The 143,007-nt window shown below is 45.8% G+C and overlaps 3 protein-coding genes and 3 long non-coding RNA genes across 9 annotated transcripts; 3 read left to right on the forward strand and 3 right to left on the reverse strand.

The window, feature by feature from the left end:
- The first annotated feature begins 3,956 nt into the window (after positions 1 to 3,956).
- FAM83H (family with sequence similarity 83 member H) lies at positions 3,957 to 32,872 on the forward strand. Its single transcript, XM_049824214.1, has 5 exons — positions 3,957 to 4,032; positions 24,345 to 24,805; positions 25,814 to 25,978; positions 26,333 to 26,457; positions 30,129 to 32,872. The coding sequence occupies exons 2-5, from the start codon at positions 24,359 to 24,361 to the stop codon at positions 32,773 to 32,775; spliced, it is 3,384 nt and encodes a 1,127-aa protein (XP_049680171.1). The 5' UTR covers positions 3,957 to 4,032; positions 24,345 to 24,358; the 3' UTR covers positions 32,776 to 32,872.
- Positions 32,873 to 34,936: 2,064 nt separating this feature from the next.
- MAPK15 (mitogen-activated protein kinase 15) lies at positions 34,937 to 62,494 on the reverse strand. Of its 4 annotated transcripts, none has more exons than XM_049824241.1 (14): positions 62,396 to 62,494; positions 58,550 to 58,648; positions 58,068 to 58,097; positions 55,308 to 55,398; positions 54,629 to 54,759; positions 54,292 to 54,455; positions 53,242 to 53,381; positions 51,797 to 51,854; positions 46,637 to 46,774; positions 46,269 to 46,374; positions 41,825 to 42,125; positions 41,213 to 41,364; positions 37,982 to 38,209; positions 34,937 to 36,214 (listed from the first exon to the last, which is right to left on the reverse strand). In XM_049824241.1, the coding sequence occupies exons 1-13, from the start codon at positions 62,462 to 62,464 to the stop codon at positions 38,003 to 38,005; spliced, it is 1,686 nt and encodes a 561-aa protein (XP_049680198.1). In that variant the 5' UTR covers positions 62,465 to 62,494; the 3' UTR covers positions 34,937 to 36,214; positions 37,982 to 38,002. The 4 variants fall into 4 exon arrangements, with proteins under 4 accessions (XP_049680198.1, XP_049680189.1, XP_049680181.1 ...); XM_049824232.1 differs by lacking the exon at positions 34,937 to 36,214 and adding an exon at positions 36,604 to 36,767; XM_049824224.1 differs by lacking the exon at positions 34,937 to 36,214 and having other exon boundaries at positions 37,219 to 38,209.
- Positions 62,495 to 62,676: 182 nt separating this feature from the next.
- Positions 62,677 to 73,540, reverse strand: CCDC166 (coiled-coil domain containing 166). Its single transcript, XM_049823789.1, has one exon. The coding sequence runs from the start codon at positions 66,606 to 66,608 to the stop codon at positions 65,565 to 65,567; it is 1,044 nt and encodes a 347-aa protein (XP_049679746.1). The 5' UTR covers positions 66,609 to 73,540; the 3' UTR covers positions 62,677 to 65,564.
- Positions 73,541 to 85,536: 11,996 nt separating this feature from the next.
- LOC126047838 (uncharacterized) lies at positions 85,537 to 91,714 on the forward strand. The gene is made up of 4 exons (XR_007508717.1): positions 85,537 to 86,110; positions 86,420 to 86,478; positions 88,994 to 89,092; positions 89,812 to 91,714. It is a non-coding gene; the product is annotated as an uncharacterized LOC126047838 (long non-coding RNA).
- A 5,852-nt stretch (positions 91,715 to 97,566) lies between these two features.
- Positions 97,567 to 103,836, reverse strand: LOC126047832 (uncharacterized). The gene is made up of 2 exons (XR_007508716.1): positions 103,461 to 103,836; positions 97,567 to 97,741 (listed from the first exon to the last, which is right to left on the reverse strand). It is a non-coding gene; the product is annotated as an uncharacterized LOC126047832 (long non-coding RNA).
- On the forward strand, positions 97,665 to 99,335 carry LOC126047843 (uncharacterized). Its single transcript, XR_007508718.1, has 2 exons — positions 97,665 to 97,752; positions 98,718 to 99,335. It is a non-coding gene; the product is annotated as an uncharacterized LOC126047843 (long non-coding RNA).
- Positions 103,837 to 143,007: the final 39,171 nt, after the last annotated feature.

A 143,007-nucleotide genomic window follows, 5' to 3' on the forward strand; every position in this document is an offset into this window, starting at 1 on the left:
GGAGATCCAATACAAAGAAGAAGAAATTGAAGACACAGTGGCTGAATAAAACAAAATAAATCTATGCAGAAGCTGTGTTGCACACCTGAAGCCTTCCAGTCTGCTTTCAAGTACCCTAAAGCCAGATTTGGACATGAGTATCCCAAACTCAAGTGGAATTATCTGTTCAGTCATCTAGGAGACCTAAGAAGCACAAAAAATAGTCACAGGCCAAGCTTTAAGCATAAAACTCTACACTGTAAGATGACAATAAAAATATAATAATCGTAACTAGAGCATGACTTTAAAAGATATTTTCTGCATAGGAAGACGTAAATGAAGGTAAATTATATGTGCAATTATATGTGCAAGCACATAATGTAAATAAACCAAATAATGGATAAAGTGATCTCTTCAGGTGCACGTAAATTTGAGAGCCTACCAGGAGTTTGCAAAGAGCATCAAAAAGGTTTATATCCATATTTACGTTATCAGGAGGTATTAAAAGAGGAATGATGCTACTGAAAATTATGAAAATGCTTAACTTCCCAGACACAGATTGGAAAACAGATGATAGTAACAATGGCTGGGTCTAAGCAGTCACACAGGTGCTAACAGCTTCCTCACAGAATAATCCTAGAACCAGTAGAAAGGGATATACTTTAAAATTTTGTTTTTCTAAGAGAGATTTTATTGTAACTCTGACCATAAAAAAAAACAAAAAAACAACCTCTATTTGAATGTTGATTCAGTTTAAATTAAATGGAAGGACGAATAAAAACAGGCTTGTATCTAAGCTGCTCACTTACAAAAGGGAGAAATTCTGACAAATTAAGAGGTGAATGTAACTCTTCAGACTTACGAGTTGAATATGAAAGGACCTTGAAATTTCTTTAAGACAAGGTTGCTAAAACTGCTTTTTCAGCATTGGCAGCAGAGAACTGGGTAACTCAGGAAGTATATCCTAGGCTGTGCTGTCTGTGAGTCTGACATACATCCTTCTTAAAAGATGCTGCATTAAAACTGTAGTGCCAGTTATGACTGAACTGCTGATAACTTCAGTCAGGGAAGGTAATCATCTGCATCTCTGTAACAGACCTTTCACTTACAATGTCAGTTTTCTTTGTACTTAGGGAAAATGGTCAGATGACACAACTCAAAGACAAGCAGCATGCAAGTGATGCACACAGCCCTACGTGTCTTTTGCCACAGCCTGCCTACGTTATCAAGACAGCACTGAAGGTTCAGATCAGCTCATGGATGAAAACCAGTTAGTCAAAGCAGAACCTGAGCAAGAAAGTGGTTATAATGTTAGGTAAGTTAAAAGTATTTTGGAAAGCTTTCTATCACATGTACGCTTCCTTGGCTGAAGGTGCACACAATTCGAGCAGTCAGTGTGTAGTTCAGACACATTATCAGACTCTCAGACATATGCAGCTTTAAAGAAAACTCCCATTAAATATTAGAAAGAAAAAATCACTGTGAGGGTGTCAAGCACAGGAGCAGGAGCCCACAGGGATGTCTGTTCTTGGATACACTCATAAAACAAACAAGCAAGACATTGAATAACTTAAATCTAATGAGATCTGCAGGGAGTAGGGCTGTTGGATCAGATGACTCCCAAGAGATGCTTCCAACCAAAATTATTCTGACTTTATTCTATTATTTCTTTCTTAATGAATAACACTTTCTCCTAGACGATTCAGTCCTATCCCACTGGATGATGAGTTGGATTAACCAATCAGACCTTAACTTTACAGAACACTGCAGAATATTTCCTCAGCAGTGTGTTAACCCCAAGTAGATTAAATGACCAAGTACTATTTGCACTGGCTTCTCTTTGGATAAACACCCAAATTCTAAGTTGTGTGCACACAGGATATACAAAGCTCATCTGGTGTTCTAAATTATGATAAAGACTACCATAATCATCCCAATGGCACAACAGAACCTTGTCTATCAGAGTGCAAATTTGCTTATGTTTACTTGTATTTCAAAACACACTTATTTGATCTTTTCTAACACAGATAGTAACCTGCACATTAAAACCAAGAACAGAACATAAAAACCCTATCAAAGCAAAATACTCCAGGACATACAGAATTATACCAAAGAGGAGAGAAAGAGAATAGAACAAGGCAGAGAAAAGTCATTAGTCACACAATAATGTGCTACTGGAGAGCAGGTACTTGAGACTGAAATCACTGAAAAAAGAATTACGGAATTAAGATTGTCTTATGTGTATAGATTGCCATCCAACCTGCATTCCTTACATGCTCGACTGCCGGAGACCCTAAAAGGTGTGATTCTTGAAACCTTGAACTACTTACAGCGAGTGTTTTAAACGTAATACACCTGCTCCAGTTCCTTTCCTCCAAAAGAGGGATAATCACGCCATCGCAGCCCAATTGAGTACTGAGAAGTTAATTGATGTTTGTGAAGCATTCCAGTAGGATACTGGTGAACTGCATGGCAACACCTACGTGGAAGTTAGTAACTCCATTCAATGCAGCGTTTAAGTAAGTGGCATGTGGTGAATAATGCCCAGGGCAACACAGTGAAGAATGATTAAAAGCAGTATTGACTGGTTACCTCCTCAGTTGGTACTCTCCATCCTTCACGCTGAGTGAAGTTCCTACAGAAAAAATAGCCTACAAATATGTAATTGAAGTCTGTATCACCATGCTTATTTCCGAATTCTGAGGACACCCCTCTCATCTTGGCACCTTAATATTAAATTACTTCTTTATAATGCATACACCAAATAGCCACACAAGCACGGGGCCTTACGGAGCGCAGAGGACTGGACGTGTGGGCACGCACTCCCTGCGCCGTACGTGCGGATCCACCACGCATTAGCGCCGCCGGGCGCGTGTCCGGCCTTGCTGCGGCGCTTCTCCCTCGGCCGCCGAACGCACCGGCTCCTTCCCTCACGCCCTCCCGCCGGAGGCCCGCGGAGAGAGGCCGGCCGGCCAGCGGCACCGCTCCCCTCCCCGCCTCCATCACACGGCGCCCGTGTCGTCCCGGCCCCCGCCCCCACCCGCCGCGGTGCCCGGGCCCGCCAGAACCGGGCTGCCAGGCCTGAGTCACCGCCGCCTCCCGCCGAGCCACCTCCCGCCGCGCCCTCCTAGCCGCCCGGGCACCGCCCGGCACACAACAGCCGCGGCGGTTGCCAGGCTGAATAAGATAGAACATGAAAGGCGAAATAACAGGAGCTGCCACGCCCGGGGCTGCGGGGAATCTCGCTTAACCCTTCTCCGCCTGCGCCCGCAGTGGGCCCGGCTGCAGGGGAGGCTGCGCTGCCAGCCAGGCTGCCCCTCCATCAGCAAGGCCGGGGCGCGAGTGGCAGTTATGGGGGGGAAGCAGGGAGGCTACGGTTACGGCCTCCGATGCCCTTTGCACGGCACCCCCAGGGAGCCGGGGGGCCACGGGTACGGCCTCAGATACCCTTTGCACGGCATCCCCAGGGAGATGGGGCGGGGGCACAGGTAGCCTTTGCAGGCTCACCAGCACACTGCTGTGGAAGAGGGAGGCACAGGGCCCTGCACCCTGATCACTCCTGCTGCAATGGTGCCCTTGCCCAGGAGCTATTGCTGCAGCACGCTGCTGCCTGCCCAAAATGGACCCCGGAGCGTGAGAAGTCCCTGATGAGCCCAAACCCTCCTTCCCTGGGCGGCTGATGGACTGAAGTGTGCAGGGACGAGTCTTTGGGACCGGTGGCCTGGGTCCATGCCCAGCTGCCAGCACCGAGCCTGCTCCCAGGCCTGCTCCGCAGCCAGGCCCGAGCTGGTCTGACAGGCTCAGGGCAGACGGGAAGGGAGAGGCCGCCTGCGGCTCAGGAATGTGCAGCCCTTATCTCTGGCTCCCCTGCAATCCTTGGGAGGGAATAACTCTCCGGAGTTTGCCTTTCTCTCGCTCTTACTCACCCTCTGCCCTGGGTGGAGCTTGATTCTCTCTGGCTCAGAGGTGCCCGTGAATCAGGCTGCAGGCACGTCCAGGGGAGCGGAGAGCCGGAGAGCACGACCCACCACCTGCCCTGGCTCACCTGGGAAGGTAGGAGAAGTGCCGGCACCTCCTGGGGTACCTGAATGGCCGCGTGAGTTGGCGGGCAAAGAGCTGGGGAGGTCCTGTCCTGCTCCTCTGCACAGGGCTGGGCGCTCGGAATCTGGGGCAGGGACTTCTGCAGGCAGTCTGGGGGCAGGAGGTGGCCGCTTCAATGCAGAAAGGCTCCAGCAGCAGGAGCTCCCAGGCACTCCATGACTGCTCCTGTGGGAGAAAGGAGAGTCCCAGGAGGAGAGGGGAGAGGCAAGGGGGGAGGGAGAACGTCCCAGCACAGACAGCAGGCTTTGGGGCTGGTGAGGGAAGAGACCTGTCAGTCTTCAGGTAGCCTGGTCAAAACTGCTTAGTGAACGCTTCACCGAACTTGTGTCCTGTCTCCTGTGAGAAAGCCCCAAGGAGTGGATATTTCCGAACTTATCCCAGTCTTCGGGAAGAGATCTTGCAGCCTGGCCCAGCTTCCCACGATAGAGCCTGAGCTGGCCTTCTGCTTGGGTGGGAAATGCTGTAGGGATGTGTGGTCAAGAGATTGGGACAAAGAGGACATCACTGGTGGTAGTGCTGGAAAGGCCAAGGTTTGCAGTAGGCTAAGAGCCAAGAAACAGCTCCTGAGGCCCACCGCGCCTTTACTTGCTTTGACCTCACTCCACACGCATGGGTGTGTAGCTGTCTGCCGACATGGCCTGCAAGCAGCGACACAGACATTCATGCACGTACATGCAAAAGCACAGACAGATGCGTATGGACACATGCGTGCACAGGCACACGTGCATATACTCACTAAGTTTTTCCACAAATGTGAGCCTGTCTGACAGACCTCAGGTTTTGTGTGTGAGCAGAGAGGAAGGGGAAGGTCTTGTGTTCCCATCACTCTAAATTGACTAACATCAATAGAGGTCAATTATGGCTTTTGTCTGGCCTGAGGACCGAGGTTCTCTATCTTCTAAAACAGTTAGAGGGAGAGGAGGCACTTGGAAAGGGACGGAAGTGTCTATAGCATCCTTCTGCTGAAGACATCTAATTCATGAAAAGTTGCAATAAGCTCGTCTGTGATAGAGGCCAAACATACATGAGTAACAACTCTAGAAAACAAACTAGCTCCAAAACAGAGCAGTGACAATTAAGCGGTGCAGAACACTGGTGGCCTGGGATCCCTTTGCACAGCCTACAATAGCATGTGCTTTCGTTGGCTGAAGAGGCAAGCAGACAGAAAAAACATAGCATGAAAACATTCACCCTATTACAAGGCCACAGAAGGTCTGCAGTTTGGGGAGAGAAAGTTTTTTTCATTTGGGCCTAGCTCCCATTTGTCTGAGGGGCTTTAGAGTTGTATTTGAGGGACTAAGAGAGACCTGTATTTGCTGTCACCTGGCAGTGGAAATAGTAGTATTCTGACGAAAAAAAAGTTATGCTCTTTGTGTGGTTGTAGGGAAAATTGCATGTCAAAAGAAAAAGTGAAAATGTCATGTACCAGAGTCTGGTATGATTGTGCCAGAGCAGTGTCATGCTTGAGGACAGAGACACCTCTGTTCTATAAATCATTTTTCAGGCAATCACAACTTTCCAAGCAACTGAAATTCACCTCCACACCTTGCAGTATTGGACTTCCTTGTATTTTTCGGTTAAATGGAACACTTTTGGACCGTTTACCAGGCCCCGTTTGGCTGGATTTTTGTAACCCTAATGAGGAATAGGAATTTCATGACTGCATTTCTAAAATCAGGATGTGGGGGAAAGTAAAAGTCAAGGGCAGCATGTAGTTCTCCTCCAAATTATACCTTACGCTGTTGGACTTTTTCTTGAGGTTCTCTGGTTTAGACTTCCTCATACCTGCTACCTAGTAAATAAAAATCCAAGGAAAGGGATTGATTGAGAGAGAGTAAGCTTGGCATGAGCATTGCTGTCATAGATGTGGTGCTTAGGGACATGGTTTAGTGGTAGACTTGGCATTATTAGGTTAACAGTTGGATTCAGTGATCTTAACGGTTTTTTCCAATCTAAATGATTCTATGAATATCTCTTCAGGTAATCTGCTCTCTGTAAGAGGCCCCTTTTGCATCCAGGATCACATTTCATTTTTCAGTAGCTGTAAACAACAGGGTTTGTCCTAGTGACTCTCTATAGGTTGGATTTACACATGCCACTCCATACCCTTTATTGCATAGGACAGTTAAGATGGACACGCTGACAGGCTGTCTCAATAACCACTTCACAAGGAAAATTACGACATGTAATTTTTCTACTACTTTTCCTTTCCTCTGGCCTGTAGGAAGATCCCCTGGACATTCTGAATGTCTGGCTAATTTTCTGATTATCCAGCAAAGAATATTTTGTGGGATCTCTTGCACTGACTATTAAGCAGGGGTGAGTGGGAGTCCGGTAGGTATTCTGAGGTGCTGACTGGGCTCCCATTCTACTCTGCCACATGCCTGTAGCATTCAGTCCATTTACTACTCACCTTAGACACAAAAAGACTTTATTATGCCAATTTGTAGGGTCTTCTGACAAATGTATGTAATATGGAAGATAAGGTTGTAATCCCTGGAAGCTCAGTGAATGAATTGATTAAATTAATTGCAGCAATTTCTCATCTGATGACTGTGACTTCAGATGAAGTGAAACTCCTAGACTGCAGCAGGCAGACATACCATTTTTTAAAAGGATGACTGAAATCCTTATAAGACCATCTGGAGTAAAGAACAGGATCACAATCACTCAGGGTGATCAGTAGAGGCTGGCCGGGTGACCAAAAGAAAAGGCCTGAGGGCTGCATACATGACATTGTAACAGGAATAACAAACTCCATATTTTCATCTTTCAAACAGAAATTTTAAGAGTAACAACAGGCTTTGAGCCTACAGCCTAAAACTGAAAGAACACTGAGAATGAGAACACAGAGACTTCAGCAGAAAATACAGAAAGGAAATTCGAAAAAGGAAAAATAATTGCTGTGAGGACTTAGCAGACACAGTGGTGGCTGACAAAGGGTTCTAATTCAGACTATTACCAAATTTCACCATACTGTTCTGGGGAATGTATCTGATCCTTGCTTGGTGAGAAGAGCAGGTAATAGGAAGGTAACCAGCATCCTTTGCCACAGCTCTTGTAAAATTTTCATGGCAATGTGCTATGGCTAAACCAGGAAATTCTGGGGTACACTTGAAAACTAAAGGTGCTATAGGCACATCACTGTGAGCTTGGCAAGTGAGAGGCCTTAAACTGAGAGATCCTTTCTCAGCACAAGTCCAATCCGTAGTACAGAAAGCTAGCACATGTAGGAGTAGTTTCTGGAAAAGATGAGCATATCTGTTACTGTTAATATAGGTTATTCAGTCTGCTGTAGCAGGATTAGAAGGCACTAGCTGTCCCTCCATCACCCAATGCAGAATTAAAAAAACTCACACCTTAAACCATATGCCAGGAGACAGGTCCCTCCCCAAATCATTTACCTAGTACAACCTTTTCTTGAGAGCAAAGCAACATTTTCCATGTCTTATTGTCACAATGTCTGCTCAAGTAGTTTTACCTTAGGCATTACTGTCCTCTTCTAAACCTGACCCTTCCAGAATATTAGCAACCCGTTTTCATATAATCTTTTCTATTTTATCAGACCAAATAATTTTTTTTTTTTAAATAATTGATTTCTAAACTCCAGGGGTTCTAGATGTTTTGGAAACCTGAAGATTTTTCAGAGCCCACCATAAGAGATCTAACTGATGTCATCAAACATGGTGCATGGCCGAGCTGTGGCCCACACACTCCTGCCTGCTGGACCACTGTTTGGAAATTGCTGCTTTACATTTTTCTCATGGATGTACCATTTGCTGCTTCATTGACTCTCAAAACCATTTTGATTAATTTCTTGACCAGGATTTGGGAGTCCTTCAAATGGTAATAGCACAGAGGGGTTTTGTGGCTGGCTGTGGAGTCCATCAGGCTAAAGTAAATTCTTCTGTCTGTGTTGCCTTTCTCTTCTTGCTGGTATCCAGGGCAATGAAAAGACAAGGTGTTTAAACCAAGCAAATCGTGCCTAGCCTATACTTGCACATAAGCATGGGGTCTCAGGCAGAGATCATATCTTACTAGCCTTTTCAAGCTGGAGTGATACAGCCTTGCTTCCTCTCAGGCAGTTCCCTCCGTTGGTGCGTAAAGACCGACAAAGGCCTCAGCTTTTGGGAGTGTCTTGAAGCAGAGAAGCAGGTCCATCCAGGGAAGTGATCATCTGAGAGAGGCAGCCTGGGAACTTGCTGTGCAGGCAAAACACGTAACAACAAGCACTGGAGTCAGCATTGGGAAGGAAGATAGAGCCAGCCTGAGGTGCTGAGACATCAGCAGGGGCTGACATCAGGCAGCAGCAGATGAGAGAGAAAGGAAACAATGAGCCAGTTTCCTTTTGCTTAGACTGGATAAATATAGTCCATCGCTCTTGATTCACACCTGGCACAAAGAATCAAGAAAAATGCAGGTCCTTTTATTTATTTATTTATTTAATCTGCAAGGCATTCACTCAGCATAGCTGAAACTAGAATTTCATGCTAATCTTTTAGGAAAAAAAACCAGTTAAAAGTCCATTGAAATGGAACATAATATGGACAGGCAGCAAATAATGCACAAACCTACAGGTCTATACTTTTTTCCAGTTTCTGCTCTTAGTGTTAATCCAGAGGTAAAAGGAGAATTTTTACATCTAGCTTCATCTGTCAGTTACTTTTCCCTGCTCTGCCTACATTAAACATTTCCTTATGGTTGAACGTTTTTCTGTGCAGAGATAGTTGTAGACTGTGATCACATCTCTGCTTACTCTTTCGAATATTACGAGGGTCTGATAGCTTTTGCAGATCACAAAAACCGAATGCAAGTATCAAAGCTAGTAAAGTCACTCCTGATTGCACAAATGTGAACAGAAGCAGGCCTCAGGCCAAGCCAAAAGGAAATTTCCATTGGAGACTCCCTCCTCAAAAAAGCTCTTGATAATTACACATGGATAGCTGCATGCTTCTTTCTCTCCTCCTGTTTCTCCCCTGCTAATGTTTTTTTGGCTGAGGAGGTGAGCGATTGCATTAGTACTCCCTGTGCAGAGGTGCGTTGGCACAGTAGCAACCAACCCAGTGTCTTTGGGAAAGCCCGGGCAGATGGGTGGAGGAGACCTTTGCTGCTGAGAGATTGAATTCTGCCTCTCATCAGCCTATTATATCAGCCTTCATCTCCCACTTGTTAAGTTTTCAACAAGCTCCTTCGTGCTCTCCTTTATCCACTGCCCCTAAGCATGGGAGGAGTTACTCATAAACAGCTACAAAGCCTACCTTCTTTTTCTCCTTCAGCTTCCTCCTGAAAAAAACCCCAACAGCTATCCTATATTAGCATGCTAAAAAGTAAGTTCTAAAGAACTGGTGTACTGAGTACTTGTTTCTTTCTATAGCCTTCTGTGTACCTGTCTGTGTTTGTCATTGTCTCATCTACTATACTTAGAGGAAGGATTTATTGGGAAGGAACTAAAGTTTGTAGGTTTGGTTCATTCATTATCTAATATAGTGAGGTTCTGATTATGACTGGTGTTCTTGATACTTCTAAATTTATGAACATGATTTTATGGAATGATTGCTTAGGATAGCAGAGAACTGCATGAAATGCCAAATAATGATAACAGCCTTCTAGAATGCATGAAGAGAAGATACTGTGGATCAGTGCTTTTTTTTCCTGACTTAATGAAATACCAATTCTGAGTGACTGCAAAATCAGAGGAACAGTAAATGCAAAGTACTGCAGGGCTTGTATGGAGAAGATGGGAGCCCATGTGGTGACTTGTCAAATGATAAATGAAAGCTGGTCTGGAATCCCTGTAAAAATAAATTCACAAATATTTCATCTTGGTCCATGTGTTCTTCATGGAGGACCACATGGGCCATGCACATGGTTCCTTAACAGACTTTTTCTTTATCTGTCTGATGCCAGTTACTGATGCCTGTCCTTTAGGCATTGTGATGGCTCTCCCATGCTTCTCCTTAGGTTAAGAAACTCCATCAAAAGTTGTTTTTCAAATGTCCTTATAGAAGCTATCTGTAGTACAGTGCCTACAGACCACTTAATTCCACAACTGATTATATGTACAATACTAAATTTGCACATCTGCCAGTTGTTCCTTTGTACCTCTCGGCTCATTTTTCTCTTTCATCTGTTTATCATGTCTAATGGGGCCTAGATTATGAGATCACCTTAAGCAAGACCCAATTTAATAATTGCTGGTACTTCATCTAGTACAATGGGATTCTGACTTTTCATCAGAATCTTTTACTGTAACTGTGTATTCAACCAAACCATCACAGCTGTTTGACTGTAGCCTCTTGGGATTCAGGAAAATCAGTTGGTTGTCACTGGGGCAGTTCAGCAACAACAGGACTAAAAGAAAAAAACACAAAGCATAATAATCCTATCCTATAAATGAGCAGGATGCTCATTGCTCCTTACTGGTCAAAAAAGCAAATGACATATTAGGAAAGGAATGGATTGTAAACACAATATATTTCACTTCCATCTTGCAGTTCCAGTCCTACCATCTCAAAAAAGAATACAGTAGAGTGAAACAAATTTGGAGAAGAAACTAGACTGGAGGATCATCGGAGGCACAGAACAGTTTCCATGTAAGAAACAGCTGAGTAAGTTAGGGTTCTCCATCTGGAAAGGTGATGAGTGACAGGAGAGTTGACAGATGTATAAAATCAGAGTGGCATGACACAGGTCAATAGATGCTGATCTTCCTATCTAGAGCAAAAAACAAAAGTACAAGCAGCAGATTCAAAACAGAAGGAGACTGTTCTTGACTGTATTGCTGAGCTATAGGACTCCTTGCCTCTGGCTGTTATAGATGCTGAAATTTTATATGGGTTTAGGGAAACTCTGTGTGAGTTTATGATAGCAAAATCCTTTGAAGCTATCTACAGTCATTAAAGCATATCTGGGTCAGGAGGTTCTTGAGCCTCAAGTAGCTAAAACTGACTTAGAGAAGCTGGTGAAGCATCATAAATGCTTGGTCTGTCCCTATATGTTTTCCACATCATCTGTTCTTAGTCCCTGTTGGAGATGGGTTTCTAGGCTTGATGGACCTTTCATCCGATCCAGTACAGCTGATTTTATGTTCTGTTCCCCCAGAAACATACAGTAAAGTGAGGGTTCAGACATAGTGAGAATGAAGTCTGGAGAGACTTAGAATTGGTGCACTCTTTATTTAGAGAAACCAGAAAGAAAGTACAGAAATTGATATAAGTAAATGGCAGGTGAAATGCAAAGATGTTCAGAGGGGCTTTTACATTATAAACATTTAGTATAGAAGAAGACAATACACAGGAGTATAAAGTATAGTATACTGCATGGAATGGGATTGGGAAAAACTATATTCTTTCCAGAGGATTATAATCTAAATCATTAGGATTTATGTGAGGAAAAGACATGTCAGTAATTTACACAGAGAAAATTGATGGAAATACGTTATTTTGAATACAGTTTCAGATTAAGGATGTGGGTGCACACAAAAACGCTGTACGCACAGGTGTGTCATCACAGGGTAACGATTACATAGCAGCTGTCTGCATGCATGTACCTTTACTTTATAATACCCTGCGGTAAATGCATGGTATTACATACAGTTCACTTTTGTTGAAGAAGTAATCGTCTTTCATTCATGACAAGGAACATGTATGGTGGGTACTGTGGATCATTATGTTTGTGCAAACTTTGTTTACTTCGCAGTAATTTGATCACAAATCCATACCCTAATGGCCAGTTGTTAGCTGGATAAATATGCTAAAATCGTTTCAGGGAGTAAAAGTGCATTACTTTCAAAAGACCATTAATAAGATCTCTCATGAAGTTTACTGAAAGTAAGTGGTAATAAACACTGAAATTATTAAATCCAGAGATAATTGCAGGGAACTTTGGAAAAAAACTAACCAAGTGAGCTGAAAGGCCAAGATAATGCAAATGAAACCATATGCTGCCGGTGCAAGGTAATTTATACAAAGGAAAAACCCTGAACTAATTGTGTGGCCTCTGGGATTCAAGGAAATACACAGTTTTGGTTGGTGAAGGTGTAAGTATACTTATTTTAATAAGCTTCAACTTCTCCAAATCATCTAAATAAATGCTTTCTGAAATGTGATTAAAATCCTACGTTATGCTAAATTAACAGGTCTTGCATTAGGTAGTTAATGAAATAGTAATTTATAATATCAATCATTAAAGAGAAGTTATTAATAATGTTCATTTTTATCAGACTTACCAGCAATTGAGTCCTTCTCCAGTGCTGCTCAGGAGTTCAATAAAATGTTTACATAATCAGTAAATAGTCTAGTAAAGTTCAAGGGTAACACAAAGTTTGAGGAAACAGTAAATATGTTTATAAATCTCATATTTACTGAATAACAGTAAGAATCACAATGCTGCTATCTGACTGAATATATTTTAATACTGTCAGATATAAAACAATATGCAGAAATCCAGAATGAAGGTTGCAATTATAGAATTAAAGATTCAGTGATGTGACGATGAATTAAATTACCAGAAAAAGTTCAGAGAATTCTTAAGGAAAAGCCACAAACATTGTCCAGGGACAGGAGACAAGCCCTACCAACAGAAGGTCTGTTCAATCTATCATGGAGAAAGCTGAGAAGTGATTTACACTGCATTTGAACAGACAAAAAGAGCTGGTATTAGGTAATTTGTCAATCGTGTGAATAGAGGCATTATAATACAGTTAAAATGTGAAGTTAAAGATTACTTTGTGAAATAAGATGTATTTTCACTGCAATGAAAGGAAATGAACACTGAAGTCACTTGCTAAGAAAAAGGTTGTTTCACAGCTATTTGTTTTTTTAATAATCTTTCTAATATATATATTAAAATATAGTTACTGGGAGGAATGTTATCGCCTGTGTGTACAAGTGATTAGGGTGTTCAGGCTGAAAGATTGTTTGGCTTTTTTTTGCCCTTTATATCTGCACTCTTCTACTCTACTCCGCTGTGCTTTTCTCTACTCTTATCAGTCAGGCCTTTTGTAGAGTAGGACTGTGTGCTGCATGCTAATCATGGCTACTGCTCTTCCATCTATACATTAAAATAGCAATTATAACCAAGTCTCATATTGTAGGACTTCTCTGAAGGAGTCAGGAAATAGTTTGCCTCATTGCACAACTGGGTAAATGTATTTAGGGCTTTTCATCTTCCTTTGACCCAGCTGACCACAGGTACAGAGGCAGAATGGGATAGTGAAATGCTAAGTTGCAATATGCAAGCCAGCTACTCATTGACTTGCAATATTCATAGAATCATAGCATCATAGAACAGGTTGGGTTGGAAGGGACCTTACAGATCATCTAGTTCCAACCCCCCTTGCCATGGGCAGGGACACCTTCTTCTAGACCAGTTTGCTCAAAGCCCCATTCAGCCTGGCCCTGAACACTTCCAGGGATGGGGCATCCATCGGCCTCTCCTGGCAACCTGGTCCAGTGCCTCACCACGCGCACAGTGAAGAACTTCTTCCTTACATCTAATCTAAATCTGCCCTCTTTCAGTTTAAAGCCATTACCCCTTGTCCCATCACTACATGACCTTGCAAAAAGGTAATCCTAAGCTAATGGTCTGCAGTATTACATCAGATGATATAATAGTCCCCCTTCATGTACTCCTAATCTTTTAAAAAGCAGTTGTGATATACACTAGACAACAGACAGTTCAAAATTAAAATAGGCACTTTAAATTATTAAGAAGTTTTGTTTCAAAAAAATCATCATTGGATAGATTTGTTTTTAACAGACTTGCACAAAGTTCAGTGTTACATTTTATCTCTAATATTTTGATCAATGAAGTATAAAAACACTTGTGATAAAGCTTTTAGGTACTTGGTTATTGGGAAAGTAAGTAAAGACAGAAGATAGGGCAGGTGTACAGAGCAACTTAGATCACTTGATAAGCTGATGCATCACAATTAGTTACTACACGTACTAACTAAGAATCCATTTCTTATTTATAAAAAGGAAACTGTATCCCAACAACCACTGCAAAAACTAATGGGTAGCAGAGTAGCCAATGAGCTGCAGTGCAATGCTATGGCAACATCCACGGATGTACAAGCAGGAATAGGGAGGCAGTTTTGTCTCAAATACGGCATTGGTAAGAGAAACATTGGAATATTGTGTTCAGCTGTGATCCTGCATTTTAAAATGGACCTGCAACAGAGTACAGAAGAACTATTAGTACAATTTGATGTGTCACAAAATGTTGTACAGTAATGGTAGGATTCATCAGCATTGATGAGGGTGTCTACTTCAGTGTGAGACGATTACTCACTTCACTGTATTGACTAGATTTTGGTGGTTGGCAATAGTAGTATGGACATCAGACATTCATGGAGATGTTCTGCAATGAAGATGCCTGAAGTTGAGTGAGACTGATCTGTCGTACTGTAGAAGTTAGGTTTGAAAGTACAACTGAGAGGATAAAGGTAATCTTGGAGTTAAAAAAATTGAAGACTGAGCACTGAAGCTTTGGAAGACTGATTTGTTAATGTCTCTGGGAGAAAGATTAAGAGAAGACTTGAACAAATGTAAGCATCTATATTAGAAGATGAATCTCAACCCATGCTCTGATTTTATTCACTTATTCTCCATCAAGTATAAAGGGGAACACAAGGCAATTAGCTTGCATGTAGGCATGTTATACACCTGCATTTATTTAATGAATCTGACCCTTGAGGAGCAATCCTGGTTCCTAGACTTTGGTGTTTAGTGTCATTTTAGGTGCCTTAGGGTATCCAAAACACAGCAGATGTGGCACAAGCCCTATGAGAGACTCACTCCCTTCTTGACCAGCAGCTGGAGGCCAGGCAAGATGCCTTAGGGCATCTGAAGTGACATTAAACACCTGTGTGTAGACACCTGAATTGCTCCCCTGGTTATAGTTTGTTTGCACTTTATTTATATTTAATTTACCCAAGGCTTAAGGGCTAGGTGCTGGGAAGAAGTTAGAAATTTTCCCCTTGCTACCTAATTTGGCTTCTGGAATTTTTCTTTCATTTTCCTTTAAGACAACAGGGACTGAACAGCAGGATAAGTATTGGCACATGCCAGTATGCTTAGTGGTCTCAGAGAACTTCTCAGGTCCCATATTGGTGTGTACTGCTCATAAAATCAAGTTTAAAACAGTTGCTGGTATTTTTTCCAGGTCATATTGGCAGGATGCAATAGGAGTCCTCTGCTTTCTTGTACGGTATAGGGGTAGTACTCTTCCTGGGATGCTTTTCCTGATAAAGTTGCAGCTGCTGAAGCCATGAGAGACATCGGTGGTGTGCTTGAGCTTTCCTGTTCTCTTCTGGTAGTACACTGTAGGTTTTATGATTCTGGAGCTTTTGTACTAAGGGTCTTTAGGGTCTTACTTTTTCCAGTACTTGTCATGTAAATGGAAGGAGGGATGTTCAGTAGTTCCTTTTGGACTGATGATATGTCACATAGCTTGTTCACAGTTGCAGATGCTGGATTTATGTGATCTCTTCTCCTCCTGTAACCATATACAGTTCAGTTCCTGAACTATAACTGGACTACAGAATATCTTAATAACCTTTATAAAGACCTTCAAGGGCAATGTGGGGGTGCCACACATTAGTCTTTTTAGCATCTTCATTTTTCACTGAATTCCCTATAGCTTGTGTCATAAAAAATTGTAAACTGTGACTAGCAATTAAAATAAAATGAAATTCCTAATTAAATAAAATAAACAAGCATATAAATAAGTGAAATTCTCTATTAACCAGTAGTTACAGGCTTCCATATACATTTGGTATATTTCCAGTTGTGGCTTAGTTTCTTTGACACTTATATTGGTTCAGATTTTCAAAAATACAACATCTGTCTTTTTCTGGGGTGAATGAAGCTGCAGAATATAGATTTTCAGGTGAAGTTCAAGCAAAGAGGCAACTTCTTGGAGTCCCTCTTTTGTTTTAGATGCCACCATAATCTAGGAAAAAACAGCCATCATGCAAGAATACTAGTAAATAATGTGTGCCCTAATCTTATGTCACTCTGGACTGAAGAAATCTGACAAGGTGTTTAGTGAATTCCTGCTAAAGGAACCGAGGCATAAAAGCAAAGAATTGCTGTCTGACTTTAATGAGAGCCTTTGACAATCAGTTCAAAGGAAGTAAGGGCCCACGTGGGCTATGCATGTCACAGAGCTCTCGGGCAAATTTTGCTGCTTCTGCCAAATAATTCCTTCATTTTGCTTTTCCAGGCCTCCCACATGACAACAGCCAAAGGTTTAAGAGAGAATGAGAAAGTACTTATACTCAGCTGCCCTTCCTGGCATTATACATCCTGAATGCCCTACGAAATAAACGAATATGTAGTTCTAGAGTCAAACAATAACAAGGGAACACTGCATACTTAATAATATATCTCATCTTCTCTAAAGCATGTGAAGTGGTAATTCCACAAAATCCAGTATTGCACTGTGGTAACTGACACAATTTGAATGGATCAAGACTAGTTAGCATAGATGTAAAGAGGCAGTAGGTTAAAAAAACAATTATATCTTAGAAACCTCACTATGGCAAACAAATATTGGCCATAAATGGTATGTTATAATCTTCAGCTAATTTGTAGGGGAATTATTATCAAATGATGGATTATTTGACCTAGAACTAGAGACACAGCCTTGCAGTTGGCAGCTTAACAACATGAAATTTGAACCAGCATCTCAGAGTTCTGCCAGTTGCAGATAGCTATTCCCAGGAGTTGCAACTTAGCAAAAAACCCATAAAAAATACCTTACCTAAATGCAGAGTCTAGATGAATTCTGCAAGATGGACAGTAGCAGGAGTGTACTTGCAAAGACTGCAAGCAAGTGCATGGAATCCATGGAATCCTTGGGTGACTCTGCTTCCTCATAGTGAATTAGCATTCTTAGCAGAGCTTCTGCCTAGGAGCTACCTAGATCACTTTTGCAAAGTTTTATTTATTCATTGACCTGAGATCAGCTCACGCTTACCATACTGATGAAAGATAATAACCTTTGAGGTTCCAGTTAACTTTTCCCCTTCTGCTTAAATTGACAGGGAAGTAGTTTGAAAGACTACTGAAAGAGTATCAATCATTTTGTGCATCTCTTGTCATGCAACGCACAGACTATATTCATTGTAGATAGATAGCAGCACATGAGAAGCTAGAAGGAGATTATTGGGATGATGCCAATGCTAAATGTTCCTGAGAGACTTCTTCACAGAAATTACCCATACTTTTTAAGGCTTAGAAATGGTGTAACACAAAGGCACTGTGTGAATTATATATATTTTTATATATATATATATAAACCAGCATTCTTCATGCAAACTGAGAATTCATCAACCTAGTATAGTTCTTGTTGCAGATCAGGGAATTAAAGAATGCCAACCAATTAACAGAATCATAGAATCATAGAATGGTTTGGGTTGGAAGGGACTTTTAAAGACCACCTAGTCCACCCCCCTGGCCTTGGGCACGGACACGTTCCACTAGATCAGGTTGCTCAAAGCCCCATCCAACTTGACCTTGAACACTTCCAACGGTGGGGCATCCACAGCTTCTCTGGGCAACTTGGTCCAGTGTATCACCACCTTCATTATAAAGAATTTCTTCCTTACATCCAATCTAAACCTGCCTTCTTTTGGTTGCCCCTTGTCCTGTCACTACAGGCCTCGGTAAAAAGTGTCTCTCCATCTTTCTTATAAGCCCCCTTTAAGTAGAGTGAATAGAATAGTTCAGTTGGAAGGGACCTACAATGATCATCTAGTCCAACTGCCTGCGCAATTCAGGGCTGACCAAAAGTTGAAGCATATTATTAAGGGCATTATCCAAATGCCTCTTAAACACTGACAGGCATGGGGCATTTTCCACCTCTCTAGGTGTTCCGGTGTTTGACCACACTGTCTGTAAAGACATGTTTCCTCATGTCAAGTCTGAACCTCCCCTGATGCAGCTTTGAGCCATTCCCAGTCATCCTGACCCTGGATACCAGGCAGAAGAGATCATCACCTCCCTCTCCCCTTCCCTTGCTCAGGAAGCTGCAGAGAGCAATGAGGTTGCCCTCCCTCAGCCCCCTTTGCTCCAGATTAGACAAACGCAGAGTTCTTAGCCGCTTTTCATAGGGCATGCCTTCCAGCCCTGTCACCAGCTTTCTTGCCCTCCTCTGGATGCATTCAAGTACCTTCACATCTTTCTTAAATAGTGGGGCCCAGAACTGCACACAGTACTCAAGGTGAGGCCACACTAATGCTAAATATGGGAGGATAATCACCACTATTGGCCACCTGGTTATACTGTGTTTGATGCCCCCCAGAATGCAGTTTGCTCTCTTGGTGCCGGGGCACACTGCTGGCTGCTGTTGAGCCTGCTGCCGACCAGCACCCCCAGATCCCTTTCTGCAGGGCTGCTCTCCAGCCACTCCTCTCCCAGTTTATACTTGTGTCCAGAGTTACTCTTTGCCAGGTAGAGAACCTGGCATTTGTTCTTGTTAAATGTCATGCCATTGATGATTGCTCAATGTTCCAATCTTATTTAGATTGCTCTGAAAGGCCTCATGTCCCTTGAGAGAGTCAGCAGCACTTCCCAGTTTAGTATCATCAGCAAACTTGCTAATGGTGCATTCAACTCCTGCATCCAGATCTTTGATAAATCCATGGAACAGGACTGGCCCTAGAATTGCACCCTGAGGAACACTGCTGGTGACTGGTCAAAGGTCAGATGTAGCCCCATTCACAGCAACTTTTTGAGCCCTGCTGTGCAGCCAGTTCTTTACTCGGCACACCATGTATCTGTTTATCCCACAGTTCAACAACTTGTCCAGAAGGACGCTGTGAGGGACAGTATCAAAAGCCTTGCTAAAATTCAGAAAAAATATATCTGCTGCCTTCCCTTCATCCACTAGGTGTGTGACATTGTCATAGAAGGATATCAAATTAGTTAAAGTATTAGTTAAGTATTGAAAGGTCTCCCTGAGCCTCTTCTTCTCCAGGCTGAACAACCCCAACTCTCAGCCTTTCCTCACAGGAGAAGTGTTCCAGCCCTTGGACCATTTTCGTGTCCCTCCTCTGGACCCGCTGCAGCAGGTCTGTGTCTTTCCTGTGCTGAGGACCCCAGAGCTGGATGCAGTGCTCCAGGTGGGGTCTCACGAGAGCTGAGTAGAGGGGGAGAATCCCCTTCCTTGAAATGCTGGCCACACTTCTTTCATTGCAGTCCAGGATATGCTTGGCTTTCTGGGCTGCAAGTGCACATTGTCAGCTCATATTCAGTTTTTCATCCAGCGGTATCCCCAAGTCGTTCTCCCCAGGGCTGCTCTCAATCCTTTCATCCCCCAGCCTGTATTGATACCAGGGTTTGCCCTGACCCAGGTGCAGGACCTTGCACTTGGCCTTGCTGAACTTCATGAGGTTCACATGGGCCCGCTCCTCAAGCCTTTCAAGTTCCCTCTGGATGGCATCCCTTCCCTTGAGCAGATCAACTGCATCGCTTAGCAAACTTGCTGCTGGTGTACTCAATCCCACTCTCCATGTCATTGATGAAGATATTAATTCTGCAGCATGAAGAAAACATGCAAAGCACATCACATTGCCTCACATATTATCTAAATTTTTTTCTAGCTGTATAAATGGTAATAGCTACTAACTAGTAAGCACTCTAGATAAGTAGCTGTAAGGAAAACTGCCACATGGAATAAAACGGAACATTGTAGCATACCTCTCTGCTTCCATAAACAAAATCCTGCCCATATAGTGTCCTTTTGGTCTAGGAAATCAGCTGCCTGTGTGTTTGAGGTAACACACCTTGAGTAGCTCAGGCTTTTTCTCCTTATGTGTAGAAACTTCAACCTCTTCAACTCTTGTTTGTATCCAGAGTCTATGATAATCTTTCCTTACAGATGTAGACACAAGCAGTCACTCTTGAAACTGTTTTTATTCCCCAGACTCTAAATCTGTATCAGTAGACCATCGGCTTCCCATTTTGCACACACATGCTTGTTGCACTTCTGGCATACCAGCAGATACATCACAAGTGCAAACAGGACCATATCTTTTTGAATGCATTCCAGATAATTCCCAAGAACTCTCAAGTGCTTTCACTCTCTGGAATCCTATTCAGTAAGTTAGTTTTCTCTTAAGAGTTGCAGAATATTTAAGATATTCTTTAAATTAAAGTCCCGCTTAGTTATCATGTAAGCTGTTTCAAAACAGAATTGATCTAATTCTGTCAAGGATCCTATGAAGAGATATACTCCAGTGCATACACAGCAAGTGCAGTGTGTGTGGGTAGTTGAAATTGCTGCTTTTGCTTACCTATACTATCCATGCAGCTATGACAAGTGTCCTGAGAGTATTCACCTCATTGCATACGCACAGACTTTCTGTGTAGCACTAGTGCTATTACTGTGGCACTACCTGGGGGCACTGAACTTCTGTGAAGACACTGTAGAGTTCATCTATGCATGCATAGCAGGCTGCCCACTCAGAGTTACAACTGCTGCTGCAAACAAGTTGTCACACAATCCAGACAAAAGTATGAAATCTTCAGATTCTTCCTGAAAAATGAGGAACTATTCAGGGGAATCAAGGTACATGACAGCTGTACTTTAAAAGTGAACAACTCTAGAATTTCTTCACACTTAGGCTCAGGGTAATCTAGGGTCTTCCTGCGGGGCAGGAGGGGAGGATACATTTTTTCCAGTTTTCCTGCCTTTCCGTAGAAACCACGTAGTGGTCAACCACACTTCCTGTAGCTACTCTTAAATTTACCGTGCCCACTGGCTGGGGCCTTGTCCTTACATCCTTGCAGGTCATGAGTTGCTTAGGCTTATGGAGGCAGAAACATAATTTCTGGTTTTTATTTCACAGTTCTGAGATTTGTGCGTCTACTTTGGAAGAAACTAAAACCACCTGAAGGAAGTGAGGAGGCTTAATGACTAGAACCTTGCCTGAGCAAACACAGGAATGGCACACTCAGCAGGCTGCAGGTTCTTTCCAAGCAGGATCTGATGGTGCTTTCTCAGCATTAACTTCTAAGAAGGAGCTGGCTGAAGTAGGACGCAGCATCTCCCTCCTTCGTTCTCTCCTTGTGAGCCAAAGAGGGTGACGGTGCAGATTTTCCAGCCTTGTTAGTCAGCCAGAGGTCTGTCCGTGCTCCGGTGTTTGGTGTAATCCAGTTCGGGTGTTTGCTGCGGCCCGCGGGACCTGTTTTCGCAGGTAAAGGTGACGTCCGGAGGCCTGGCCGCCTCACCTCGCCTCGCCTCGCCCCGGCCCGGCCCGGCCCGGCCCGGCCCGGCCGCTCAGGCTCAGGCGGGCCGGCTTGCCTCCGGGCAGTGCTGCGCTCTTGGCGGACTCCCCGGAGGCCGGAGACTCCTGAGCACGGCCTTAGGTGGGAGCTGGGCCGAGCAGCGTGAAGGCCGGTGGCCCAAAGAGCGTCCCAGGCTGGGTGCTGACAAACCGGCCTCCTGCCCGCCCCGCGGCCACTGCGGCCGCGCCCAGGGGAGCGGGCAGCCGGCGGCTGGCGCTCCTCCGTCCGCACACGGCGAAATGACACCCTCCGACAGAGGCGGGGGGGCAGCGCCCTCCCGAGAGACTGTTCCTACTCTGGCAGCACGGTCAGGCGCAGGTGTCCCCCGGCATTACGGGAGAAGCACAGGTCCCCTTCCAGCGTCCCTCACAGGCCGGTGACGCTCCTGGCACCCTCTGTCCCGCTTCGCCTACGACCGCCATCTTCAGTCGTGCCAGCAGTCCCTCCGGCTCCGCATTTGTTTTCTCTCTGGGGCCAGTGGCTTCGAGAAAAACACCAGGATCATTCTGCTTGTGCATCAAATTTGTTTCTTCGCTGGTACTATTTTTTCCTGCTTACTCGGGAATACGTTGACTGCCACGGATCCTCGGTGACTTCTCCTATTGTAAAAGCTACCCCACGTAGCCTGCCCCCTATGTTTCCTGACCTACCTTTCCAGCCACAAATTGTGGGATGGTCGAAAAGTGTTCTGACAAAGTATTGCGCGCCTGTCCTCTTTGCACATTCTTTCTCTAACCATCCTAAAACATCCTGTGGGAAGGAGTTCTGCAGAGCAGGTACAATTGAGAAGTGTTTCCTGGTGTTCAATTTGAACCCACTACCTGCTAGTTTAACTTTATGCCCTTTTAGTTCTTGAACTGGAGTAGAAAATGGACAGCTGTCCCTGGTCATATTTTGTCAATGTCTTCTCTCGACTAAAGAGTCATAGTTCAGATTTATAGTAGCCTTTTTCAAGACGTGAGGAATGAGACTTTCATAGTCACAGCACACTCGGGTTGTGAGTTCCCTCTGAACCTGTGTAGTGGTATTATGTTCTCTATTCCTCACCTAATAATGCTTAGCATTAGCTGACACTTTTCCTTTAAAGGTCCATCTTCTCCTTGATTTATAACAGTATTGAAATAATCATATTAGTCAGTAAAATACAAAATTAAGGTTGCTTCATCACCATTATATTCCCTCTGCCATTTTGATTGTCCAGTCACTATAATAAGGTTCTGCTGCTGCTGCTTTGTTTGTTTCTGTAGTTGGCTCTCATCATTACTGTTCTGAGCAAGCTAGCATATGAGCAGTTTGCTGTCTGCATGACCTTTCATCCCCTTTGTGGGTTATACCTGAATATGTTGGTCTCATATCCAAGAATGAATGGAATGCTGGGAGCATTTCTTTAAAATGAAAGGCTAAAGACTACTAAAATAGTCAAGAGCAGGTAAATAGGTGACCTGAGCACACCAAAATGAAGGCATATAGTGGGCTGCTTTTTATTTTAAGAGAAAGAAGATAGAATGAGATATTAGAGTGGGAAGATAAATCTAGACAGTTCGACTACAAGTAAGGCTACATGTGTATGCTATAAAGACAACTATCTGTTGGAATACTTTGCACAGGGACCTGTTAGATTCAGGTGCTATCTTTATATGAAGTCCATATTTCTTCCTATTGTATCATGCAGCTCCAGTAGGAGTTATAGTCTGAAGCAGGAGTAACTTGTGGGAGTTTGAGGCAGGAGTAACATAGCACTTACCAGTGCTATGCAGGTAGTCAGATAAGAAAGTCCACTCTAGGCTTTATCTTGAAACTATTCTGGCTTTATACTGACAGCTATTAATGAGAGTGATAGTACGGGCCTGAAGTCTTTTTTCTTCCTCCCACATCCATGGCAATCCCTTCCATTTTCGGAGCAGAAGTGTTGGATGGCAATGACAATAGCATCCACTTTCACCCTCTATACTCACACTTCCTATTACTGTAACTGCATGAATGGTCAAGGACAGCCATGCTCTTTTTCTGATTATGAGGAAGCCTCTGTTGGCATGTCAATGCTGGGGCCCCAGGAAAAGTATGTCTGAGCATTGACATTAACTGAGGGTCAGAAGCCAAAGTGCTATGGAGTTCTTTGCAAATCAGTAGGATATTATTTATTGAGTTGTATTTCAGGCACAACAACCTTTTTTTCCAAAAATTGGTTAAAATGAAATTTGTCTTTAGTCTCAAATAATAGGTTCCCTACAGACAATTGTCAAATGTTGAATGTGAGCCGCTTCAGCTCAGATTTTTCCTAACATCAAGAGATTGAAGAAGCAATCATGTCCCTTGTTTTTTATTTCTTCATCGATCTCGTGAAGGCTTGTCTGACTTCTGACCATGTTACAACAACAGGATACCCTTATACTTGCCTACCTTCCACTCATACCCTGCTTCTATTCATATGCTGAGGTGATTATAACACTCAGTTTATAAGGATTCAGAGGGTGCATTTGTATACATGCATATGCTTTTTGGTTAGTGCCATATTACACACAGTTAATAATTTTTTTGGAAATGAGTTTTAATGGAGCCCAGATAATAACCAGCAGCATTATTCTTTAGAGGAGAAAAAAAACAACCACAAAAAAGGTAGCTTTAAAACCAAAGATAAATTTAAGCTTAGCAATCGGCAGCCTAAAAAAGAAAGTTGGGCTTTCGGTTAGATGCACCATCCTTGTTCATCACACTGCTGCCTGATTCAATTTGTTCCTTATTTTGCCCCAAACCATTTAACTATGTTAAAGTAGTGCTTAAGTGATTACTGCCTTTGCCTAATTTAAGGCTCCCCATCCATTTGGAATGAACTTTCTCCAACATTAGTCTGTGTGCTTTGAATCTCTTTGATTTTGCCATCATGAACTCCCAACTCTCACCATTTATGAAGATGGATGTGTCACTGGAGTGAAACTGCTCTCACTGTTGGTTATTCTTTTCTTGCAGCTCTCCCTCCCCTCATGGCTCGTCGATCTCAAAGCTCCTCACAGGGGGACAATCCCCTTGACCCTAACTATCTTCCCCCCCATTACAAGGAGTATTACCGCTTAGCTCTGGATGTGCTTACTGAAGAGGGCAAAGAGAGTTACCAACGCTTCCTGGCAGATGAAGCAGCCCCTGATTTTCTTTGCAACTCAGAGGTGGATCACATCATACAGAATCTCCAGAAACCCCAGTACGCCAACCAGGAAGGTAGCACAGACACCACAGGTGACAATGACATGGATGGATCTTCTGGGACTTACTGGCCCATGAACTCAGACCTTGCTGTTCCTGAGCTTGACCTGGGCTGGCCAATGGTCTTTGGGTTCAGGGGAACAGAGGTGACAACCCTTGTGCAACCACCACCCCCTGACAATCCCAGCATTAAGGAGGAGGCTCGCAGAATGATTCGAGCAGCTCAACAGGTGAGACAGTGAAGAGCCCAGCTAGAGCAGAGATAAAATTATATGTGTGCAAAAGATGAATCAGAATGCATCTGGTCCTCTACTAATTCCCTTACTTTGCTCGCAGGACCTGACAGAGGGGAAGGATGATTCTAACTGTTACTCTCTGATCTCATGGAAAAGTGTGTAAAGCCATGGTAAAATATACCAAGAGTTCACAGAATCGTTGAGGTTGAAGGGGACCTCTGGAGAAGGTCTAGTCCAGCCCCCCTGCTCAAAGCAGGGTTGATTAGAAAGCATTACTTAGGACATGTCCTTGAGTATCTTCAGGGATGGAGACTCCACAACCTTTCTGGGCAACCTGTTCCAGTGTTCAATCACCCTTACAGTAAAAGAGGTTTTTCTTATGTTTAACTGGAATCTCCTATATTTCAATTTGTGTCTTGTGACTTGTCCTTTCACTGGGTACCACTGAGAAGAGTTTGGCTCCATCTTCCTTACACCCTTCCATCAGGTATTTTATACTCACTGATAAAATAAGAGTTGGGAAGGAGAGGGAGATAGAGCTTTGAAGCTACTTCCCATATTATCAGCATATAGATGCAGCTATATAGTGGCTGACTAAACGTTGGCCAGGAAGGTATCTAAAAATGGCATGGGTGTGTTGGAGGGGGCGAGCAAGTAGTAGCCAAGCATCTCAATACAGCCTTCCAGTGTGGTTATATGACCAAAAAAACCCCTGCTATCATTGGATGAATAAGTAAGGGAATGCTCAGTGGCAGTGACATTTTACCCTCACTTCTCACCCTCATATACAGAATATGTGCCTTAGATAGCAATTCTGTTTCCGGTTCTGAGGCCCACAGTGTTTAAAGGAACCTTTAAATGGGAAGGTCCCTGCTTAAAAAGGAAGTTGAAATGGAGATGGTGCAGCAGTGCAGCTTTGGAATGTGAGGTGCTGGGCAACATGATCAGTCGGGGTAGGAGCAGGCACAGATCACTGACGTCTTTCTTGTGTTCTTTTCCTAGGTGGTAGCCATAGTGATGGACATTTTCACTGATGTGGATCTGCTTTTTGAGGTGTTGGATGCTGCTGCTCGCAGAGTGCCTGTGTACATCTTGCTGGATGAAATGAACTCTCAACTTTTTCTCGATACAGCTGCTAAATGCAGAGTCAATCTTAACTATGTGGAGGTGAGCAAACCAAAGACCTGCCCTGCTCCTAATTCACATCCTGAGGGGGATATGTCCTGGGAAGCAGAGGGCTGTTACCATGGTAAAAACCTGAGAAAGGGGAAAATGGGTCAGAGCCTAGGGAAAGATGAGTATGAAGAAAGCTAGGAGAGCTGGCACAACAATACAGGGCTGAAGGCTGGGGACACGCTAATAAATGGGTTTATCTATCTATTGTGTATGCAGACAGAATCACTGGAGTTGAAGTATAAAAATGGTGGCCGGATGGAAATTAAAAGAGAAAAGGGAAGAAGGAGGGGCAGGTGGAGGGAAGTAACAGCTTCCAACTGAGTCAGTGCCTTTTCTGGTTTGCAGTTCCTAAGGGTGAGGACAGTTTCTGGTCCAACCTACTACTGCCGCACAGGGATGTCCTTCAAAGGCCATGTGAAAGAGAAATTCCTCTTGGTGGACTGCATGGTGGTGCTGAGTGGCAACTACAGGTGAGAAGCCCTGCAATGTTACATGTTCCAGTCTCAGTGAGAAAGAGGCTGGTTAATTGGTAAAGCGGTGCTTTGGCACTTCCAAATGAACATCAGTGGCAAAAGTTTTTATCACTGAAGGATACTGAGCACCAATTTTCAGGAAAAATATGCTATTTTGCAACTGAGGTAGATACACCAATTAAACAAGCCCTCAAGCCCATACACCAAAAGCCAAGCTTCCTTCACATCAAGAGTCTAAACAATCTGTAAAAAAGATACAGTAATTATAAGGTGGTGTGGGTTAACTCCAGTAGGCAGCTAAGCCCCACACAGATGTTTGGTCACTGCTCCCAGCAGGATGTGGGAGACAATTGGAAGGGCAAATGTGAGGAAACTCATGGGCTGCAATAAAGACAGTTTAATAGCTAAAGCAAACCTGTACATGCAAGCAAAGCAAAATAAGGAATCCAATCACTACTTCCCATCGGCAGGCAGATATCTAGCCATTCCCAGGAAAGCAGAGCTTGACTTGGGAAGGCAAACACCATAACACTGAACATCTTCCTCCTTCCTGTACAGAATCACAGAATGGTTGAGGTTGGAAGGGACCTCTGGCACTCGTCTTGTCCAACCCCCCTGTTGCATTAAAGCGTAAAGAAGTTTGGCAGAAAATAAATCCCCTTGCATTCCAGCTTATCCTCAGATGTCAGAGGGGCTGGGGGTGGCTAGGTTTAAATTCCGAGTTTTGTCCAATTCAGCGCTGTAGGTCTGGTCACGTTCAGTATATTGAACTATTGCAATTATGGATGCACTAATAGTGCCCTGTACTTTCAATTTAGCCACATTCAATGGACTAGAATTGCCAGACTTAGGGAGTTTAGTTGCGTTCAATGAACTATCACAGCTAGATTAATACAGTTTATTAAAGCAACAGGAGTACAGGTTCTTTTGGATTGCCGGTGATAAATACACTGTCTGCAAAGCACGTGCAAATAATAATTCACTTGACTACAAGCACACTAAATTATGGAAAAAACTTATAGAGACTTCTAAGTTTCCCAGGGAAGCACTCAGTATAATGGAGGGTTCGAATCTTACCCAATAGGCATCCCTATGGCAGGGAAGATAGGTTCGGCCTGTCGACTGATCCCAGAAGTCAGCGATGTCTTCCCAACTTGTCTATGATGGTGTTTTCCCTAACATTCCTCCTCTCTTAAGCCCTTTTATATTTTCTTATTTTAGGTGGAGCTTGAGTGACTCTAGTCATACATACCTTTATTATGGTTGGTGTAAAATCTTATTGCTTTACTTTTAAAGGTATATGCTAGAGAAAATTCAGAGCACATGCTCAGTGAGGGGTGGTCGCACTTTGAAGGCAGGTAGCTTTTGGGATGGGGGTGTGTTTTGGTATTATAATGAGCAAAGTTCACCCAGAGAACATGATTTTGCATGTCACTACTCAGAACTGGGCACTTATGATATAAATCAGAAGTAAGACAGTAGCATTGACAGAATCCCCGTTATTTCACCTCCTTGCTTCAGTGGATTCAATGCAGGGACCTACTGTTCTTGTTCCTATCCTTGCAGTTCCCTGTCCCTGGGATGATATCACAGAGCCTGGCCATGGCATCTCCAACTCTGCTTGACCCTCTGTGTTGCTTCTCTTAGGGTCAGCACACCAAGCTCCCCTGGCGTTGCTAACATCTAAGGTTGCAGGTTATGTTGCTTAGGGAATTATTATGGAACAGATTCCTTGCATATCCACTGGATTCCACCCTGGAGGTTTACCTCCACTTAAGAAGTGGGGGACACATACCAATAAGTCACCTTCAGCACTCATTACACGCACCCCTGCTCAAGCAGGGCCACCTAGAGCCAGTTGCCCAGGACTGTGTCCAGATGGTTTTTGAGTATCTCTAAGGAGAGAGACTCCACAAGGTCCCTGGGCAACCTATTCCAGTGACTTTGACAGACTGGAGTAGATTTTGGTTACGAGCAAGGATATAAGATATGCTTTGGTCTAACAATAGAAAATGAGACACAATAACATACACCTCTTGATTGAGATACGCGGGCATAACATGGGTATAGTATAGTTGTTAACAATAAAGGCATGGGTAATTCCATACAAGTAACTTGCTCTTGAAATGTAAATGCCTACTCCTTGGTTTCTTTAACTGTTCTGCTTTGAAGGGAGCTGTTGGATTAGGGTTGGTCAGTGGTGCCCAGTGGCAGGACCAGAGGCAATGGGCACAAACTGAAACGCAGGAAGTTCCATTTGAACATAAGGAAACACTTTCTTACTGTGGAGATGATTGAGCACTGGAATAGGTTGCCCAGGGACCTTGTGGAGTCTCTTTCTTTAGAAGTATTAAAAAAGCCACCTGGACAACTGGCTCTAGGTGGCCTTGCGTGATGGGTGGGTGGGGGGGGGGGGGGTTGGACTGCCAGAGGTCCCTTCCAATATCAACCATTCTGTGATTCTGTGAAAACTGGGCTCAGTACTCCAGATACAGTCTCACAAGTGCTGACTAGCGGGGAATAATCACTTCCATTGACCTGTTGGCTGCACTTCTACTACTGCATCCCTATACGTGTTGAGCCAACATTGCTGCAAAGATGCTGCTGTCTTTTTTCATCTTGTTGCTTGCCAGAACCCCCAAGTCGTTGTCAGCCAAGCTGCTTTCTAGATAGTCATCCTCAGCCTGTATTGGTCTATGGGGTTGTTCCATCCCAGGTGCAAGATTCTGCATTTGCCTTTGCTGAATATCATGAGGTTCCTGTCAGCACATTTCTCCAGCCTGTTGAGGTCCCCCTGATTGGCACATCAACTGCGCCATCCTCCCAATCTGGTGTCATCCTGTTGTCCAGGTCATTAATGATGGTGTTAAAGACTATTTCCCCAAGCCCTGACCCCCAGGGAACACCACTTGTAACTGCCCACCTGTCAGACTTCAAGTCACTGACCACCACCAGGTAAGCCTGACAATCCAAACAGTTTCCCATTTACTGTGTGGCACACTTGTTCAGTCTGCAGTGTTCCAATTTGGCTACAAAGATACTTATGTAAAGACCATGTGGAAACCCTTGCTAAAGTCAAGAAAAACCTCATCTTCAGCTGTACCCTTGTCCACGCAGCCAACCTTCTCTTTGTAGAAGGAAATCAGATTGGGTCAGGCATGGTTTGCCTTGGTAAATCCCTGCAGTCTGATCCCAGTTGTCTTTCTGTTATTCCTGTGCCTGGAAATGGCTGCCAAGAAGATTTGCTCCACAACTTTCCCTCACTGAGGTAAGGCTGACTTGCTGTAGTTCCTAGCTGATCCTTTTGCTCTTTTCAAAGATGGGCACAACATTTGAGTTATAAAACCCAATTACAACCCAAAGTAATTGCAGGAAGATCTACTTCATATAAGGATTATCATCAGCTCACTCTCTTGCTGTTGTTACAACTGACTGGCTTTTTTAGAACAGAAGTCATTTATTGCCTTGTAAAATCCTATGCAAAGATGTGATGCCAAATCAATTTATAACTATGAGGCTTGGAAACAATAATGTGTAACAAATGGCTGCCTGAGCAGTAAATAACATCAGGAGAATTCTCTTCAGGCAAGCAAATGGTTTAATGTAAAGTGGTACAATCGAGTTACTTGATGCTAATGCACTATCATTACTTCTGTTTCTCTTTGTAGTTTTATGTGGTCTTTTGAGAAGATTCACAGAAGCATTGCACACATCTTTCAGGGCGAGCTGGTGGCCAGCTTTGATGAAGAATTCCGAATTTTGTTTGCACAGTCAGAACCTCTTGTTCCTCCAGCCAATGTCTTGGCAAAGGCAGAGAACACATTTGCCATGACTCCATTTGGCAGTAACATGCCTTTCTTTCCCAAAAAAGCACCCCTGATGTTCCAGAGGGATGACAATCTTTTTCCCTCCTTTATGGACAGAATTGATCCCGACAGGTACTTCCTGTCAAATTTCAGGCGGGATGACATGTTGCGCCATACTGTTGAGGGGTCAGCCATGCGAATGTATAAAAAGGTAGAAATGGAGAATGCTCAGATGGATCCTGTCAGGGGTTTTCTCCGTTCCAAGCAGTTGGAGTTGGATGCTTTTAAGAGACACAGTTTTGCAGAAGGAACATTTGAAAATTTTGCTTCTTCTAAACAGTATGCCAGACAGATGTTCATGAACAATATGGATGAATTTAAAATCCAGTCTAGTCATTTTCAGAAGGATCAGTTCTACCAGTATCAGTTTGAACATCCCCATCTTTCTGGCAGACCTCAGGGACTCTTTGAGAGAATCCGAGGTGGTAGGCCAGGATTCAATGAACTGGAAGACTATGGAGAGGGACCCAGATACCCTGAACTTGAATCCAGTTTTCCACAGGAGGGTTTCCCCTTAAGGCTGGATTACGTACCTTCAAATTCTTCCAGGGAAGTGAGACATGGCTCTGATCAGCTGAATCCTGCAGGCAATGGCCCAATGGGAATGATGTTAAGAAGGCAGAATATAGGACAGAAATTTATTTGCCAGACATCTCCTACACAGAAGCAAAGTCTGGAACAACGCCTGTTCCTACAAGACAAAGATGAGGACCAAGATGAAGACAAGAACACACAGGAAAATAGAACAGGTTTACGTAACTGGAGGATTTCTTCATACCTTAGTGCATACCAGTCCGAACCAGAAGAAGGTCTTCCAATGCCTATGGAATCAGAGGCATATAATGATGTTCTTGGGGATACCCTCACAAAGCACCCCACTGACCTCATCCCAGCATTCAAATCCCCTATGTCTTTTAACAGCAAGTCACTGGGAATTGAAAGTGCCAAAGAATTTGCAGATCCTGATAGAGTAGGTGAAGAAACCCCTATAATGAAACAAGATGCTTTTAGGTCCAGAATAAATCCTTTGATCCAGAGGAGCTCAAGACTCAGGTCCTCTCTGATTTTCAGTGCTGCCAAGCTAGATCAGCCTAACACCGCAATAGAAAAGGTTCAGATGATCCAAAAAGAACAGATGTCCAGTGAGTTGACAAAAGACAATGAAACTATAAAGACGGCTGCCTCGTCTAAAGTGGCAGAACTTTTAGAGAAGTATAAAGCTGTGGGCAAAGACACAGAGCGAGCTGCAGTCACGCATACCAAAGCTGTTTCCAGTTATCTACAGGAAGAATCACAGAACACAGAGAAGAAATGTACCAAATCTGTGCAATATAAGATTCTGGAGAGTAGGATACTAGACTCCAAAGACTCCTGCAGTACTTACAAAATGCATGGAGAGGCTGACAGACCATTTGGAATGGCCTCATCAACCCCCCAGCTTGTTGACACACTGAGTAAAGACCCCCTGGCACACATTAGCACTAAGGTGGACAAATTATCATCTCGGTTTTACCCCATAGAGAATAAACCTGCTCTTCCAGAGAAGGAGAGTCTTATATTTGTAGGAGACACTCAGAAATTGACTCTTCCAGAGAAGAAGGAAAGAGTGACATTCAAAGAAGACTCTCAAAGATTAGTCAATACAGAACTGAAGAAACCACAGATCAGGACAAGTACCACATCAGTTCTTGAAAACTTATCTAGAAGTCAAGGCTCTGACAGCTCTCTCAATAAATCTGAGGAAGACTGTTCAAAACAAGAACAAAATCCAATGGAATTTTTAAGAAAAGGGTCGCTACGGCTGAAGCAGCTTTTGAACCCAAAAGGTGAAAAGAAATTGGAGGAGGAATCCACTTCTGAGAGTGGAAAATCTGACAAGCAGGCTGTGGTTCTCAAACGATCTTCCGTAGGGGACTGTCAGGAAATGATGGAGGAAGAAAAAATGCCTAAATTTGCAACACCACTTCCCCCCAAAAGCAGCCAGCTAACACAGGGGAGATTTCCTTCATCCACAGCTAACATCCTGTACAGCAGCAACCTCCGTGATGATACCAAGGTGATTTTGGAACAAATCTCTGCAAACAGTCAGAAGAACAGAGCTGAACTGGCCAAGCAACTACCATCCACTAGTAATCCTGATCTTTCTAAGTCAACTACAAGCTTGGAAAGGAAAGGCGAGAAGGAGAAAAGCTGTAACATCCACAGGTCAGAGAGTTTTGGGAGCCAGAAACGAAATCTTCAGCGGCAACCATCAGAGGATAGAGATACCCTTCTGAAAAAAATGGAGAATATGCGGAAGGAGAAGCGAGTCTACAGTAGATTTGAGGTCTTCTGCAAAAAGGATGAACATACAAGTCCAAGTGAAGAGGAATATGACACAGATGCCAAAGACAAGAAGATGGGAAAATTCATGCCCAAAATCCTGGGGACCTTCAAAACCAAAAAATGATCATAGAAATACTATTTAATTCCATATAATCAGTGACTGTCGAAGGGGAATGAGAAAGTAACTTGTTTATGATGCCTCTAAGCACCATAGGCAGTACTCTTCGTGGTTAGTGAGTGGAAATGTGTTAATGTTGCCCATTAAAGTCATGTGGTATCAGGCAACCTTATCACAGTATGTTTCTAATAAAATTATTAAATTGCCAAGATGCTTAAAACAAAGAACTAAAGTAAGAGTCTTTTTATGTTATGCTCAGGACATATTTTCAGCAGACAAAAAAATTCCACTTTCAGAAGGGAAGAATGAAAAATAGAAAATTCAATACTTCGGTGCGGTCCAGGGAAGAAAAATACCCACAGACACAGCACACATGCGCATTAACTGGAAAAACTGTTCAAAACCCAATTATTTCTCAGGTACAGTTATCTTTTCTTTGTATCTAATAATGAATCAAATATGGGAGGCACCTTTTTAGTTTACAGGAGAAAAAATATTGTAAACAACTTTTTGTCCTTATCTATGGTTATGGTCTTGTCCAGCAGTACATGCTCAGCTTTCGTATTTACCATTTTCTAAGCCTATTGGTTCTGTTTTGTTACTGGTTTGTTTCCTTATGTATAATGGAAGTATTGCTTTAGGGGCTGAGCTGAAAGAAGCAGCTGAAAGGCCATAAAAAAAGAAATTGACATGCTATTAATGGAGAAAGACCTGTTTTTAGGGCTCCTTTTTAGCTGAGTGGGGAGTTTAAGTATCTAAAATGCTGTCTTGGCCAAGTAGTAACTTTCTTGACAATGTAACTCCAATTCATTAAGTGACTGTGGGGAGGAGGGGACATTCATTTGCTAGCACATCTTTCCATGTGAGGACAAGGAAAGAAGGGACGCATGACAATGGAAGGAATAAGGCTGCTGGAATTTACAAGCTCAGAAGTGTTTCATCTCATGTAACTTTCTTGTAGTAGTTTGGTACCAAGCTTAACCATGCAGCTTTAAAACACTCCACATTAGCCTGTAGGCTCATGCTGTTGTGTTAGTGTCTTGCAGGACAGAACGTAGAGACAGAGGCTGTCGAGAAAACGCTGTATATAATGTTTGGTTACTTAGCTGTGTGGGTTTTTTTTCCTCAGCTTGGACTGTCTCTGCTTGGCAGCCAGCAGCATTGCCAAATTGGGATTTTTCCCCCGCCCCTGATCTTTGTGCCATAGTCTATAAAGAGATGGCAGGAAAGAATGCTCTCACATGGAACTAGGCTTCTGAATTTCCCATTCCCATTAGCTTGGGTTTCATGATTAACCACTTGTGATGCTAGCTGCAAGCTCAGCAAACCAGTTCAGGTACGTGGCTGACAGATGGAGGCAAGAGGCTGCATTGGTTCCTGAAGGTAACTTCAGCAGGGTCTTTAAAACTTCAGCTCTATTTTTAGGATGCCAGCTCCCATGGTAGCAGTCTTTATATAATTTAGCAGGCTTTATATAATTTACATATCTGTAACAATTAACTATTATTTTACTGTTTGTTGAAAATGTTGGAAAGTGAATGTGCAGAAAGATAGATTGTCTGATCTGAAAAAAAATTAAGCTGATTTCCATATTAATACAGATGGTGGTAAAAATCTGCAAGAATCAAGAGGAATTATCATTTTAACATGAGGAGGTAAACCTAGAAATAAAGCTAAGTGAGAAAAAAAAAAGGGAGGGAAGGAGGGCCAACATTGGGAAAAAAGCTGAAATGGATTTCTTATGGTTATTCCATATTGTATAAATGTATACCATTTCACATACAATCCATAATTTGTTACATACATACAAATTCATAAATGAATGCTATATGTATACTTATTTTGTCTGCTCTTAGTAATGAATCAGATCCAGTTGTTGGTCCCAAAATGAACTGTAATGATAAATACAGTTGTTCTCTGCCAGATGATGCAGATAGAGATTCTTTTACTCTGGAGAGGAAGATAGGCTATATAGATTGATGTGGTTTAACCCCAGCCAGCAACTAAGCACCACACAGCCGCTTGCTCACTCTCCCCCCACCCAGTGGGATGGGGGAGAGAACTGGAAAAAAATGTAGAACTCCTGGGTTGAGGTAAAGACAGTTTAATAGGACAGAAAGGAAGAAAAATCATGATAATGACGATGATAATAATAATAAAAGAATTGGAATATAGAAAACAAGTGATGCACAATACAATTGCTTACTACCTGCCAACCGATGCCCACTTCCTGAATGGCAGATTCCCCCCCAGCCCCACTCCCCCTAGTTTATATACTAGGCATGATGTCACATGGTGTGGAATACCCCTTTGGCCAGTTTGGGTCTGCGGTCCCAGCTGTGTCCCCTCCCAACTTCTTGTGCCCCTCCAGCCTTCTTGCTGGCTGGGCATGAGAAGCTGAAAAATCCTTGACTTTATGTATAAACTTAGTATAAATTGACTTAGTCTAAACACTACTTAGCAATAACTGAAAACATCAGTGTGTTATCAAGTCTTCTCATACTAAATCCAAAACATAACACTATACCAGCTACTAGAAAAAAAATTAACTCTATCCCAGCCGAAACCAGGACACAGATATATATATATATATATACTATTATGTATATGCTAGCTCTATTTTGTGTAATTCTTATGTCATTCCATACCTCCCCAGCCTTTCCCAAACGTACCTGCTCTGGCATCATTCTGTAACAGGCAAGTTACCGAAATGTAATATTTCTATAATCACAGATTACATTAACATTTATAATTTTGCTGTATTTGTTCAGATTTGTAGAATTTAATCTTGCTCAGCATGGTGCATTCAGTGTAAAAGTATGTTCCTGACCAGAACTAGAATGACTCTTTTAGTGATACATTGATTACCAGATGTTGTAGGTGTATACAAATATTGCAGAATAACTAATTCACTTGGTAATAGCAAAAGCCATTTTAAGAATAAAAAAATCAGCTTTACAGCCCATCACCTCTCAGTCTGAGACTAAGCTCACAGAGGATCTTAGATGTCATGTTGTATCGTCAAATTGCTAGGTGCTAGGCATTTAGTGGAAGTCACAACTCTGAATTAAGCAGCAGACTCCCTTTTCTGTGCATGAGAACTGGTCTCACAAGAGCCAACGTGCTGCACAGAGCACTGCCTGCACAACATGTTCACCCTGTCATTGCCGTCCCCTGTATCTACCTGTACCTGAGATAGAGAGGAAATGCCTATTTTATGAATATACCAGAATAAACCAGGACTTCCTGTGAGCTGTATTCCCAGCTCCCTAGTATTATCAGACTTAAGTGACCACACTTGGTACCAGAAGTGAATGTACTATTTTTTTACTAGCCTTTGGTGTTTAGGTACTAAAAGATAAAATAGATATTCTATCAATGGCGGTGGTACTCACGTGTTGGAATCTAGTGCCTGAATCCCCTCTGTAACTGTAGTCCCAATGTTCTGGAATAACAATCATTTATCTTAGGTGAAGTAAAATTTCAGGGACAGAGACTTCTTATAAGAACTTCAAGTTAAGGAGGAGAATGAACCAAAAGTCAGCATTAAACAGGAATATAGTTTTAAAGTTTACTGTAGTCCCACTGTTGCCTGATAACAACTTCATGACATTTCAGCAACAGTATCTCTTGGAACACTTCTTTCTGAAAGCCAAAAAAATTTACCATATTAATCATTGAACAAGATACCCTTGTATTTTTCCCTTTCACACACAGTAAACATTGAAGGACAAAGATTTTCTGTAGTGCTATATAAAGTATTTATTATTACAATATTTACAATATTACATGGTAGGTAAGCTATTAAATATTGTAGCACAACCCACCTATATTTAAAATGATCTTCTACTTGATTTTAATGAAAATAAGCCACCATTGATTATGTAATTTACCCCAGAAGAGTCATAGAAATTAGTGGAAAACAAAATGAAGTACTTTAAGATTATCTGTGAAGAGTTTAGTCTTCTTGGTCTTCAGAGAACAGTTAGTTATCCGTTCTGTTAAAAAAAAATAATCTGCATTTAGGCAGTGCTAAAGAATCGTAGAATCACGGAATAGATTGGAAGGGACATTCCAAGACCATCTAGTCCAACCCTCTTGCCTTGGGCATGGACATCTTCCACTAGATCAGGTTGCTCAAAGCCCTGTCCAACTTGACCTTTGAGCGCTTTCCAGTGATGGGGTACCCACAACTTCTCTGGACAACCTGGTCCAGTGTATCACCACCCTCATTGTAAAAAGTTTCTTCCTCATGTCCAATCTAAACCCACCCTCTTTCAGTGTAAAACCATTACCCCTTGTTCTGTCACTACAGGGGCTAGTAAAGTCTCTCTCCATCTTTCTTATAGACCCCCTTTAAGTACTGAAAGGCTGCAATAAGGCCTGCCTAGAGCCTTCTCTTCTCCAGGCTGAACAACCCCAACTCTCTCAGCCTTTCTTCGTAACAGAGGTGTTCCAGCCCTCGGACCATTTTCGTGTCCCTCCTCTGGACCTGCCCTAACACGTTCATGTCTGTCTTGTGCTGAGGACCCCAGAGCTGGATGCAGTACTCCAGGTGGGGTCTCACCAGAGCGGAGCAGAGCGGCAGAATCCCCTCCCTTGACCTGATGGCCGCACTTCTTTCGATGCAGCCCAGGATACGCTTGGCTTTCTGGGCTGCAAGCGCATGTTGCCGGCTCATATCCAATTTTTCATCCATCAGTATCCCCAAGTCCTTCTCCACAGGGCTGCTCTCAATCCTTTCATCCCCCAGCCTGTCTTGATACCAGGGCTTGCCCTGACCCAGGTACAGGACCTTGCACTTGCCCTTGCTGAACTTCATGAGGTTTACATGGGCCCTGAATGCGTCTTCAGTATATCTAAAGGCCCTGAATATTCTGAATATGTCTAAATACATTCAAGTATCACAATATTGCAATTTTCTGTAATTTTTTTCAATAATTCAAATGAGGAATATGAATTGACAGCATTTATTGTTTTCACAGTATGGGAGCAAATAGTGCTGTGCCCTTGTCTGGTAAGACAGGAAGGAAGGCAAAGGGATTAGATTTTCTTTCCTGTTGGTTTGTCCAGAAGAAAGTAGTACCTTGTTCCATACAATGAATAAAGCATTTTCCTTTAGCTGGGGTAACTGTCAAATGCCTGTTATATTTTGCTCTCACTTGCTGTTACTGGCTCAGTTAGGGGACTGATAAGATGAGCTGTACTTCACCTGGTTAGAACATTTCCATATTCACTGCTCATGTTGTTGGGAGGATTTTGATATTGGAAGACTCTGCAGTGCAGATTTATATATGGTTCCATAGGCCTGGGAGTAACTGCCCATTGATGCTTTTGGATCACCAGCAGCTCCCACATTTGCAGTAATCTGGAACATCTTTTTACTCGACTTCAGAAGCGGATGAACATCTTTGCTGTGAAACTGATTATTTCTTGGATTCTGTGTGAGAAAGAAAAGCCAAGATAGTTAGTAACTTGTAATCAGCTTTCTAAAATACAAATAAGGAACACAGATTTTGCTTCAGCTGAGGAGCAGGACAGATCATGAATGTTATATGAATAATAAAAAACCAGACTGTTTTGTAAGATCAAGAATAGGATGGTGAGAATGATGTGAGGGAGAAGGGTTTAAGAATGGGCGTATTGAGAACGAGGAGCAAAATACAACAAACTAATCCTGCACTGGAGCAAAAGTCCAAAGTCCTGTTTGGCTAATATCTTGTTTCTAACAGCAGTGAATGCTTTAAATATATGTACAAAAGACAGATCATCATCATCATCATTCCCCAGTATATCCTCCTGGCTTCTGCCAATCAAATAGCTTGGTGACTTTCTGAGTTGGGAGCTACATATGGATACTGTGTTTATCAGCCCCTGTGGGGAAAAGTTATTAATACATTACAATACATAATACATTACAATACATTTGAATCTGCAGTTCAAGAGGAGAGCTGTTTCACTGTGGCTTATGCTTTGTGAACCTCCATAGTTAACTGAAAGGCAAGAATGTCCACTCACTATTGTGGTACTGGCTGCTGTCACCCCAGCCATTACAGGAGTCTTTCCTGGTCAAATGGCTGAGAACAAGAGTTTCATGAGCTTGCTAGGATATTGAAAATGAACGCAGACTGAATGCAGAGCAAACTGGAATGTCAGAACTTTTCAGCTTCTGCTTAGGCTGAATGAGAAAGATGGAAAATTCAGCATTCACGTAAGATCAGCCACAATGCTGATGACCTTCTACCACAATATCCTGTCTCTGACACTAGTCAGTATTAGCCTCTCAGGGAACAAATATAAAGCACAGGGCATGTGTAGGGTGATCTTCTCCCTATTATGCTCTTCCAGTAACAGGAAGTTGTTCACAATAACCTAAAGATTCTTCAAAATGCATTGTTCATATGTACATCTGCACATGCAGGAACCTCCACAATCTCTTACTGTGGAATAAAGGCTTCCACACTTGCTCCACCCTTGTGGAATAAATGGTTCCTCTCACTCTCAAAACATTTTGAATGGGATTCCAAAGCAGAGGGTCTGAAAGATGGGTTGCAAGTGTGCACGTGGACATACTTGGAAGTTACTGGCAATCACGTCTCCTTCTAGCAGTTATTCATATGTATTTTCATATCAGTCACAACAGTAAGAAGAGATCCAGTAGGAACAAGCTTGACTCTTAACAGTGTCTGCAGCTTGTTTCTGGCTTGAAATGGTTCAGATCATCCAGAGCTGTGTTCAAAGAAATGCTTTGCCTTAAGGTAAATGTGATATTGCATGCTGAGACGAAGCAGGTGATCCCACCCAACTCATCTTTGATAGTGGTGTCTGTCAGAAATCCCTTCATACAACTGTGCTCAGCACACATTTTGAATGGTTTGGAGCTCCAGCACATAGACACTCAAGTATTCTTTTGTGGGGATGTGAGAAAGTCCCATGACAAACAAGTCAATCTTTAGTATCAAAAAGGTCATCTATGGTCCCTCTTTCCATATTCTTCCTCTGCCATAAGCTTCCTCTGATCTAGCTCAGGAAAAAGAAAAAGCAGAGGCAAGGAGGTCATTTAAGAACCCAGTGAGGATAACTTTTACAAGGAAGCGTGGCCAAGAACAGGGAAGAGGGACAAGCAGAGAGGACAGGACTGAAGCCTTCACTGTTCAGCAACAGTAATCCATTAGGTTGATTCCAGAGGTAATACGAATTTTCCAGCGAAGTTTGGAATATCCAACATTCTCAATCTGGTTAAAAAAGAATTTGCTACCTACACACTTTGGACAGGACAAGCCATCACTGAAGATAATGTAAAAGCAACTGATCTGTGATTCTCAATGTCAAAGGGAGTTTTTGGTGCTGCTGACAACCTGAACAATGTGATAATCTGAAATGGTGTTCAAATCCTCACTTGTCTGAAGTGATAAAATTGAAAGTAGAATGAAGTCCAAAATTAGCCTGTCCTCTAGGAAAAGGGCAGTGGAAAAAAAGTCATGTATCTCAGCACATCTCAAAGACATTGCATTAAAAACTCAAGATGGGGAAAAAGAAGTAGAGGCAGAGAATCTGCAGATATTTCTACTTTTCTTTTTGATTACAGTTAGCTGACGTATATGATCCATTACAATTAATCTTTGTGAAAAAAATACTGCTAATGAGGCAGAGACCTAGATTTACAAAAGGGCTGTGTTACTTCATCTTCTCTGAAACACCTAATTCCCGTACTTCAATTCAACAGCCATTCACAGAACTCCTGCCTAATCCTATCGGCAGCAAAATATTCTTGCTCCTCAAGTCACAAGTGATAGGGTTTTTTGAAAGACTGGGGTTAGACGTAAAACTTCAGGAGAAAGTTAGTGTTTATAAACCCAGACTAGCTGAAGATCAGCATTACATATGCTGGAAATGTAAGGTTTAAGCCACATCTGTGCCCTTGGCATTTCCTGGTGATTACTATTAGATGGTCTTCCTCTCAACACTCTGCCTCATGCACAGAACTTAACTCAGGGTCACAAACTTCATTAGTGGACAAAACACCTGAAATATAGGTATTGCAACACTGAAGACTGCAATATGCAAGTTCCTATATGAATCTACCCCATATTAGAGACAAGTTATGTCTAGTTATTTCCCCTACTAGCAGAAACTCTTCAGTTAGCACACTCTTCAGCTCTCTAGTAATGGGAACATACTCTATACAAGCCCAACTGTCTTATCAAACTAGGTTACTAGTACCACGTGACTGACACTACATACAAGCAATGAAATTGCAGTGTGTATCTTTGTCATAAGTAATTTTAACTAGTAAAAATTTATTAATTTAGTCACTCACAGAGCAATATGTCTTGCCTCTCATTTAAGTATCTTTACAAAATTGCAAATCAACATATTTTGTGTCTATATCATTTTGGTCCATAAAAAGTTAAGGTTTGGGTTTTTTTTAATTGCTACTCACATTATAAAGGCTCTGTATGCTTGTAGGAGGTAGCTGAGCATTTGCATTTGCCCATGTGATTTGTCTCCCCAGTCTCCTATTGTTGGAGATTCTGGTCTGTTGAGAAGGTGGTGCAGAACAGTTCCTGATCACAGCACCAGAATTTACATTACCTGCAGAAGAAAAAACATGAGAGAAAGTATGAAAATCATGAGGACAGAGAACACACTGACTGACGCAGGGATAGAACATAAAAACTGAGTCAGCCCCTGCCACCTCGCTTCATCTCACAAACAGAACAAAAATATTCAGAATAAAATTAGAATGTACTAGCAAACAAAACCAGTTCAAATGGGCCTGGGAAAAGATAATAGCAGTAAAGAAGCAAAGAGAAATCAGAAAGGAACATAGAGACAAGACTGAGGCAGGAAAAAGCCAAAGAGAATGTTGTACACTCAAAACTCATTCAACAGTGTTTTGTTCTTACGTGATTTTCCTCCCACACTTTCACCCTCTTATTTTGCCATGTAAATTTCCCTTATTTCTTTTTCCCCACTCAATCTCTTTTCTTATTTCTACCCCATAATAATGCCTCATGGTGGCTACATCCCACTGTAGGAGGGTAGTACCTACTTTGAACAGCAGTATGTGTTATGGGATTGTATATCACGTTGATCTTTGATCTCTGACATAAAGTTCTTGCTAAATCTTCACTCTGGCTGGATGCTTCTGGCTGGACACTAGATGTAGTTCCAGCATGCACATCTGAAGTTTTTAGAAGAGGTGGTGTTGGTATTCTCTGGCCTTTCCTGGTAGATAAATTCACAGAACTGGAATTTGGAAGAAATGGCCTGGATTCAGACTGACTTAGTTGAATATTTTCTCTCCGCACTTGCTCCTTTCGATGGCTATTTAATTTCTTTTCAAGGATCATCTACAGAAAGGAGAAGTTGGTTAGACTCAACACAGCTACACAGCAGAGCAGAGGAACAAAACATAGAAACAAAGAGAAAGACTTACAAATAACTTCAATTTATTTCACAGGATAGGTAACAAGTATATTTTTAAAATTAATTTAGGGTTGGAAAGAAGATAGAAATAATATTCTCAGTGGAAGGAAAGAATAGGCTGAAGCATTAAGAAAAAGTATTGGGTAAACAGGCAATTTCAATATATCTTGAGGGAGAACACGACTAAATAAAATGGACATTAGCCTTGGAAAAGACAGGATTTGTGCGTCCAAAAGGTTAACACTATGTTCTTTCTTACCATCCCCTTCTAGGACTTTGCAAAGCTGATTTTTTAATGGTCAAAGCAACATTCATTCCGGTTAGTTCATAATTATTTCTCACCTACCTCTACACACTATTATCTAGCAATAGAATTCTTACCAAGGTTTTGGGTCTTGGTGCAGACAATCTGCTCTCAACTTCCTGTAATCACAGTCATTGCAAATTTGACACCCTATCAGTAAGATTATTCAAAACTATTCACTTGTTTCTTAACCTTGTATCTAGATTATCTGTGACCAATCTACTGACATTTAGAATATCTTTTCTATCTGTGCTCAGTATTCACTTTACTAATTCATCTGCTCATGACTGCTAACATTCTAACACAGTAGAGTTTATTAGTTTCCTTCTATTAAAGACCTTAAAAGAAATTTTAAGTAGGTTCAACTTTTTAAGTTCAATTTTATTTTTTCTTTCTTCAATTTAAATTGCTGTTAATATAAGCAATAACACTTTTCATCTCTCTCTGGGAAGGTGGACACGCTTATCAGTCTTTCCCAGTCTTGGGTTTTCTGATCTCTAAGCTTCCTTTCCAATCTTCTCTTCCCACTGTCATTCTTTCCAATGCCTCTTTTACTACATTTACATTCCAACTCCTGCTTTTTCCACCATCTTCCAGTTCCTTTGCCTCATAACATGGCATTTACATAATTTCTTTCACTGCAAAAAGGGGAACCAGCCCCCCGCCCCTCCAAACTAAGCCAAAACCAATTTCTCCTTCTGAAGGCTTGATTTACTTCCACTTTTGCTGCTCCTCATATTTCATCGTTAAGAGCATTCACTCTGGCTATCCTCTACCTACTGCCTCAACAACACCAATGAGATAGTTCAGTGTCTCTTATTATTAGTTCTGATTTGTATTTATCTTTGTTCTTCTTTCACTTCTTTAGACATTATTCAAATGTTTGTAGAATCATAGAATGGTTTGGGTTGGAAGGGACCTTTAAAGACCACCTAGTCCAACCCCTTGGCCTTGGGCACGGACACATTCCACTAGATCAGGTTACTCAAATCCCTGTCCAACTTGACCTTTGAACGCTTTCCAGTGATGGGGCACCCACAACTTCTCTGGACAACCTGGTCCAGTGTATCACCACCCTCATTGTAAAAAATATCGCCCTCATGTCCAATCTAAACCCACCCTCTTTCAGTGTAAAACCATTACCCCTTGTTCTGTCACTACAGGGGCTAGTAAAGTCTCTCTCCATCTTTCTTATAGACCCCCTTTAAGTACTGAAAGGCTGCAATAAGGCCTGCCTAGAGCCTTCTCTTCTCCAGGCTGAACAACCCCAACTCTCTCAGCCTTTCTTCGTACAGAGGTGTTCCAGCCCTCGGACCATTTTCGTGTCCCTCCTCTGGACCTGCCCTAACACGTCCATGTCTTTCTTGTGCTGAGGACCCCAGAGCTGGATGCAGTACTCCAGGTGGGGTCTCACCAGAGCGGAGCAGAGCGGCAGAATCCCCTCCCTTGACCTGATGGCCGCACTTCTTTCGATGCAGCCCAGGATACGCTTGGCTTTCTGGGCTGCAAGCGCATGTTGCCGGCTCATATCCAATTTTTCATCCATCAGTATCCCCAAGTCCTTCTCCACAGGGCTGCTCTCAATCCTTTCATCCCCCAGCCTGTCTTGACACTGGGGCTTGCCCTGACCCAGGTGCAGGACCTTGCACTTGCCCTTGCTGAACTTCATGAGGTTCACATAGGCTCAGTTCTCAAGCTTGTCCAGGTCCCTCTGAATGGCATCCTGTCCCTCAGGTGTGTTAACTGCACCACTCCGCTTGGCATCATCTGCAAATTTGCTGAGGGTGCACTCAATCCCACTGTCTACAGGGAAAGTACAGCTTTTAATTTTCTCTTGATCTTATTTCATACACCAAATGGTATCAGAAGTACTATCTTTCCTTTTCCCTGTACAACTAAAGATTTTGCATCAGCTGTTTTTTATTTGCTTGATTATAAGACCATTTCCAGATTTTTTCAAGTACTACTATTTCCCCACATTAATGCATTCAAAATACGTCTCCTAAAACATCACTGTCCTTTATTATTAGCACATCAGCTACACTGATCCTTCACTTAGTCTTCCTCCTCTATTAATTAATTATTCTGAAATCTGATAGTTCTCTGTATGTGGTGCGGCATGGAATTGCATTTGATGACTGTCCAGCAAAAAAACTCAGTGTGTTAGGTTATGTGATAACAGTTTGTCTGCACACCCACAACAGAGCTCAGAAAGACAATGGCAGGATGGGGAGCCCAAACAATACTCTGCCGAGCTACACCCTGACCCATTCACAGAAGCCATCAGCCCATCAAAGGCCCCTCTGCACAGGCTGAGGAGCACAGGGATGCACCATGGCAGATGGGAACCCAAATCAAGGGTTTGTCTTAGGCAACACCTTGTCTGGACCCCTGCCAGGGCTGTCCCAGCAAAGCTATTGGCCCCATTGTCTGGGCATGAAACTCATTACAATGAGTCATCCAGATTTCTCTGGATCACCTTCTGGACTAAGGGTGGCAGGGTATAGGGGGTGGTGGGAGGGTGGTGGTGGAGGTTGCTGCCTAGGGGTTGGACACATTATGGGATGCAGGGGAAAGCCATTTGGGATCACACAGGACTTACTATGGGATGTTTAGGGTAGGAACCAGAAGCAGGAAAAGAGAGGGGTGTAGGTGATTTGGGGAGGAACGAGTGCAGGAAATAGGGGGTAAGAGGTATAAAAATGGTCAGTTGTATGTAAATAGCTGGCTGGTCAATAAGCTTGTCTGGCAATGCCCTGCACCTGATCAATGCAGTTTGCTCTATCTTCTTAAATTCCTTTCTCTTTCCTGGAAGAGAGCCTGTCTATTCTGCCTACATGTGTGTATGCAGGTGTGAGTGCCACCAACTGGAGTCAGATCACAGGTCAGAGGGCCTGTGTGTCCATGGTGCCAGCAACTGAAGAGAGTGCAGGTGTGTGAGTGAGCGTCTGATCCCTAGCAAAGATCAAGTGGCCTTGGAGCAATGGGGTGAGCAGGCCAGCTCTGGGTGTGAGAGCACCTGTGTATCTCTAGGGGTGAGAACACTAGAGGCAGGCGCCTGGAAAGTCCTGGCCAGCTGTTTGCCTGCGTGATCTTTACCAGCAACTGGAATGGGTCTGCAGCCTTGGGGGCTTGTATATCCAAGAGCCAGCAGCTGAGGAGACTGGGATCAGACTGAGTGTCTGAGACCAGCTGCTGCAGGGATCCACCTTGTACATATGTATATATATTCTCACAAGAGGAGTTGTACCTTGCTCAGCCAGAGAAGGGAGCAGGATGAGGCTGTTGGTGCTGCCTATGTTTGTGTGAGTGCTCCAAGTGCCTGTCTGTGATGCACGTGGCCAGCCCTGTGTATATGTAGATACGTAGTGTGTACATGTTTTCTGTAAGCATGTGCTGTGCCTACTGAGAATACATCTTCAGCCTTGTTACTGGCTGGACCTGGGGACACAGAGTGGCAGCAGCCTCGCCCCTCTAGGGCTGTTGGATCCAGCATAATACATTTTCCTCTAACACAGTCTTTCTCAGTCATCATGCTTTACAGACTTTTCTTTTCCCAGTGGGAACCTAGATTTAAAGACCTCTCAAAAATTATGACAGCATGGAACTGACTGATAGGAAGCAACAAGATGCAACTGTAAACGTGTATGGAAAGCTTATGGGAATGCAAATAGAAGAAAATGTCAGAATTCATTAAGTGTGTGCAAGAAGGGCAGGTTACCTGAAGGATTAGGATTTTGGAAAATAGGATAAGAGAAAGTACCTCATATAATTTATTTCGATATTCTGCCACAGACAGCTGGATATCATCAGCTAAAGGAAGAATCACATCATAATCCAGAGAGGGCTCCCTGGCAGGACAGTGAAATCTAAGAAGATGATAACACATAATGTAATTCACTAAGACTAAGAACAGCACCACAGGTTAATATAATGTTAAAAAGGATTGTTACATCATCTAGTGTGACCTCTAGTGTAAATGGCATTAGAGAAAAATCAAGAATTAGCTCTGGCTTTTTTTTTTTTTTTTTTTTTTTTTCTATCATGCATATAAAGAAAACTTGTGCCAAGAGCAGGTCTATAACATCTCAGAAGACATCAGGGGAAACTGCACATTGGTATTACTCTCACCTTTTCACATAAGGATGCTGCAGAGCCTCCTCTGCTGTGAGTCGTTTATCAGGGTTAAATACTAAAAGTTTCTTCAGAAGATCCAAGGCAGGCAGTGGAGTAGAGGATGGTAAAATCTCCTCAAATGTTACTCGCTGCCTAGAAGTCAGAAAACAATGATATAAGCTCCCAGTGTCTAATTTACAGTGAAGGCATGAATTACAGTCCTGGGAATCACAACAAGGTGACACCTGACTGCTTTTGAGCATTCACTCACAAATAGTGTGTCATAATCCTGGAACACTCTAAAGTATAGGCCTGTGAGTACGTTAAAAGTCTTTTACACCTTTGATTAGGTTTGAATGCCTCCCTCCCTGCACTAGGAACCTACATGAAGTGCCTAACTTGCAAGTCTAGTCTTTCTCTTGTTTCAGTGGAAAGAGATATCAGACAGTATCAGACACAGGGGAGTAATGAGTCCTCTGGACAACAAGTTCTTCTTTTGTTCTTTTGACAATGCAGGAAGCCCAAACTCCTAACTTGGATGTTTCAGTTGAACTGTTAAAGATCCCATCAATCCAGCCCTGAGACCACAGAAATATATTTCTGTATAATTTGCAATGAGAAGATGAAGTTTAAAAATCTGGTTTTGCATTTTGAAATCCTAAAGATAATAATTAACATAAACATGAGAATATCTAATACATTTGAAAAATCAGTTTTAAAATATGATTCTTACTCATATTTTAAATAATTTTGTTAGTCCATGACAACATTCTTTTAGTTTAGAAAAATAATCCATCACTCAACATAACATTTGGACTGAGTGGCTCAGAAAAAAAACTTTTCAATTTTGAAGACTAAGATTTCACTTGCTCTTTTACCTAGCTGGAGCTATCTACCAGAACTTAGCCACTTGACTTTCACATTTTTTGAGGGGGAAAAAAAAAAAAAAAAAAAAAAAGATGACAACATCCAAAGAGGAGGGCTGTCAAATAAAAGTGCATTTCAGCCAGGAATGAATGAAGAGTTCCAGCTGCTGTCTCTCACTACTTAGAGAAGGGTTATAGAAATGAGAGAGCTCTTCTCAGTGGGTTGACCCCCACTGGCAGCTAAGCCCCCACCCACTGCTGCTGCTCTTTGACATGCAGCAACCTTACAACAGACGGATTCACTAAGAGACTGGATGGGCAAGCTAGACAGCTGTGTAATCCTCTCTGTATCCATGGCAGCTACACCAAAAGCCCACTGGTACCCTTTTGGGTCCCTGAAGTAGCCTCTCCTGATGTAGTCCATGCCGAGGATGCACCGAGTCTCCACGTCAGTCACAATAGGATGCTTTTGCCACTTGTTGCTTGTTACGGTCACTTCAGCCTCCAACACAGATAACTGTAGGGGATCATTCTGTCGCTCCAGAAATCCAGGTGGGTTCCATCCCCTTGTATCCTGATGGCATTAGGGTCACTATGCACTGGTGTCCAGCAAAGCCTTATACTCCTGTGGGTACAATGTGCCAGACTATTGAATCTATACAGTCCAATAAAACCAAGTTATGCCTTTCCTCTGCCTGGCTGGAGACATGGCCCATCTATTCCTGGTCAGAGCATTCATTACCCAACTCCTGTAACTGCAAACCAGGATCAGAAGTAGGATCAGTCCTTCCACTGCGTCTGGGGAATTGCTCAACAGCAATTGGAGCAGTCATCTTTCTGAATGGACCCTTTTTGGCTGCTGTTTTTCCTTGCAATTCACATACACAAGTTTCTAGGCTTGAGATAGATGCACTGTCCCACTTCCTCATGTCCTTCCCACTATCATACAGGTAGAACCACAAGGTGGCATGCATGGTTCCCTTTCCTTTGAGCAGAGAAAGGCTGACTCCACCTGACACTCTTGATAGCTAAGATGCCAACCTGTAAGGGTGAGGAGGAAAACATAACTCCCTTTGAATTTGCTGGAACTTTTGGGGCAGTTTTTCTACAGCTGAGATACCGGACCATAGGGTTGGGGAGGTAGAGAGATTCTCTTCATATTGCCAGAGCTGGCCAGCCAGTCTGTCCACAGTTGGTGCCTTAATGTCTGTACAATTATTGTCAGGGTGCTGTTGGTGTGCTCTGTACAAACTTTTGACTGTGTGCACTGAATTTCACCTGGATCTATGGAGCTCTGGTTATTGCCCAGGTTGCTGTAGATCACCTCCACCACCAATTCCCTAATGCTGGATATCTCCCTCATTGGTGATCCACTTGCCTCAGTAGTTTATAAGATCTTCCTTGAGGGGATACCTTGCCTTCATGCTCGACAGAAGTTGCCTCCAGAAGCTGCAGATCGTTGCCCCTTTTCTGATCCCTTCACCAGTTCCCCGGTCCTTACCGAGAGATCCCAGTTGCTGGGCTTTCTTACCCTCTAATTCCTGACTCAGCACTGGGCCCAGTATCCTAGCATCACAGCAACCAAGTGATAATTTGCTCACCTAGATGACAGCTGTAATCTTTCCACATATTTTGCAGCTTGTTTAGGGATAGGGACTGGGTGGTTTCTACACTTATTCATGATTTCTGTCTCCTCCCCTTCTTGTCCTTGTGGCTGCTCTACTGCAGAACTGTTTGCCTCTTCTGATTCTTCCTCCTGCTCCCTCTTAGAAGCTTCTTCCTCTCTTACAAACCAAACTGACTCCCTCTCCCACTATTTAGGAGCAACTGTTATCCTCAAGGGTTGGTTCTCTGACTTAGCCACAGTGTCCATTTTTATGTCCTCAGATCCAGAGACCCTTTCACCCCACTGAGATAGGTGTAGGCCAGGCCCCAGCACAGCGTGAGAAGTTGTGTCTCTGACATAGACAAGGCATTCTTTCTTCAGGTGTTTTGTCGCTTCAACAGGATGCCACCCTTGTTGAGGTGTGAAGTCTCACACCGTTGGATGTGAAAATTGCTCTAGGTACCTGCACAAATTCTCCTACACAACTTGTGACCCATGACCTGACTACCTCAGGGCACATCCCTGTGTGGCATTCACAAATAGTTGGTTATCCTTAGGAAAAGCCAGAATCAGATTCTTGATGTATACCAATATAAGCATTCTAGTTACCCAAGGATGTTCAAGAAACCGAAGAGCTGTTGTAACAAGACAGAAAAACAATCTACCCCAGGAGAGAGGAAGGGGGAGGTACCATTCTTCATTTCCTCTACAAACGTGCTCTCAGATGAGAAGAGGAGAAATTGTTAATTTTCTCCATGGGATGGTTCCCAAAGTACTGGGACAGAACCAATGCAGGGCCTAAATACCAGATTAGGCTCAAGGCTAGTGCTTTTATCATAACTCTCCCAGGCAAAACACAAAAAAGTGCTAAACAGCACAGCAAACTGCAAAAGCTGAAAGCAGCCATTACAAGCCCTCAAATTTGATGTACAGCAAGAGAGGCAGCATGCCATGGAGGAGGTAAAGGAACAAATAAACCAGTGCTGAGAACAAATACGTCAATATTATGACCAACAACAGCTAAACAGGTGTAACTACTATAAAATCCTATCTAGTACACTCTGATCAAATCTATTAAGATGTCGACACTTTGGCCCCATGCTAGACACCTAAAAGGACTCTGGTGGGTTGACTGCGGCTGACAGCTAAGACCCCATCCAGTCACTCACTCTCTCCCCCTCAGTAGCATGGGGGAGAGAATCGGAAGAGCAAAAGCAAGAAAACCTCATGGGTCAAGATAAAGACAGTTCAATAAGTGGAGGGGAAAAAAAGGGAAAAATGGAAAAAAAACCCCAAGCTGTGCAAAAGCAATCACTTACCACCAGCAGACCAATACTCAGCGAGTGTCCAAGCAATAGCTACTTTGGAGAAATTCCTCCCCACCCACTTTATTGCTGAGCGTGACACTATATTATATGGAATATCTCTTTGGTCAGAAGGGTCAGCTGTCCCAGCTGTGTCCCCTCACAGTCTCTTGCCAACCCTTAGCCTACTCACTGTGAGGGCAGAGCGAGAAACAGAGATGGCCTTGATGGCTGCTGTGCAAGCATTCTTAAGTAGCAGCTGAAACACTACTGTGTTATCAACAGTTTTGGTCACATACAAGCTGCTGTGAAGGAAACTAACTCCATTCCAACCAAACCTGGTGCAGGTGCACAGCAAAAGGACGAGAAGCAACATTCCCAAGTGCATCAAGGGAAATTCCTATGGGATACTGTGACCGTCCACTTCCTGCTGACAAGGTCAAACACACATGCTGTGCTGACAGTTGAATCAGCAGGGACAAAAGGGTCTCAGTTCCTCAGCTACCTGGCATAGATTGATACAGGAATCCTGGCATCCCTGAATGAAAGGGAATAATGCTCCAGGATGCCAACTGAAAAAGTCAGCAAAAGTCATCATGAAAAGGCATATGCTATTCATGTGAACAGCAAGGGACCTGCTAGAGCTTATGGTTTGACCTGCCCTAAGCTAAACCTATAAAAACCTATCAGTAAATATTCAGAGAACTCATACCACACATAGCTGGGCTATGCATATTGCAGACTCCCCAGTGAGAAGGGATGCCTACTGAGTATCATGGCAGATACAAGTGGAGAATACTTAGAGACTGGCGAGTAATTTGCTGTGGCCATAAGATAGTGTAAAAGCATTAAGTTTACTAATGTTTACTAATTAGATATGTAATAAATGCAGAATTATGTGGTAGTCTGTGTACATAACTGGAGGATCCAAAAGAACCATGACAGATATAAGGAGGGGGAAAAGAAAAAAAAATAAAAATAATAAAAAAAAATAATCACAGTGAGAGTCATTAAGCAGCTAGAATGAGGCAGTCAGCCTGAACAGATTCGGGCTTTCCATGTATGAACCAATGTCAGCAGATACCCAAATGACTCAGGATAGGAAAATATTCTAATTTTGAGAAAGTACACATGACAATACCTTGGAATGTAGGCCCAGCCTAATTTTTTTTTGTTATTCCCCGATTTTGTCATTGGTCTTCTCATCTTCTTTTTTTTTTTTTTCTTTTTTTTTTTTTTTAAACTTTACATCCCTTCCCTAGAGGTAGGTTGAATCTGCAGAGAGCAGAAATAATTTCTACCTTCTACTGGAAGGTGAGGTGAACTTCAGGGGAACATTTCGTCAACGTCATACACCAGACTGTTGACTTTTGAGACACACTGAACATTCAAGGCTTACCGGAAACTCATGCGGTTAATAACTGAGGCCCTGTAATCTGACTGCATAGCCAAAATATCTGCAATAATGAAAAGATACTGTTAATGCCAAGATTAGGACTACCAGAGCTACACAGTTTATGAAGGAAAGCAAATATTTGATATTAACATAGGAAATCATGCTAATAAAACTCAATGGGAGATCCTATGGAAGGGGGATGGAATATTTACTTTCTAAGCTGATTTGCTCAATTCCTATTCATTCTATCATAGAGTTCATAAACTTGCACTCTTATACCCACATATGCAGAAGCTCCAAGATATCCGAGGCCAAATGATCTGGCCAGGATCACTTGTGTGGGACACAGGGAACAAGGAATACCAGCTATTGATTTCCTCATCACATCCACTGGGGTGACTGGTGATGATGAACTCTTTTCTGAACATATCTGTCATACTCTCAAAGAGTCAACAGTTGCTATGGAATGGGGTTTTTTTGCTTCAGAATCTTGCTTCTTTGGTCCCCATAAATCCTAGGCAAAGTTACTGCTCATAGGTTGGTTTTCCTTGTTTGCAATAATGTTTTGAACAAGTGCCTGTTTTCACTTGTTTGGCTAAAAGAAAAAGAAATTGTGCCTGTGATATGCTGCAACCTTGCAGCCATTGTCCTGTGGTAAGTATACAGGACCTTCTGCTACTGTGTCATTTGTCCTGTGGTCTTGTCTTAGACTGCAGACGTTCTGGTTCTGACATTATCAACACATTCCTCAATTGTGTTGCTGAGAATGGAATACCATTTTTTGTTATTAGTGCTGGCTGTTCTTCTAACTCCTGTTTTGGTGTTTTCACGCACACATTGCCATTCATATTTCATTCACAGTGACCAAATCTCTAATAAAAACTATAAGTAACTTTAAGCTCGAATGGAATTCTCCAAAACTGTGATGTCCTTAAACTGAAGGTAGTTACTTTTCTAAAAACTATTTGCTAGCTCAGTTAGAACATTGAATAGAGCATATGTTAGAACATAGTATATTGTAAAAGTTTATAAAGTGTATGGGCTGTTAGACTGGAACTCATGGAAGACAATACTAATAATCATCATCCCCTCTTTTGGATTTAACATATTTTTACTCCAGCTTTCACTTCTGTGTTTAGATTTCCAGACCAAAAAGTCCAATTTACCTTTACTTTGCAAATCCCACAGAAGTATTAAACTTCTGTTTTAAACTGTCATCCTCTTATAAATCTCAAAAATGTTTTGGAGGCCTGGTTCTTGTTTCTCACGTAATCAAGTATGGGCTTATTTTCCTCTGACACTAACATTTCACAATTAAGTCTTTAATTTCCTTGAAAATATGTTAGAATGACTCACAAGAGATACCTTCTTCCCTGATCCAGCTGGGCTGCTTTCTTTCACTCTTTTAATCTCTTCTCTAAATACCTTTTCCTGTAGAAGAGTCCTACCTTCTGGGGATGGGGCAGGAATGACCCTCAAGATCTGCTCTATTTGATTCACTGTTGATGTTCCAGGAAAAAGAGGTTTTCCAAGTAGCAGCTCTCCCAGAATACAGCCAATGCTCCACATGTCTACACCTTTAGTGTAACTACAAATAAGAATAGAACAGAGTCAGGACTAAATCAATCAAATATTTTTCTGTACCAGGTATTCACATCATCTACATTAGCTTATTTTGCTAGAAAAACAAGCTTGATGACTCCTTGAATACGAATGCTCACAGATTTTAATTATAAAGTGAATGAGATTCGGGAATCATGAAACTGGCAAGCATAAAACAGAAAGCAGATTTATCCTACTAGAAGCCTATTCTAGGAAACCATAAAAGGAAGTATATTAAAGATAGATGCCAGGACAAGGTAACATATACTTTTCATATGACCAACAGTGAAGATACAAGTTGCTGTTTGGAAACAGCTGACTTTTCAGGGCATAATGTAACTAGAAAGTAGTTACAATTACTAAAGCAAAGTAAATGCCAAACAAAGGGTAAATGACAGTTTGCAAAACATCCACATTTCAAATTTGGGATACTAACCCAACCTATATTTATTTTCTTTTCTGATCAATAAGATTTTGTATATTTAAGTCAAAAAAAGGACTAAGCCTGACCAACAGACAGCTGATTTAACATTTGATTACAGAATATTTTCTGAAGGTCTATCAAAAAACTCTCTTTAAACTTGGAGGACAGGACTAAGGTACTCAACCAAATTTTGTAAAGATGAAGATTTAAGGGGAGAAAGGATGACAAACAGATGAGCTGATAATGTATGTAAATGGACAATCTAAGAAGCCAGGAAGGAAATGTACATGTAATGAGAGATTTTTATGTTGCAGAACTGAAGTTTAAATGCATATTGAGAAAATGGACTGCTGACGTGACATTGCATCTGGTGACATCTAAAATGAAAAGACTTAAGACTTTTAGCCAATAAATCTTCCCAGTGGTGAAGAAATTATAGAAACCCATCCCTTCACTCATATTAAGCAGTTACCTCCGAGAGGAAAGTAAGATCTCAGGGGCTCGGTACCAGCGTGTTGCCACATACTCTGTTAGAGCAGGGTTGCCTTGGTCCTCATTCATCTGACATAAAGAACGGGCCAGCCCAAAATCACAAAGTTTAACAAAGCAGTCTGCATCCAGCAAGATATTTGAAGGCTGAATTGAAAAAAGGAAAATTAATAAGCTTTTTACTCTTTGAACAGCAGAAGATTATTATCGAGGTTCTTTTGCTAGTCTCCCTTTTCATATTTTTCAATTTAGTGTTTAACAGAAATTTAGTGTTTAACAGAAAACTTGAGTGAAGGATAAAGACTATGACTGAAATATACCTTCTGATCTCTGTGAATAACATTTCCTGAGTGGATGAATTTAGTTGCCTTCAGGAGTTGGTAGAGAATGTAACACTTGTGGATATCTTCCAGCAAATTCCCCTTCTTAATCACAGCATGTAAATCTGTCTCTGTAATATATTACATCAGTAATAGATTTACATCAGTAAAGGATTACCCAGTTGTGAATATAAGTTCCTCAAAGCAAGGCCAGAATAGATCATAGTCGAAACTGTCATCTTTCAAAAGCATTCTCAACAGAAGTTAACACTGTAAGTATTAATAGTACTGCAATGTCTCTATATTATCAGTTTGACTTGCAGCTCATGCTACAGTTACTGTTCTATTATTGCATACTATTGTTATAATAAAGTTGCACATAGTTTGTTCCACATGCAACTCTTCTGTCTCTGCAAGACTTCTAATTTATTGCTCTCTGCCATCTTCATCTCAGCCAGCCACTTTTCATATAATTATTAGTCCTTTAAACGTTTCACTGCTATTCCCATCTAATCACAACCAATATATATTAAAAAAACCTGTACTGCTCCTACTTATATGTCTACTTACACGAATATTCATGTAAATTATCAACACACTACTATCAAAGTAGGGAACAAAGGTAACTAACTCATAAGACAGACTGTATTTAAATGGCTGATGCAATGTTAAGTCTCACCCATGGACTCAAAGATGAGGTAGATGTCCTTGTTGTTCTGAGCTCGGATAACATCAAGCAGCTTGATGATATTCGGATGTTCTCCAAATTCCTGTGGAGGGAAGAGACCCAACTGTCAAAATCAAGTGTCTTGCTTGTGAATCATAAAAAAGGACAATAACCTATTGCATTTTGTATTATTGTCTAGAACAAATGTTAACATGCTATTTCCTTCATTATGTTTCTAATGAAATAAATAATAATAAAAAGGATTTAAACTTGCTCCACAGCATGAAACCAGCCGGTTAATCTAAAAACCCAAAATCTCTGTTGTCTGAGACATTAGTTCTAAAAATCCCTCCATACCACTGTCTGAATAAAATCCAGTCAACTTTACTCAACTCATGTTTCCAACTGAACGCAAAGAAATATTGTGGCAGTGAAAAGAGAACAAAGTTGCCGTCAACGTTCCTAATTAAAAAAACCAACCACCCACCCAACCAGGAAGTGTCTTTCTGAGGGTAGGCTGAAACACTACAGGCTGCATTGATTGAACTGACTGTAATTGGAGATCAGACAGTCAGCATACAAAGAGATACCTAAATACAGGTATCTTAAACTGTAGGTGAATTCTATCCTCACATTTGCAGACTGATGATACTGTCAAGATCATTTACTTCATCCTCAGTCTTAACAAATTTTATTTCCTATAGCTAACATTTCTGCACAGCTAGAGGCACTGTGAACACTTCACTATATGCCAACATTTTCATGAACTACCCCAAGTATAAAATTATAAATAGCTGCACCATAAAACCTATGCTTGTACCTAAAATACATAAATGGTTTTTTTGTTATTTCAACCAGTAATATAGACTCTTTATCTATTTCTATCACAAATTCAGTTATAAACAGTATCATAAATCATAACATCAAGCTATCTCCAGCAGAGTCTTACAACACCATCACCTTCCTAGACTCTGAGGCCAAGAAAAGAATTGGTTATAATGTACATCGTCTAGAAAAATCCACAAACCAACATACTCGCCTACAGCGACTCATGAAAATACTCTTGCAAAGCAGTAATATACACCCAGGCCATCAAATACCTTTGCATTTATTCTGAGGACAATATTCAGAATGCCCATCCAAATAATCTAAAGAAAGTTTTTACCAAAAAGGGACATTTTTCCAGAGATGCAGATCAGTCTTGACAGTGTTACTTGAGTACTGTTTAAGAACTTACTTCACACTGAAGGAAAACCCCATTGTCTCACCCTGTCTTGTCCTGGAACTGATAATGGAAAGTTATGAAAAAGTTTCAACCTATACTAAAAAAAATCCTACCTTGAAAAAAATCTTGTCAGAGCCAGTCCTACTTATCTTTGCTTACAGAACAATGTTCTCACTAAAGTAATTACCAAAAATAACATTCTAAAATGTGGTCCACAATACAGCAAATAGATCTGCAGCCATACTGAACTATAAGCATAAAAACTGCAAGCAGCATAGTGAGCAGCATACTATGTATTACCCAGAAGAAAATAATCAAAATGCCTATATTCTACATCAACACTTCTCAATTAAAATAAACTTCATCCAGTCCATCAAATGCCCTTATGATAAACATGCAGATTAAACTCAGCAATCATTATGCACAGGAAGGAATTTGCACAGACAAGCAAATTAAGACAAACATCCAGTCACCAATGAAAGAGTATTTCTTACATCTTTCCCTTTTTGATCTCTCAGTCCTGAACCTCAAGAAAGAGCTATAAAATACCTTCAAAAATAGGGGGGGAACTAAAATTCTTAAGTCTGTTGAGCATCTAAAGTCATGAAAGTAAGGGCTTAATGGCACATTAACCTCCTTCCCCCCGAATGACTCGTCCTTTCCTTCAGGAGAAATATCCTTCTTTTTCTTCTCCCAAATCCTCCTCCACCCATCTACTCCACAAGTGCTATACTTTCAGAGACGATCTAACCTACAGATAATTAACTTCTAAGGAATTGTTCTCATACATTTTTAGCTCAAGTTCACAGCTTCTATTTCAGGCTTAAAGAATGATTAAAAAGTAAAAAAACCCCACCTCTTTCCTACTTAAACTTGACAGTCTTAGGATATACCTCTTCTTATGAGCCCTGCTTTCCTTGCGTCCTTAGGAAATCATAGTTATAACAACATTATCACTATTCAAAAACATTGATGTTTCTACATGGTAAGTCTGTGGAGTAATGGACAGGTAATCTTAATGCCACTGATAAGGTAATAAGGCGTAGTGTGGGGTCAATTATATCAAAACAAAAGCAGCCTTAAGTAATTCCATACAGAACATCTCTTTTAGTTTTGCTTTGATTATTTCAAGTGGTCAAGTTATTTCCCACATGACAGAGGAAGAAAATTTTGGCATGTAAATTCTCTTCTACACCCCAGTCCCACCTCTCAATCATGGCATTTAAAATTTAAGAAAAATGCTTTCCATCCACAAAGATGTAAAAAGTGACAGAGAGTGCATGTCAATATGGTTATCCTAGAGTACACATACTGCTAAAAATGGTGAAAAGACAGAGCATGTCTCAAAGAAAAAATAAGACCAACTCTCCATTTCATTCAGGTGTTTTTGCTCAGTGATGGAAAGACTGTTTGCCAAGACGGTGCAGAAAAGAAGTGAATAGAATTGTCAGCAATGATCAGCACATTTTGAAAAAGAATGGGAAGAAAATATGTGAACAATATCAGAGATAATTAAAAATCAGAGGAAGGGGAAAAATGGATGTTACCTGCAGGAACATAATCTCTCGAAATGTTCTCTGGAAATAAACAAAAAAAAGTTTATTGTCACCTCAACAGAATGACAGAACAGAATATGGACTTCCAATGAGAGGGCTAAATCCATTCTAATCTCTAAAGCAGAGGAAACCCTTACATGGTAGACCGGCTATGAAAAACCCAGTTGCTCAGTAGAGAATCACAAGTGTGCTCTGTGTGCTTAGGCGCTATAGCATAACAACATAAGGGAGAATCAAACTGTGTATGCCTATAAAGACACTTTTCCCTCAGGGACATCAAACAGTATTTTGTAGATGCAATGATATAACAAAGCTTGACATTTATTGCTCCCTTTTATCCTAATATAGCTGTAGACTGTATTACTACATGCATAATTGTCAAATAACTAACATCTTTCCGAGATATAAATCCTGAAAATATCTATGAACACCCACCACATCTTTCAGGACATGTTAGAACAACGATTTCTCACCTGAGCATCTGTTCTGTTCCTGAAAGCATCAAAAATCTTTTTAACAGCAACTATTTCTCCTGTCCTGCGATCGATTGCTTTCCATACAATGCCATAAGCCTAGGGAGAAAAAAAGGACAGATGAAGTGTACTATGACATCTTAAGCACAGTTCAGACCTTCAGGGTTGTTTTGGGTTTGTGTAGAGGGGTTTTGGTAGCAGGGGAGGGGCCTGCAGGGGTGGCTCCTGTGAGAAGCTGCTAGAAGCTTCCCTGGCTCCAAGTCAGACCTGCCTCTGGCCAAGGCCAACCCGATCAGCCACAGTGGTAGCACCTCTGGGAGAACACATTTAAGAAGGGAAACCTGCAGTGGGAGAGGAGATTGGAATGTGAGCGAAAACCCTGTGCAGATACCCAAGTCAGTGAAGAAGGAGGGGGAAGAGTTGTGCTGGAGGAGGTGGTGCCCCTGCAGCCACTGAAGGCAAAGCCCCTGCAGCCCACAGAGGTGAAAGGGAGTAGATGCCCACCTGCAGCCCATGGAGGACCCCATGCCAGAGCAGTCGGATGCCCCTGAAGATGGCTGTGACTCCATGGGAAAGCCTGTGCTAGAGCAGCCTGTGCCTGAAGATCAGCCCACAGGAAGGACCTATGCCAGAGAAGTTCGTGAAAGACTATCTCCGGTGGGAGGGACCCCATACTAGAGCAGGGGAAGAGTGAGTAGTCCTCCCCCTGAGGAAGGAGAGGCAGAGACAATGTGTGGCGAACTGACTGCAACCCCCATTCCCTGTCTGGCTGTGCCGCTGGAGGGGAGGAGGTAGAGAAAACTGGGAGCAGAGTTGAGGTGGGAAGGAAGGGTGGGGGGAAGGTGTTTTAAGATTTGGGTTTTACTTCTCATTATCCTTGATTTGATTTGTAGTAAACTAAATTGATGTTGTTTCTTCCCCAAGTTGAGCCTGTCTTTTGCCCGTGACTATAAGTGGTGGGCGATCCATCCCTGTCCTTGTCTTGTCCCATGAACATTTCTTTGTATTTTCTCCTCCTCATTCCGCCAGGGCTGCGATGGGGAGGAGTGAGCGAGTGGCTTCGTGGTGCTTTGTTACTGGCTGGGCTTAAACCACGACAAGTATGGAAGTAGAAGGGGGGGAGGGACTGAAGGAAGAGGTAATTACCAGCTACTTAGAAGAAAGAGAGGTTAGGCCAATGAGCAATACTTGGTTGAGTCAAGGACTAAGAATGTCTACACTGAGTCCGACCAAAGGTCCACAAGGTCAAGCATCCTGGACCCCAAAGCAGCCAATAGCAGATGTACATGCTCATGAAGTTCAGCAAGGCCAAGTGCAAGGTCCTTCACCTGGATTGATGCAATCCCCAGTATCAAGACAGGCTGGGGGATGAAAGGATTCGGAGCAGGCCTGCGGAGAAGGACTTGGGGATACTGGTGGATGAAAAGCTGGACACAAGCCAGCAATGTATGCTTGCAGCCCAGAAAGCCAAGTGTATTCTGGGCTGCATCGAAAGAAGCATGGCTATCAGGTCAAGGGAGGCAATTCTGCCCCTCTGCTCCGCTCTGGTGAGACCCTACCTGAAGTACTGAGTCCAGCTCTGGGGTCCCCAGTACAAGAAAGAGATGGACTTGTTAGGGCAGGTACAGAGGAGGGACACGAAAATGGTCCGAGGCCTGGAACGCCTCTGTGATGAAGAAAGGCTGAGAGAGTTGGGGTTGTTCAGCCTGGTGAAGAGAAGGCTCTGGGTAGACCTTACTGCGGCCTTTCAATACATAAAGGGGCTTACAAGAAAGATGGAGAGAGACTTTTTACCAAGGCCTGTAGTGACAGTATCATAGAATAATTTAGGTTGGAAAAGACCTTTAAGATTATGGTGTCCAACCGTTAACCTAACACTGCCAAGTCCACCACTAAACCATGTCCCTAAGTGCCACATCTACACGTCTTTTAAATACCTCTAGGGACGGTGACTCAACCACTTCCCTGGGCAGCCTGTTCCAATGCTTGATAACCCTTTTGGTGAAGAAATTTTTCCTAATATCCAACCTAAGCCTCCTCTGGCACAACTTGAATCCATTTCCTCTCATCCTATCAGTTGTTACTTGGGAAAAAAGAAGAGAGACATCCCAACTGCCAACAGTGTAGTATTATAGCACTTAGTCGAGACACTTATACGCCAACTGTTTATACTTCCTGATGCACGGCAAAGGACCTGAACCCATACTCCAGGATCACATGTATTCTTGGGAAGTCTGCCTTGATGTCGCTATCTGAGTATTTAAGCATGAAAATCACTCAATATCACATATTGTAGCTGTTTTACTTTGTATGAGTATTTAAACATTAACTGGGCATTTCTGAGTGAGAAATGACCCCATTGTGCAGATGTAAGGCATTTCCTAGAATGTGGAAAGTTAAGATTCAAATCTATAACCTAATAATAAGAAAACTGGATCCGTACCACAAGGGAGACCGAGTAATCACCATTTGCAAGTATCACATACTCATCTGAATAGGGAATACTCGGGTAGAAGTTCCTATTCCCTTAGTGGAAAAAAAAGAACTCTTTGAATTCCCTCACTATACAGGAACAGCTTATCTCCTTTGCTGCTGCACTTCTCTGTTCTATTTTTTGGGCAGTCCTCACATGTTTCAGGGACTCCAAGAGCCTTTTAAGTGCTCAGGTACTTGCATCAGCTGTGTACATACACAATACATACAGAACTTTCTGCATACAAGAGGCAGAAAACACAGGTATTTAGGAGGCTGGAACCACTTGAGTTAAGAGCTCAACTAGTAGTTTTGATAATGTCAGTGATGCCTACATGATGGACCCGAAGCCACTAAAGTCCTTTCAAGACCTGAATGTGTGTAGTTATGTTTGTGAAACAGTCTCCAAATAGAACTCTCAATTTGATATTTCAGATGAAAGAATAATGTCATTCTGTTCAAAGAACCTAGCATGTTAAAAGATGTAATATATTACATTCAGTCAAAGGGAGAAAGCTGATAACTAGTAACAAGATGGCAGCAAACCTTGCAAGTCAGAGCCAAACTTAGAATTAAATATAGCCATAAGAACGATCAGTGTGAATTCAAAAGGAGAAAACCCAAACATTGTCTTAGAGGATAATGAAGAAATTGAGCCTCTCTCAAGTGCCCCCTTGTAATTGCACATGAAATACTTAACTACTAGTATTAACACAACTAAACAATGGCAAAGAGCTGCCAGAATAGAAAAGCAGATAATCAGGAAGGGTTTAGAGGCTGCCTGAGGAAAAAGATCTTAGAAATTAACGTCGGCTCACATATAAAAATACATGATTTTATGGGGGAAAATCACCTGATGCAGCACAATACTTGAAGTAATGGGGTTACAGTAAACGTGAAAGAATCTAGCAGGCACAAACAGAATAGACTTTGAGACTCAGATTCATTTGGCTATAAACCAGGTGTACATGCAAGGTCGGTGCTTTGTGTGGCAGCTCTCCAGTAAATTACAGGGAAAAAACCTGATGGGGAATTTAAAGGTATTTTCAGTGCCACATACTACGCTGTAACACTTACCTTCCTCTGAAATCTAGCTGCGAAGCAACTATAAGAAGTCACAGAAAGTTATCAGGCTACGACTAACGATTTTTTTTTCTCTATTAGGCATGATAAATATTTCAGAGTCCGGTTTTTCTTCGGCTCTATAAGCTCTCAGACCTCCAGCACTAGACGCGGCTCAGGTCGGCGGCCGGCGGCAGGGACCGGGAGACCGCAGACAAAGGCGCCGCCGGGACGTCCCGCAGGGCAGCGCCGGACGCCGCCGCAGCCGCCGCCCGGCCCCCCGAGCTCCCGAGGCCTCCCCAGGGCACTCACCCCCTTGCCCAGGCGCCTCTTGATCTCATACTTCTGGGAGACGAGGGCCTCCACCTCCGGCACGCTCATGGCAGGGCACGCTGAGGCTGCGGGCGCCGCGCCCGGCGAGCGGATGAGCGCCCCGCCGCACGGCACGCTAGGCTGCGCGCGGCGCTCTTCCCGTTGCCTTCTGCTGCTATGGAAACAGCCCCGCCGGACAACGCGTGCGCCAAGCGGCCCCAGGCTGCGCAGGCGCACAGCGTGACGCCGGGCCTACGGCAGGTGGCGGCAGGAGGCGCTGCCGCGGCCTTTCCTCTTCCTCCTTCCCCTTCGGGCGCTCCGCTCCGCTGGTGCTGTGCTGCGCTGGGCGGCCGGAGGTGCTGCCGCGGGCTCGGCCGCGCTTGCTGGCTCCGTGGGCGGCTGCTGGGGGAGCACTGTGCCGCCGGACGACTCCCCTCGGGCGGCGGCGGGCCGTGACCGCGCTGCCGCTCTCCGCTCCCAGGAGTGCGGCGAGGGAGCGGCGCAGGCCAAGGGTAAAACTTCTCCAGCGTAGCGCGTCCTCTGCCTTCATCTGATAAGCGTTTGTCTTGGTTTCGGCTGGGAGAGAGTTAATTTTCTTCTTAGTAGCCGGTACAATGCTGTGGTTTGGATTTAGCACGAGAATAATGTTGATAACGCACTGGTGTTTTAGTTGTTGCAGAGTAGCGCTTATCCGAAGTCGGGGATCTTTCGGATTCCCGTGCTCTGCCAGCAAGCAGGGGCACGTGAAGCTGGGAGGGAGCACGGCCAGGACAGCTGACCCCAACTAGCCAAAGGGATATTCCATACCATAGCATGTCATGTTCGGTATATAAACTGGGGGGAGTGGACCGGGAGGTGCGGATCGCTGCTCGGGCATCGCTCAGCAGGTGATGAGCAACTGCATTGTGCATCACTTGTCTTCTCTTATTATTTTTTTTCTTTTTGTTACATTCCTTTTCATTACTATTATTACTATATTTTATTATTATTGTTGTTAGTATTATATTTTATTTTGCTTTAGTTATTAAATTGTTCTTAGCTCAACCCACGAGTTTTACTTTTTTTTCAATTCCCCTCCTCATCCCACTGGGAGCAGGAGGAGTGAGTGAGTGGATTTTTGGTGCTTGGCTCCCAGCTGGGGCTGAACCACGATAACTTTAAAGTGTGCTAGTGTCAGCAGGGGATGTCAGACATTGCTCTCAGCACCTGGTGTCATTCAAATGCACTGTAAAAAAAAGTCCTACTTTTTTTTTAATCTAGCAACCGTTATTGCTAATGCCAACAATGCAAATCTTTTCTTGTTAGCAGCGTGTTCTGGCAGACACTGATTCCCACAATGTCCTTGTTGACAAACTGAGTAAGTACAGAGTAGTTAAGTGCATGGTTAGACAGACTGAAAACTTGCTGAACTGCTGGAACCAAAGGTTTGTTATCAGTGGCGTGAAGTCCGGCTGGAGGTCAGTTGCTAGTAGTGTACCCAAGGGGTCAATACAGATGCCAGTACTGTTTAGTTTCTTCATTAATCAGCTCGATGGTGGGCTGGAGTGCAGCCTCAGCAAGTTTGCAGATGACACAAACAGGGAGGAGTGGTTGACAGAGCAGATGGTTGTGCTGCTATTCTGAGGGACCCTGTCAGGCTGGAGAAAAGGGCCAACAGGAACCCTGTGAGCTTCATCACTGGAAAAAGGCAAGTCCTGCAACTGGGGAGGAATAATCCCCTGCACCAGTACAGGCTGGCAGCTATCACGCTAGAAGACAGCTTGGCAGGAAAGGACCGGGAGGTCCTGGTGGACACCAGGTTGACCGTGAGCCAGCAGATGTGCTCTTGCAGCAAAGGTGGCAAACGTCATCCTGGGCTATGCTAGGAAGAACCTTGCCAGCTGTTTGAAGGAGGTGATCCCTCCCTTTTACTCAGCACTGAGAGACCACACCTAGGGTATCTTGTATGCTTCTGGGCTCCCCAGTATAAGATAGACGTGGACATATAGGATTGTGTCCAGCAAAGAGCCACAAAGATGATTAAGGCTTGGAGCATCTGTGATGCAGGAAGAGGCTGAGAGCTGGGATTATTTAGCCTGGAAAAGGCTTAGGGGATCTTACTAAAGTGTTTAAATATCAGGTGGAGCAGGGGGGAAGACAGAGCCGGACTGTTCTGAAATTGAAATTTGTGATGGAATTGAAATTCCATTTAAATGTAAGAAATAACTTGTTTTACTGTTAAGTGTGGTCAAACACTGGAACAGGCTGCACAGAGAGGCTGTGGAGCCTCCATCCTTGGAGACACTCAAAAGCCACTGAAAGTGGCCCTGCTCTGCTTGACCCTTCTTTCAGGTCTCTTCCAATCTCAGCTAAGGTCTGCTTCTCTATAAAAGATCCCTGTGTGAGTGTTAAAACTTAAAGTAAGGGCGACCTCTGGTGTCATTGTTGATAAGGTAATCAAAATCCAGAAGTGTTCAACTTGGAAAGTGAAGGTAGCAGCAGCCTATTAGAACTCTCTACATCTTGCTTCTCAAGTGAAACACTAAAGCAAGAAAAGAATGAAAAGAAAGTAAAAATTGCTAAGAATATATTCAGTGAATGTATTTTATTGATAGTTATGACCAACGGTCAAATACCTCAACTGCTTATCCTGTTTAAAGGATTTGGTTGCTTGCATATTTATTTTCTGTCCTTTGGAGACTAGCAGAAGGTAAAATAAAGTCCTTGCCACATAGAAGATTTGGGAAAATGAATGTTGCTGAAAGAAAGAGCTGGCCGACATTGGTTCATACTATGGTATCAGTAGATGTAGTTTGTAGTGAAAAGTAACATAGAGATTGCCTTACTATGTCTAAGAATATAATTTGCCCATGGTAAATTACTAATTAATGAAACATCAAAGTCTGATCTCAAAGAGAAAATGTCATTGTTTATTTTGGGATGTGAAAGGATTGCAGTTTCAAATGTCTTAATACAGATGTCATGAAAGCTAAAGCTGAGGTTACTTTTAAGATCTGTGGTCTGGATTGCATGCTGAGCATGAGCTATGTAAATCAATCCTTTCATGCACCTGCAGAACACTTACTTCTGTATACTATGTTAACTAACTAATAGTGGCAACAGCTGACAGTCCAGCTATGTCTACTGATATATTGGCATGAGCAAGGAGTGGAGAAGTGGTTTTTTTAGGTTAATGGGCACATCTGAATGGGCTGTGAGAGCTGTAGGTTTCACCATTTGTGTTGCGTGCCTTATGCTGGTGTAACCAGTGGTGCATGTGTGCCATGTCCTGAGTGTATTTGTTCTCCCGAAGAAGCTGCTGCTGCTGCTCTCTCAGTTGAACTTTGGTTTCTTTAAGGATTTTTGAGTATTGGATGAGTCCGAGCAATTCCTGGTGCAGATGCCAATTCTCTGCTTTTACTTGTTTGATATGCTGAATTAGAGATTGTATTGCTGCTTCTTCTGCTCTCTTGGTGAGAACTTGGATCTTCTGATGAAAGTCCATCTCACAGTCAGCCTTGGCCTGCAGAAATCTACTCTTGATTTTCTGCATTTCATCTGAATGCTGTATCTTTGTGACCAACAATTCCTTCTCCAGCTCTTTAATCTTTTTCATCTGTTCCAGCTGAACAGATGGATCTTTGAAAGGCTGCAGGTCTTCAACCTCCTTTTTCATAAGAGAGTACTTTGTCTCCATATTCATCAGAGCGCTCCTTACCTCCTTCTCTTTTTCTGTATACTGTGAGATTACCTTCTCTTTCTGCATCCGAACTTGAGACAGATCGGTGTGATTCTGGTCATTTAGTGTTATTATCAGATTCTGGCACTTCTGGCTGTGTTTTGTTATATAAGAGAGGTAAGCATTGCTCTCTTTCTGATTCCGTTGGGCTTCCTTTTCTAGAAATTTGTTCTCCTGCAGGAAATGCTCCAGTCTTCCCATGTATGTGTTCATATGTTCAGTGAGAATCTTGTATTCCTTCTGCAAGTACAATTTCCTCTCTTTGACAAGTGTTTCCATGTCACTTATTCCTTTGGATATATCTCCATTCTTGGTTCTTGCTTCTTGCTTGTTTTTCCCAGCACGATTGATATCTTGTTTCATCTGCTTTGTCTTGGATGCCATATTCCACACCGGGAGTATCAAACTCTGGCAAGCTGTGACAGAATGAAAAATTACAAATTCTAAGCGAGCATTTATGCCACATGTTTGACTGTTGCTTTTTTCCCCAGTCATACCCTCTTATGTTCTTATGTTTTCAGCTGATCATTTTGGCAGCTAAAATGTTTCACCTAAAGTTTTTCATGTCTGGTCTATGTCTTGAGTTGAAGCACACATGCACATGTGCTTGTGCATTTTTACATTCCTAGTTAATGGAGGAGTAGTTCTGCTAATCTAAAAATACACATCTTTTTAAGACTTCTTTTTTTGTCATATAAAGTTGTGTTATTTCTGTAGTTTGGAGTACAAAGTCAAATTCCACTGGTGAATTATTATGGCTGTATATTGTGTACTGTCTTTCTGTAGGCGGTAGATCTTGTCCATAAAACTTCAGCAGCAGGTAAGTACTGATGTACTAACAGAGACATGCCTGAAACTTAGAAATTCATAAAGCAAATTCTAAAATACAACTGCTAAGTCATCATGCTGGACTGGAAGCTACCTGTAGAAAATGTTATGGACAGTAGTACACATTAAGCCCTGTCCCTCCATCAATGTTAGATTCCTGTATTTGTATTTGAAGAGATAGCTGCATCCTTTTCCTGGATTTAGAAAGTTAAGTCAGTATTGTCTTACAAAATGAGAGCAGAAAAGGAAATGTTGCCACCAGTTTTAACCTAGGGCTTCAATGATCAATCAAGGCATCTACTCACTTTGGAGAGTGACCACATTCTTATCCTTCTGCTGCCTGAGGTAACATAAACCGGTGTCTTCTTGGTCATCGTCTTGACTATAATGTCATTTGAGATATGACACAGATAACTAAGTATTTATGAATACAGAGAGAGTCGAAGAATGACCATAAAGGGGATAATAGCTAAAGAAACATCCTCCCAGATCCGGTTATGGAATGTGTGCCATGGACACAGTCTTGAGCAACCTGCTCTGGTTAACCCTGTTTGAGCAAGGGGCTGGACTAGACAATCTCCTGAGGTCCCTTCCAGCCTCAACTATTTGGTGGTTCTGTGAATCTGTCCTATCAGGTCATGCTGACGTACTTAATGCTTTCTTTGCCTCATTCTTTAATAGTAAGACCAGTTGTTCTCTGGGTATCTAGCCCCCTGAGCTACTGGAAGGCAGGGACGGGGAGCAGAAAGAATCTCCCATAATCCAGGAGGAAGAGGTTAGCAACCTGCTACACCACTTAGACACATACATGTCTATGGGGCCGGATGGGATCCATCCAGGGGTACTGAGGGAGCTGGTGGAAGTGCTCACCAAGCCACTTCCCATCATTTATCAGCAGTCCTGGCTACCCGGGGAGGTCCTGGTTGACTGGAAGTTAGCACATGTGACACCCAAGACAGGCCAGGATGATCTGGAGGACTATGGGTCTGTCAGTCTGACCTCAGTGCCAGGGAAGGTTGTGGAGCAGATCATCTTGAGTGCCATGATGCGGCACATACAGGACAATCAGGTGATCAGGCCCAGTCAGCAGGGGTTTAGGAAAGGCAGGTCCTGTGACTAACCTGATCTCCTTCTATGACAACATGACTTGCTTAGTGGATGAGGGAAAGGCTGTGGATGTTGTCTACCTAGACTTCAGTAAAGCCTTTGACACCATTTCCTGCAGCATTCTCCTGGAGGAACTGGCTGCCCATGGCTTGCACAGGCGTACTCTTTGCTGGGTAAGTGGTGAATGGAGTTAAATCCAGTTGGTGGCCAGTTACAAGTGGTGTTCCTTAGGGCTCAGTTTTGGGGCCAGTTTTCTTTAGTATCTTTATTAATGATCTGGATGAGGGGATCGAGTGCACTCTCAGTAAGTTCGCAGATGACACCAAGTTGGGAGGGAGGGTTGATCTGCTCGAGGCTTGGAAGGCTCTACAGAGGGATCTGGACAGGTTGTATCGATGGGCTGAGGCCGACTGGATGAGGTTCAACAAGGACAAGTGCCAGGTCCTGCACTTCGGTCACAACAACCCCATGGAACGTTACAGGTTTGGGGAAGAGTGGCCGGAAAGCTGCTTGGTGGAAAAGGGCCTGGGGGTGCTGGTTGACAGCTGGCTGAATACGAGCTGGCAGTGTGCCCAGGTGGCCAAGGCGGCCAACGGCATCCTGGCCTATATCAGAAATAGTGTGGCCAGCAGGACCAGGGAAGTGATTGTTCCGCTGTACTCAGCACTGGTGAGGCCGCACCTCGAACACTGTGTTCAGTTTTGGGCCCCTTGCTACAAGAAAGACATTGAGGTGCTGGAGCATGTCCACAGAAGAGCAATGAAGCTGGTGAAGGGTCTAGAGCACAAGTCTTATGAGGAGCAGCCAAGGGAACTGGGGTTGTTCAGCCTGGAGAAAAGGAGGCTGAGGGGAGACCTTATTGCTCTCTACAACTACCTGAAAGGAGGTTGTAGCGAGGTGGGGGTTGGTCTCTTCTCCCAGGTAACAAGTGATAGGACAAGAGGAAATGGATTCAAGTTACACCAGTGGAGGTTTAGACTGGAAATTAGGAAAATTTCTTCACCAAAAGGGTTGTCAAGCATTGGAACAGGCTGCCCAGAGGAGTGGTTGAGTCACCATCCCTGGAGATACTTAAAAGTGGTGTGGATGTGGTACTTAAGGACATGGTTTAGTGGTGGACTTGGCAGTGTTAGGTTAATGGTTGGACTCGATCTTAAGGGTCATTTCCAACCTAAACAATTCTATGATTCTATGAAAAGAGCCTGGCTCTGTCCTCTTTGCACCCTCCCTTCAGTTATCAATATACATTAATAAGATCCCCCCTTGCCTTCTCTTCTCCAGGCTAAATAGTCCCAGGTCTCTCAGATGAGAGATGTTCCAGTCCCTTAACCATGTTCCTGGTGCTCTCTTCAGTAGCTACATGTCTTTCATACTGGGGAGCCCAGAACTTGACACACTACAGGTGTGGCCTCACCAGTGCTGAGCAAGTGCTAGTGTTAGTGCACACAGGCAGTTACCTTTTTCCAGTTATCCTGTCTTCCCCCCCCCCTCCCCAGCAGTATGCATCCCCTTAGGAGTTGTCTATACTGATAAACAGCTGTAGACTGGGAGAGGAAGGAGGGAAGTGAACTCAGTTGCAAAGGCACCCCCCCACCCCCCACAGTGCCATATATAAATCTCCACTTATTTTACATCTGAAAACTGAACATCTATGGAAGGGATACCCCTACTGGATCCTGGGAAACTTCAGTGGCCCCAGAGAGCAAGAATAAAGATACTGAAATATCTTGGAGATATTCAAAAGCTGTCTGGACATGATCCTGGACAACCTGTTCCAGGTGGCCCTGCTTGAGCAGGGTGTTTGGACCAGATGATGTCCAGCAGTCCCTTCCAACCTCAACCATCTGTGACTCTGGGATTCTGTGAAAGGGTGATAATGGTGCCCTGGATCCTTGTCTCATGTACGTGCATTATAGCAGCCAAAAGGTAGAAGCTAATTTGTAGTGTGCCAGAGCTATCTGTTCTGCAGGAAATTATGAAGGTAACTTGTAATGGAGTGCAAAAGACTCAGTGAGATGACTTTGACCAATCAGAGAGGTTGGGCTGAAGGTGGCAGGAAGAGCCAGCTCTGGACTAGGTACCATATACATGAGGATAGGACCTCTGTGCTTATTCTTAGATGTACACCCAGGTTTCCATGGTAAGAGAACAACATCCCAGATGAGAAAACGTACGTGTAGTGCAAATAATGGTAAAACTTACCAAGTTGCTAGTAAAATTGGCCACAGTAAGATGCAAGTTTAGAGCACAGGATTGTTTTTCGGAAGGGTCAAACGTTACTGAATAAAAAATGATGAAGCGCAGCAACAAGATAGAAGCTGTACATGTCTGAAATCCACGCTTTTTCCTTTAGGTTCAGAATATTGCTTTTGTTGGTCTTGTTGTCTGTGTGGCACAGGTTCACGCTGGTAAATACAGCTAGATGCTTCCTGAATTTGAGAAATAAGTTAATACATGTTTTGAAACATTTGTGAGATAACCAAGTGAAGGTGACAGAATAATGGTCGATGCCTATATAGTGCTTTTAAAAATCCGTCTTCAGTATATATTGTTATTAAAAGATAATACATCATAGGAAAGGGATGTCTAGTAATTAGACATAATTTTTGTGATTTGAATGAGGCAAGGAATTGTTGAAATAACAGTAAGTAGTAATATAATTATTTGAATATATATTCAGACAGCGTGAGCACTATGCCTACAATCCTACATTAAGAATTTGCTAATTTTTTTTTTTTAAGCATTCATTTCAGGAGGGGATTAATTTTTTTTAACATGTAACATTATGTTTTAAAAGTGCTGAGATACCTGCAATATAAGAGGCACAGTATCAACAGATACTAAAGGAAGGAAAATGCATCAGTATTAATGATTCTTGCAGACATAATCAGAAAATAAAGGAGTGAGTAGTACTTTGTGTGCTGAATTTCTAAACTACTTACTCAAAAGAGGAACAATGCAATCAAGGATTTAGAACTGGAGAGAAGTCTGCTCAGTCTAATGGTTTTAATGAACATTTGCAGCTAAAAGTTGCACCCTAATACATCCTAATAAAAGTTGTATCCTAATACAGCTGGTGGCCCTTTTTTAAAGAAAATATGCAAAATTCAAGTAGGTAGGTGAACAAGATAGAATAAGTATACTGAAATCGCCTGTCATAGTAATAGCAAAACAGGTTTCAAGCTGGGAATGTGGCAGCTGCATCAGAAATAGAGTGGGTAAGGGGAGACATAAGAATCTGTACAGAAATCTGTGCACTTCTGTTTTGGAAAACAGACTTGAAGAGGTAGAAGGGTGTCACAATGGACAAGTAGTAGAACTGACTTAATACTATTTGTGTAGTTATGGGGGAAAGACGATTGTAGAGCTGTATGAATGTTAGAGAAATTACTAAATCAGCAGGGAAAAAACAGGCCTTGCTAAAGATGGTATTATACAAAGTGTGGGTTTTTTTAAAAAAACACTGACCTTTCCTGCTCCTGTGGTCTTCACAGATTTTCCAAATAGCTGCTTCTGGCTTGCTGTTCCTGGTTTTCCTGGACAGCATTTGTTGATAGCCAAACTGTGATCTCTGAAGAATGGTGGTGTTTGTAAGCTGTGCGTGTCCATGGTGATGAAACACATGAAGTCACAAGGGAAGCTCTGCAGTGAGATTCTCAGAGCCATTTCAGTTCCCAGCTTGGTTGTGAGGCCTGACTGTGATGTGCTTTGTTACCTATTGGCGTCAGTTAAGCAGAAACACAAAGGCAGTTTGGCTTATAGGAATATGATTTGTAGTGGTTGCTATATTAGTAGGGAAACAGCCTCAGCTAGCTATTAGGATGTACTGAAGGAAAAGGTGTGACTTGAGACATGGTCCTCCTTGGGAATTAGGTGCCAATATCTACTCAAGCGTTTCTGGTTCATATATTTGGGGTTTTCTTCCAACAGGTTGGCAAGGAGTCCCATGTCCCACAAAGTTAGGAAGGGGTGTGTATACATGGGAATGTTTGTGACATTTGAAAGGCAGATGCTAGAAAGGGTTTTTGCAAATGCAGTCCTTACTTATGGAAGGGTTTCTTGTTTTGGAAAGGAAAGGAATAGTTTGGGTGGCATTTCCTGCATTTTTTAGGGAAAACAAGCTAATCTTTGTACATGAGAAATTTTGTTTCTCTAGGTGTGTAACAGTATAGACTTGGCATCTCTGTGGCATAGGGCATGGAATTTCACTGGTTTGCTTATCTAACCTGGCTATTTGTGACTGAATTACAACTTTCTAGAAAGGCAGCTAAGCTTGAATACAATAATAACAGAGACTACACTACTTCCTTTGTTTGTTTTCTGCAGTGGTTGATTGTTTCACATGAAAATGTGTGAAAGTGAAGCACCCTTGTATTGCGTTTATGTGGCAAAGGGTTTGGTAATGGGGGGGGTCTGCAGGGTTGGCTTTTGCGGGAACATACCAGACACTGGTCCCATGTTGGATGGAGCCAGTTCCAGATGGCTCCAAGGACTGGAGCTGGATGGCTGGCCAAAGCTGACCCAATCGGCAATAGTGGTAGTGCCTCTGTAATAACATATTTAAGAAGCGGTAAGAAATGCTGTGCAACAGCAGTTGAGAGAGGGGAGTGAGAATATATGAGAGAAACAACTCTGCAGACACCAAGGTCAGTGAAGAAGGAGTGGGAGGAGGTGCTGCAGGCGCCAGAGCAGTTTCCCCTGCAGCCCATGGTGAAGACCATGGTGAGGCAGACTGTCCCCCTGCAGCCCATGGAGGTCCACAGTGGAGCAAATATCCACCTGCAGCCTGTGGAAGACCCCATGCTGGAGCAGATGGATGTGCCTGTAGGAAGCTGTGACCCCCATGGAGAGCCTGTGCTGCAGCAGGCTCCTGGCAGGAGCCATTTGTTGGGGGGGCTGGAATCACAGGGTCCCAAGTAGAGCTAAAATGAAAATAATGCAAATTAAATTTGATTAATAAAAAGTTAAATTGAATTTTAAAAACATACAGATTGCTAACTGGGCATCATTAATGCTTGTTACTTATTTAATAATAGCAATGTTAAAATGTATGCATTAACAATGCCCAAACAGTATTACCACAATAAAAATTTCCAGTTACAAAGTAGAATACTAATTGGGAGTAGTTTATTATAATAATATCTTTTATTTGATTTTATTAAATAAAACCTTTATTAAAATAATCTTATTGTAATTATGGTATGTGGTGGGTTGACCCTGGCTCGATGCCAGGTGCCCACCAAAGCCGTTCTATCGCTCCCCCTCCTCAGCTGGACAGGGGAGACAATATATAACAAGGAGCTTGTGAGTCAAGATAAGGACAGGAGAGATCATTCACCAATTACCATCATGGGCAAAACAGACTCAGCTTGGGGAAAATTAACTCAATTTATTACAAATCAACCAGAGTAGGGCAATGAATAATAAACCCAAATCTCAGAACACCTTCCCTCCACCCCTCCCTTCTTCCCGGGCACAACTTCACTCCCAGATTCTCTACCACCGCCCCCCCCCCCCCCCCCCCCCCCAGCGGCACAGGGGGACGGGGATGGGGTTTACGGTCATCACACGTTATTTTCTGCAGCTTCATCCTCCTCAGGGGGAGGGCTCATCGCACTCTTCCCCTGCTCCAGTGTGGGGTTCCACCCACGGGAGACAGCCCTCCACGAACTCCTCCAACATGGATCCTTCCCACGGGCTGCAGTTCTTCACGAACTGCTCCAGCGTGGGTCCCTTCCATGGTGTGCAGTCCTTCAGGAGCACACTGCTCCAGCGTGGATCCCCCATGGGGTCACAAGTCCTGCCAGAAAACCTGCTCTGTGGGCTCATCTCTCCACAGATCCGCAGGTCCTGCCAGGAGCCTGCTCCAGCGCGGGGTTCCCACAGGGTCACAGCCTCCTTCGGGAACCCACCTGCTCCGGCTGGGGTCCTCCCCGGGCTGCAGGTGGAGATCTGCTCCACCGTGGACCTCCCTGGGCTGCAGCGGGACAGCCTGTCTCACCATGGTCTTCATCACCACGGGCTGCAGGGGAATCTCTGCTCCGGTGCCAGGAGCATCTCCTCCCCCTCCTTCTTCGCTGACCTTGGCGTCCGCAGGGTTGTTTCTCTTACACGTTTTCATTCCTCTCTCTGGCTGCTGTTTCAGTCTGTCCTAACTTTTTTTTTTTTTCCTTCTTAAAAATGTTATCACAGAGGCATTACCACACTATCGGTGATTGGCTCGGCCTTGGCTGGCGGCAGGTCCATCTTGGAGCTGGCTGGTATGGGCGCTCTCTCGAACACAGGGGAAGCTTCCAGCAGCTTCTCACAGAAGCCACCCCTGTAACCCTCCCCGCTGCCAAAACCTTGCCACACAAAGCCAATACATGGTAATTAAAGCATTCCTAATTAGGTTTCTAATTCATAATCTGAAATCTCGATTTAGAGTAGTATTTAAACTTTTCTTTTGTGTCAGTGCCTTGTTTTTTGTGCTTTGTCTCCTCTTCCATTTTTCTTGCAGCAGTAGTAAATGGAACACTATTTAGGTACCAGCCATTCATTCACTGTATTTTTTAACATTAAACTATTTAATTAGGCCGTTTAGATAATATAATGTTAGCCAATTAAATAATGAGATAATGTAAGGAATTAATTAATTGCAGCCAACGAGTATTCCATTTAATACTACTGCACCAGTGCTAATACTTGTCATTTTTATACTTTTTTTTTTCTTACTAGACTGTCATGCATTCATATACTAGTACTTGCCATTCTAACTTGAGTAACTACTGGTGAGAATAATCATGAGAGTAGGTTACTGTAACCTGCAATTAGCAAAATCGGTTAAATACCAACTATTGCTTAAATATGCAAGGAACGCGATTATGCCCCCCAGCACACACCGCCTGAGTTTCACCTCCTAATTAAAAACCACCCCTCAGTTAAGTGCCCTCCCCACACACACCCCCGCTGATCCCCGGCCGCAGCCCCGATGCCAAAGGGAAATGACCCAGATGCAGAACCGCAACCACGGCGGCACCGCCATGGCGCTCACGCTCTGCCGGCTATCACGGCTGCAGCCTGCACCAGAGGTTCCACGGGCGCGGGGAAACGAAATCACGCAGGAAAGCAGGCACCGGGTCCTAGAGACCCGCACCCGGAGGACTAACCGGCACCTCCAGGGCTCCGGCAGGTTCCCCAGCACACGGGCTGGCTTCTCGGCAACGAACGGACGCTCCCGCCGTCCTGGAGTGACGGCCGACCCACAAGTGCCAGTGGCCGGACTCGGCTGGCTGAGTGGCCGGCGCTCGGCACCGGGAGCTCTCGCTTGCACGCCAGAAAAGGCACTCCATGTGGGCCAAAGCCGCCCTAAGGCCCAGGAGTGCCCCTTGGTCCTCCAGGGATTGCACTTGATGTGGCAGCACCCCTCCAAAACTATAGAAAATGGTCCAACGTTAACAGCAAAACCAACTAAAAATTAATAAAAAATAAAGCAACCACTGTGGAAATTGCCCCCCCCCCCAAACTTACTCCCCCCCCCCCCCCCCCCCCCCACACACACTTCCCTGCACTCGCCCCACTCCTTGCCCCACTCCTCACCTCGCCCCACCAGCAAGGCGGCTGGTGGTGTGCAGAAAGTTGGGAGGGGACCCAGCTGGGACAGCTGACCCCAACTGGCACAAGGGATGTCCCAGACCATTTGACATCATGCCCAATAATAAAACTAGAGGGGAGGTTGGCAGAGGGGGCTGTTCAACCCACAAGTTTTCTCACTTTCGCCCTTCCGATTGTCTCCCCCATCCCACTGGGGCGGGGGAGCGAGGGAGCGGTTGCGTGGGGTTTCGTTGCCGACAGGCATTAAACCATGACAAGAGGGTAGTTGCAAGCCCTGCCTGGCTGTCGTTGTTTATCTCTAGCCAGCAGCTAAGCACCACACAGCTGCCCACTCACTCCTCCCTGACCCAGTAGGATGGGGGAGAGAATCGAAGGAAAAAAGTAAAACTTGTGGGTTAAGAACGGTTTAATAGGACAGAAGGGAAGAAACTAATAATGATAATAATAACAATAATAAAATGGCAATAATAATAATAATAAAAGAATTGGAATATAGAAAACAAGTGATGCATAATGTAATTGCTCGCCACCCGCCAACCGATGCCTAGTTAGTCCCTGAGCAGCGATCCCCCCAGGCCAGCTCCCCCCAGTTTATATACTGGGCATGACATCACATGGTATAGAATACCCCTTTGGCCAGTTTGTGTCAGCTGTCCTGGCTGTGTCCCCTCCCAACTTCTTGTGTCCCTCCAGCCTTCCTGCTGGCTGGGCATGAGAAGCTGAAAAATCCTTGGCTTAATATGAACACTGCTTAGCAACAACTGAAAACGTCAGTGTTTGTTATCAACATTCTTCTCATACTGAACCCAAAACGTAGCACTATACCAGCTACTAGTGATACTGAAATTCACGGCCTGTAAAGAAACACTCTCAAGACTCTTTGGAGTTTTAGAAAGCAGGCATTCTTTATTGCAGCGCTGGATGCACGGGGGATAATTCCACAAAGCGTGCGTGCCACAGCTTCAGCACAAACAGGTCATATGGTATATAGTTCCCAATCTGTTTATTCCAGTGGCACATCTCAGAGATATGGTCGGCTGGAGTAATCTTCTTCAACTGTCTGCAAGCAGTCACATTCCAGTTCTCTTTTAACTTGATCAGTTGTTAAAGACACAGCAGGGTTAACGATGGTAGTAGTTTTTAAGTAAACATAATCTTGCTCCAGCTGCACCACTTGGTATTTCAGCATTCTACTAGTGGGTAACCAATGCCCCCCTTTCTGTTCCAGCACAGTAATTACCATATGGGGAACATACACAGTAATTCTTTATCCTAAGGTGAACTTACGAGCTTCTTGGATCAATAGCACAGTTGCAGCGATGGTTCACAGACAACCAGGCCATCCCAGACTCACATTATCTAATCACTTCGAGAAGCAGGCCACAGCTTGCCGACTTAGTCCCAGATATTGGGCCAGGACACCCAGAGCTATACCCCTTCTTTCATGAGTAAAAGGTTAAAATGTCTTTGTGAGATCTGACAGGCCTAGGGCTGGCACCCCCATTAGAGCCTGTTTCAGTTCTTTGAAAGCAGCTTTTTCGGCATCAGTCCAATCTATAAACCCATTGTTTGACTTTTTGAGCTGCTCGTATAAAGGTCAGACCAGCAAGCCATGATTGGCAATCCACAGGCAACACCACCCAACCATTCCCAGAAAGGCTTGCAATTCTTTTAGAGTCTTGGGTTCGGGGAGAAGACAAATTGCCTCTTTTCTCTCAGTTCCTAATTGTCTCTGTCCTTTCAGGATTTCAAAAGCCAAATAAGTTACTTCTTTCTGGGTTATTTGGGCTTTTTCTTCTGACGCTCAATATCCACTGATTCCCCAAAAGTTCAAAAAGTTAAGAGTTAACTTTGTGCATTGTTCTTCTGTCTCAGCTGCAATTAACAGATCATCAACATATTGCAACAAGATTCCTTGATTATTGTCTTTCTTCCAAATCTCTAATTCTCTTGCCAATTGATTTCCAAAAATGGTAAGACTATTCTTAAAGCCTTGAGGCAAGACTGTCCATGTATATTGTGTGTTTCTCCCAGTCTCAGGATTTTCCCATTCAAAAGCAAAAAGCTCTTGACGATTGGGATCCAAGGGAATACAGAAAAAGGCATCTTTTCAGTCTAACACTGTGAACCATTCTTATTTCTCTGTTAGGGTTGTTAATAAAGTATAAGGGTTCGCTACTACTGGATGAATATCTTGTACTGTTTGATTTATCGCTCTGAGGTCTTGAACTAATCTGTAATCTTTTCCATTAGCCTTTTTAACAGGCAAGATTGGGGTGTTATATTTGGACATTCTATTATCAATTTGTACTTTAGAAATTTTTGTATTATCGGTACTAACCCTTTCCAACTTTCCAGTTTTAGAGGGTATTGTTTAATTCCTACCAGACTCGATCCTGGCTTTAAATCAATTCTCACAGGTTCTGCTCTTTTGGATTTACCAGGAACTTCCCCAGCCCAGACGATTAGAATTACAGCATTATTTACTTTGACTGGTATGATCTTCTGCTTTCAGTAATTGTCTTGTAACAACAAAGCCACTGCTTCGATATGTTTAGTTTCTGGAATTAAAATTTTAATCTCTCAATTTTTAAATTTAATTTCTGCTTCCAATTTCTCAAGTAGGTCTCTCCCTAACAGGGGTTTAGGAGAATTTGGCAAATACAGAAACTGATGAGTGACCCATTGCTTTCCTAAATTCATTGCCAAAGGTTTAAAGCAGGGTCTAGTCTCTCGTTCACCTGTCGCACCAACAACACTAATTTCCTCAGAACTTAATTCCCCCTCTAAGGTATTTAAAACTGAAAAGGTGGCTCCAGCATCAACTAAAAATTCAATTTTGTGTTATCCCAGGTTAGCTGTAATCCAAGGTTCTGCCTCCCCTCTGGTCCCCGTCAAATACTTTCACTCAACTTTCCCAGGAATGGGGGAACTTGCTGAGGTTGTGTGGTTGGAATTGGGATCACTTGTAACCCTGTAGGTCTCAAGGGGCATTCCCGTTTCCAGTGTCCTTCTTATTTATAGTATGCACACTGATTTGGTCCAAGGGGCTGATTTAATCCCACTGGCGAGCCCAATCCAGTTCCTCTTCCTCGCCCCATTCCTCGACCATGTCCCCTTCCTCGGAGGGTAACTCCTCTGCCTTGTCCTATGCCAGCTCCTACTTCTAGAGCAGCCACTAACCTTGCATTCATTTTACTCTGTACTTCATCTCTATTTCTGTATACCACCCAAGCAACCTCTAATAATTTCCCCCAATCTTGAGAATCTGCTCCTTGTAATTTTTATAGTTTTCTTTTGATATCATCAGAGGATTGTCCTATAAATAATGGAGCCAATTGAGCTTTTCCTTCTTCAGACTCAGGATCCAGATTAGTATATTTCTTAGCAGCTTCTTTTAATCTACTCAGAAATTGAGTGGGAGACTCTCTTCTATTTTGTTTAATTTCATATAATTTAGACATGTTAATTGCCTTAGGCATAGCAGTTCTGATTCTGAATAGAACCCATTTTTGATACTGATCTAACAGTCTTCTCTGAGCCAAATTATTAGGATCCCATCTGGGTTCTGTAGGTGGAAAATGTTGTTCCACTGTTCCTTGTAATACTCCAGAAGCTACTTGTGCTTCTACCTGGGTTTTAGCAACCCTCTGGATCATATCTCTTTCTGCACTATCAAAAAGGACATCCATTATTACTTATATAACTTTCCAATCAGGATCCTGAGTCTGAATCATTGCTTCCAAAGCATGGGCTGTTTGATCAGGGTTTTCCCAATAGCTCCCAGCTTCTATTTTCCAATTATTTAAATCCACAATAGAAAAGGGTGCTTTAATAGTTGCCACGCCCTCAGTCCCAAGCGCCTGACAAAGAGCTTGAATAACTTCGCTCTGTTTAGCTCTTGTTCGCCCTGCGACAGGACTATTCATGGGCTCTCTTTCATCACTACTTCTGAGAACAGCTCTAGGTGGGGCTCTTTGAGATCCAATTATCATTTCAGTATCAACCTCTCATTCTTGCTTGTATAACTTTAAACTTCTTTGCCCAATACTACATGCAGAACAACACCTTTTGAGCTTATTGTCAACTTTTTTATTTCTTTCTTTTTCTAAAGATAACACAAAAGGATTGCTGGGTGGTATATTAATTCCACAATCCTTTTGCCGCTCAGGAAGATTCTTTAAGGTAAAGAACAAATTACAATACATAACTTTATCCCATTTTTGCTCACATCTCAAGAATAATGTAAGTTGTAACCTCACATTATAATTTAGCATCCCATTCACAGGCCACTTCTCCCCTTCATTGAGCTTATACAGAGGCCACAGATTATAATATTTAATCAAATCTCTCCGCATGTTGCCACCTGGAACACCCCCCAGCTGTTTCCAGTGTTTCAAAGTGCACCCCGAAGGTGATTTTTTAGGGATTTCACTCGATTGCCCTGTTCCCATTATCAATACCTTCAATATACAGAAATAAAAAATCGGAAAGTCAAGTATCAGAGCCTAAGTCAAAGTACCAAGCAGAGTTAATCAGAGATCTAAGGTCAAATCCAAAATCAATAATCAAATCCCAAAGCCTTAATCAAAGTACCGAATAGAGCAATTCTCAGAAACTAAACCAGATGGGTATCTCTGTCTTCAATCAGTGAGTCTGTTACCAATATTTGATAAAAGTTGAAATTTTACATAAGTTGGGTTTGGTTAAAAGGGTAAAGATTGTAGAATATAGGGGTTTGAAGCTCACAATAGTTATAGAAACTTAGGAACATACAAAATGTGCTGTATGCAATCATAAAAGAATGAGTATTGTCTTAGATCGGTTAACCATAGAAATTTTGACAGATTTGTTAGATTGTAGTGTTTTGTCTTAATGAACTAAGAGAGGGATCATTATGGACCTTAGTTCTGTGGTTTAGAAACCCCACTTTGATCAAGAGGCCAGTTAATGGAATAGGTAAGATTAACCAATGAATGTTATAGCATAAGAATATTGATAAAGTGATGCAACTGAGGGCCAATCACTAGAAACGTTAAATTTAAGAATTAACATTGAATGTACTTTTATGTAAATCTGATACATGATGGAAAAATTGTACTGCGCAGAATCACATAAGAGATGTCAACTATCGGACAAAGTGAGGAAGACTACGGAAGACCACCAGAGGGCTTCTGAAGACCACCAGAGACTTCACCACGCCTGCGTAGAAGGACATTTACATATGCTAATGATTTATTGGACAATTGATGATTATGTATAACATTTCCCAGAAATCTAGTGAATATGTATAACAGGTGTGTATTTAACCTGCATGATTAAACTAGACAGGTGCACACACTAGGTGGAGTGATCCCCTGTGTGCCCAGTGCTGCAATAAAGGAGTGCCTGCTTCTTAACTTCTCATTGCTGTTAAGGAGTTTTATTCCGTATTTTGGCAACAGTCAACTACCTTTTATCAGAAAAGTACTTCTACCAGAATGCCAGATTTTTAAGGATCCTTTTACATTTCTGCCTTGCTGTCTTCTCTTAGTCAGGCTTACAGGTAAGAGTACCAGACAGAATATCAGACCAGAATACCAGAACTAGGTTAATCAAAAGAATGCCTTTGAATAAAATTTTACCAGTGGCCTTGGCTTGTGAGCCCGGGGAACGGGGGATCAAGGGTCTGCCTGAGAAATCTCAGTGCCGGCTGGAGGTCCTGCGATCACATGTCCGTCAAGTCTCAGAAGCCTTGTCCCATCTGGGTGCCACTAGAAAGAAAACTCTATCCCAGCTGAAACCAGGACACTGGCTAATGCTTGAGGCTCTCCATGTTATTCCTACCATCTTGACTGGCTGTCCTTGTTCTTCGTTGCTGCTTTATAGTGAGTACCTTTTGCTCTGTAAGCAGCAGTACTCGCGCCGTGGGAGCCTACTGTCTCCCAGCCACTGGGAAGTCTCTCTGCCAAAGGCAAAGAGCAAAACACCCACGGCACAATCTACAGCAATTCTGCCTCTCAAGGAACCCAGCAGGCCCCTTTCTCTCGCCTCTTGCTCTGTCCAGCTAGGCTATAAAATGCGGTTGTTGCAGAAACTGCTACGCCCTGTGCCTCCTTCTTAGGTTGTTAGCTTGTCCCTGTGTACAGGCTGCTGAGGTCATCAAGTCTGTGATACAAGATGTTTTACATCTTGTGTTAAGAAAAGAACACTGTGGCTTTGTTATACTGACTAGTGGTGGATAAGAAATCCTGTATGTTGCAAAATGTGTAAGATACCAGAGAAAATTACTTCTGGCCGACCTTGCAAATTCCCTGAGAAGATAAAGCCCTTAGGCCCTTTTCAGCTAACTTAGCTTAGAGTGTCAATATGGTTTGTGACAAAATAATGTAAATCAAGAAAAGATAGGTAGTAGAGTTACTAACAAACATTCTTTAGGATAAGTTGTATCAAACATGTAAAGTGTCCCACTGCAGAGAATCACTAGAAGAGGGTCAACTAGCGGAGAAGTGAGGAAGACTATTGAAGACCACCAGAGGACCCTTGAAGACCATGAAAGATCTCGAGTGCGCCTGTGCCAAGGACATTTACGTATATTAATGAGCTCCTGGAATTCAGATGAGTATGTTAATTATTTCTAGGAAAAATCATGAATATGTATATCCATTTTGTATATAATCTCAACTGTTGAAAGAATTGGTATGCACGATAGGTGGAACGATCCCCTGTGCATCCAGCACTGGAATAAAGAATGCCTGCTTTCTAAAACTCCAAAATTGAGTCTTAGAGAGTTTCTGAAGTGCCGACTTACGGTAACATCTGCATGGGACACAGGCACCCTGGAGCGCTTTACACCGAGTCATTCCTTTCCCCTTGGGCAGCAGCGATCCTGCCGCTGCTACAGGCAGCTGCTTGCTCAAGGGCAAGTGGCTGGGATGAAAACAGGCTGCTGCTCCAGTCGGCCTAAGATGCTGTTCTCTGGGGACCCAGTGCAGGGAAAGGTGAGGTACTTTCTGCACTGCCAATGGCTCGTCACAAAGGAACCATGCTCTGGTTTTAGCAGAAAAAGATGTCGGTCGCAGGCAGGCACATATCACTGTGCACAGCTTTTTGGCAGGTGTCTTGCTTGTTCAAGTAAAGGCATATTTCTTGCCTTGCAGTCTTGATGCCAAAACAATCAGGGGTTCTACAAAAGCCTTTTGATATCAAAGCATGATGACAGCTAGATTCTACCAGCAGTGTATTTCAGCTGCGTTGCTAGCTGAAAATGGCTTGCAGGCCAGGAGATCTTTAGAGGGGTCTGAATTAAAGAAACCGAGTATTGAAGTGTGTAAGGAGGCAAATTAGGCAGCCAAAGGAACAGAGCTGCTGACACATTGGCAGAACGGCCTGTCCAGCTTACTAAGTCTTGTGTGTTGCAGGCAGCAAAGTGCAACCGTGACATTTGCTGGCAGGAGCGGCAAGGAGTGCAGAGCCACGCTCCTGTAGGGAGCAAAGATGGAACCTCGAGGGCTCTATGGTCCTCTGCTGAGGACACCTAATATCCCGACAGGCCTCTTTGCTTTCCCTGCTTCACGTCTGATTACTTTGCACGCTGGAGGGCAGGGCGGTAAGTAACACCGTGCAGCATCTCTTTGATAAGAGACAAGCCCCGCACAAGAAGCCTTGCGTGAGTGTGTGCAGGATTAGGAGAGCAGCGTTCTGATAGCACGGAGGTGCCCACCCCGACCGAGCCCCAGGGTCGCCGGGGTATCGCTCGCTTCCAGGTGGGCCGCTCGCATCTGGTGCGCTGGGCCGCGGCCTTTCCTGCCGAACAGAACCGCCCCTCTGGCACGAAGCAGCTTTGGGTCTCTTGTGGCCTGCCTTCAGGCTGTCACCTGAAGCAGGCGTTATTTTTTGTTGTAAATCTCTCGCCAGCGTCTGCTGACTGGCTGCTGTCGCTCCCGCAACCCTGATGCCACATGCAGAGGGATACAGCAGTCCCTGGGGCTTGCTCCAGGGGACACCCCCCCCCCCCCCCGCCCATTTGCAGGTTCCCTGTGCTGCTTCTCCTCTCTAGATAATGGGGTGCTGGGGCAGGGACAGAAGTGGCCACCCGAATTGTCTGTTCCTTGCACTTGACTGCTGTAAACGCTCCAGCCGCTCGGGTGCTTTTTGGAAGGGAGGCGATGAAGAGGCCTGCCCGGGCTGCGAGTGGGGAAAGGGCAGGGCGACGTCAGCCCTGTGCCCCCAGTAAGGAGTTGCCGCCTGCGGCTGGTCTCTACTGGGCTGAGCTGTCAGTCATCCCTCACGCAGCTGACGCTCAGAAGAGGATCGTTACGGCGGGGATGCTGCTGCCCGGCGCCCAAAATCCGGTACTACAGCTCGGAGGCTGCAAAGGCGCGGTGGTGCCCCTTTAACGGCAGCCGTGGTCCGACGGTACCGGCAGCGCGGCCCCGGGGGAAAGTGCCGCCGCGCTCGTTGCTTCCTCCCTCCCGGTAAGGAAACGCCGCTGCCGCCCTGCGGGCGCGGTGCCGGCGGGCGCTCCGCGCGCAAAGCGCGGAACAGCAGCGCCGGCACCGCACAGGTGCGCAGCAGCGCCGCCGCCGCCGCTGGTGCCGCCTTGTGGGCAAAGTGCGGTACTGCAGCCCGGCGTTCGCGCGCCGGCTCTGAGCCCTCCGGCGCGCCGTCGTACGGCCGGCGCGCATGCGCGGTCCCCGGGAGCAGCGTGGCGGCGCGCAGGGCGCGGGTCTCGGCGGCAGCGGGGAGCGCTGGGACCGTGGGTGAGGCGAGCGATCCCCTCCGGCGGGGGCGGCGGGTGCCTCCTGCCCGCTGGCCGCCCGGGGCTGGCGGGACGGGAAGCTGCGAAGCGGCCGCCGCGGCAGGCTCCCGGTCCGCCGGAGGCGAGCCGGGCCAGGGCAGCGCCGGACAGGTCCCCGAGAGCCGACAGAAGGGAAGAGGGGACGGAGGCGGGCACCCGCCAGGCGCGGCCAGCGGGCGCCTCCCCGAGTCGCCGGAGCTCCCCCGGCGCCTTCCCCCGGCCCCGCTCGGCCCGTGCGGCTGCCCCCAGCTGCAGCCCCTCCCCTGAAGCCTGTGCTGCAGCCGCAGGCAGCCCCCGAGCCCTGTCGTGAGGGCGGCAAGCTGGCCCTCCGGTGTTCTCGAGTCTCCCTTAACGCGGGTGCCGTTAGCAGCCGCGCGGGGAAGGAGCGGCGTCCGTCCGCGGAAGCCCCTGCGGACGGAGGGGCTCCGGCCAGGGTGGAGCTGCGGTAATAACGGTCGCTGCTGCCTCTTTCCCTCTGCCAGAGGCCACGCCGTGAGCGCGGTTCTCTCTCGTTCCCTCTTTGGTTTTCTCGTTTTCCGGGTGGCTGGGCCCGGCTACCCGCGGGGGTGCTTCGGCTGGGGGGTTTGGGGTGGGGGGGCCTGGCCGTGCTGCTGATGGCGGGGAAGTAAAGCCTGAAACGGCAATCGAGAAGCGGCGCCCTGCCTGTGCTGGGGCTGTCCCGCAGAGGCGTGGGGCCGGGCCCTCCGCAGGTCCCGAGCGCTCCCCGAAACTACGTGTGGGGCCCCGGGGGTGCAGGGCTGTGGGGTGGCGACGCTCGGCGTCGCCCTTGGGCGCTGCAGGGTCAGAAACGGAGAACAAGTTTTCTGTTCCTGGGGCTTGACAACAGGCTCGTGTGGCTGATGTGGGGGCTCGGAAACAGACCGAGCTGCCCGGCTTTGGGCCCAGAAACAGAGGTCCAGCCCTGCGTGTTTGGGCCTTGAGAACAGGCTCAGCAGCCGGGTTTTTTGGCTCCCAAATGGGCCCCGAGTCAGCTAGTGTGGGGGCCAAAAGCAGGAGCCGGCTTGGCTGGTTTTGCAGGCGGGTGGGAGGGTGTTGGGGGCTGCGGGGGGAAGCGGGGGGCGGGCAGAGTGCGTGGACCCTCTCCAGAGATGGGGGTCTGGTTGTATTGGACACCGAAGTTCGGGAGGCCGGCACACAGCGGGCCGAACTCAACATCTGCGGTGGTCTGTGGGGGGAAAGGCGCTTTTCAGACCCCACGTGCCCTCTTGGAGTCCAGCTCTTCTTTCTGTGCTGCTCAGAATAGTTGTTAAGTAATTAATTGCCCAAACTAACGGATATTTACTTGGCATGTAACTCTGATGTTTAATCCTAATGCTCCGGTTTTGACAGCAGTTGATATACAGCCTTATGGAAAGCCCAGACCATTGCACGTAGCTGGAGCTTGTAAGGAGAAGCAGCTGAAATCAGCCAGAGCTTCAGTGCGGAGCTGGGGCTTCAACAAGCCAGAACTGTAGCAAGTGGGAGCTGGAACGAGGCGGGGTGTCCGCTGTCTGGAGCGTGCATTATCCAGAGGCAAAAGTACCTGCGGCTGTAACGAGCAGAAGGCGCGATTAGCTGGAGCATCTTTTTGCTGGAGCATCCGTCAGCCGGACTACGCTCCCAGCACGGCCAAAGAGCGGCCGGGCGCAGGCAGGGCTGTCCGCAGCAAGCAGCTCCGAGCAGCGGGGAGGTGAGTTGTCCTGCCAGCAGGGAGCCCGGCCTCTTCCCTTGGGGATGCAATCCACGCCATGCTCCTCTCTCTGCGTGGAGGGTCTCGCCCGGTCCGTTCCTGCGGGCAGAAGCGAGGTGGGGGTCTCCCGGCTCTCCTGGGGCAGCCTCCCCTGCAAGGGGGTGCGGGCGAGGTGTTGTCGTCCCCTCGGTACCAGGCAAAGGGGAGAGAAACCGGCCAGCAGAGCCCTTCCGGCAGAATCTCCCCTGTCTTTTCACCGTTGGCTGGGTGTGACAAGCAGGTTCGTTTCTTTGTCTCCTCTTCTCACAGTGTCACCTTCCACATCACACGAAGAAAATCCTGCGTGGTCAATTCCGCTTGCTGCTCAGGTAATCGCACGTATCGGGCTGGGGGAGTGGAGAGAAACGCTTGTGAGTTCGAGGGCACAGATGCTCCACGTTAAACCCACAGAGAAGGCAAATTTGCTGCTAGTGCAGAAAAGCTGATGGAAAAATTGCTGTTAACAGATCGTGCCCTGTTCCTGAACTGGTCCCTTGATGTGTTTTTGTTTCAGGTGAAAGAATGAAATTTCCTATCTGGTAAATTCAGAGCTGCCTGTTAGCTTCTTCAGGGTCGAGTGTTTCTCTTCTCTCTGTTCATGTTGATTTTATGGGCAAGTTGGAAATAGCCTTTTACTTTTTTATGTATAACTGAATTTTTAGGAATATGTGGTGTCCCTGTAGTTCATTTTTGAGCACCTAGATGCCAGTAGAAATGTAATGAGTGAAACATGATGGGAACTGGTACTTAAACTTGATTTTTATTTGTTGGGGTGGTTTTTTTTTTTCTTCCCCATTAACAGTGTTGATGGCATGTTGTCCCGTGGCACAATCCCCATTCCGTTCAGTGGAGTCTTCAGCCTAGGACTTCTAAGTAAAAAAGTTTGTCCTTCCAAAAAGGGGCTAGTCATTCCTAGGACTGAGGCATAGACTTGGAGAGTCGCTTAAGTACGTGATTGGAATTAAAGCCAACTTTCAGTTGAAGTTGCTGCTGTTGGTCTTTGCTTTCATTGATTTCTCCACCACTCCCTCGTGGTTGGGAGCTCTGAATCGTAAAGTTTTTCAGTCTCTAACACATTTCCACCCCCACCCCCCAAAAAAAGGAGAGGCAGTGTCTAAAAGTTAATTAGTTTCCTCACAAATGCGTGAGTACATAAAATTTGAGTTATGATGATTAAAACCATAAAAATGACGGCAGTCTTGCAGATCTGGACTATTTCTGGACAGGCGTTCATCACACGCAGAAGTCGTCAGGGTATGGATCACCTGCGCTTCATGCTCTGACAAGACAAAATGCTGAGGCAGGGATGAGCTCTGAAAGAAAAAAAAAAAAAAAAAGGAGGATACAGGGTCACGGTTTTGTTGTGTTGTTGTTTGTTTTTAGAGAGTGCAATATTGACTGGTGCCAGCCTGCAGAGCTCTTCTGCTGCCTGACCTCTCCTTCTCTTTCATGGCTGTAATTGTCGTTTGGATAATTGTAGAAGAGCAGTTAAGTTACTTGCCTCTGTGAATGTGCTGGTAATACCAGGAAGGCAAATGCTTGAACCAGTAGTGAATAACTTGGCTACAGGTAGAATTTCTGAAGGAAGAACAGCAGCAGCAACAGGAAGCAAGTAGCAAGTGACCAAAAACTTGCGTGTGTCAAACGCATCAAAGCTTTATTGCTGAATGTTGTTTGGCAATATGTTCCAAATGGCTTTTTTTGGTAAACGTAAATTTTCAGAAAGTTCAGGGTTGCGTGTGGCAAAACATGTCCCTCTGCATCCGCGTCCTGCTACATAAATAGCATGGGTCGATGGCAAGTCCAGTGGCAGGGCTGCTGTTCCCTACTCTCGACGTTGTCTTAGTAGTGTTGCAGCATTTAGACCTTAACGGATGGGCTGAGGAATGGAAGGAGAATGCCCGTTTTCTGTAAGGGCTCAGAATGCCAACCCTTTTCTCTGCCTGCCGCTCCCCTGTGCGTGAGATGAAGTTGGTTTATTTTTCTCCCTTGTTCCTGGTCTAAATATTTCTGGAGCTGTTGCTGCTGTGGGTTTGCAGTTGGTGTTACTGCGTTTTTGTAGCATCCTAGCGATGGGTCGTTTCTGCTGTGGCGAAGCGTCGAGATACGGTTTTCGGTGTAAAGTGTCAGAAACTACGTTCACTGCAAACCGGTAACTCGCGGCACAGGTGAAACCGATCTGGCGCATGCAGCTGTGCTTGCAGGGATGCTCGGTGGCTTCTCATCAAAACGGCGGGCTGTGTGCGTGGACATCTGTGGGGTTGCACTCTGGGTCCAAGAGCATTAACGTATTTTTGCTGTTGGAAGATGGAATGGAGCGTGTGCCTGTTAAATCTCAGGGCAGTCAAAAGCTAGGAGGGACCCTGAGCGGGTTTGGTGGCACAACTGCGGTTTTAAAAGATCTTGCCCGTTTGGAGCAACGGACTGGAAAAAAATGATTCCTTTTTTGCAACAAGTCAGTTCACAAGGACAGATGTGTTGCTGTGCTCTTTAGCAAAAATACTCAACTTGGGACGTATAGGTTTGATGGAGCCTTGGCTGTACTAAAGCTTGAGAAAATGTATGTAGGTCTCTGGGTGTGTCACCTGCGTGTATCTAGGAAAGTGAGTTCTAGTGAAAGTTGCCAATGAGTCAAAAAAGAAAGGAGAAAAAAAAAAAAAGGCACGGTTGTCTGAAAGATGCAAAAGCTCTAGTGGCCTGTGTCAACAACTGTACTGAAGATGACGCAAAAATACTTTTTCCTCCACTCAGTCATACTGTCTTCACAAACCTTCACAAAAAAAAGGCAGCTTTAGCTTCCTACCCAGCTTTGTGCTAATGTGTTGGGTTTTTTTCTTCTCTCAGCTGGATGTCAGCTGGCACCGTTTCACTGTGGTTGCCCTTTCTTCTGCCATGACGGTATGAGACAGAGGGAAAGATTCCGTAGTGGCCTGCAAGTACAGGGTACGCCTACGATGTGTGTCTGCGTTTTTGCAAAGGTGCTTGCAGTATGGACTTTAACATTGAGAGTGTGCCAACTCTCCTTCTACTTTTTTTTACGTAAAATATTTTAACAGAAATACTAAAAATAAGTTCTGTTCTGGAGCATGTTACACCTATACAAAGGTTACTTCCCTCAGTTTATTTTCTCTTCCTGAAAGCATAATCATCTGTTTCTGTGTGCTTGCTAGTAAATGATACTGTGAAAATAATTTTGTACTAAAAGAGGGAAGAAATTGTTCGTAAGAGTTCAGGTGTTCAGAAGAAACAGACTTTGTTTTCGTGATAAAAGCTTTATGCTTTTACAGTCAATGAGTTTTTAAAAATATCTTATAGTAGTACTCAAAAACGTTATGGAGATAATTACCATCTGTACTGAAAGCAATCAAGGTCAAAGAAGCGGGGGGGGGGGGGGTGGGGGGGTGGGGGGGGGTGGGGGGTGGTGGGGGGTGGGGACACGGACAAAACAGGACAAACGGGCGTTGCATCTGTGTGTTTCCAGGCTTTCCCAGGAAGCATTAGCAGCCTTGTAACTAGTGACAGTGAGCCCTGAGGTGTTTTTGATGAGTTACTGCTTCAGGAATGTATTTTTTCCTTTAACCTACAGTGTGTAATTTTGACTTCAGTTGGAAAGAGATTTTCCAAAATGGAAGTCTTTCTCACTCAAAGAAATTTTGTTTTAGGAACTTCCCATCAGAGTGGATCTTCAGAGGTGATGGACTTGACAGTAGAAGTCATCAGTTACAAGACTTTTCACTCTCTTTAAAAAAAAAAGTAAAAAAAAAAAAGTCCAAAGACCCAAGCACAGCCCATCTTCCTAAAGTTGATGGCATCACTAGTCTTTGGTTTCTCAGTTGTAACAGTCGAGATAACATGAAAATGTTATACTCTGCCTGCTTCAGTACTGCCAAAAGCATTAGGAAATCCACCAGTGCTTTTTGGTAGTCTGAGGTATTGCAGCACTGGGGATTTTACAAACTGACTTGCATTGTTTAAACTGTAACTGCCAAATAGCTGTAGTATATGATGTGTTAGGTGTATGTAAGCAGTTAGGTATTTTTCTAAACGTTTAAAAAGAGAGGCAACTGAACGTTATGGGGTTTTTTTCCTGATGTTTTGACAGAGTGCTCTGAAGTACTTTCTTTCTGTCTGGCTTTCAATGGTGCATTTCCCTGGCAGTTCAGTAGCGCCTCTCTTGGGCAGCTCAGCTGGCCAGGTGTCCTTCTGCGTTATGTAACGCGCACAAAACCCCCTAGTCCCATTATAACTGTGTACTTTGGAGAGGGATAATTTAACGGTACGAATTCAGAGCTGTGCAAGTTAAGGTAATGGGAAAGGGAAATCAAATACTTTTACAGTATAAGTATTTTCATTGGATGTATATAAACATGGGCACACCTTTTTAGTGTAAAGTGAATTACTGAGATCTGTTCTTTATTTTTCATTTTGCTCTTTGAAGTTTTCCACTTCACTTTCAGCTTTATTCACCAAACAAGCAAGATGCAAAGAAGCAGTAGCAGTGCAAGGGCTGTAGCTGTTGTGGTGGATCCGTAAGTGTAGATTCTGATTGTGTATGACCTCGTCCCACAGCCTCCCAGGGTTATCTCCCTGCAGCAGCGCTGTAAGGAAGGGAGGAGATGTTTTCCAACACTGGCAAGAGTGTTTACTTGTACGCTAAGAAGGTGTTCAAAATGGTATCGATTAGCCTAAATGCTGATTTTATGTGTTCAAATCGTTCTTAACTTTTAGAGGAGGTGGTGTATTTCGAGATGACCTTTTTTACCTGGAATCCTCCTTTAGCTCAGCAACTCTTGTGGCAGCCTCTGCTGGCAGGGTGGTATGAGAAGCTGGAAGGTCCTTGACTTAGTATAAACACTGCTTAGCAACAAGTACAGCATCAGTGTGTTGTCAACATTATTCTCATCCTAAATCCAAAATGGCCCTGTACCAGCTACTCAGAAGAAAATTAGCTTTATTCCAGCTGAAACCAGGACAACCCCAAACCCCCTGATTCTGGGTCTGCAAAGGAAAAATACCAAACAAATTTGGGACTCCTGGGAAAGCCAAATCCGCCTGGATTTGCGCAGCTGGAAAGCAAAAACCCCACCCCATTTGCATGCACAAACCACAACCAAAAGATCACCCCTTTTTATGTTGTGGAAAAGCACTGAAACACACCCCAAACTGAGTATTTTGAAAGAGCAAAAAACTCCCCAGTTTGGGGAAGACTGGGGGTGAAGCACAGGCAGTTTGAGGGGCGTTGCTGGGGGTCCTCCCAGTGTGGATGATCTGGTGTGGATGCTCTGTTGTGGGTTATCCTAGGTGAGTTACCTGCTGTGGATCATACTGGGTGGACTCCCTGGGGTAGGTCATCCCCACCCGTGTCCCCCCATGCACCTGTGTACCCTCACCTACCCTCTCCCCGGCGTGTGTTTCTCCCCCATATGCCCCCTGCTGCTCCAGCCTGCCCCCTTCACCCATGCGAGTTTCTAACCCATGTGAGTTGTTTCCCCCTGCACCCCCTGCTCTCCTATCTCCTGCTCCCCCCCCCCGCTTCCTTTCCCTCCTCCATATTCCACACCACCCCCTCCACCTACCCATCATCCATCAGGCTCCAGACCCCTGTCATGCTGCCTGCACCCTGTTCTCTGTCATTTTTTTTCCTCCTTTTCCTTACAAGTTGTTGTTGTTGTTTCTTTTTAATGATGATTAAACTGTTTTCGTGTCAAGCCACGAGTTTTCTCACTTTTGCCCTTCCGATTGTCTCCCCGTCCCGCTGGGGGCGGGGGAGCGAGTGAGCGGTCGCGTGGGCCTTCGTTGCCGGCTGGCGTTAAACCACGACACGAGGTGAGTTGCAAGCCCTGCCTGGCTAATGCTGGAGGCTCTCTGTGTTCCTCCTGCCATCTCGATGGGCCGTCCTTGTTCTTCATCGCCGCTTTATAGCGAGCGCCTCTCGCGCTGTAAGCGGCAGTACTGGGGCCGTGTTGCAGGCAGCAAAGGGCAATTGTGACGCTTGCTGGCAGGAGCGGCAAGGAGTGCGGAGCCACGCTCCTGTAGGGAGCAAAGATGGAACCTCGAGGGCTCTATGGTCCTCTGCTGAGGACACCTAATATCCCGACAGGCCTCTTTGCTTTCCCTGCTTCACGTCTGATTACTTTGCACGCTGGAGGGCAGGGCGGTAAGTAACACCGTGCAGCGTCTCTTCGATAAGAGACAAGCCCCGCGCAAGGAGCCTTGCTGCTGACTGGCTGCTGTCGCTCCCGCAACCCTGATGCCCCGTGCAGAGGGATACAGCAGTCCCTGGGGCTTGCTCCAGGGGACACCCCTCTCTTACCCCCTCCCCCCCCCCCATTTGCAGGTTCCCTGTGCTGCTTCTCCTCTCTAGATAATGGGGTGGGGGGGCAGGGACAGAAGCGGCCACCCAAATTGTCTGTTCCTTGCACTTGACTGCTGTAAACGCTCCAGCCGCTCGGGTGCCTTTTGGAAGGGAGGCGATGAAGAGGCCTGCCCGGGCTGCGAGTGGGGAAAGGGCAGGGCGACGTCAGCCCTGTGCCCCTAGTAAGGAGTTGCCGCCTGCGGCTGGTCTCTACTGGGCTGAGCTGTCAGTCATCCCTCACGCAGCTGACGCTCAGAAGAGGATCGTTGCGGGGGTGCGGATTCTGCTGCCCCGTGGCCGAAGGTGGGAACTGGCGTTGGGGAGGCGCGCATGCGCGGTGGCGTGTGTCGGTGGGCTCCTGCTGTTGACGGGTAACCGAGACGCGGTAAGGCATCTCGACAGGCGCGCTGTACGGCGCTCGCTACTGTTGCGTGGCAACTAAAGCACATTACGACAGCTCGGCATCCGCGCTGCGCCTTGTACGTAGCACGCCGCTGTTGCCTGGCAACCACAGCTCGACACGACGCCTTGCTAAACGCGCATGCACGGCGTCGCGGTTTACGGCGCTCCTGTTGTCGCCAAGCAACCAGAACGAGTTACGTCAGCTCGGCAACCGCGCATGCGCACTGTGCCTTGTACGAAGCTCGGCGCTGTTGCCTAGTAACCACAATGCGTTACGGCAGTTCTGCATTCGCGCATGCGCGCTGCGTCTTCTACGGCCTAGCCGTTGTTGCCTGGCAACCAGAACGCGTTCCGGCAGATCAGAATCCGCGCATGCGCGATGCTACTCGTACGGCGATCACCGCTGTTGCCTGGCAACCAAAGCGTGACACGGCGCCACGATAAGCGCGCATGCGCGTCGTCGCGGTTTCCGGCGCTCCTGTTGTCGTCTAGCAACCAGAAAGAGTTACGTCGCCTCGGCAACCGCGCATGCGCGCTGCGCCTTGTACGGCGCTCGCTGCAGTTGTCTAACAACCAGAACGCATTACGGCAATTCTGAAACCGCGCATGCGCGCTGCGCCGTGTACGGCGCACATCGCAGTTGCCTGGCAACCAGAACGCGTTACGGCAGCTCGGAATCCGCGCATGCGCAATGCGCCTTGTACGGCGATCGGCGATGTTGCCTGGCAACCAAAGCGCGACACGGCGCCTCGGTAACCGCACATGCGCGCCGTCGCGGTTTACGGCGCTCCTGTTATCGCCTAGCAACCAGAAACAGTTACGTCGACTCGGCATGCGCGCTGCGCCTTGTACGGCGGTCGCTGCTGTTGCCTAGCAACCAGAAAGCGTTAGGACAGTTCTGCAACAGCGCATGCGCGCTGCGCCCTGTACGGCGCTCGCCGCTGTTACCTGGCAACCAGAACGCGTTACGGCAGATCGGAATCAGCGCATGCGCGCTGCGCTTTATACGGCGCTCACCGCTGTTGCCTGGCAACCAACGCGCGACACGACTTCTCGATAATTGCGCATGCGCGGAGGCGCTCCTGCTGTCGCCTAGCAACCAGAACGCGTTACGGCAGCTCGGCATCCGCGCATGCGTGCTGCGCCTTGTACGGCTCTCGCCGCTGTTGCCTAGCAACCAAAGCCTGACACGACGCCTTGATAACTGCGCAGGCGCGAGTGCGCTCCTGCTGTCGCCTAGCAACCAGAGCGCGTTACGGCAGTTGGCCATCCGCGCATGCGCGCTGTGCCTTGTATGGCGCTCGCCTCTGTTGCATGGCAACCAAAGCGCGACACGACGCCTCGCAAACCGCGCATGAGCGGCGTCGCGGTTTACGGCGCTCCTGCAGTTGCCTGGCTACCAAACCACGGTACAGCAGCTCGGGAGCCGCGCATGCGCGGTCGCGGCCCCATGCTCAGCGCTCTCTTTCGCCACCTAACGACCAAAGTCCGATACTGTAGCTGGGGTGCCGCGCATGCGCGCTGGTGCGTTCTGCCAAGCCCTCGCCGCTGCCACCCCGCGGCCAATGTTCGGTAGTGCAGCTCGGAGGCTGCGAGTGCGCGGGGCTGCCCCGGTCCTGCACGTGCTGTCCGACGGCACCGGCAGTGTGTCCCCGGGGGAAAGTGCCGCCGCGCTCGTTGCTTCCTTCCTCCCGGTAAGGAAACGCCGCTGACCGCCCTGCGGGCGCGGTGTCGGCGGGCGCTCCGCGCGCAAAGCGCGCAACAGCAGCACCGGCACCGCACAGGTGCGCAGCAGCGCCGCCGCCGCCGCTGGTGCCGCCTTGTGGGCAAAGTGCGGTACTGCAGCCCGGCGTTCGCGCGCCGGCTCTGAGCCCTCCGGCGCGCCGTCGAACGGCTGGCGCGCATGCGCGGTCCCCGGGAGCAGCGTGGCGGCGCGCAGGGCATGGGTGTCGGTGGCAGCGGGCGAGCGCCGGGACCGCGGGTGAGGCGAGCGATCCCCTCCGGCGGGGGCGGCGGCGGGGGCGGCAGCGGGGGTGGCGGGTGCCTCCTGCCCGCTGGCCGCCCGGGGCTGGCGGGACAGGAAGCTGCGAAGCGGCCGCCGCGGCAGGCTCCCGGTCCGCCGGAGGCGAGCCGGGCCAGGGCAGCGCCGGGCAGGTCCCCGAGAGCCGACAGAAGGGAAGAGGGGATGGAGGCGGGCGCCTCCCCGAGTCGCCGGAGCTCCCCCGGCGCCTTCCTCTGGCCCCGTTCGGCCCATGCGGCTGCCCCCAGCTGCAGCCCCTCCCCTGAAGCCTGTGCTGTAGCCGCAGGCAGCCCCCGAGCCCTGTCGTGAGGGCGGCAAGCTGGCCCTCCGGTGTTCTCGAGTCTCCCTTAACGCGGGTGCCGTTAGCAGCGGCGCGGGGAAGGAGCGGCGTCCATCCACGGAAGCCCCTGCGGACGCAGGGGCTCCGGCCAGGGTGGAGCTGTGGAAATAACGGTCGCTGCTGCCTCTTTCCCTCTGCCAGAGGCCACACCGTGAGCGCGGCTGTCCGTTCATCCCCGGGGATGCCGTTGACTGCAGCAGCCTCAGGCTCGCGTGGGCTGTCTCTGCCCGGCCTCCCTCTCCTCGCGGCACGGGAGCACAGAGGGACAGGCGGAGCGCTTGCTGGCTGTGGACGGGAGCTGCTGAAGCTGGAGAGGCCACAGAAAGGTAAAGAAGAAGAAACGGAAGGCCATCTGGCTGGCAGCTGCCTCCCGCTGCAGGCCAGAGAGACCCTGCCTCTGTGGGTGTGGGAGGATCCCTCCTCGTAGTCCGCAGCAGGTCAAGCCGCCAGGGTCTGTATGCGTGACCAGCAGCGCGGTACGGCCATGTAGTGAGCGAGTGAGGCTACGTGTCTAGAAGGCCTCATCTCGTAAGAGCTGCGAGGGGCTCGCGTGTTCCGTTATGCGGAGGACAGCCAAGCGACTGGAGTTACAGAAGAGGAAGGGAGGAGAGAAGGAGAAAGAAGCGGCTGAACTGGCAAAGTCTCCTGGCAGCGCCAAGAACAAGAGCTGCGGTGAGCCCCGGGCCCTCGGGGCCCTGTCTCCCCTCTTCAGCGTTCTGGTCCCTCCCTGCCCCTCCCTCCCTTGGTCCCCTCTCTTTCCCACACCCCTGCCTTTTTTTTTTTTTTTTTTTTTTCCCTTTCCTCCCTTGTACCTCTGATACTGAAAAGCCAGTCGACGAAACTCCCTAAGACTCATTTTGGAGTTTTAGAAAGCGGGCATTCCTCATTGCAGCGCTGGATGCACGGCGGATAGTTCCACCTGGTGTGCATGCCACAGCTTTAGCACAAACAGGTTATATAAAATAACTAATTGCTTATTAATCAGATTAGTATACGTATACATAAAAACGACGGCAACCGATTATCATAGCACTGCCTACATCCGATCACGCGCAATGACGGATCCATTTGAGTCGAAGGGGTGCTTTTGCGACCACCGACCCATTTGAAGTTCTTGCTGGCTGTCCTCGAAGTCTTTATTCTTGTCCTTGTTCTTTGATCTTGAAGCTTAACACAGTTTCAATCACATGTGGTCAGTTTCAGCATTGTTCCCATTTAGCGTACAGGAACATCTAGTCATAAGAGCAAAGAACTGCAAAACTTAGGAGTACCTACCTCTGCTAGTTAATTGCTCGGCTATACTTTTGTCTGTTGTTTCAGTCGTAGCATTAGTATAAGATTTCTAACCATTATTTACCAAATCTCACTTTTACAGTCACCTAGCAGCAAACCACAGCTGGTACAAAGTATTAAAACCATCCAAATATTTAGACGTGCCATACAGAACGTAATGGAAATATGCTATCAGAGGTGTCCGAGGGGCAGGGGGAGCGCCGGGGGGCACCCCGAGCCCCGGAGCAGACTCGCTGGCAGGACTCGATAGGTGCGCGACTGACTGAATAGACGCTGGCCGGCCGTCCCCTTTGCCCTCCGGGCTGCGTTTGCGCTCCCTCTGCACGGGGCGAGGGGCTGTGAGGGAGCCCAGGGGAAGAGGAGGTGAGGCGCTGGGGGGGGTGGGCCATGCCCCCCCTGTTCCTGCTGGGCTCCAGCTGTTGCAAATATTCTAGTAAAGAAATCAACATTTAATCACATAGAAGAGTTAGGTTTGATTAAGAAGTAAAATTGTGAAGCATAACGTATAGGATTGTTAAGTTTGAAACGTAGCCATAGGAACTTTAGGAGCTGTGTTATGCGTGACGCTAGGAACTGTAATATTGTTAAAGTTTGAAACAGCTAACCCTAGAGACCTCACCAGGAAGTTACTGTTTTTTCTGCATGCTGTTTCAGAAAACTAAGGAAACCATCATGGACACCAGTTTGCTGCCTGGAAACCCCCTTAGCCTTCCCATCTTGATTTGAGTATCGAAGATGCCAGTCAGCAGAGCCAAGTGTCACTGACCAATGATTGGTTTTAACTAAGAATATTGATAAGGCTATATAATCACAGGACCGATCATTACAAAGGTTAAATTTAAGAACGAGCATAGTATGCGTTTTTACGGAAGGAGCTTAGGTAACAATGACCTGACGGGAAAAGTCTGTAAAAACTGACGGATTTTGATACTAAGTGGGACACGCCTTTGGAGGAGCGATCCCCCGTGTCCCCAGCGCTGCGAAAAACAAAGTGCCTGCTTCTTAACTTCACGTTGGTGTTAAGGAGTTTTATTCTGGATTTCGGTAACGGTTTTGGCGACCCGGATGGGACCTTGCGAGTGAGACTGGACGAGATCGAGCGTCGATCGAACTTCGGCCGGCACCGAGGTATTGTCGGGGAGAACCGTCACCCTCGACACGCAAAGCTCCTCGCAGCGTTCCCTGGAAAAAAGGTAAGGCGCTGCTTCTTTGGAATTTGTTTGGAAAGCCTGCCCGTGAGGCGCGGCGAAAGTTTCGCAGGGTTGGGGCTTGGAGGGTACCCGTCTGGAGTGGAAGCCTAGGCGTCTGCCCGTAAGTCATAAGCGGAAGCTATTGCTGGGTTGGACTTTGTGTATTATTTGGGACAGCTGTCGTTTGCATTTATTTGGTATTTAGTATTTGAATGTATATAAGTATAATGGCATTAGCAAAATTGCTTAAGAATAAGAGTGCAGGAAATAGAACTGCTGATGAAAAGTTGCCAGAAACATCACCGTTGGGATGTTTATTGGCACATTGGGGTGAATTGCAGGAAAAGTGGTAAACAAACAGAACTTTGAGTTATAATACTATATTGCAATTACTGTTGTTTTGTAGGAGAGAGAGTAAATGGAATAAAGTACCACATGTACATTTGTTCTTTTTAAGTGAACTTATCTGACGGGGACTGGAGGGAAGTCTCCCAGCAGAACCTCTGGTTACAGCTTGTTACAAATATTCTGTTAAGTTAAAATTTTATATAAGCTGGGTTTGATGAAAAAGTAAAGATTGTAGAATATATAGGGGTTTGAAGCTCGCAATGTAGTCATCGAAACTTAGGAACATACAAAATGTGCTGTATACAGTCATAAGAAAATAAGTATTGTCTAAAATAAGTTAACCGTAGAATCTTCGACCGATTTGTTAGTTTGTAGCGTTTCGTCCTAAGAAACTAAGAGAGATCGTTATGGATCTTAGTTCTGTTGCTTAGAAACCCCACTTTGGTCAAGATTCCAGTTAGTGGAATTAAGTAAGATTAACCAATGAATGTTTTAGTATGAGAATATTGAAAAGGTGGTGTGACTGAGGGCCAATCACTAGAAACGTTAAATTCAAGAATTAACATTGAATGTACTTTTATGTAAATCTAATACATGATGGCGAAAATCATACTGCGCAGAATCACATAAGAGAGGTCAACTATCGGACAAAGTGAAGAAGACTATGGAAGACCACCAGCGGGCTTCTGAAGACCACCAGAGGCTTCACCACGCCTGCGTAGAAGGACATTTACATATGCTAATGATTTATCGGACAGTTGATGATTATGTATGACACTTCCCAGAAATTTAGTGAATATGGATAACAGGTGTGTATTTAACCTGCATGATTAAACTAGACAGGTGCACACACTAGGTGGAGTGATCCCCTGTATGCCCAGCGCCGCAATAAAGCGCGTGCTTCTTAACTTCTCATTGCTGTTAAGGAGTTTTATTCCGGATTTCGGCAACAAGCTGAACTGGGAGAACAGAAAATTGAATTTGAGTTGACACTAGAGTCACCTTTTCAGTTTTAAATACATTAGAGGGAGAGTTAAGTTTTGAAGAAATTGGTGGTGGTGGTGCAACAAGTGAACGAGAAACTAGACCCTTCTTTAAATCTTTAACAATGAAATTAGGAAAGCAATGGGTCACTCAGCAGTTTTTGTATGTGCCAAATTCTCCTAAACTCCTGTTAAGGAGAGATCTATTTGAGAACTTAGAGGCAGAAATTAAATTTAAAAATGGAGAGATTAAAATTTTAATTCCAGAAACTACACGTATCGAAGCAGTGGCTTTGTTGTTAACAGGATGTTTACCAAAAGCAGAAGATTATACCAGTCCAAGTATAATGCTGTCATTCCAATCGTCTGGACTGGGAAGTTCCTGGTAAATCCAAAAAGCAGAACCTGTGAGAGTTGATTAAAGCCAGGATCGAATCCGGTAAGAATTAAACAATACCCCCCAAAACCAGAAAGTCGGAAAGGGTTAGTAATGGTAATACAAAAATTTTTAAGATACAAATTGTTAATAGAATGTGAATCCAGATATAACACCCCGATCTTGCCTGTTAAAAGGCTGATGAAAAAGACGACAGATTAGTTCAAGACCTCCTCAGAGCAATAAATCAAATGGTACAAGATATTCATCCGGTAGTGGCAAATCCTTATACTTTGTTAACAACCCTAACGGAGAAATGAGAATGGTTCACAGTGTTAGACCGAAAAGATGCCTTTTTCTGCATTCCCTTGGATCCCAGTAGTCAAGAGGTTTTTGCTTTGGAATGGGAAAATCCTGAGACTGGGAGAAAAACACAATATACGTGGACGGTCTTGCCTCAAGGCTTTAAGAATAGTCTTACCATTTTTGGAAATCAACTGGCACGAGAATTAGAGATTTGGAAGAAAGAAAATAATCAAGAAATCTTGCTGAAATATACGGATGATCTGTTAATTGTAGCTGAGATGGAAGAACAATGCACAAAGTTAACTGTTAACTTTTTGAACTTTTTGGGAATCAGTAGATATCGAGTGTCAAAAGAAAAAAACCCAAATAACCCAGAAAGAAGAAACTTAAATTTGAGTTTTAAAATCCTAAAAGGACAGAGACAATTGGGAACTGAGAGAAAAGAGGCAATGTGTCGTCTCCCCGAACCTAAGACTAAAAAAAATTAATGACAAGCATTTCTGGGAATGGTTGAGTGGTGTCACCTGTAGATTATAAATTGTGGCTTGCTGGCCTGACCTTTATAGGAGCAGCTCAAAACCTCAAACGATGGATTGGACCGATGCCGAGAAAGCTACTTTCCAAGAATTGAAACAGGCTGTAGTAGGGGTGCCAGCCCTAGCGTCTGCCAGATCTCACAAAAGACACTTGAAACTTTTTGCTCGTGAAAGAAGAGGTAGAGCTCTGGGTATCCTGGCCCAATATTTAGGGCCAAGTGGGCGAGCTGTGGCCTACTTCTCGAAGCGATTAGATAGTGTGAGTCTGGGATGCTCTGGTCGTCCGAGAGCTGTTGCTGCAACTGTGCTACTGATCCAGGAAGCTCCTAAGTTCACCTGAGGACAAAGGATTACTGTACGTTTCCCATATGATAACTGTTGTGCTAAAACGGAAAGGGGGGCACTGGTTATCCCCTGGCAGAATGCTGAAATACCAAGTGGTGTTGTTGCTGGAACACGATGATGTTTACCTAAAAACTACTACCGCCGTTAACCCTGTTGCGTTTTCAACAACTGACCAAGTTAAAGGAGAACTGGAACGTGACTGCTTGCAGGCAATCGAAAGAGTTTACTCCAGCTGACTGGATCTCTGAGATGTGCCACTAGAAGAAACAGATTGGGAACTATATGCTGACGGAAGCGGTTCCATCTGTGAAGGAAAACGTTTCTCGAGATAGACAATAACTACTGAGGAGGTAATTGCGTTGCCAACTTTGCCTTCGATGATATCTGCCCAAAAGGCTGAATTGATAGCTCTTACTCGAGCTCTGGAACTAAGTCAAGGAAAGCGAGTCAACACTTGGACAGACTCAAAGTATGCTTTCGGAGTAGTACGTGCGCATGGGAGCGATACGGGGAGAAAGAGGACTGTTATCTGCACCAGGAACCACCGTTCAGCACACAGAACAAATACTGAAATTGTTAGAGACCATTCAAAAACCAACAGCAGTCACGATAATGCACCGTAAAGCACATCAGTTAGGTAAGACCGGTCCTAACGCAGGTAACCGACTGGCTGATAAAGCTGCTAAAGAGGCTGCAGAAAAAGGCATCCTAGCACTAGTTCCAGAGAAAGGTATAAAATTGCCTAAAGAAACTCCAAATTATAATGAAAAAGATGAAGAATTAATTATTAGATTGCAGGCTAACAAAATGAAACAGGATAGGCTGTAACACCGACAGGTCGAATAATAGTCCCACCCACAATAATAAGAGAAATTGCCCCATTGAACATCACAAAGTATACTGGGAAACAGAAAGTGAAATATGACAAAGATTGTTTAAACAATTATAAGCGGACGTGAAATGTGTATGTAAAATTATCCCCGAATCAGTAATAAGATCATCTTTGGGATTATTAAATAAGGAAATTTTTTAGAAGAATATTAGCAAGTTGATTTTATAGAATTGCCTTGAAAATAAGGATATATCCTAGTTTTAGTTGATATCTTTACTGGGTGGCCCAAGGCTTTCCCTTGTCGCACCAACAAAGCAAGGGAAGTAGTCAAAGTCTTGCTCAAAGAGATAATACCAAAATATGGGGTGCCTGTAAGAATGCCATCTGACAATGGCCCTCATTTTATAGCAAAGATTATGAGACAAGTTGAGCAAGGTATTATCTATGGATTGAGACTATCACACCCCACATAGACCACAAGCAAGTGTGTTGGGGGGAGAGAGAGAGAGAATGAACTATATCCTTAAGAAACAGTCGAGTAAAATTTGTCAGGAAACCTCACTCCTCACATGGGTTAAAGCGTTACCCGTGGCTCTATTAAGAATCAGAGTATAGCCAGAAGAGAAACAAAAGTCAAGTCTTTAGGAAATGTTGTATGAAAGACCGTATCAAGAGTCCTGTGTTCTGAGTATCTTGAGTGCCTTTGGAGATATGTTTTTAAAAGGTGTTATGATTTCTTTAAGCAATTCTTTTCGAGAACTTTGTCAGTATGTCTCCACAGCTGGACCCTTAGAATTGGACATAGCAGCGCATCCCTTCCGACCAGGAGATTGAATATATATAAAACCACCGAGAAGAGGAAAGGACCGTGTCGAGTCATTTTAACAACACTTGTAGCAGTAAAGGTCTGGGAGAAGAACCTTGGCTTCATTATTCGAGAATAAAGAAAGCACCCAACAAGAAACTGGAAGTCTAAAGAAACTGGCCCTTTAAACCAGAAAATCTATAAGTAAGTTTCACGTTATCTATTTGGGAAAACAGTTGTGTAAAGTTTATAATGTTGGGGTTGCTATTAGGAATATTGCTGAGGGCAATAATCTTTCTGTGTGTTTAGAGGGTGTATGTATTTTTTTTGAGGGGTTCTAAACATGAGATAAACAAAATGAAACAATTATTGTTTGAGCTGTTCATCTTGATATTAACCATTTTTGTCATTTGGATTAAAAAAAATAATCTAGTTTTGTAACTGATTCAAAGTTTTGTAAAGACACAAAATTTAACCTCAGTAACAGCCTGCCTTCCGATTCCAAAGTCAGATGAAAATCTAGTTCCGTGGAGAATACTGACATTGAATATAACCAAAACTTGAGAAAAGAGGTAGAACAATGAGAATAATTTTAGCAGAGTAAATTGGATGGATTTAAAAGGCAATTATTTTTTTTAAATTTGAAAGAAGGAATTATAGCGTTGTGAATTATAACGTTACCAAACCATCCACCTCACGGACAAAAGAATTAATTTACTCGCCCTTCGGGAGAAACTTGTACAAGCACCCCTTGGGGCTGTCAGCTGCCAAAACCGTAAAGACAAGTGCAAAAAGGAACTTGGGATCATGTTTAAAATATAAAACGATGTTTAGAACTTACTGGAGTTCCAGGATCCTTGTTAGAGCCACCCAGAGTCGGGACCATCTGTGGAAATTTAGACCGGTTTAGACAACCAGAGAAACATCACACATCCTAAACAGAGCTGTATGAAAGTTTATACTTGCAGCTCCTCTGACCCCAAACTCCCAAGACTTTCTCTAGTAGCTAAAGCTCTAAGATGGGGGTGTATTTGTAGAAAGGATAATAATACTTCACATGATCTTTGGTCCCCTCTTAATAACGGGAAAAATTTAGCTTGGAGTTGACTGCATTAAAGGACAGGTGAAAAGTTCAGGGTTAACTGCTTGGGTGACTAGTGATGCTGTATGATCCACTCACCTTTTCATGAAGGAGAAAAGCAAATCGTGGTCTTTAGACTTAATAACTCTATCCTCTCTCTGGAAGAAATCTCCCCTGTGGCCTCGCTCGCTGGTGGACCTGGGGAAATCGAAAAGATGATACCTGGCAATCGCCAAGTCTTAGAACTAAAATAAGATGGGTATTAAAATCTGTATTTTGACCCCAGTTAACACCTCTTCCACATCAGATGACTCTTGACATCTTTCACTCAATCAAGGCAGTGCCTGCTGCTTCACTTCACCTTGGTGTTGAGGGGTTTGGTTCCGGGTTTTGGTACCACAGCTGCGGGCCGGGGCTGGAGGAGCTGCAGGTGCGGGCAGTGAGACTGAAGGTAACGCCCCCTCCCTGGCAAGGGGAGGGGCTGCCAGGGGAGGGGCCGCCAGGAGCCCAGGCAGGAGCGGAGCTGAGCGGTGACCAGGCTGCGGCTGCCCCGAGGGAGAAGGTGAGCGGGGCCGGGCGCCCCTCGGAGCGCGAACGTCGGAGGCAGGGGTGGTCCGGGGGAGGTGAGGGCCGCCTGTGCCGAGGCCGGGGGGGAGCCCTGGGGGCTCACAGGGCGGCTGAGAGAATGTGCGCGCGGGGGTGGGGGTGGGGGGGCACTGACAGGGCAGCTGAGAGAACGGGCGCGCGGGGGGGGGGGCGGGGCGCTGACAGGGAAGCTGAGAGAACGGGCGCGCGGGGGCGGGGGGGGGCGCTGACGGGGCGGCTGAGAGAACGGGCGTGCGGGGGTGGGGGGGGCGCTGACAGGGCGGCTGAGAGAACAGGTGCGCGGGGGTGGGTGGGGGGGCGCGCTGACAGGGCGGCTGAGAGAACGGGTGCGCGGGGGGACTCACCGTGGCGGGGCTGCGCAGTCGGCCGGCGGGTCCCGGGGAAAACCCCGAGGAGGACGGCGGGGTCCCTGTCGGACGCACGGAGCGGCAGCGGGGCCGCGCCGTGCCGGAGCGGCGGCGGCGGGAGCGCGCCGGAGCTACCCGGAGCGGCGCTGGGGGCTCAGCGGGGACTGCCGCTGCGCCGGCGGGGGGAGGTGGGGGGGAACGGAAGCGGCGTCCCCTCGGGGTCAGGCAGCAGGGCAGGCTGCCTCCCGGGGCATGCCGGGAGCTGTAGTTTTCACGGAGTTGGCGGCCGGGCAGCAGCGTGGCTCTCGGGCGCGGTGTAGTCCTCGCGGCCCCCGGAGTCCGACCAGGTCAGATTCGGGAGCATTGCCGGTTTCGCGTGGTTTTCCGCGGGCTTCCCGCTGTGCCCGCTCCCCGACCAGCCGTGCGGACGCGCTTCCCGGGTGCACGCGCCGTGCTTCGCGTGGGGCAGCCCGGCGTTCGCTCGCGGGCGCAGGCGCCGTCCCTGGAGGTTTGTGATCTAGATAAACCCGTGTCCTGGATAGCTGGGGTTGTGGCTTGCAAGCCTGTGACTCCCACCGAGTTCCCAACAAATTCAAACGTAGAAATTGTGCATCAGCCCTCCTCGCCCCCTCCGAGCTGGTCTGTTCTCTGTGGTCACCATTAATAGCCTCTGTTATAGACGCTCGTGACAAATTGGAGGAGCCAATTTGTAGTGAATAAAAAAGGTCGAATTTATTAGCGAGCTATAAAAGAGCAAAACAGCGCTGGGCGGTCGGGGAGGCAGTGCTCCGCCACAAGCTCGCAACTTTAGGTTATAGTTACATTCCTTATATACATTCCATGTATCTCTTTCTTGCAAGTCTCTGCCTTGTCCTGCTTCTTCTTTCTTCATTCGTGCAGGTCTGTCACTAGGCAGATTCGGTCTGTCTTCTCAAGGACGAGTGTCTTTTGATATAGAATGTCCTTTGATGTAGAAAAGTGCAGTCTTGGTGGAATCCATCCCGTTATCTGGTAAATTATATTCTTTTCCCTCCTTAGCTAGTAACTTATAGCCGTTGCCCTCTTCCCGTGACCTTTACGCACCAATTAAGCAAGTTTTGTTATTTACACAAGGCATCTGCTAACTCTCAATATGTCTCTTCTCCCTTCCCAATTTCATGAACAAAGTTAACTTGTTCATTACAATCCCCCCTTTTCTATTTTTATCCTGATTTTGTTCATTAAATCGATCTAATACTTCTTTTGCCTGCCCGAGGATAGGAGTAATTCTTTCGTCCTTGATTTGTTTATATTGCTTTATAGCAGCATTAAATGTGCAGTTTCTAAGCGTCTTTTAACAATAGTGATTAATCCATTAAAAATGCATGGTTTAAAAGTTAAGGTTAGCAGTAAGACTATTAGGGGTAATTGTGGAATCTTCCCATCTTGACAGAGTCCATTCGTATGGCTGATGGAGATTTTTCCCCTGTACCGAGTCCATTCATACCAAAACTAATAATTTTACATTTCTAAGGCCTAAAATTACATAAAGTAAAGACATTAGAGCTTGATCCCAACACCTAGGGAACAGTGGTGGTATCCATGGACCGTCGTGGGTATTATTTTCCCAACTTAATATATTATCGTAAGGTGTCTCTTTTATACCCCAAGATCTTTGCCTTTTTATGTCTTTAATTTTTAAATCTTTTAGGTCATTGTGGAGTGAGGTTGGGTCAGTGGGAAACATTAGGGTGTTTTCAACTTGGTAGCACTTACTATATGGGTCTGTAGCTTTATATTTTAAGGCAGCTCATCATCAACAGTCCCCACAGTAGTACATTTCTGCCTTCTCCGTCTACTTGGTTGCTTCGAGCGACGGGGTGTACTATCTTCTCAGCAGCAAATGTATTCTTCAGGGGAGCACTTGTTAGGTTGTTTGGCTTGTTTTATTTTGTAAGCGCTTCAATTTTTTTTTTTTTACTTCTCACAAGTAGCAACTCACTCTTACGACTGTTTTCTACACTTTATGTCAGTTATTATTGTTACATTAGGGTAAGGTTCGTTGAATGATAACAATATCATTTGGGATGTATTTCTTTTATAAATATTTCCTACCACTTAGTGGAATCCTTTTTAATTTTTCCTATTAAAACCCTTAGGCGTAAGGCTTTGTCAGTCAATTGTCTTTCCCGATCGTGTTACTCCGAAGAAACTCCTTTGGGGGAATACCCGTAATGGCAATGGCTCCACCACTTTCCCTGACACACTATACACTTATGTTATACAAATGGATAGCAGTTACAATCTAGATTTATACAGTTGATGATCACAGGTTTACTTATCGGTTCTTTTTTTTTTTATCAGCATGTGGTTCCCAAGCTTAATTTTATGAACAGGAAATCCTAAGGGGAGTGTTTGCTCTATTATTCCTTTCTGGCAGTTGTTTCTCATGACTTTTGTTAAGGTAGTTATATAGGCATGGATAGATGCATCTTTAACCTTGGGGTGTTGGATTGGTAACAAATTTGTTTCAACAAGTTCTGGTCAGGTTTGTTGTTATCTCAACCCTTCGCGCCTCACGTTGTGTGTCAAAATGGACTGTTGTGGTTTAACCCCAGCCAGTAATTAAGTATTACGCAGCTGCTCACTCACTCCTCCTCCATCCAGTGGGATGGGGGAGAAAATCGGGAAAAAGAAGTAAAACTCATGGGTTGAGATAAGAATGGTTTAATAGAAGAGAAAAGAAGTAACTAATAATGATAATGATAACACCAATAAAATGATAACAGTAGTAATAAAAGGATTGGAATGCACAAATGATGCGCAGGGTAATTGCTCACTATCCGCCGACCGACACTTAGCCAGTCCTCGAGTGGCGATTCCCTGCCCCCCCACTTCCCAGTTCCTAAACTAGATGGGACGTTGCATGGCACAGAACACCTCATTGGCCAGTACGGGCCACCCGCCCCGGCCGGGTCCTGTGTCAACCCCCCCCGCGTTCCTCCAGCCCTCTTGCCGGCCAGGTATGAGAAGTTGAAAAATCCCCGACTACAGTCTAAACACCACCGTAGTCTAAACACCACTGAGCAACAACTGAAAACATCAGTGCCATTAACATTCTTTGTATATTGAACTCAAAACACAGCACTGTATCAGCTACTAGGAAGACAGTTAACTCTATCCCAGTTGAAACCAGGATACTTTGGTAATTCAGTGAAATCAATTTGTATTCTCTCAAAAGGTCTATAAGCCGTTTTTCTCTTTCCTGTGGCTGCTTGTTGATTGATTTTTAAAATGTTATGAATGTTTACTAGGGTTCAGTATATCTCTGCATATTAGTATTTTATATGTCATATTCCATAAGTAACTCTTTAGTAGTCACTGTCTCGTATTCATTATTGACAAGTTAAGTAGTTTTGTGTATATATAAATTTTCATTTGTCTTTCTTAAGTTAATAAATTTAATGAAATATTTTTAAAATATGTACTACAACAACTATCAAAGTATTTGAAAAAAGATGCTGTTATAAATACCTGTGAGACAACCTATAACAGCCATATGAATTGGTTTTTACCTTAATCACTTATAGTCCTTTTCCAAATCAAGTAAGAAGCAAGTAACTAGTTTAAAACAGTCATACATTTTTAACAACTTGAAATGAGTATTACTTTTCAGATGGTTTAGTAAAGTCTTTGAATTTTGCCTATAAACACAATTAGGTATTAACACAGTGTAGGGATTGGCGCTCGGAAGATCTCGCGATGTACGGAAAGAGAAGGGTTAAAGGAGGCGGGATGACCGACAGGCAGTATATAAGGGCGTGACGCAGTTGAATAAACGCCATTTGCAGCATCCTCATATTGGTGTCAGTGCTCTGTGGCCCAGGGTATGGTGGACCCTGTGCCGAGTCCCACGGGGTGATCAGACGAATGTCTACACACAGGACTGTATAGTGTTTATATTCTTATTAACCTGCCAACAGGAATAGTTTATTGGCAACCTTAAATATTCAGAGGCAAAACACAATTCCTTGTCACAGAAGTTTTACAGCAGAGTAACATATTTTACTCTTAGAACTATTATATAAAGAAAACTACTATGTTACTTCTGGTGATCTGAGTCCTCAGGGCTGTTTCCTGGGTCTCTCTATTTGACAAATTATTTTCTCTGATTCGGTAATCTAATTTCTCTTGATGTTCTCTCGTGTACTATTGTTAGCTCTTTTGGTTTTCTTAATGTTCTTAAAATTTTTCTTATTAATTTCTGATGTATAAGATTTCTCCCTTGAGTATTAATTAAACCTTTTTCTTTTCAAATTTTTCCAAAAGTGTGAACTACTCCATATGTATTTTTGTAATCTGTAAATATCCCTTTTTTTTGTTTTTGTTTTTTTTTTAAAATAATTCTAGGGCCCTTTATAGGGCATACAGCTCACAAGCCTGAGCTGAGTATGATGGGTTTAGAGGTCCTGATTTTACAGGTTTTAGGTCGTTATTAATTATTGCCTCACTTTAGTCTGGGTCTCAATTACCTCTAAGCAGTTATGTTGTAATTTCTTTGATGGTTTTCCAAACAAAATGTGTCGGACTCTGAGCCGAGGTTACTCTCAGTTTTAAATTGGGGGAGTTAATTAATATTGTTTCATATTTTAGGATCCAGCTATCTGTTAGCCTTTTTTTTTTTTCTCCCCCTTTCTGTTGTAAACACTTCTGATATTATGTGGAGTATACACCTTTAAAGGGGTATTAAAGGTAATCTTTCTAACTTTTTCTGTTAATAACGCTGTAGTGACTAAAGCTTGGAGACAAGTAGGCCATTCTCTACTTACTGGATCAAGTAACTTAGAACAATACCTCACGGGTTTCTTAATTCCTGTCCAGTTTTGAGCAAGGACTATTTACACACACAAAAACGTTCATTTTTTTTTTTTTTTTTTTTTTTTTAACTGGGAGGCTTAATACAGGTGTCTGTATTAATGCCCTTTTTATTTTCTTTAATTTTTGATCATCTTTTGTAGACCATTTAAGTTGGTTATTAGTTAATTTCACCTTTTCACTGTAGTTTTTAAGCCATGGTTTACAATATCTTAGTAATCCCAATATTTGTCGAATTTCCTTTTTAGTTTGTGGGGGTTTTACAATTTCATAGTGTCGCCTCAGTAAGGCGTGGCGACCTGGTTCAGGAACGGCACGGTGACCACCCCAAGGTCGCTCGGTCCATCAGCTCGCAGACACCAATGTGGTAGACGGCAAATGGCGTTTATTGGTGAGTGACACGGCATTATATAGCTTGGGTTTACAACGTCACTTCCGTCCGCTTACATCATAAACTAAGTGCCATTGGCTATCAGGAGAGAGGCCCTGTCTTTCCGTACAGCGCGATATCTTCCGGCCGCCTGGCCCTAACTGCCTACATTTCCCCCCTCCCTATGCGTATTTAAATTAGCTAAAATATAACAATCTTAAAAGAATATATATATCGTAATCTTAGGTAGAAAACATAATAATCTAAAAAGTATATACATCACAAACTTGAATAGAAAATGTAAGGCACACTAAGCAAGAGGTAGCTGGAGGGGGGGAGTGACTGGAAGTAACAGGGTGTAATCGGGGACAGTTAAGGGAAACTTTGAACTAAAGCTTTTTAAAGAAGTTGTCGGCATCCTACCAACATGATGTTAACCTGCTCTAGCCGGCTCTTAACAAATGACATGAGCTTATTCAATATACAGGGTCCGAAGATCAATGCCACCAGGATCATTGTGATCAGCCCTATCAGGGTAGATATCAGAGTGGTCAGCCATGGAGAATGGTTAAACCATGATGTGAACCAACTTTGTTGTGCCTCTCGTTCCCTTTTTCGTTTTTCCAATCCCTCTCGCAATTTGGCCATGGTATCCCTTACTATTCCAGTGTGGTCCGCATACACACAACATTCCTCCCTTAGTGCAGCACCCCCCCCCTCTTGCTGTAAGAACATCAGGTCTAATCCTCTTCGATTTTGCAGCACTACTTCAGAAAGTGATCTAATTGATTGTTCTAGTGCACTTATTGATTGTTCAATTCTAGTCAGGTCTTCATCTACTGCCATTCTCAAGGCACTGAATTCTTTATTCTGTTGCACCAGGGATGCTACTCCCGTGCCTACTCCCGCACCCCCTATGATCATTAATGTAGCTATTGTTAGTGCCATAAAGGGTTCTCGTTTTGACAGATGGTGTTCTGGGGTAATCTGTGAGTCGTAGACAAAGTCTTCAGAATGGTAAAAGATTTTGGGGATTATAGTTACCTGGATACAGTATTCTGAGAACTCATCAAATTTTTCCATTGACAAACAGGGTGTAACTCCCGAAGTAGAACAAACCCACTTGGTATCGTTAGCTGGTATTAACCATTTTGCAGGGGTATTGGCTTGTGTCTTATCAACACACAGTTGTTTTTTATGCTCTGGGACTTTGCCTACACACACACCGCTTCCCACCACCTGTGCTAGCGTGATTCTTTGTTTTTCTGCGTCCCATGTACACTGGGCCAGATTCGTACCGTTTAGCCGTATGGGTGTGTCGCTCACTCCCACCGCCTCATAAAAGGGTGGTCTTAGCCCGTAGCACAGCCAGCAATGCTCTGTAAGATTTGGATTAGTTTTGTTCAGGACTCGGTAGCTAGCTTGCATCATTTTCCAGAGAGAATTTTCATAAGGGATTTTGGCTGTATGTGTTACTATAGTGCGTGTTGTGATATGTGTTGTTGTGGTGCGTGTGGTTGGGATGCGTGTTGTCGGGGCGCGTGTCGTTGTGGTGCGTGTTGTTGGGATGCATGTTGTCATGTAGTTTTTTGTTGTTACTTCCTGGTTGTCGGTCTTTTTAGTCACATAGTTTCGGTTAGGAGTAATCTGGGCTGCTTCCTTGACAACTATTCGATTGGGACCTACTGGTGGTGGATCGTTTGGGACAACCTCCTTTTTTATGAGGATTAGGCCACCCTTGTCTGATCCTGGTTCTGTATATCTGACTCCCCAAACTTTCCCAAGCAACCAACTATCTTCATGGGGTCTGGTAACATTCAAGAAGAGGTATTGACACTTCCCACGTCCTTGCCATCCTCGCGGTGGGATGCATCCGTACGGACCCCACTGAACTTTTAGGTATCTGTCTCTACCGCTACCCGGTATCCAAGCAGTGGCTATGGTCTCACATCCCCAGTAACCACAATAGTACTGGTTGGGAAGGTTACAATACCCCTTCCCAGGATTAGAACCGGGACACATATAAAACCCTAGGTATTCCCAACACCGATCTCTCGGGACTAGCTGACATAAAGAAGCATTGAAACTCGGTGCACCTGATGTTATCTGAGTTGCGATGACTTGGTGACTCTCAAATCGAAGAAGAGACCATTTAAATGGCTGGTGATGAGAGTGGCCTGGTTCTACCTGTCCTACAGTGAGAAGTTCTAAGATCAGGATCACACAAAAGCACCGCAGCCCTCCTCCGTGGCGGTCGCGTTGCCATTGTCCGGTTTCTGCCAGTGTGGAATTCTCGGGCACGGACAGGGTGTTTGTCGGCCCGTTGTCCTCACTTGCCACCGGGGTGTATGGATTACGAGGATGTCCGATGATCCGGTCCTGTGGATAGCAACTCACAGTTTTCATTAGTTTTGTTCTGGAGGTCTGGTTTGATGGATTTAAGTGGGCACCACTTAACTTTTCCATCTTTTTTAGCAGCGGTGTACCCTCGTCCTGTAAGAATTAGTCTCCACCCTTGCTCCCATTCTCCCATCTCATTTCTAATTATGACCAGCGGGCCGCCTTCTAGTGCTCGGGTGGCCCAATGTTTTTGGGTGGGGCTATTCACCTCTTTCCCTCTGGGGAATTGGTTTAGTGCTAAAAGAGCGGTTGCTAGCAGGCGTGTTTGGTCTCCTGGGGGAATGGTGTTGACAAAACCTTCCGTTTTTGCCAACACCTCTAATTTGGATTTCAGAGTTTGATTTGCCTGTTCAACTATAGCTTGGCCTGTGCTATTATATGGAATGCCATGTGTTAGGGTGATACCCCATTTCAAAGCGAATGCCTGGACTGATTTGGAGACAAAGTTTGGACCATTGTCTGTTTTGATCTGGTTAGGGATGCTGAGCCACGCCATGACTGTCAACCAATGTTGGATGGTTGCTTTGGAGTCAGTTTTAAGGTGCTGTGTGGCTACAATCACTCCGCTATATGTATCTACAGTCACTGCTAGCCACGCTTGGGGTTTTAACAACTGACAAAGTGTAAAGTCTGTCTGCCATACTTCGGAGGCCTTAAGGCCTCTGGGGTTAACTCCAGTGGACCACAATGGTGCTTTCTGACAGTGGGGACACGTGGCTACTATGTGTTTCGCGTCAGTAACTGAAATCCCGCATTTCTTTGCTAGCGCTTTAGCTCCGATGTGTAAAGACTCATGTAGCTGACGGATGTCCCTTAGCGTCCACAATCCTTTCGCAGCGGCGTCTGCTTTGTTGTTGCCGATTTGGAAAAACCCTTTAATTGGGTCGTGGCTGTTGACATGGATGACCGATATGGTACCCTTTCGGGAGAAAAGTGCTTCTTCCAGCATGAGCGCAGTTGTGGATGTAGATACACCGGGTCCTGACGTGGCTAAACAAAGTTTGGCCACGAACATCGAATCGGTCACTATGTTAAGGTGCTCCATTGGGAACAGTCCACAGGCCAGTACTACGGCCATCGCTTCTAATTGCTGAACTGAAAGTGCATGATCAGTCAATTTAACACAGTGCCATCCCCCTCCCGATTGCCACACTGCCGCCGCAGTTGAAGTTGCCGAGGATGCATCCGTAAAGACTGTTGGTCCCTGTTGGGGTCGATCCATGATCTTTTGTGGGAGATCAATGTTGACAATTGTCAGCATTTGAGTCCAAGGGGGTTTTGTGGCATATTGGACTTCCCCGCCAAATCCAACAAGGGCTATTGCCAGGTATTCTGATATTGCCACTGATTGCGTTGGGAGCTATTTACGGAAGGGTAGATATATCCTGGCGGGTTCGATACCTAGGTGTCTTAGGGCGAGTTTTCTGCCCTTCATAATGAGGTTACTCAGGCACTCTACTCCTGGAGAGAATGCACGTGATGGTTTTCCCAGGACTATCCATTGTATTGGCTGAGCTTTTTCAGGGGGCCCCTGGGCTAGTGCCCCTACTCCCCCTCCTTCCATGAAATGTACATACAGATCGAGTGGTACATCTGGATTCCATCTGGCAAGCGTGCTCGACGATACTCGTTGCTCAATAAAGTCAAGAGAGTCCATCGCTTCCGCTGTCAGAGTTTTCTGTTCCCATGGGTTCTTTCCTTTCAGAAGGTCATACAGGGGGGTCATGATTTCGGGAGGGACCAGGACAATGTTACGGAGCCATTGCAAAGACCCCACTAACTGTTGCATATCGTGGAGTGTTCTGATGTCACGACGGATTTTTATTTGGGGGGAGGTTATGTAAGAGCTCGTGATCCCTACTCCCAAAAACCTTACACATGGTCCTTTTTTAACTTTCACGCTTGCGATTTCAAACCCATTTGTTTTTAAAGTTTCTGAAACTGTCAATACCAGTTGGTCTACCTGATTTCCTGATGGCTCAGCGATCAAGATATCGTCCATGTACTGAATTATAGTCGCGGTTGGGTCACTGCGGCGAACTGGTGCCAACGCTCGATCCACTGTAATCTGGCAGATGGTAGGCGAGTTGATCATTCCTTGAGGCAGCACTTTCCACTGGAAACGCAGGTTGGGGCGTTGGCTGTTGGGGAACACAACAGAAAAAGCAAACCGCTCCTTGTCCTCCTCATGCAGGGGTATTGAAAAGAAACAGTCCTTAATATCAAGGACAGCACAAGGTTGTCCCTTTGGTATCATAGAGTTCATGGGTAATAGTGTTTGGACAGGGCCCATTGGTTGAATTCTCTTATTTACTTCGCGCAGGTCATGGAGGAGGCGAAACCCCTCACCAGTTCATTTGGGTATTACAAAAACCGGGGTGTTCCATGGGCTAGTGGAAGGCTCTATGTGACCTCGTTGTAATTCACGGTTGACTAGCTCAAGAAGAGCGTCCATTCGAGGCTTTGACAGGGGCCACTGCTCGACCCACACCGGGTCAGACGATTTCCACGTTAATTTAATTGGCGGGAGTGGGTGTACGGCAGTGGCCCTTATGCTAAATTTGTCACCCTGGCTTTTAATAGGGCTAGAGCGTCCCTTCCCAACAGGGGTGGGACCTTTGACATAACATATGGGAAGAGAGTAATAGTTTGGTCCTTTTTCAGTGTGAAGCGTGACTGCTATTAATTGAGCACTCTTCCGAGCTCGGGATAATCCCCCGACTCCACCCACCAAGGGGGCATCTTCTAATTTCCAACGCGGGGGCCAGATCGTCTCAGGGATAACTGTAATATCTGCTCTGGTATCAATCAAAAAGGGGACGCTAATGGTGATATCATTTAGGGTATTATAGAGGCAGCAAATCCCCCACACCACCGGTGGATCATCACACTTTACTGTCAGGGCCACCCCGGGGTCTCGCCCCCAAAGGGTGGTCCGTGCTGTTCCTGAGGTGATGACACGTTCTGCTGCATTGTCGGTTGAACCATAAAGTTGGTCGCTTCTTGAGGGGGCAGCGGGTTCGGGAGTGCTTTGCCCCATTCGGGGTTGGCATAGTTGGGCTGCCTCGTATCCCAAGTGGGAGAGGGCTGTGTGCGGCCCAGATGCCCCCTCCCCCTCCCGTTTCCCTGAGTTTTAGATTTACATTCCTTAGCAAAATGTCCTTTCTCTCCGCAGGCCCAACACGGTCCTCTGGGTCGACTTTGGCCTGGGGGGGGCCATGTTGGCTGATCTCCCAACTGAGGGCAGTTTGCTACCACATGGCCCGCCTGGCCACATTTAAAACAAGCCATCACACTAGCTATTGCGGTACGAACGGCCGCTTGAATTGGGGCTAACTGCTCTTCCTTTGTGACATGCTTAATCATGTCCGCAATACTTGACCCCACCGGCAATGATCGTAGGATTTCTTTGGTTGCTGAATTACATTGCTGATGTAAACATTCTGCTACGACCGGGCCTTTTGCCTCCGCAGGCAGGGCTGAAGAGTCGACCGCTGGCTGGAGACGATCTACAAATTGCGTAAAGCTCTCACTTTCACTTTGCTTTATTGTGGACCATGGCGATGGCTTGGCAATAACTCTAGAAGCTGTGCGGATGGCTTCTCTGGCCGCACGAGTAGTTGTCATAACTTCATGGGCCCGCAGGCCCTGGGCCTGTGCCTGAGGGGTGATCATTGTTGGGTCTGTACCCATCAGTCGCTGCAGGCTGGAGCCATGTAGCGGGTGATCCGCCCCAGCTACTTGGGCCAGTTTTCCTGCGCAGTTCTCCTCCCATTCTTGTTTAAAAACAATCATACCTGCCCCGTCAAAGATCAGTCTACAAGTTTGCTTTATATCGAACGGGAGCATATCATCTCCCCCAAAAACACCATCTATGAGAGTGGAGACCATAGCAGAATTAAGCCCTTTATCCGCGATTGCCTTAACAATCGCTTGTATATCCTTAGGGTTTATGGGCGAGTGAACCCTTTGTCCTCCATCCGTCACCCTGACCGGGAACGATAACGCGGCTGGTGGGACCCAGTCAGCACATGCGCTCTTTATTTTCCTCCAGTCCATGAGAGGGATTTCTCCCCCTCGCGGTTTGTCTTTAATTTGGATTGGGATGCTTTGGCTCTTAACTTTGTCTGTTTCCGTTTCATCTCCCTCTGAGGTTGAGTCAGCTGCGAGCCACTCGTCCGAGCTTGTGTCTGATCCGAAGTCGGAACTCCACTGACTAGTTGCTTCCGGTTCCCAGTACCTTTTTGTCAGGCTCCGGCCCTGCCCGCTTCCCTTACGGGCGGGCCGTTCCCTCCCTCTTGGCTGGCCCCTCCCTTTTGGTTCGCCCTTCCCTCTGGGTTTGCACCGCCCCCTTGGTTCGTCCTTCCCTCTGGGTTCGCCCCGCCCTCTGCTTGGTGGGGTGGTTCTTTTCCGATAGCTACTCTGGTTGGCTTTCCTTCCTTCGCTCGCGCTCCCCTCCCCCTCCCGGTCACTTCCACTAACTTTCTTGTTCTGACTCTCCTCCCCTTCCCATTTGTGTGTGCTTGTTAGTGCTAGCGTGTCCTCCCTGTTCCCGCCACTGGCATCCTCGCCCCGCCCTTCTTCTTTGTGCTCGGCGCCATTTTGGGGTGCGTAGGGCGGTGGTTTAGCCCAGACTTCCCCAGACTTTGCTTTCTCCGCAGCGCCCCTGGCCTCCTCAGCTAACCCACCCCAGAAAGATTCAGCTCGTTTCTGTCCCTCCGTTAGTGGGTTGGGGTTCGAAAGCTGAGGGGACACACCACCCTCTTGTAGAGCTTTAGGCTTAACAGAATCATCATTGTCCGGGGGCTGAGAAGTCTGCGTGGCTGCCCCAACTCCCAATTTCGAGGTGACCGGCAAACAGTTCTTCGCTGCCCTCCAGGTATCTTGTTCTTGTATGGCCTTTCACAAGGCCTGTACGACTTTCCCCCATGATTTAAGATTTTTCGCACAACCTGAGGACATCGTCTCCTCGGCTAATGCTTTAGTGCATTTATCCCACGTTTCGGGGTGGAGAATATCCACCGGATCATCAATGACCCCAATTTGCACAGACCTCGCAACTGCGAGAGTGAAATCTTTGGGTTTACAATCGATGCCCCACTGCTTATGTAATTGTGATACGACCTGCACAAGGGCTTCCATCGTCCTCGTTGGTCCGGGAGCGTCCTCCCGGCCGGGCTGGTCCTGCCGCTCCGGCCGCCGTTCACCTGTCCAGGCGACGAGTCCTGGGTTTCGGCACCACTTGTCGCCTCAGTAAGGCGTGGCAACCTGGTTCAGGAACGGCACGGCGACCACCCCAAGGTCGCTCGGTCCATCAGCTCGCAGACACCAATGTGGTAGACAGCAAATGGCGTTTATTGGTGAGTGACACGGCATTATATAGCTTGGGTTTACAACGTCACTTCCGTCCGCTTACATCATAAACTAAGTGCCATTGGCTATCAGGAGAGAGGCCCTGTCTTTCCGTACAGCGCGATATCTTCCGGCCGCCTGGCCCTAACTGCCTACACATAGTCGTTTCTTGGGTTCCTTCTTTAGTTTCTCCTGTTATTAATAGATCATCCACATAATGTAATAACTTGACTTCTCTGGGTAGAAATGAAATCTTGTAAAATTTTCTCTAAAGTTTGTCCGAATAGATTTGGTGACTCTGTGAACCCTTGTGGTAGCACAGTCCATCTGAATTGTTGTCATCAATAGCGATACAGCAGTCGCACAGAAAGCCCCACTCTCTTTGGCTGTTTACAGAGTTGACTTTCATTACAGCCCCGCGGCGCGAGGAGAGGCGGCGGCCGCCGCGGGGGGGGGGGGGGGCTGCTGCTGCCGCCGCTGCTGCTGCAACAAAGGATGTTGTCCGCTGCCACTGCAGCGCCGGCTCCACCGCGACCGCACGGAGCCGGACTCCTCTCCCTGACCTTGAACGCTCAAGTTCAATTTCAAAATCAAATCCCTTCTTAACAAACCGTATTTCGCCCCAGGGAGCCAGAGTAAATCACCAAGGACCTCAAGAGGTTTCCCTTTTGCACCTACAATATTCACGGTGTTCCCAGCAAGGATGTAGTCGGAGGGCAGCCCCTGAACGGTGGATCCTTCGGCCTCTGCATCTACCAAAAACTCCACTCCCTCCCTCTGGGGACTCAACTTCAATTCCACTCGGGGCTCTGTAGATGTTTCAGTCCCCAATAAGCAGAGCCCCTGACCCCCCCATTCACCTCCAAACATCTGTTCATCCTACTGTTCCCTTCCACAACTCTGCTTCAAGTGCCCTCTCTTCTCACAACAATAGCATTCAACTCCTGCTTCTCTACTTTCCGGTCCAATCGGCTTTCCTCATCTCCACGTACATACACCCTCTTGAGTCTCCCTCAACAACTCATCTAACCCTTTGTCCTGCCAGTCTTTTAACTTCTCTAATTTCTCTCTTATGTCCACTTACGATCCAGCCACAAACCGTGTCCTCAGCAGGGCTTGACCCACGGCTGCACCAGGGCCAACTCCAGAACACAACTGCAAACCTCTCTCCAATCTTTCCAGCTAGTCAGTCAGAGCTTCATATCCCCTCTGACACTCACCGAAGGCTCCAGTTACATCCTGACCTCCGGGAACCATTTCCCGCACTCCCCAAATCACCATGTCTCTCAAATCACTCACACTCTGTCTATCTCCTGCAACCTGACGGTTCCAACTTGGTTTCTGTAGGGGCTATTTCACATCTCCCTGGGGCCTATGTTGATGTCTTTGGTCCCAGTGTCTCATCCCTGATCTCCTAATCATATCCCTTTCTTCAGATGTGAAGAGTATTCTTAAGATAGCCTGAATTTCATCCCAGGTGTAAACACTAGGGTCTAAAAATTGAACTAGTCTTTCGGAGACCCTTAGAGGGTCCTCGAGTAAACTTCTCATTTCCTTCTTAAATTCTCGGACATCCCCAGATTTATGGGTACCGATACAAATCCTACTCCACCTTGATTTCCCCCCATGGCAACTTCTCTTAGGGGCAAAAAATGTGTCGCTTTCTGGTCTCTCCGAGTCCTACTTCGATTTTTCATCCCCTCTGTTTTTACCGGGGCAGAAGGGGTTGGGCGAGTGGGTAATTGAGGATATATTCGGGGTGGGGATGGAGAGGGTGATGGATTCGGGGACGGCGGGGGATTCGGAGCCGGGACATATGGGGGTGGGGAGGGTTGGTTAGTTGGGGCCCACTTTTCGCGTGGGGGTCCCTTCGTCTTTTTCTTTTCGGTTAAGGCAAAAATATAATTTCTAGCCGAGGATATTATCCAGAGGCTGGCATATTCACTTTCTTCTAAACTAAAAGGTTCTTTTTGGTTCACATATACATTCAGAGCTTGACATATCCAATCCTCAGAAGACCTGAACACGGGCCAGAGTATATGAGGATTGCTGAGAGGTTTCCCACCCCAAATCTCAATACAATAATTAATAATTTTTTCCTTTAGACTTATCTTTTCTCTTTGGTGAACTGTCCCAATATCTTATCATCAGGCCTAAGGGACTATCAGGGGGTATGCCTGGTAACTTATCTTTCCTCCCCATCCCCATGGATCCAGAGGGCTTGCTTTTCCTCTGTCCCATCTTCCGAGGTGCCCTTATCCACACACACACTCACTTCCCCTCGGTCGTGACTCACTCCCTCGCGGGCTACGAGAACTGCACTACTGGAGGGTCCGCACTCGCATGATCTCAGAGAGACCTCTCACACAGTCGCACCTCGGGATAACCACCCCAACCAAACAGCTCACAACTTATATACTTACCCGCTCCTGGGGTCTTCGCTTGGTCTTCGTGCACAAAATTTAAGGGGTCCTGCAGGTTCTTTTGCTCAGTTATCGTAATTTAAAGGGGTTCGCGGGTCCAGGGTGTGGTGGCAGCACCTCCTCAAGACGGGGCTATCCGGGGATAGGGCGCCTCCCCGCTTGCGAAGGCCCGCACCAAAGAACCTGGATCCGAGTCACGGCACCAAATTTGTTATAGACGCTCGTGACAAATTGGAGGAGCCAATTTGTAGTGAATAAAAAAGGTCGAATTTATTGGCAAGCGATAAAAGAGCAAAACAGCGCTGGGCGGTCGGGGAGGCAGTGCTCCGCCACAAGCTCGCAACTTTAGGTTATAGTTACATTCCTTATATACATTCCATGTATCTCTTTCTTGCAAGTCTCCGCCTTGTCCTGCTGCTTCTTTCTTCATTCGTGCAGGTCTGTCACTAGGCAGATTCGGTCTATCTTCTCAAGGACGAGTGTCTTTTGATATAGAATGTCCTTTGATGTAGAAAAGTGCAGTCTTGGTGGAGTCTATCCTGTTATCTGGTAAATTATAGTTGTTATTCTTTTCCCTCCTTAGCTAGTAAGTTATAGCCGTTGCCCTCTTCCCGTGACCTTTACGCACCAATTAAGCAAGTTTTGTTATTTACACAAGGCATCTGCTAACTCTCAATATGTCTCTTCTCCCTTCCCGATTTCATGAACAAAGTTAACTCGTTCATTACAACTTTACCAAGATGCTTTTATTTCTAAAACCCTTGGAAAAAAAACTCAAAACAAAATGGAATTTTAAAACTTTTTTAATCCAAGGCAGACTTCAGGATTCTCATTCTTACAAAGTATTTTACAATTGTGTAACCTTGTAGACTGCACGGAGAATGAGGATCTTGCATGTGACATATTCAAAAGTTTCATTTTTGGTGTTCTACACGCTTCTACTGATCGCAGTGCCTTTGTTTCCTAATGACAACTGGCAACAGACAATGCGTATGGGTTTCAAGGCCCTGTGGAACAGAGAAGGTGGTTTGCCAGTGTTCTTACTGCTGTTGCAGACATTGTTTCAGTGGATTGAAAGTGGCACGTTCCAAGTACCTTTTCCTACCATTGCTGCGTATATTTTTTTTTTAATCCTGAAGAATGTTTCTGTACTTCCCTTCCCTTCCCTATAGGTAGGTGCATGTTGATTTACATTGCATGCTATTGCAGTGTTCTTAGTCTACCAGTTACAGATTACTCCTTTCAGTTCTTGTGCATTTATGAATGTGTATCTACCTACTAAACTCACATTTATTCAGACATGATATGCAACTGCTACGGAAGTCAGCTATTGTGCTAGTTATGGTGTTTGCCCCGTCAGTTGTTTTACTGTCTAATAAGTACCTGATGACAGAGAAGGGGAGTGTCAGAAAATAGACAAGTCAGGCTTTATATTAGAGATGGTTTTCGTAAGATTTAAGAGAACGCAGTTTTGGCATAAGGATTTACATACCGCTCCCGGTGTTCTGTTGGGCTAACGTTTTGCAAGAAGCTGAGGTGTTTAACTTTCAAAAGCTGTTTATGTAAATTGGCTTACCTATGAGTACTCTCCTTCAGCTGTGTGTAATGAAGAAATAAATGTGCATATCTAGACATGTGCATATGCAGATATAATTGTAAGTGCACAGCTGGGGATGATGCTTGTGTTTGAGGGTACAAATACGGAGAGGGACAGTAGTGGGGAAAGAAGAACCTTTAAAGATAGTCTAGCGTTGCTCTCATTCTAGAGGTGAATGATCAACTTTCTGTACCATTCTTGACAAATGCTTGCCTAATTTATTCTTAAACATTTCCTGTAATTATTACTACTGTTGCAAAGATTGCCACATACCCTAAGTTTTTCAGGTTGTAATTTAAGCCCCATGATTCCGTGTAACTGTGTGCAGTGGATGTACACAAAAGTTCTTCCTTATAGCTACCTTTTAGAGTTTAAACATTGTTATTTCTCTTCAGTATTGCCCTTTCCAGGTTAAGCGGCTGTTTTTCAATTTATGCTTTGAAGTCAGACTCCTGTACATCGTTGAGCACCCTCTTGGACTTACTGTAGACCCTCACCAGTTATACTACACCCTTCTTGAAAAGCAGTACATCATCTGGAGGGTTCAGCAGCTAATCCGTGCAAATGTAGCGCTGCAGAAGTAATGCTTGGATGTACTACCTCAAGTGTGATGTGTGATGAGGAGTCACTGGGCCTTTTGGTTGGCAAGAAACGGTACATAAGAACTAGATGACAGAAATAGGACACAAAGCTGGCATCCTGGTCTTCAAGCTTACAGTGCAGCTCCGTGGGCTTTGGCTGACTAAAGAAGAGCATGAGGCACAGGAGAGAACTGCTGCTGGATCTTAGTGAAAGATGGTAATTCATTTGGAGAGAGGTTTTCAAAGCCAGGAATTCAAGTCAGGTGCCCAATTCCAGATTGCCTGTGAAATCACGGGGTACTTCCCTTGCTTGTCTAACTTTGTGTTGTATATTGTCTAGCAGCTTTTCTTTCAAAGTTAACAAAGCTACACTTGTGTGATAGGTGATGTAATGATCTCATAATAATAGGCAAAATCCAAGTCACAGAAAATGCCAGCATTTGAAAGAGAGCCCTGATAAATTGCTAGTGCATTATACCACTGCCACTTACCAGGCCTTCCATGTTACAGCTGTCTTAATCATTGATGCTGTTTCCTCAGACTTGGAGCTGTAATATCTGCTTCTTGTTTCAGGGTATATTATGAAGTTGCTGATGGCACTGCCTTAGCCCTTTGGCTAAGAAGAAGAGCAAATAATTTGTGGATTATCCCTATAAGCAGCAGCCAAAGAGCATTCTTTTCCAATCAATAGGGAAGAAAGCTGCTGCACCGGTTTGTCTGGGTTCCCTCATACGGAAGGTCTTTCTCACATTTATTGATCCTTTTACATTTTGCAATTTGTTCAGGGTCAGTTGATGACTGGAGCGAACTGTCATGTCTTTTAAAAGTGCTTGTAACTGTGAAAAGAGGTTTGCTGACTTCCTCATGTGATAAGTAGACATTGAAGAAATTGCATGTTGCTCATCTCTTAAGTCAGAGACAGGAATTGGATAGATATGGTGTTACTAAAAAATAAAATACAACTGGGCCCCTTGAGACAGAAATGTAGTGATGAAATCGTGTCATATTATCACAGAGACATAGTGACTGTTTTCTCAACTAACAAACAGATCCTAGGCAGAAATAATGTTTGTTCCAGGTAATTCTGATCAGTCTCCCGAGGCAGTGGATCTACTTTGCAAATGAGAAAAAGTGGACCTAAATATTGAAACAGGAAGGGCTATTTTTCTTCCCCAGTTCAAAATGGGCACGGCAGAGCCTCTATAGTTTTCAAATTGGTAGCAGCTCCTTCGCCTGCTTGTTGGCAGACAGAGCAGAACCTGTACTTTCTCCTGTATGGCTCTTGAAAGGAACTTGGTTGAACTCTTTGCTTGTTGGAAAAAAAAGTGGGATGTTGGATCAAGTGCAACTGTAGCAAATACTGACCTTCCTGAAACTATTTAGAGTTTTCATGTGTTGATACTCATTAGAAAAAAACAAAACTTGAAAAAAATCCTATACGGTTTAAGCTATAAGATTGTTTTCAGGGGAAAAAAAAAAAAAAAAAAAGGAAAACTAAATGGAAGATAGTTTTAGAGAAAGTAACTTTCATAGCACTTTGAGGTAACGTAGCTGTCTGTAAACAGGATGTTTAAGGAAAAGATACTTGGTCTCTTTATGATTCTTTCTGTGTCCTTCTAAATGAAAAGTCTGACTGTGTGAACCCTGGTTATCTGTGTTACGGAAAACTGATGTGCTTTGCAAGCTGAGATTCTTCTGCAACAGAGGAAAGTAGGAGAGACATGGTCTTGTGGTTTGGGTTACTATCATGTTATTTACACAGACTGTGTAACAGCCAAATCTTTTTGTGATTTAAAAACTTCATTTAACTGCATAAAGGATGAATGTGCTTCATGAATAGTTTATTGTGTTCATGCACGTTGCCGGTGATTTACTACTGAGAGAAGTCCTAGCAATTGTAAACAACGAGATAATTCATCAGAACATCACACATAAATATATCTCAAATAATTTTTATATCACAGCTAGTCTAATGCATTAACTTTTTATCTTAGGAGCTCTTCCATAATAATCTATTGCTCATATTATGGGATAGATAATGAAAGAATTTCTTGAAATAAACAAAACATTGGATGAGAATAGAGGAGAAACAGAGTGGGTTTTGAAGTGTTGATGCAATATTACAGATTGTGTTGCAGTTCACAGAGGAGAAGACTACTTTGGTTTTGATACCAAAATATTTCTCTTCCACATCTGTAAGCTACACTAATTATTTTATGCTTAGAAGCTTAAAAGATCCTGAGAAGTTAATTTCAAGCTCTTAGTAAAGTCTACATGGCGAACATGATATTATTCCCCTTGTGTGGTTTAGATTAACACGTATCTTTCTCAGTGACAACTATTAAACTGAAAGATTTATTTTCACATATCCTGGATATCAGAAATTATAAGACTATGTAAATTGTCAGAGGTTTCAGTTTGCAAGTCTACTGAAGCTTTTAAGTGCCTGATTAGTGTTTAAAAGCAGAAGAAACCCTACTGAATTCAGGTGGGACCGTATTTCTGTGAAGCAGCACATCTGGTTTTAGTACCCCCCCATGCACCTTTGTACCCTCACCTACCCTCCCCACTATGTCCGTGTCTCCCCCATGCACACCCCCATCTCCTGCTCCAGCCCATCCCCTTCACCCACATGAGTTTTTAACCCATGCGAGTTGTTTCCCCCTGTACGCCCTGCTCTCCTACCTCCTGCCCTGCCTCCCTCCTTTCCCTCCTCCATATTCCACACCACCACCCCCCATCATCCATCAGGCTCCAGACCCCTGGTGTGCTGCCTGCACCCTGTTCTCTGTCATTTTTTTTCCTTCTTTTCCTTACAAGTTGTTGTTGTTGTTGTTTCTTTTTAATGATGATTAAACTGTTTTCGTTTCAAGCCACGAGTTTTCTCACTTTTGCCCTCCCGATTGTCTCCCTGTCCCGCTGGGGGCAGGGGAGCGAGTGAGCGGTCGCGTGGGCCTTCGTTGCTGGCTGGCGTTAAACCACGACGCGAGGTGAGTTGCAAGCCCTGCCTGGCTAATGCTGGAGGCTCTCTTTGTTCCTCCTGACATCTTGCCAGGCCATCCTTTTCTTCATCGCCGCTTTATAGCGAGCACCTCTCGCTGTGTAAGTGGCAGTACTGGGGCCGTGCAGGTACTGCGTATTGCAGGCAGCAAAGGGCAATTGTGACGCTTGCTGGCAGGAGCGGCAAGGAGTGCGGAGCCACGCTCCTGTGGGGAGCAAAGATGGAACCTCGAGGGCTCTATGGTCCTCTGCTGAGGACATCTAATATCCCGGTAGGCCTCTTTGCTTTCCCTGCCTCAACGTCTAATTACTTTGCACACTGGAGGGCAGGATGGTTAAGTAACACCGTGCAGCGTCTCTTCGATAAGAGACAAGCCCCGCGCAAGAAGCCTTGCGTGCGTGCAGGATTAGGAGAGCAGAGTTCTGATAGCACGGAGGTGCCCACCCCAACTGAGCCCCAGGGTCGCCGGGGTATCGCTCGCTTGCAGCTGGGCCGCGGCGTTTCCTGCCGAACAGAGCTGCCCCTCTGGCACGAAGCAGCTTTGGGTCTCTTGTGGCCTGCCTTCAGGCTGCCACCTGAACCAGGCATTATTTTTTGTTGTAAATCTCTTGCCAGCAACTGTTGACTGGCTGCTGTCACTCCTGCAACCCTGATGCCACATGCAGACGGCTACAGCAGACCCTGGGGCTTGCCGAGGTGCACCACAGGGTCCATATGCAGCACGGCCTCGTAGTGTGCGAGCGAGCGAGGCTCCGTGCCTAGGAAGCCTTGTCTTGCAAGACCTACGAGACGTCTCGCGTGTTCTCCTAGGGGGAGGACGGCCATGCCACCGGAGTTACAGAAGAGGAGGGGAGCGGGAGAGGAGCAGAAAGAAGTGTCTGAACTGGCAAATTCTCCTGGCAGCGCCAAGAACACGAGCTGTGGTGAGCCCCAGGCCCTCGGGGCCCTGTCCCCTCTTCAGTGTTCTGGTACCTCCCTGCCCTTCCCTCCCCTGGTCCCCTCTCTTTCCCACACCCCTGCCTTTTTTTTTTTTTTTTTCTTTTTTTTTTTTTCCTCCTTTCCTCCCTTGTACCTCTGATACTGAAAAGCCAGTTGAAGAAACTCCCTAAGACTCGTTTTGGAGTTTTAGAAAGTGGGCATTCTTCATTGCAGCGCTGGATGCACGGCAGATAGTTCCACCTGGTGTGCATGCCACAGCTTTAGCACAAACAGGTTATATAGAATAACTAATTGCTTATTAATCAGATTAGTATACATATACATAAAAACGACGACAACCGATTATCATAGCACTGCCTACATCCGATCACGCGCAATGAAGGATCCATTTGAGACGAAGGGGTGCTTTTGCGACCACCGACCCATTTGAAGTTCTTGCTGGCTGTCCTCGAAGTCTTTATTCTTGTCCTTGTTCTTTGATCTTGAAGCTTAACGCAGTTTCAATCACATGTGGTCAATTTCAGCATTGTTCTCATTTAGTGTACAGGAACATCTAGTCATAAGAGCAAAGAACTGCAAAACTTATGAATAATTACTAGTTCATCACTTGACTACACTTTTGTAATTATGTCCCCAGATACCCTTTGTCTACTGTTTCAACCATAATGTTAATATATGATCATTTATCAAATCTCACTTAAACAGTTATCTAACAGCAAACCAGTTTTCCTCAGTCTACATTCTAAAGGATGTGTTGTATTGTGAGCTGGCCTGTTTAGCTCGAGTCCTAATTAGGGCACCTGCTAGCCTCTCCCTTTGCTGGAATTCCTCTATTCATTTGGTGTTATTTTCTTAATATGCTGAAATACATTTTGTGATTTTAATTTTTTAGATGTGTTGTCGTAAGGGTGTGGTGATGCTCAGCAGATGCCCCATCCTGTGGGAAGCACCCCCTCCATGGGGCAGGCAGTGTGGATTATCTGGTGTTGGGTCAAGAACCCAGAGTGGAACTGCTGTTGCAGATTATCCCAGATGCGGTTACCTACTGTGGATTACCTGGGTGGAGCCCCTGGTGAAGGTAAACCTCATGCATGACCCCCCCAGCCTGTGCATGTTCTTGCGCACATATCTTACCACCGTAAATTATCCATCTAACCCACCATCCCTGTGAGTTTTTTCCCATGCCGATTAGTGAGGGCATCACCCCCTTCCCCCCACCAGCTGTGTATCCCCAAAGTTCCATGTTGTCTTGGTGTCATTTGTGGCTGCAGCCCCCTCCCCCCCAAACCGTGGGGGTGTGGCTTCTGCTGAACCTTTCCTGCATGACTGCAGCGGCTGTCATTGCCCCCCTGGCCTGTCCTTGTGGGGCATGGCTGCTGCCTGGTCCCCCCCATGTATTTCCATGGTTTTTTTGGTGTCTTTTGTGCTTTGGGGCTCTTGTACCTCTGTTAAGGGAGTCAGCTGGAGACATGCTCAGGGGGACTCTGCATCATTGGCTATTCACAGTAAAGAATTTGTTTTGCAACCAGAGATATTTTGGAGATGGAATTCTTAAGGGATTGAATTCTGCTCTTTGATTCATTCCTATCCAGAAGGTAGTTCTGGTAGAAGTAAGGTGGTATGCACAGCCTTGCTAGAAATGAAGCATAACCCCAGAGTGTTTTGGCTTTTTTATAGGAAACTAAAGCACATCATTTTTGATAACAACAATGTCATTGCATTTAATGAGCTAGTTTCTTACCTAGTTTAGAAGGGCATCTATCGTTTTCTGTCTACACCCCAGACAAATTAAGTTGAATTCCCTACCTGGTCCCATTGCTGATGCAATAGGTGTAGCTGTAGCATAGGAGCAAGTAGTGTCATTTCCTGGGGAGTTACCTTCTCTGTTCAGGGTCTCATTTGCTGTAAATTTAAGGCAGGTGAGAACAGTGCTGCTGCTCCTCCAGCTGACTCTATAACTGCTGGTGGTTTGCCCTTCCCCTTTCCCAGGGGATTGTGCTAAGGGTGGTGGGTGGAGGCTCGGGGCTATTTGAGCCACAGGCTCTGCTGAGGGAGCTCATTGTGCTCCTGGGTTTCTCTGGTGTTGGTGCTCAGCTCTTCCTTGAGTGCTTTGCAGCTTTTGAGCTGGCTCAGCCCTTTGGGAAGAGGTGTCTGCCTGAGGTAAGAGCTTCAGGACCAGTCAAGGTTCAGCAGCATGTGTGGTAGAAAGTAACAATTGTATACAGCTGCTTTTTTTTTTTTTTTTTCCTTTTTTCAGGTCAGTAATTTTGCTTTGAGTGTTCAGGGGTAGAAAGATGGTTTAATAGTATGCATTGTTTGTTTTTTTTCTTAATTCTTCATGTGTTGTGTTTCCCTGGAATTCCCAACTTCATTGAAAAAGGAACCTTGTTTTCTTCACCAGTTCTGCTGTATGCTGTATACATTGCTGATATTTCTCTTAACGGGACTGACGGTGACGTTGTTTAGCAGGGGTTACAGTGAATGTCTTGTATGTATTTGTATATAGAGACTTAGTATTTCTGAAGAAAGTAGAAAGGCTGTGAGGCACAACCTTTCAGGGTTTGGGATGCCTCGTTGCCCTTCCTCATTGCCCACACAATGCCACGTTGTCCTTAGAATCTTTGCAGCTGGTGGCAGGCCCCTCATAGATTACAAGCCTTGGGACTTGACTTTATTTTGTGGGCATGTAGCAGAGCTCAGAGTCTCTGGGAAGCTGTAGGTTAGGAGGTTCCCCCAGGATTTGGGATGTGGCTCAGAAGAGCGGCTCCTGAGGAGTAGCCACTGAAGGGGGTTCAGGGTTGCAAATTGAGGGCAGGAGGTGTCAGGAAGCAGTGGGGTTCCTTTCCTGACAGTTGAGGAGAAGAAAAGGGGTTTCTTAAGTTTTGGGACTGCGGGGGAAAGGGAGGAGGGTTCACCAGCCCTTCTCAGAGGAGTTTTGCAGTTGGATTTGAATGTCATAGAATCGTAGAATGGTTTGGGTTGGAAAGCACCATAAAGATCCTCTAGTTCCAAGCCCCCCAGGGACACCTTCTGCGAGACCAGGTTGCTGAAAGCCCCATCTGACTTGGCCTTGAATGCTTCCAGGCAGGGAGCATCCGCAGGTTTTCTGGGCAACGCGTTCCAGTGCCTCACCACCCCTAGTGAGAAACGTCTTCCTAACGCCTAAACTAAATGTACCTTCATTAGGACTAAAGCCGTTACCGCCTTGTCCTATGGCTGTACACCCTTGTAAAAAGTCCCTCTGCAGGTTTCTTATAGGCACCCTTTACGTACCGTGAAGTCTGGTATAACATCTCCTGCAAAGCTGCATGCCGGTGAGCGGTCTGAGGTGAGGCGGTCGTCGGCCGGGTCGGTGTTGAATAGCGAAGTATTAGGGGGCTGCTTGGATAAGCATTTACCTTCTGTTCTGGAGGCGCTGTGCGGGCCACCTTTGGAATTGGATGAGCGTTTGAGCTGAGCTGTGGATTAGCGAGGAGGAGCATGGGGCCGATGGCTTCTCATGAGTGCCACGCTAACGTGGTTTCTCTCGGTACCTTAGGTACCATGAGTGACGACGGCTGCAGGGTCTGAGTCTGGAAGGAGCGGGGAAGCGAACACGGTGGCACTCGTGAGGAGGGGGGAGTTGGGGAAGTAGTTGGCGTTGGCCAGCGGGATGCCTACTCCCGTTTCTGTTTTGTTTGTGTTTTTTTCATTGCAGATGTTGAAGAGCAATGTGTCCCCTTGAGGAACATCCCAGTTAGCCCGTGTGGTTTTGTGGAGGATGGATTTGGACCCTCGGCCCTCTGAAAGCTAAGTTGAGGGACCAGGCTGGGAGGAAGGGACAAAGCTGGGACTTGCAGGGAGGAGTTTTAAAGTTAGCGCAGGAGAGAGGGCTGTCCCAAAGCAGTCACCTTTGCGCAGGCAAAGGGAGCGGGTTGCTTTTCAGCACGAGACCCGTGTGTGCCGGACCGGGCAGTTCCAGCCCGTGTCCGTGGTGGCGTGTAGTTTGTGTAGTCTGTCTTGTGTGCTTAGACCTTCCTCGGGTCTCGATGTCCTTGTCGCGCTTTGCACCGGAGGAGCGAGGCATGCGCTTCGGGTGCTGTCCCTAGGGTTTCGAATGCTCTTGCTCATCGGCCCGGTGCGAATTGGGTGCTTCTTTTCTTGTGCTCGGAGCTCTAAAGCATGGATCGGTCTCGGCGGGTTCCGGTCGGTGCTCTACGGCAGCATTGTTTCGGGCTGCATCGGCAGCTCTGCTCTCTAGCCATCCTTTTTCTCGGACTGGGACTTCTTCCCCGCATCCTGACATCCTTAGGTCTCGATGCCAGGCTTCTGGCGCATCTGTCGTCTGGGTTTTGACAGTGCTGTCTTGTAACGGGCCGTTCTGTTTGACTCCTCTTCTCTGGGTCTGCCGTGGAGCCTCCTGGCCTCGCGGTTGCGGCCCGTAGGTCATCTTGCTTGACGGTGCCTCCCGTCCGGGGGTCATTCTTCTTGCCGAGAGTTTTCTCTCTCTTTGAATCACCTCGTTGGTAGCGTTCCACATGGTGACGTTCTGCACACGGTGTGCTTGGCTTGGAGCTGCTCTGCCCGGGGATGTAGAGTCAGGGGTAGGTGGAACAGCGATAAGAGTCTACGGGTGAAACGTTGATGTGCCTAGACCGTTTAGGCGAGGGTTGTACAGTCATCTGGGCTCGAGTAGCCATCAGCGGGCTGCGCGGACAGCCGTGCCGATAGTGTTTCACGGAGACGATTGGAGCCGTGTGGCAGGGGCTGTTGAGGGGCAGTGAAGCGGATTTGACTCTCCAAGGTGTTAAGACTTGCACGTGATGGGCTCCAAGTTTGGCCCTGGGTTTTTTTTTTCTGGCTGGTGGGGTGTAGGGTTTAGGGTTACTCCATGCGGGGCCCGGACAATAGAACACCAGTATGATGATTAAAGTCGCCCCTTTATTGAGCTTAGCTGATCATTCTTATACAATTCTCTAAGTTGTTTAGAAGCTTTGATTGGCTGCTGCACGCAAGCATGTGGTGTCCACGCGCACAAGCGTAAGTGGTGATTGGTTACATCGATACTGTCCACGGGTATAAACCTAAGATACAGATAGTTATACTCGCTCTGTACACGCACATACACACAGGATATAATTGGCGATGTTAGAGCATGCAAAACTTGTCTTAGTCCAATCGGTCGAGATAAGCCCCTGAATTGAGGTCGGTTGTGCCAAGTTCCCTTTATCGTGGAATGTGCACCTGTGTTTTTCTAATTGGGATCTTTCTTCTGTCTTCTTCTTTGTTCTGTTCAGGGCCTTCAAAGGTGTCTGGAACGCTCTTGCGACCATGAGCTACTTTCAGGCCCAGTAACTAAGTTCCATATAATTGAACCCTACAGTGGGGGGGGGGATTGGTTTTTGTTGTTGTTTTTGTTTCTTTGTTTTGTTTTGTTTTTTTTTTTTAAATGACAGGCTGTAGCTGGACTCCAGATGGACTTTGTAGATGGAATCAAGACCTCTGGAGTTGTGAAGCTCTTGCTCTGCATCCAGGTGACTCGTTCAATATGTTTGTGGGGTGTTTTTTTTCATATGTGGAGGGACAGGATGCGTCCCACAGAGCGATGGGGAAAGGCAGCAGAGCGCTGTAAGGAGGTGGGTCCGTGAGTTGAGTTGGAAGGAAGATGCGTCCGGTGGCTCTATGAGACTGCTTTGCTTTGCTGTGTTTTGCAGTTTTCTTGCATTGTATTGGTCTGTATTTGCCTTTGCCCTGTGGTGTTTTGTTGTGTATTTGTATTGACTGTCATGTGAGACTGTCTCGCATTGCCTGGCCCTGCATTGTGTTTTGTATTGCAGTGCTCTGTACTTGTATGGATTGCCACCTGAGGCTGCCTTGCCTTCTGCGGTTCTGTATTGGTTTTGTATTGTTTTGGTCTGTACTTGTATTGACTGTCACGTGAGAGTCTCTTGCATTGGCCCTGTTCCGTTTTGACTGGTATGGCAGTGCTCTGAGTTGTTTTGCCTTGACCGAGGTAAGAGTACTGCCTTGTATGGCATTACATTTGCATGTGAATTACATGGCTCTACGTTCGTGTGTGTCTTGTATGGCATTGTAGAGGCAGCATAGAAGGTTTAATGTCTTTGGGCTCTTTGCATGCAAAGAGTTGAGGGGATCGCAATTGGACTGTGAACTAGCATTGAGTAAGGCAGGAACTGGGCAATGGTGTTCATCTTGTTTATGCGGATGCTTTGTGGCAGGTCTCTAGAACTGGTCAAGGCCTTGAGGTCTGAGTAGCAGCGTGACGGGTCTTGGAGCGATCGGTAACTTTGGGAGAGCTCTGTGTTTGTGATGCTCTGTTTTTTTTTCAAGTGCCGTGGAGGACACTGGCTGTAAGGATGTGTTGTTTTTGGAATAGGTGGGAAGCAGGGTAGGGGAGCGGTGGAGGACTTGACTTCTCTCTCAAGGATGAAGTGTCTGTTGACAAGCTTTGTGTGTTGTTTTTGCAGGTGATGACAGGGCACGAGAGGTGCTTGAAGGAACCTTGCATTTAGGTGACATGGCTGCTATGGAGGTTGGACTGTGACACGTGGCACTGTGAAAGCTCAGTATCGAGTTGAACATGCACGGATGGTGGAGATGATGGTGCGTATTGAAACGTTGGTGTAACGGAAGGGCAGTTTGTGGGGAGTCTGGTTGGAAGGAGGTTGGGCTGGGGCCCGGGTTTTTGCAGGTAGGGCGATTTTTGAGGCCCCCGCTGCTGCAGGCACAGGGTGACGGCCTCTCCAGGCCTGTGGGCGGTAGGATAGATGAGGTGAGAGTGAGGGCTGGCGTGCATGTCGTCTGAATGAGTGGTGTGTTGTGAATGTGTCTAACCTTGTTTAGGGTTATGTGGTTTAGACTTTTTGTTTTTTTTTTTTTCCCTTTCAGGTTGGATGTAGAGTTGAGATGGTTTTTCAGGGAATTACGGAAAAAACCCCAAAAACATAGAATAAAAAACCCCAGCTGGGATCTGGGTTGGTTTTTGGTGTGTCCTCCCGTGCCCCAATTTTTTTCTTTTCCCTGGTCCCAGCTGCTCCATGAGGCAATGTTGATCGCCAATGTTTGGACTGGGGTCTGCCTCGGGCCCGGGTTTTCAGAGGCAGGGCGATTTTTTTTTTTTTTTTTTCAAGGCTCCTGGGAACGCCGTTACCGTGGACCGCTCCCCTGGAACCTGGTAATTGCCAGTCAGCGCAGGGAAATATGTTGTTCAGTGGATGGTCTTTGGAAGACAGTTGAGGATTTTGTGGGCGAAGGGTGGGGGGAGTTGGACTAGATGGCCAGCATGGAGTAGGCCAGGGTTGTGAAGTGCGTGAGTGTAACTCTATTTGTCTGTGGTGGGTTTTTAAAAAAAAATATTTGGGTGCTGTTTGTAGTTTGTGATGTAATGATATGTTTCAATTTCTGGTTTTGTGTCGAGGTGTGGAAGTAGACAGTCTGTCAAGATGAGCGGAGCTCACTCGTTTGCTGCCCGGGAATGGGGATAGTGCAGGTAATGTCACCTCAGGGAGTAAAGCTTCTGGATGTGCAGCGACGGATGTAATGGGAGCGAGGAATGTGGAAAAGACCACTCCGTAAAGCACTGCAGGTACTAAATAGTGGCATTTCTTCTTCAGGTAATGCTAGATTTTTTGGAGTTTAAATGTATTTGTAAAAATAAGGATTAAAAGAGGACTAGAACTAATAGTGTCAAATATTTGACGAGTGAGACCGTAAAGTCTTTTCTATATATTGTAGAAAAAGAAGGTTGTAGAATTGGACTTTAAATACTGACATAGCTGAAAGTATGTGGAATGAGTAATGGACCAAATGAAGCACTAAGAACAAAACGAAAGACAGACAGGTAATTAGGTGTCCTTGTGGGAATCACAGGACTAATGGCAATCACAAAGGCAAGTGCAGAGCGAAGCATGTGCCCATAGGTAAACTTAGCTGTTGAAGTGAGTGAAAGTGTCTGTTGGAATTAGGCATCCAAGGGCGAGTTGTAGATACCTTGAGGTAAATGTAGCTGCTGCTGGGTTAATGGAAAGGGGGTGCATTCCTGGCTCCAGTGATTGCACAACTTTGAAATTGGAGCTGTAGCTCCATAAATGTGAAGTGGGCTCGGGCGCGGTGCGGCGCCGAAATGGGCTCGGGCGCGGTGCGGCGCCGAAATGGGCTCGGGCGCGGTGCGGCGCCGAAATGGGCTCGGGCGCGGTGCGGCGCCGAAATGGGCTCGGGCGCGGTGCGGCGCCGAAATGGGCTCGGGCGCGGTGCGGCGCCGAAATGGGCTCGGGCGCGGTGCGGCGCCGAAATGGGCTCGGGCGCGGTGCGGCGCCGAAATGGGCTCGGGCGCGGTGCGGCGCCGAAATGGGCTCGGGCGCGGTGCGGCGCCGAAATGGGCTCGGGCGCGGTGCGGCGCCGAAATGGGCTCGGGCGCGGTGCGGCGCCGAAATGGGCTCGGGCGCGGTGCGCCGCCGAAATGGGCTCGGGCGCGGTGCGCCGCCGAAATGGGCTCGGGCGCGGTGCGCCGCCGAAATGGGCTCGGGCGCGGTGCGCCGCCGAAATGGGCTCGGGCGCGGTGCGCCGCCGAAATGGGCTCGGGCGCGGTGCGCCGCCGAAATGGGCTCGGGCGCGGTGCGCCGCCGAAATGGGCTCGGGCGCGGTGCGGCGCCGAAATGGGCTCGGGCGCGGTGCGGCGCCGAAATGGGCTCGGGCGCGGTGCGGCGCCGAAATGGGCTCGGGCGCGGTGCGGCGCCGAAATGGGCTCGGGCGCGGTGCGGCGCCGAAATGGGCTCGGGCGCGGTGCGCCGCCGAAATGGGCTCGGGCGCGGTGCGCCGCCGAAATGGGCTCGGGCGCGGTGCGCCGCCGAAATGGGCTCGGGCGCGGTGTTACTTTTCTTAAAGGGGCTGAGGTACTGTGTAACTCTGAAGCGGGCTTGATAGTGGATTATATGTGTGTAATATGTGAGGGGTTTTTTATTCTGTATTTCACTGTCCCTGTTGTCCTTCCTGTTTTTCTGTTTCCCTGACCCTTTGTGGTGCTCCCTACTCTTTTTATTCATGTTTTCTCTTTCTCTCTCCAATCTCCTGTGCTTTTCATAGTCTCTCTCTATCTCTTGTCATGATTATCGTCTGTCGCGCTATCTTACTTCCTGTCCCATCGTATCACATTGTATCTATTCCTCCTGCTTTTTTCTCCATCTGTCCAGATCCCTCTCCCTTTTTTCTTCTATTGCTGTCCCTCTGCCCTGCTTCCTCTTGCCATCTTTTCTGTATTTCTATCTGTTCCCTTCCCTCTTCCATCCTTTCTAACTGTATTCCCCTCTCGAGCTAGCTGTCCCTTCTCTTTTCTCTCTTCCTCCATATCTCTCTGACAGCCTATCAATCACAGTTGTTTTTTCCTCCAGTGCTGTCCTGCTCTGGCCCTTGTTTCTCACTCTCGTTCTGTCATGCTCCCTGTGTCTTTTTTGAACTCCTCCATCTCTCTCCTGCAGCCTATCGCTATTTTTTTCCTCTGTCATCCCTTTGTCCTTCTTCCAGTCTTTGTGTCTCTCTCCCTTTGTTCTCCCTCCCTTCCTTTTTTTCCTTTCTTGCTACATTTCTGTTCTGCTCCCTAGAATAGAATCAAATTGTCAAATTTGGAAAGGACTTCTAAGATCATTAAGTCCAACTATCAACCCAACAGCACCATGCCTGCTAAATCATGTCCCGAAGTGCCACATCTACGTGTGTTTTGAACACCTCCAGGGTTGGTGACTCCATCGCTACCCTGGGCAGCCTGTTCCAGTGCCTGACAACCCTCTCAGTAAATAGGTTTTTTTCTGATATCCAATCTAAACCTTCTCTGATGCAACTTCAGGCCATTTTCTCTCGTCCTATTTCTAGTTACTTGATAGAAGAGACCGGTACCCACCTCGCTACCATCTCCTTTCAGGTAGTTGTAGAGAGAGATAAAGTCTCCCCTCAGCCTCCTTTTCTCCAGACTAAACCACCCCAGTTCCCTCAGCCGTTCCTCATCAGACTTACGCTCCAGGCCCCTCACCAACTCGGTTGCCCTTCTCCGGACACGTTCCAGCAACTCAACGTCTTTCCTGTAGCAAGGGGCCCAAAACTGAACGCAGTACTCGAGGTGTGGCCTCACTAGTGCCGAATACAGGGGAACAATTACTTCCCTGCTCCCGCCGGCTACGCTATTTCCGATACAGGCCAGGATGCCACTGGCCTTCCTGGCCACCTGGGCACACTGCTGGCTCACATTCAACCGGCTGTCAACCAGCACCCCCAGGTCTTTCCCTGCCGGGCAGCTTTCCAGCCACTCTTCCCCAAGCCCATAGCGCTGCACGGGGGCGCCGCAACTGAAGCGTAGGACCCGGCACTCAGCCTCGCTGAACTTCATACAGTTGGCCTCGGCTCATCGATCCAGACTGTCCAGATACCTGCGTAGAGCCTTCCTACCCTCAAGGAGATCGACCCTGCCTCCCAAGTTGGTGTCGTTTGCAAACTTGCTGAGGAGGCACTCGATCTCCTCGTCCAAATAATCGATAAAGACGTTAAGCAGAACCGGGCCCAACACCGAGCCCTGGGGAACACCACTAGTGACCCGCCGCCAACCGGATTTAACCCCATTCACCACAACCCTCTGGGCTCGTTCATCCTGCCAGTTTTTCACCCAGCAAAGAGTACACTTGTCTAAGACAGGACGTGACAGCTTCTCAAGGAGTATGCCATGAGAGATGGTATCAAAGGCCTTGCTGCAGTCAAGGTAGGTATCATCCACAGCCTTTCCCTCATCCACTAGGTGGGTCACCTGGTCATAGAAGGAGATCGGGTTGGTCAAGCAGAACCTGTCTTTCATAAACCCACGCTGACCAGGCCCAATCCCCTGCTTGTCCCAGACTTGCCACATGAGTGCTCTCAAGGCAAACCGTTCCATAATCTTCCCCGGTACCGAGGTCAGGCTGACAGGCCCGTAGTTCCCCGGATCCTCCCTCCGACCCTTCTCGTAAATGGGCATCACACCGGCAAGCCTCCAGTCCTCTGGGACCTCCCCCGTTGACCAGGATCGCCAATAGATGACGGAGAGCAGCTAGGGAAGCACCTCTGCCAGTTCCCTCTGCCCTCTTGGATGGATTCCATCTGGTCCCATAGATTTGTGAGCATCCAGATGGCGTAGTAGGTCACTAACTATTTCCTCCTGGGGATATATTCTGCTCTTCATCCTCAGCTTCCAGCTCAGGAGGCAGAGTACCCTGAGGATGACTGGTCTCCCTATTAAAGACTGAGGCAAAGAAGGCATTAAGTACCTCGGCCTTTTCCTCATCTCTGGTGGCAACGTTTCCTTCTGTATCCCTTAAAGGATAGATATGTTCCTTGGGATTCTTTTGACCGTTAATGTATTTGTAAAAACATTTTTTGTCATCTCTTATGACAGCAGACAGATTTCCTTCTAGCTGAGCTTTTGTCTTTCTAATTTCCTTTCTCTATGACCTATCGAGATCCCTGCACTCCTCCCAGGTTGCCCGCCCTTTCTTCCAGAGATGATAGATTCGCCTTTTGTTTCCTGACTCCTAGCAAAAGCTCCCCGTTCAGCCAGGCCGGTCGTTTTCCTCGGCGATTGGACTTGCGGCACGGGGGAATAGCCTGGTCCCGAGCTGTTAAGATTTCCTTCTTAAAGAATGTCCGTCCTTCCTGGATCCCTTTGCCCTTCAGGACCGTCTCCCAAGGGACTCTCTCAACCAGTGCCTCAGCGAGGCCAAAGTTTGCCCTCTGGAAGTCCAGAGCGCTGGTTTTGCTAACCCCCTTCCTTGCCTCACCAAGAATTGAGAATTCTGTCATTTCACGGTCGCTAAGCCCAAGACGGCCTGTGACCATCACACCTCCCACCAGTCCTTCCCTGTTCGTAAACAATAGATCTAGCAAGGCTCCTCCCCTGGTCGGCTCACCTACCGCCTGTGTCGGGAAGTTATCTACCACACGCTCTAGGAACCTCCTAGACTGTTTACTCTCTGCTGTGGCATATTTCCAGCAGGTGTCTGGACAGTTGAAGTCTCCCACGAGAACAAGGGCACACGATTCTAAGACTACTGCCAGCCGCTTGTAGAACGATTCATCCGTCACTTCGACCCGGTCGGGCGGTCTGTAACAGACTCCCAGCACAATATCTGCCTTATCGGCCTTCCCTCTCATCCTCACCCATAAGCGCTCCACCTTGTCATCGCACTCTGGTAGCTCTGTACGGTCCAAACCCTGCCTAACATAGAGAGCCACCCCACCACCTCTTCTACCTTGCCTATCCCTTCTGAAGAGCTCGTAGCCATCCGTCGCAGCACTCCGTTCACGGGAGTCGTCCCACTGTGTTTCTGTGATGGGGATTAAGTCATATGTATCCTGCAGCATGATGGCTTCCAGCTCCTCCCGTTTATCGCCCGTGCTGCGTGCGTTGGCATAGATGCATTCGAGCTGGCCTATCGAATCCACCCCTAACGTCGGCACACGCTGCCCCCAGGCTCATCTCTGGTGCACCTAGTCTTATCCCTTACCCCCTTCAACCCTAGTTTAAAGCCCTCTCTATGAGCCCCGCTATCTCACAAGCGAGGATTCTTTTACCCCTTTGAGATAGCTGAATACCATCTGTCGCTAGCAAGCCCGGTGCCGTGTAGACCTCTCCATGATCAAAAAACCCCAAACGCCACTGATGGCACCAGCCTCTGAGCCACGTAATCACCAGGTGTGGTTTCCTGTTCCTTTCAGTATATTTCCCTGCCACTAAGGGATTGAGGAAAACACTACCTGTGCTCCTTCCACTGATCACCCTAGTGCCCTGCCAGCTGCTTGTAGAATGGTTCATCCGTCTCTTCAGCCCGGTCAGGCGGTCTATTACAGACTCTCAGCACAATATCTGCCTTATCGGCCTTCCCTCTCCTCCTCATCCTGTGGGATGGGTCAGGACTGCATATTGGGCCCTCTGTCCCCCTCAGAAGGGAGTTGCCTATGACAATTACCCTCCTTTTTCTTTTTTTCAGAGGCTTTGGGAATGCGTGGGGCTGCCCGACTGAGCCTAGGCGCCTCCCTGGATAGGGCGTCACCTACACCCTGATCTTCATTGACCTGGTCCTCAAGTTCCAGAGCCACGCTCCTGTTGCGTAGGGGCAACTGGGAAGGTGAGGGAGACCGGGAGGGGACTCGCCTGCCTCCCCGAGCAGGGACCTGTATCCATTCCCCTGCATCTCTTAGGTCCCCTCCTGCCTGGTGGCGAGGGGGCAGGGGAACCTCCGCTTCTCGCGGAGCCTCCATCTGCTGCCTCTGCCCCAGGGATGGTAGGGTGTGGGTCCACCAATCTATCTCCCTCTCACACTCCCTGATACTCCTCAACCTTTCCACTTCCTCCTTCAGCTCTGCCACCAGGCTGAGCAGATCATCTACCTGGTCACATCTCACACAAGAGGTGTCCCCGCTGCCCTCCAGCATCAGTGATAGACTCGGGCACTCCCCTCAGCCAGATACCCGGACAGCTGCACGTTTACATGGGAGCTCAGCCCGCGTCACCACGTTTTTCCTAGCGATGGCTTTCACCTCAGTGGTAGTGATACCGGGGTCCCCTTCTGAGGACGATGCCCACCGCTTCAGTAGCCTGCTTGAGCTGGGAAGGGGGGGGGGGCTGCGCCCTGCCTGCACGAACTGCCACGCAAAGTGCCGCACCACTGTCGCGGTAGAGACGGACACGACAAGTAATGGATCACGCAAAATGGCTACTTTATTGTTCTAACACACCTTTTTATCCCCTTCTTCAGAGTATGTGTTAGTATATGATTGGCTTAGTTAGTAACTAACAATTCATGATTGGTGAGTTTGTCAGGACGGTTCTTCTTATCACTATCTTGTTTTTGTACTGGTCTTCTCGGATCTTTCCAGACTTCTCAAGGATATACTACAAGCTGCTCAAGGTCGCGCTGTTCTTGAACTGTCAGGAATTCCGTAGACTCATTGCATCCCCTGACACACCACGGCACGCCTTTCTGACGCACCACGCCCTGCTTGCCAAGCTCCCGGTCGCTGGCGCTCCTCAGGGCCATTTAAATCTCCCACGGTTGCCCCTGGCAATGCCCACGCCGCGTCAGCCTCTCTCGCGAGAGCTGCCTGCTCTGCACGGTTCCTCTGCTCTTCCCCAGGGCTCCTGGGCCTCGGGAACCTCCTGGTCCGCCTCAATCTAGCGCTTAGCCGCCAACTTACCATTGCGTCTGCTGGCCTCGCCAGTGACCAATGTGATTTTAATAACTACATTGTTATTGCATTTAACGAGCTAATTTCCTACCTAGTTTAGAGACACACGTGTCTTTTTCTGTCTGCGCCTCAGAAAAATTAAGATTAACTCCTTACCTGGTCACATTGCCGATGCAATAGTTGTAGCTGTAGTACAGGCGCAAGTAGTGTCATTTCCTGGGGGGGTTACTTTCTCTGTTCAGGGTCTCATTTGCTGTAAATTTAAGGCAGGTGAGAACACTCCTGCTGCTCCTCCAGCTGACTCTATAACTGCTGGTGGTTTGCCCTTCCCCTTTCCCAGGGGATTGTGCTAAGGGTGGTGGGCGGAGGCTCGGGGCTCTTTGAGCCACAGCCTCTGCTGAGGGAGCTCATTGTGCTCCTGGGTTTCTCTGGTGTTGGTGCTCAGCTCTTCCTTGAGTGCTTTGCAGCTTTTGAGCTGGCGCAGCCCTTTGGGGAAGAGGTGTCTGCCTGAGGTAAGATCTTCAGGACCAGTCAAGGTTCAGCAGCATGTGTGGTAGAAAGTAACACTTGTATGCAGCTGCTTCCCCCCGCCCCTTTCTTTTTCTTCAGGTCCGTAGTTTTGTTTTGAGCGTTCAGGGGTAGAAAGATGGTTTAATAGTAGGCATTGTTTGTTTGTTTTTAATTCTTCATGCAATGTGTTTTTTTGGAATTCCCAACTTCATCGAAAAAGGAACCTTGTTTTCTTCACGAGTTCTGCTGTATGCTCTGTACATTGGTGATACCTCTTAACGGGAGAAAGAGGGCAGAAGGGCCGTGAGGCACAGTGCCCTTCAGGGTTTGGGATGCCTTTCCTCATTGCCCACAGAATGCCACGTTGTCCCTAGAATCTTTGCAGCTTGTGGCAGGCCCCTCGTAGATTGCAAGCCTTGGGACTGGACTTTATTTTGTGGGCATGTAGCAGAGCTCGGAGTCTCTGGGGAGCTGTAGGTTAGGAGGTTCCCCCAGAGTGGAATTGCTGTTGCAGATGATCCCAGATGAGTTTACCTGCTGTGGATTACCTAGTTGGAGCCCCTGGTGAAGGTAAACCTTATGCATGACCCCCCCAGCCTGTGCATGTTCTTGCGCACATAGCTTACCACCGCAAATTATCCATCTAACCCACCTTCCCTGTGAGTTTTTTCCCATGCTGATTGGTGGGGGCGTCACCCCTTCCCCCCACTGGCTGTGTATCCCCGAAGTTCCATGTTTTCTTGGTGTCATTTGTGGCTGCCCCGACCCCCCCCTACCTGCAGGGGTGTGGCTTCTGCTGACCCTTTCCTGCATGACTGCAGGGGGTGTCGTTGCCCCCCTGCCCTGTCCTTGTAGGGCATGGCTGCTGCCTGGTGTCCCCCCCCCCCCCCCCCCCCCCCCCATGTATTTCCATGTGTTTTTTGTGGTGTCTTTTGTGCTCTTGTACCTCTGTTAAGGGAGTCAGCTGGAGACATGCTCAGGGGGACTCTGCATCATTGGCTATTCACAGTAAAGAATTTGTTTTGCAACCAGAGATATTTTGGAGATGGAATTCTTAAGGGATTGAATTCTGCTCTTTGATTCATTCCTATCCAGAAGGTAGTTCTGGTAGAAGTAAGGTGGTATGCACAGCCTTGCTAGAAATGAAGCGTAACCCCAGAGTGTTTTGGCTTTTTTATAGGAAACAGAAGCCCATCAATTTTGATAACAACAACGTCATTGCATTTAATGAGCTAGTTTCCTACCTAGTTTGGAAGGGCATCTATCATTTTCTGTCTACACCCCAGACAAATTAAGTTGAATTCCCTACCTGGTCCCATTGCTGATGCAATAGGTGTAGCTGTAGCACAGGAGCAAGTAGTGTCATTTCCTGGGGGGGGGGGGGGGGGGGGGGGGGGGCTGGGGTGTGTGTGTGTGGGGTGGTTACTTTCTCTGTTCAGGGTCTCATTTGCTGTAAATTTAAAGCAGGTGAGGACAGTGCTGCTGCTCCTCCAGCTGACTTTATAACTGCTGGTGGTTTGCCCTTTCCCAGGGGATTGTGCTAAGGGTGGTGGGCGGAGGCTCGGGCTAATTGAGCCACAGCCTCTGCTGAGGGAGCTCATTGTGCTCCTGGGTTTCTCTGGTGTTGGTGCTCAGCTCTTCCTTGAGTGCTTTGCAGCTTTTGAGCTGGCTCAGCCCTTTGGGAAGAGGTGTCTGCCTGAGGTAAGAGCTTCAGGACCAGTCAAGGTTCAGCAGCATGTGTGGTAGAAAGTAACACTTTGTCCTGGGTTCAGCTGGGATAGAGTTAATTTTTACAGGAACCTGGGATGTGGGGGGCATAGCTGGGGCAGCTGACCTGAACTAGCCAAGGAGCTATTCCATAGCATGTGACATCATGCTCAGTTTAGAAATGGGGAGCGGGCCGGGTGGAGCGCTCGACTTTCGGTGGGGGAAGTGGCGGAGCGTCGGGTTCCGGGTGGTGAGCAGTTGCACTGTGCATCACTCTTTTTGTTTAGTCTTTCGTTAGTACTGTCGTTGTTGTTGTTGTTGTTGTTGCAATTTTGTTTTGTGTTGTCCCAGTAAACTGCCTTTATCTCAACCCTCAAGGCTCCATTGTTTTTTTTTTCCCTTTTCTCCTCTCTGTCTCCTCCCTATCCCACCGGAGGGGGGCAGGAGGAGTGAGCGAGCGGCTGCGTGGTCCTTTTGTTACTGGCTGGGCTGAAACCACGACACACTTGTATGCAGCCTTTCCCCCCCCCCAACTTTCTTTTTTTCAGGTCAGTAATTTTGAGTGTTCTGTTTCTCGAAATGAGCATTCGGCGATGGAGTTAAGTATTCTTTATTGTAGCGCTGGAAGCACGGGGGATCGCTCCTCCAAACGTGCTTCCTGGCTGGGACTAATTTTATAGGTTAAATACATGTCTTACATATTCATAAAATTATTGAGAAATAATATACATATTCATTGATTTTTCCGAGAAGTCATTAG

Source organism: Accipiter gentilis, chromosome 2 (genome assembly GCF_929443795.1).
Source record: "Accipiter gentilis chromosome 2, bAccGen1.1, whole genome shotgun sequence".
NCBI lineage: Eukaryota > Metazoa > Chordata > Aves > Accipitriformes > Accipitridae > Astur > Astur gentilis.

Excerpts from the sequence above, each read along its gene's own strand:
- FAM83H (XM_049824214.1), top strand. The coding sequence starts at position 24,359 with ATGGCTCGTCGATCTCAAAGCTCCTCACAGGGGGACAATCCCCTTGAC. Across the intron at positions 24,806-25,813 it reads TGATTCGAGCAGCTCAACAG|GTGGTAGCCATAGTGATGGA; the intron begins GTGAGACAGTGA and ends TTCTTTTCCTAG. Across the intron at positions 26,458-30,128 it reads GTGCTGAGTGGCAACTACAG|TTTTATGTGGTCTTTTGAGA; the intron begins GTGAGAAGCCCT and ends TTCTCTTTGTAG.
- MAPK15 (XM_049824241.1), bottom strand. The coding sequence starts at position 62,464 with ATGAGCGTGCCGGAGGTGGAGGCCCTCGTCTCCCAGAAGTATGAGATC. Across the intron at positions 54,456-54,628 it reads TTATTCACAGAGATCAGAAG|CCTTCAAATATCTTGCTGGA; the intron begins GTATATTTCAGT and ends TTTTCAATTCAG. Across the intron at positions 41,365-41,824 it reads AACACATACTGCTGTTCAAA|GTAATGTAAATTCTGGTGCT; the intron begins GTAGGTACTACC and ends TTTCTTCTGCAG.
- CCDC166 (XM_049823789.1), bottom strand. The coding sequence starts at position 66,608 with ATGACTGGGGAAAAAAGCAACAGTCAAACATGTGGCATAAATGCTCGC.